This window comes from Oncorhynchus gorbuscha, linkage group LG03 (assembly GCF_021184085.1).
Source record: "Oncorhynchus gorbuscha isolate QuinsamMale2020 ecotype Even-year linkage group LG03, OgorEven_v1.0, whole genome shotgun sequence".
Classification (NCBI taxonomy): domain Eukaryota; kingdom Metazoa; phylum Chordata; class Actinopteri; order Salmoniformes; family Salmonidae; genus Oncorhynchus; species Oncorhynchus gorbuscha.
The window spans coordinates 36977011-37114156 of NC_060175.1; the positions used below are offsets into that span (position 1 = coordinate 36977011).

A 137146-nucleotide genomic window follows, 5' to 3' on the forward strand; every position below is an offset into this window, starting at 1 on the left:
TTGACATTAGAATGGCCCGCACTAAAGAGCTCAGTAACTTTCAATGTCGCACCATTTTAGGATGTCACCTTTCCAACAAATGTCTGCCTTGTTAGAGCTGCACTGGTCAAATGTAAGTGCTGTTATTGTGAAGTGGAAACGTCTAGGAGCAAGTAGTAGGCCACACAAGCTCACAGACTGCGAGCCAGGCCTAATCGCCCAAAATCTGTGCCTGACCTCACTAATGCTCGTGGCTGAATGGAAGCAAGTCCCAGTAGCAATCTTCCAAAATCTAGTGGAAAGCCTTCCCAGAAGAGTGGAGGTTTTCATAGCAGCAAAGGGGGGACCAACTCCATATGAATGCCCATGATTTTGAAATGAGATCTTTAATGACCAGATGTCCACATACTAGTGTATATGTGATCATATACAAATGTAAACTAGATTTGAAATGATGTTTTAGTAAAATATTATATCTCTTTGTGCTTCTTGTGGTCAATTTGCTGTCTACAAATGATTTGTAATTATATTCCGGCTCAAAATGCTTCGTCTGTATCTAGTTAGGTAGCCAATTTAGCAAGCTTCATAACTAACCATAACATTAATTGATGAGTTACCTGTAGTGTGAAACTGTCACTACGTTGAGTAAATGTTGCATACAAAGTAAATTCTGTAATGTAATTTAAATAGAATAGCTAGCTAAATGGCTACAGTACTAATCTATTATCTATCAGACCCACGATTGCGGATGCAACAAGATAAAGTTTTTTAAAAAACACCACCTTTAACGATTTTTGCTACAATCCTGTCGTTTTTCCCTTTGTCAACCTCACTGGATTATCTGATTTTAATACTATAGGACAGGAGACGACTGCTGTAATGTTGATCTCAAAGAGTATCTGTCGTTCACTTCATTGACTACGCACGCGCGTAGTGGTCCCACATTTATTTGAGCAAAACATCAAGTAAAACTCTTAGTTTACTGTTTTACATAAACTGTACATGTGGAATATCATGTGCATAGTATGTGCATGTACACTTATTTAAACAGACAATCATTTGTGACGTCTGTATATTGGAAGAGGGTTTAAAATGCAGATAACCTCTTTGTACCGAGCGTTGCGCAAATGATCTAATCTGCAAATCAATCATATAGGCCAATATAATTTTCGCAAATCTGCATAGTTTGGTAAAACCAAAGACGTTTAACACTGATCACAGATCAGTTTTTATTAAAGGAAATACCGCAGTGCATTCAGGGACAGCAGATACCAGAGAGAGGTCAGAGAAACACAGATTGCGCAAGATGTCGGTCGTATGTCTATCGTCTTTGGGTCGCTGTAGTACGGTGGCATTCCGTTCTACCACTGGAATGGTGGTAAGGCTGTGTTAAGACTGTCCATTTGAACGATTGCCTAATAAATGAATGCGGTTTGTTGATCTTTTCGAACGACGTGCGCTTGCTTGTCAGCTAGCATACCCATAGACACTAATTGCCTTAGCAAAGATTTGTATAACTAAACCAAGATCGACCAGAGATGTTGTTTCCAATGGGAGCAAATTAATCACAGTGGGCAGAACAATCAAGGAGGTGGGCAGAGCCAAGCACGAAGTAGTAAAATCCTATTGGCGCGTTCAAGCATATTTCATTTAGGGAATTATGTGCCCGTGTGCAATAACTCAATTCGCCATTGCACTACTTCTAAACAACGCAATTTTGTGGAACTTTGGCAAAGGTCAAAGTCTACAAAATGCAGACCACTGTTTTTTACAGATTACAGGTTTGGAAGCAGAACAGTGTGTAGATTAGCAGAATGTTGGCCAAAATCCATCTCACTCCATTTATCCCACTTATTGGTAGTGAGTGTGAACGCTACTAACCGGATGTTTTACATTTAACATCCGGTAAAATATTTTGCACATCTGTGTCTCTTGACGATAATATCTTCTGATCTGGGATATTTTTTTAAGAGCCCTGACGCTTACTCTAAACATGAACACCCATCGCTTTCCTTATGGTTTTGGAATTATAAGGAATGTATCTTTCATAACGGTGAGAAATAATAATCATTTAAAAAAATAGCGGTGAGAAATAATAAAAAATAAAAAAAAATTAAATTACTGCACACCTTTTTATAGTGTTAGGGTTCCCACATGGCCATATTTCCATGTTTACAGCGCTTGTTTACGGAAAACGGACTACCTGTGCTAATTAGCCAATTGTGTCTCCTAAAGTAACAGCATAACTTTAGTAGGTCCCCTCGCCCCGACCCGGGCGCGAACCGGGGACCCTCTGCACACATCAACAACAGTTACCCATCGCTCCACAAAAGCCGCGAGGAACCACTACTTCAAGGACTCAGAGCAAGTGACGTCACCGATTGAAACGCTATTAGCGTGCACCACCGCTAACTAGCTAGCCATTTCACATCCGTTACACTAACACTTGTGTGTAAATGGAAGGTACGCCAATATCGTGTTGTCACTGAAAAATACTGTGGTTGCAACTGTTAGTGTACAGTACTTGTATGTTTTCAATTTGTAAACTTATTTGTGATATTAAAGTAGAGGGATTTATGTTTCTAGAACTGTAATATTACAGCAAATGAGAATCGATTCACATTTAAATGGAGTATTTTGCTGTTTTGGCTTCTTCTGTGGAATTTATATGGAGGTTGGCAACCAACTTTAAGGTGCATTACCGCCTCCAACTGGACTGGAGTGTGGACCAGAGACAGAACTGAGGGAAGGTCTGAATCCTACCCATTATTCTCTAAGTCTAAGTAAACGAAATGCATAATTAAATACTACATCCCCTGAAGATGAACCCCAGCAGTTAACTTAATATTGGTTCTTCTATATACTCCTTAAATCGAATAACAATCTCTTTCCCTCCCATATTGCTGGCACTAAAATATGTGTTCCACTGTCTCCATCTCTTCCTGACAATCACACTTCCCAGTCAGATGTTTTCCTACCAATTTCAATGTACTTTTGAGCCTTGTGTGTCCCAATCTCAGCCTTGTGATGACCCCTTCCTCCCTTCTCACCTCGACCTGAGGGCCTCCCTGCATCTTACGCTGGTGTCTTCCCTTTCCCTTTCCCTCCCTGTTCCACAAATCTTTTCATTTGTTTTTAACCACTGTTCTTATTAACCCCTTGGCTTCTGCTTTACTGATTGACAATCCCATCTCAACTTTAGGATGTTTAATGAGTCTGCTTGGTGTTAACATCCATCTCCTCATTTCCCTCTACTCCCACATGAGCTGGTACCCAGAGGAACTGTTCTGTGAGCTTGTGTGGCCTACCACGTCACGGCTGAGCCGTTGTTGCTCCTAGAGGTTTCCACTACACAATAACCACACTTACAGTTGACCAGTGCAGACATTTTACGAACTGACTTGTTGGAAAGGTGCAATGTTGAAAGTTATTGAGCTCTTCAGTACAGGCCAAATTACGTTTTTATAAAAACGTAATTCTATGTGACCTCTGTCAAATTGTGCAACGTAATCCACTGTTTTCCAATGGTGTATGAAATGAGTGACTTCAAAAATGCACTACCACTAGATACTTCTATAAATGTCAATTATTTAACGCTTACTTTGTACCTGTTTGTCCTGATTTGTTATAGAGTTGGAATCCATATATTTTATTTTAAAAATGTCCCATGCTATGACAAGGTTGCTCCTCCGTTTCTCAAACAACGGCTCACTTGGCAGAGGTCGCAGTTTGCTGCACGCACAAAACAAGTATTAGGCAACAGGGATCTTGATCTATGACTCGGGAGGGGATTGATTGTTTCTGCTGTAACCAAGAAGCTTGATCTTGCAAGCTAGACACTTGGTGAGCAAGTTAGCAAACCAAATGCATAGCTGGAGCCCTGTGCTTGAGCAAAATTATTTGACCTTATTGAAACCAGTGGTGATTTTAGCATTTAAATATTTGTGGGGCAAAAAATAAAAAGTGGGATGCATGCCAGCAAAGCCACTACAAAACACAATACATTAATTTCCCTATAACGGTGACAAACGGTGCCCACAAACTGTTAGGGCCTATATAAAGCTGTCCCAACAACCGTCCCAACATCTTACCACTGCTACACCTGGTTATCAGCAGAGTCTTGTCTGGCAGCGAAACAATTCATTCAGTCTCAATTACTGCCTTTAAAAAAACATAGCTGATATTAAACAAATGTGGTTTCTAGTGACAATTGATGTACAAACTATGGCATATGGGGACGACGAGCGGATAAGAGGCAATCTGTAAATTTGATTAAGACATGAATGAGCGAGCTAGGACGGATGTAGTCAAAATAACTATTTGTTTAGCACTTTTGAAATGAACAGCAACATAATTCAGAACATAGGCCATTCTTAGTGTTCTCCCTGTACATCAAGTTAGAACCGTAGGATACATTAAAGGGGGCATATAAGCAGACAATGAAAGCTCTCACAATATTCGATTATTACATTTCTCTAAAACAGGTTATAGGCTACATGTGCAGCACCAAGTCAGTACAATATGTGAAATTAAGAGGGGTTAATATACCAAATTATTAGGGTGAGGCACATGGACTACTAACATCTTACTACACAACATACACTTAGTATTATTTCTTATCTACAGTATAAATATTTCCATAGCATATTACATAATTTGTGCAGCATCATGCAATACATTTCTGGACTCACCTCTGTTGTCCTGTGCTCACTTGAACAGGAAGGGGGTGCGGTGGTCCTTGGTGGGCAAATGTTGTCATAAAAGTCTGGCATTCTCTGGATTTATGGTGCTTTCAAAACAACTGGGAACTCGGGGAGGATGGGGGGGGGGAATCATGATGATGTCATTGATCTTCAGGTCGTTGCTCTAGAAAGAGGATGGATTTACAATTCCGAGATGGATGTGGCTCAGGTAGTGCAGCTCATCCAGGATGGCACATCAATGCGAGCTGTGGCAAGAAGTTTGTTGTGTCTGTCAGCGTAGTGTCCAAAGCATGGAGGCGCTACCAGGAGATAGGCCAGTACATTAGGAGACGTGGAGGAGGCCGTAGGAGGGCAACAACCCAGCAGCAGGATCGCTACCTCCGCCTTTGTGCAAGGAGGAGCAGGAGGAGCACTGCCAGAGCCTTGCAAAATGACCTCCAGCAGGCCACAAATGTGCATTTGTCTGCTCAAACGGTCAGAAACAGACACCTTGAGGGCCCAACGTCCACAGGTGGGGGTTGTGCTTTCAGCCCAACACCGTGCAGGATGTTTGGCATTTGCCAGAGATTGCAAGATTGGCAAATTCGCCACTGGCGCCCTGTGCTCTTCACAGATGAATGCAGGTTCACACTGAGCACATGTGACAGATGTGACAGAGTCTGGAGACGCAGTGGAGAACGTTCTGCTGCCTGCAACATCCTCCAGCATGACCGTCTTGGCGGTGTGTCAGTCATGGTGTGGGGTGGCATTTCTTTGGGGGGGCCACACAGCCCTCCATGTGCTCGCCAGAGGTAGCCTGACTGCCATTAGGTACCGAGATGAGATCCTCAGACCCCTTGTGAGACCATATGCTGGTGCGGTTGGCCCTGGGTTCCTCCTAATGCAAGACAATGCTAGACCTCATGTGGCTGGTGTATGTCAGCAGTTCCTGCAAGAGGAAGGCATTGATGCTATGGACTGGCCCGTCCGTTCCCCAGACCTGAATCCAATTGAGCACATCTGGGACATCATGTCTCGCTCCATCCACCAACGCCACGTTGCACCACAGACTGTCCAGGAATTGGCGGATGCTTTAATCCAGGTCTGGGAGGAGATCCCTCAGGAGACCATCCGCCACCTCATCAGGAGCATGCCCAGGTGTTGTAGGGAGGTCATACAGGCACATGGAGGCCACACACGCTACTGAGCCTCATTTTGACTTGTTTTAAGGACATTACATCAGCCTGTAGTGTGGTTTTCCACTTTAATTTTGAGTGTGACTCCAAATCCAGACCTCCATGGGTTGATACATTTTATTTCCATTGATAATTTCTGTGTGATTTTTGTTGTCAGCACATTCAGCTATGTAAAGAAAAAAGTATTTAATAAGAATATTCCATTCATTCAGATCTAGGATGCGTTATTTTAGTGTTCCCTATGTTTTTTTGAGCAGTGTATATATAAACTGTATTGCGAAACAAACCATGGGTATTTCAAAATACCCCAGTATGCGTTATATACCAGGGATCATCAATTAGATTTAGCCATGGGCTGAAGATCTTTTCTTTAGCATATAATCAGGGGGCCGGAACATAATTACAAATCATTTGTAGACTGCAAAAAGCCCAAACAGATATATTTAACTAAACATAATAATTTAAAACCCTGTTTAAATTTGTATATGACCAGAGTATACAAAACATTAAGAACACCTGCTCTTTCCATGACAGACCAGGTGGAAGTTGTGACATCAATAAGGGATCATTTGGTAGAGGCACTTCAATCAGTGTAGATGAAGGGGAGGAGAGAGGTTAAAGAAGGATTTGTTGAGCATTAAAATCCAGCAGGTTGCAGCTCTTGACACAAACTGGTGCACCTGGTGCCTACTACCATCTGGCGCCTACTACCATACCCTGTTCAAAGGCACTTAACTTTTTTTTCTTGCCCATTCATCCTCTGAATGGCACATATACACATGTCTCAAGGCTTAAAAATCCTTCTTGAATCTGTTTCCTCTCCTTCATCTACACTGATTGAAGTGGATTTAACAAGTGACATCAATAAAGGATCATAACTTTCTCCTGGTCGAGCAGGTGTTCTTAATGTTGTGTATTCACTCGACACTGCCAATACACATTCTTCTACCAGGAGCATTGAGTCGTCAGTCGTGAAGAAGTTGTTCAATCCCACAGCTTGTAATGTGGTTCATGACAGACAGGCTGAGCTCTCCTCATTCTCTCTCCTGTTACTTCAGGCAGTTCGGTACGCCCAGACAGCGGCGGCCACAGCACCCCAGCCCAGAGTCAAGAAGTTCCAGGTGTACCGCTGGGACCCAGACACGGTGGGGGATAAGCCCCGCATGCAGACCTTTGAGATTGATCTCAACACGTGAGTACAGCCCGCCTTATCAGTTGAACACTTCCATTAGGTTATTGGAACAGGCACTTTGTAATTTATCAGTTTCAGATCTTGTTAGTACAGACCTCCCCTTGTGTTTGCTGGTGATGGAGTACTCGTTGTATATAGACTCATTATTGTTAAGGTACTGTGCTATTTCCTATTATTTTAATTTTTTTACTGAGTGTTGTTGGGGAAGGGCTTGTATTGTAAGTAAGCATTTCAAGGTATAAAAGTATACAAAGTATACACCTGTTGCATTCGGCGCATGTGACAAATATTTGGATTTGTTCGAGAGGGAAGCATGAGCACCCTTCATATGGAATTAAGGAGGATAACCCTGATACTCTGGACAGGTTCCCAGTCCTCTTCCTGTTCTTTCTCCATCTGTCCAATCTTGTTGTCTCAGTTCTGGCAATGAGGCATTGTGACAAAAATACCCTGGAGTACTATCATAGCATGTATTTGTATAGTATACTGAACAAAAAATATAAACGCAACATGTAAAGTCTTTGTCCCATGTTTCATAAGCTGAAATAAAAGATCCAAGAAATTGTCCATAAGCACAAAAAGCTTATTTCTCAAAATGTTTTTGCACTAATTTGTTTATATCCCTGATGGTGAGCATTTGCCAAGATAATCAGGCGTGGCATATCAAGAAGCTGATTAAACAGCATGGTCATTACACAGGTTCACCTTGTGCTGCGGACAATAAAAGGCCACTCTAAAATGTGCAGTTTTGTCACACAACACAATACCACAGATATCTCAAGTTTTGAGTAAGTGTGCAATTGGCATGCCATCTGGAGGGATTTCCACCAGAGCTGTTGCCAGATAATTGAATCTTCATTTCTATACCATAAGCCGCCTCCAACGTCGTTTTAGAGAATTTGGCAGTCCGTCTAACCGGCCTCACAACCGCAAACCACGTGTAACCATGACCTCCACTTCCGACTTCTTCACCTGTGGGATCGTCTGAGGGGGTGCTTAGCAGTATTTCTGTCTGTAATAAAGGCCTTTTGTGGGGGAAAACAAATTCTGGTTGGCTGGGCCTTGTTCCCCAGTGGGTGGGTCTATTTTTGTTCAGTATATAGGTGTCAATCCTGTTCTCATACATCTTCAGTGTACAGATGATGTTCTTAACAATAAGTGGACTGTCTGCTTCCCTCCTTTCCACAGCTGTGGCCCCATGGTATTGGACGCCCTCATCAAGATAAAGAATGAGATGGACGGCACTCTGACCTTCCGTCGCTCCTGCAGAGAGGGTCAGTGTGTGGAGGGAAGTAGGGTTATTTTTGGGGATGCTGATGAATAGAGGAAATGGATGAGATGATTCTAGTGGTGAATCACTAATGTTCTTTGGGGAGTGAGAGAACAGCTGGGATTGGTGTTCTTAAATGTTGGTTTACTGTGTTTTTGTTACGTGAGGGATTTAGATGTCGTCAAGGTTGGAAAGTGTGTCAAGGATGGAATTATCTTAGAACAGGTTGTCCAGTGGTGATACCAGATCAGGTTTATTCTAGTGACTGACTATCCTCCAATGGACATGCCCCAGTCAAGGAAAAATAACACGGATCCGTTCCTTTTGCAACTTCATATAACGTGAGTAAGGCAGTGTTTGTATGGTGTTTGCTATGGTGCAGGTATCTGTGGATCCTGTGCAATGAACATCAATGGAGGCAACACACTGGCCTGTCTGAACAAGATTGACACCAACACCAGCAAGGCTACCAAGATCTACCCTCTGCCACACATGTATGTGGTCAAAGATCTGGTCCCTGTGAGTATCATCATTCCATACAAGCTTGTCACACACTGGCTGTATTATTTTAATTGTCAATCCCACATTAAAGTTGGAGTGAGTTTGTGATGGCGTTCTTTTGGTTGCAGGACATGAGTAATTTCTATGCTCAATACAAGTCAATCGAGCCCTACCTGAAGAAGAAGGATGAGACAAATGAGGGAAAGGAACAGTACCATCAGACTGTGGAGGACAGACAAAAACTGGTACACTCAAATGACTTCTGGTTCATTGACAATGAGCAGAATTTAGATGGTTGAACAGAGTGCTGCAACTGTGTCCATTTTGTCCAAATGTCTTCTGTGCTCTCTTTTTTACTGTCCTGTCTCTCCCTGTCAGGACGGGCTGTATGAATGTATTCTGTGCGCGTGCTGCAGCACCAGCTGCCCCAGCTACTGGTGGAATGGAGACAAGTACCTGGGACCTGCTGTCCTCATGCAGGCCTGTGCTTTTGTGTATGAGTTTAGATTAGACTGACTAGTTTGATTCAGAGTTGTTGTATTTTGATCAACGGGACACTGATGAGTGAATGTGCGTATGCACCTTAGACTGTTTGTGAGCTCACATGGCTGTCCTTCTCCAGGCCTACCGTTGGATGATCGACTCGAGAGACGAGTTCACAGAGGAGCGTCTCTCCAAGCTGCAGGATCCTTTCTCTCTCTACCGCTGTCACACCATCATGAACTGCACTAAGACCTGCCCCAAGGTAACCTCGGTCTAATAAATATTACTCCTCCCTTCGAAGGGTAAACTTCACTGCTCACTAGCACTCACTTCTACTTCCTCATTGTTGTCAAATTCATCACCTCTCTCCTACTCTTACAGGGCCTGAACCCAGGGAAGGCAATTGCAGAGATTAAGAAGATGATGGCCACTTACAAGGAGAAGAAATCAGCTGTTGCTTGAACTCTGGGGTCATGACCCTTGACCCCACCCCCACCCCCCCTTTACATGAATCTACAATTAAGATGCCCTACTAGTGAGGTGTACTGGGCCTGCACACTTGTGAACTTCACCAACTCCACACTCCAGCACTACATCTCTCGAGACGATCATCCAACAGTAGGTCTGGGGCGGCAGGGTAGCCTAGTGGTTAGAGTGTTGGGCTAGTAACCGAAAGGTTGCAAGTTCAAATCCCCGTGCTGACAAGGTACAAATCCATTCTGCCCCTGAACAAGACAGTTAACTCACTGTCATTGAAAATAAGAATTTGTTCTGAACTGGCCTAGTTAAATAAAGGTATAATAAAAAATAAAAAGTTGGACTCCAAGGGAACAGTTGGGAGAGATGTGAGACATGACCTGCTAACTTCACTAGAATGATGGTTCATTCCCATTGTTTGGTCTGGTGTGGGTGGGTTTGAGTTGAGGGTGATGGATTCACAGACAAGAAATATGTATATCTGTTGCTCATCCATCAAAACTATATAAGGTTGAAGTCGGAAGTTAATACACCTTAGTCAAATACATTTAAACTCAGTTTTTCACAATTCCTGACATTTATTCCTAGTAAAAATTCCCTGTCTTTGGTTCAGTTTGGATCACCACTTTATTTTCAGAATGTGAAATGTTAGAATAATGGTAGTGATTTATTTAAGCTTTTATTTCTTTCATCACATTCCCAGTGGGTCAGAAGTTTACATACACTCAATTAGTATTTGGTAGCATTGCCTTTAAATTGTTTCATTTGGGTCAAACGTTTTATGTAGCCTTCATCAAGCTTCCCACAATACGTTGGGTGAATTTTGGCCCATTCCTCCTGACAGAGCTGGTGTAACGGAGTCAGGTTTGTAGGCCTCCTTGCTCGCACACACTTTTTCAGTTCTGCCCACAAATTGTCTATAGGACTGAGGTCAGGGCTTTGTGATGGCCACTCCAATACCTTTACTTTGTTGTCCTTAAGCCATTTTGCCACAACTTTGGAAGTATGCTTTGGGTCATTGTCCATTTGGGACCAAGCTTTAACTTATTGACTAATGTCTTGAGATATTGCTTCAGTATATCCACATAACTTTCCTACCTCATGATGCCATCTATTTTGTGAAGTGCACCAGTCCCTCCTACAGCAAAGCACCCCAGTGCTTCACGGTTGGGATGGTGTTCTCCAGCTTGCAAGCTTCCCCATTTTTCCTCCAAACATAACTATGGTCATTATGGCCAAACAGTACAATTTTTGTTTCATCAGACCAGAGGGCATTTGTCGAAAAAGTACGATCTTTGTCCCCATGTGCAGTTGCAAACCGTAATCTGTCTTTTTTTATGCGGCTTTGGAGCAGTGGCTTCTTCCTTACTGTGCGGCCTTTGAGGTTATGTCGATATAGGACGTGTTACTGTGGATATAGATACTTTTGTACCTGTTTCCTCCAGCATCTTCACAGGGTCCTTTGATGCTGTTCTGTGATTGATCACAAGCAGGCATAATAACCAGGTCCCATGGTGTTTATACTTGCGTACTATTGTTTGTACAGATGAACGTGGTACCTTCAAGTGTTTGGAAATTGCTCCAAAGGATGAACCAGACTTGTGGAGGTCTTGGCTGGTTTCTTTTGATTTTCCCATGATGTCAAGCAAAGAGGCACTGAGTTTGAAGGTAGGCCTTGAAATACATCCACAGGGACACCTCCAATGGACTCAAATGATGTCAATTAGCCAATCAGAAGCTTCTAAAGCCATAACATAATTTTCTGGAATTTTCCAATCAACTTAGTGTATGTAAACTTCTGACCCACTGGAATTGTGATTTAAGTTAAATAATCTGTCTGTAAACAATTGTTGGAAAAATTACTTGTGTCATGCACAACGTAAATGTCCTAACCGACTTGCCGAAACTATAGTTTGTTAACAAGAAATTTGTGGAGTGGTTGAAAAACGAGTTTAATAGACTCCAACCTAAGTATATATAAACTTCCGACTTCAACTGTGAGTATATATAAAATATATATATATATATATAACGGGAGTCTTTATTTGAATGTGTAATAAATGTAATGCTTTAAGGCCTACCGTTGTATCGCTGGTTATTATGCCTGCTTGTGATCAAACGTGCTGCCTGTCCTATACTATTTTGTTAAAATACATTTTTAACATCACATTCATTGTGGAGTGCTGAAGAAGCATGTACAGCATTAAAATGTCGATTGGTTTTAAGATCAGCTCAAGTCAACAAAAAAACCCTGCTTTGCTTATTAAACTTTGCATGCTCTGGTTGTCAGTCCTGCAGTTTGTATTTTACTTTTTAAAGATGCTCTCTGCAAAATGACATTGCCATGGGCAGCACCAGACATATTGAGATGAGCGAGATGCAGCACTTTGCTGTCACACAGTACTACACATGTACACCTGTTCGATTTACACTGTGGTAACCAGGGAACCAAAACAGTGGAGTGCTTAATCGCTTTTAGTTGTTGCAGAAATTGACCCACTAGGCTAATGCACTGTGTCATGTACGGGTGTGGAATTTCAATCCATGTCCTCTAGGTGTCAGCCTTTCACAGACTAATCCTGGAGTAGAGAGACATGCACACTCGTAGTGAAAAGGGAGAACAAAATGGGCCACTAGAATCAATCATGTCTACAGTCTACTGCTTTCAAAACTATCCATCCTGAAGGTTAGGGGGTTTATGTGCAGTCAGTCAGTGCCATGGTCTCCTGACTGTGATTGGCGGGAGTGGGCGATGGGACAGACAGAGGTGGGGAGAGGGGGCTTGAAGGCGGGGCGTTACAATGTGGCGCTCGGTCAGACTGCTGAAGACGGACGCATGAGACTTGCGGATCACCGGAGAAAAGAAAAATAACGAGGTAAGAGCTACAAATTGATGCAAGTTGTTAAAATGAATATCCAAATATTAAATCATTGCAAAAACAGCATAAATGTATTTGTAATCATGTGCGCTTATTTTTATTAATTTTAATATTTAAATTCAAAGGTCAAGGGAGTAGTAGGTAGGCTACAGTTGTGGAGTTTTTAACCATTTGTCATGGTGGTGTGCGATATGAAATATGCATATACAGTATGTATCCATCATCAGTACTGGAAGTTATAGCCTACCTCTACAACTTTTATCAAATCACGCAATTCACGACATGGTTGGGTCTAATGGAATGTAGTTATTTGACAAGTATTTTAATCATTTAATTTGTTCAGAATGGTACTTTATTTGAAGATTGTTCTAAACTGACTTGAGGTTTGTTCAGAATGGTACTTTATTTGAAGATTGTTCTAAACTGACTTGAGGTTTGTTCAGAATGGTACTTTATTTGAAGATTGTTCTAAACTGACTTGAGGTTTGTTCAGAATGGTACTTTATTTGAAGATTGTTCTAAACTGGCTTGAGGTTTGTTCAGAATGGTACTTTATTTGAAGATTGTTCTAAACTGACTTGAGGTTGTTTATTGGTCGTCTGTTTATACTGGATGGGGCTATCTGCACTCCAGGGGTGGGGTTATTGCTGGAGGCCTTGACAATACAATGGAGAGGGGCTGGCCAACATAAATAAAACAGAGGAAAAGGAGAAAATGAATGGGGGATATTAAAGAGTATTAGAGGGAGAGGGGAGGGGATTAGAGCCAGGGAGAGAGATGGAGGGAAATTATATGCACGTTTTAACATTTTACATAGCACTTGAAAACAAACAAACTGTTTAGTAGGAATGAGAGGAAAGATAAGGAGAGACATGGCTCTCCCCTTTCATGGTGGCATTGTTCCCAAGTCCTTATGCTTTGGGGGAGGGGGTCGGGGAGGGCTGGGGAGGGGAGAAATGAAATGGGGATGAGGAGGGGGGTGTAATAGCTCCCAGATGTGTGCTGTGAAAACATATGGTTTCCAATAGCCACTGTGATGCACAAGAGGAATGTCTGAACACACAGACACACACAGACTTTGGTGACATATACCTTCATACATACATGTACACTCACACATTACATCCAATCATATGCACATGTATGCCACACACCTCATAATATGAAACATATGTGATGACACTCACACATACGGATGATCACACGATAAGTGCATAAAACCCACATAAGCTGGACTGTCTGATTGTGTGCAGTACAGCTAAGCAGAAGCAGAGGAGTATTTGCTTATTCTACAAGAAAAGTGCTCTCTTCTTGAGAGAGAGAGAGAGAGAGAGAGAGAGAGAGAGAGAGAGAGAGAGAGAGAGAGAGAGAGAAAGAGGTGAGGGGGAGTGGTTAAGGGAAATGACAGAGGGTGACAGAGGGAAAATGAGAGACGTGGAGAGAGGGATATAGAAGATGGTGGAGGGGCTCAGTGGTTATTTTCCTGGAATTTAGCCACTGGTCTGTCTGCTTTAGAGCGTTTCACAGTGGAACAGAGAAAAGGAGAAAAACAGAGGGATTGTTAAGAAAGACAGACGTGCCACATTCTTTCTGTCCAAGTTTTCCTTTTCCCCCGACTTTATGGGGCCAGGGCAGGGCAGAATGAAGGAGAGAGTGGAGGAGGTGGAGGGGAAGTGAGTCCAGGGAAAGGGAAGAGGTGAGGCTAGAATGCAAGACAGGAGAGATGGAAGGGAAAATACAAGAGGCTCATGGGTAAAGATTCTGAAAAGTGACATAGAAATACATCTATGACGTGTGAACACTATGTGACAGATATCTCTATATCACTTGGAATCAGTAACTCATTTGACAATGTATAAGGTCTCTCTTCCTCAGTGTCAGTCTACCTCCACACAGAAAACAACCATGAGAGTCCTCCTACTGCTCTCCATGCCAGGTGAGTCTAGCACACTGCACACTACATAATATACACAACATACACAACTCTACTGTAGTGTACACACAACAATAGACCAACCTAATACTCATTCTACACAATACTGTTTTTCACATTGTGCTAAGCACCACCACAAAACACTTGTCCAGCTCCTTTGCCTAAACATTTAGCTAACTTTGCCTCAACAGTCCTTCTGCTAGCCCAGCCCCCACTCTACCAAGAACCATTTCCTTTCCTGGGTGAGTTCATCCATGTCATTACTACACTATCTGTCCATGTGTACAAACACACAGTGACTCAGTACTGTCTCACCACATTTGGTCTTTTTCACGTCTTTTGTCTACCTGCCCTGAAGGTAAACCATGACAAATGTTCAATTTGACCAGGCAGGTGGAAACATGTCATGTCCTGTGTGTGGCATGGAGAGCAGTAGGAAGACTCATGTTTGCTCTCCATTTTAAATTACATTTTAAATGTAACCTTTATTTAATTAGGCAAGTCAGTTTAAGAACAAATTCTTATTTACATTGACGGCCCACACCGGCCCAACCCGGACGACGCTGGGCCATGGGTCCTGTGTGGAGGTAGACTGACAGTGAGGAGGAGAGAGAAAACCTTATACATTTCCATTTGGCTCATTCATCCCCCTCCTCTCCTCTGTAACTATTACCCAGGTTGTTGCTGTAAAGGAGAATGTGTTCTCAGTCAACTTACCTAGTAAAAATGAGGATAAAATAAGTAAAATACAAATAAATACACTGTATATACAAAAGTATTTGGAAACCCATTCAAATTAGTGGGTTCAGTGACACCTGTTGCTAACAGGTGTCCACATTTGAGCATACAGCCATGCAATCTCCATAGACAAACATTGGCAGTAGAATGGCCTTACTGAAGAGCTCAGTGACCTTCAACGTTGCAGCGTCATTGGATGCCACCTTACCAACAAGTCAGTTTGTAAAATTTCTGCCCGCTAGAGCTGCCCTGGTGAACTGTAAGTGCTGTTATTGTGTAGTGGAAACTTCTAGGAGCAACAATGGCTCAGTCCCAAAGTGGTAGGCCACACAAGATCACAGAACGGGGCCGACGACTGATGAAGTGTGTAGCTCATAAAAATTATCTGTCCTTGGTTGCAACACTCACTACCGAGTTACAAACTGCCTCTGGAAGCAACGCCAGCAACACTCACTACCGAGTTACAAAGTGCCTCTGGAAGCAACGCCAGCAACACTCACTACCGAGTTACAAACTGCCTCTGGCAGCAACGCCAGCACAAGAACAGTTCATCAGGAGCTTCATGAAATGGGTTTTCATGGCCAAGCAGCCGCACACAAGCCTAAGATCACTATGCGCAATGCTAAGCATCGACAGGAGTGGTGTAAAGCTCGCCGCCATTGGACTCTGAAGCAGTGGAATCGCGTTCTCTGGAGTGATGAATCACGCTTCACCATCTGGCATTCCGACGGATAAATCTGGGTTTTGTGGATGCCAGTAGAACGCTACCTGCCCCAATGCATAGTGCCAACTGTAAAATTTGGTGGAGAAGGAATAATGGTTCAGGCTAGGCCCCTTAGTTCCATTGAAGGGAAATCTTAACGCTACAGCATATATTGACATTGTAGACGATTCTGTGCTCCCAACTTTGTGTCAACAGTTTGGGGAAGGCTCTTTCATGTCTCAGCATGTCAATGCCCCCGTGCACAAAGCGAGGTCCATACAGAAATGGTTTGTCGAGATCGGTATGGAAGAACTTGACTGGCCTGCACAGAGCTCTGACCTCAACCACATTGAAAGCCTTTGGGATGAATTGGAACGCCGACTGCGAGCCAGCATCAGTGCCCGACCTCGCTAATGCTCTTGTAGCTAAATGGAGGCCCCACAGCAATGTTCCAACATCTAGTGGAAAGCCTTCCCAGAAGAGTGGAGGCTGTTATTGCATCCAAGGGTGGAAACTATATTAATGCCCATGATTTTGGAATGAGATGTTCGACAAGCAGGCCATGTAGTGTAAATGTAGGGTAAATAATGTCACTAGTCTTTTGTAAATACCACTTACTATTTCATCATTTGCTAACATCTTGAATATGAAGGAATGCATAAAGACAATCTCCTATACATTTCCTCTCAATTTTGAAAGCAGGTGGTCAAAATTCCCACTGTATTTGAGTAGATCTCTGTTAGTCATCTGTCATGAAGGTTTGCTTGCTTGTCTCTGTCTGTCCGTCCGTCCGTCCGTCCGTCTGTTTGTTGTAAGTTTTTGATGTTACCAGTCACTGTAACAAAAGCATGTCTCATACTGTACCGTTGTTCGTTTTGCTTCACAGAGGACTATGACCCTGATTATTTTCCTGGTAAGATACTTGTATGAGCTTATTACCTATATTACTCTGGTAGTATCATCAGTTGAGATAAAAACGTAGTTTTGATAAACTAATGTAGAAAGTTTATCTGCCCTTTGATGATGTACTGAAAACTCTCTCTCCCTGTCAGAGAATCCTGACACGGATGTCCAGCAGCAGGTCTTGTTACAAGGTCCTCGACCATTCCCTGAGCCAGAACGTCCTGGTCCATCTGGTACGTACCCACCTCTTATTATCTACTCTTCAACATGTATTATCTACAGTTCAACATCTACACCCACTGTCATGTTCTGTTGTCACATTAACAGAAGTATTCCATTTCAATGGGAGTTGAGTTTCTGTTTTGTTTTCCAGAGACAGAGACAGAGCCTACAGAACCTGGCCCCCTAGGTAAGAAACATAGGGAAAGAGAGAGGGGAAGGGAGGGCCCGTGTGTAAAGTGATTAATGAATGATTGGCTTTGTGTTGAAGTATTATTGCGATATCTATAGGGTTGTATGTATTTTCTTGCATGGCTCACTTGTTTTGTGTTGTGTAGATTGCCGAGAAGAGCAGTACCCCTGCACCAGACTCTACTCTATTCACAAGCCATGCAAACAGTGTCTGAATAGCCTCTGTTTCTACAGGTATGCTACTGCACCTTAGTTTTTATCATGAGGGTATTGACAGTTGATTTATATAGTGTTTAATATCACACTGTAACCCCGTTACTCTCTCCTCAGCCTGCGAAGGGTGTATGTGATCAACAAGGAGGTGTGTGTCAGGACCGTGTGTGCGCATGAAGAGCTGCTAAGAGGTGGTCAGCCTACACTTTTTCTGGTTTATGGTGCACAACCCACTGTCCCTAATAAAGAAAAGCACACACACACCCACACTCAGACGTGGACACGGACAGTACAGGAGCAAACCTGTAACCCTTCCCTCTCTCTTTCTCTGTAGCTGACATGTGCCGTGACCAGTTCTCTCGTTGTGGTGTAGCGGCGGTGAGTGGCCAGTGTGGGTCACTGGGGAGCAGCTGTGGGAAGAGCTGTGGAGGCTGTTGAGAACATGGACACATCAGAGAGAACTCCAGCCCAAATACTGCCACATCTCTTAGGGTCCACATCCCACCCCCTAACCCCTTCTCTTCCTCTGTCCCATCTCTTAGGGTCCACATCCCACCCCCTACACCCTTCTCTTCCTCTGTCCCATCTCTTAGGGTCCACATCCCACCCCCTACACCCTTCTCTTCCTCTGTCCCATCTCTTAGGGTCCACATCCCACCCCTACACCCTTCTCTTCCTCTGTCCCATCTCTTAGGGTCCACATCCCACCCCCTACACCCTTCTCTTCCTCTGTCCCATCTCTTAGGGTCCACATCCCACCCCTACACCCTTCTCTTCCTCTGTCCCATCTCTTAGGGTCCACATCCCACCTCCTACACCCTTCTCTTCCTCTGTCCCATCTCTTAGGGTCCACATCCCACCCCCTACACCCTTCTCTTCCTCTGTCCCATCTCTTAGGGTCCACATCCCACCCCCTACACCCTTCTCTTCCTCTGTCCCATCTCTTAGGGTCCACATCCCACCCCCTACACCCTTCTCTTCCTCTGTCCCATCTCTTTTCCTGTTTAATCTTCCACTGTATTCCACATAATCTTTGGTTCCAAAAAACTCCTATTTGTTTATTTTCTCTACTTCTCTAGTGACTTTCCCCATCATCCCTTTTTTCATCTCTCTTTCAGAATTATACATAATGCAAGGTGGGATCAGTAGAATGTGTGTATGTCTAAACATATTATTTCATATTCAACAGAACATTGATGACTGTATAACATAACATAACTGGTGCTATAAAATCACTAACATACTGGTGCTAAGGAATTGAAATCAGCACTCAAGAGATGCACAGAAAACAATCTTGATCTTGTTTTTTTTGCCTTACTGTATCCTATATTCTACATCATTGTGTGGTGTTTGTTGTTGTTTACTGTACCTTTGTTGAAATCAGTCATAGTAGTGAGGGAACAGCAAGAGTGGCAGCCACTGTGCACTGACCTCAACAACAGAGGCATTATCAGCACTCAATCATCATCCCACTGCCTCTGCACTTCCTGGGTGGCGAGCATCCACAATCAGACTTGAAGAGACGGATTCTGACCTGACGCCTGATCTCTCCTGAAAGTGTTTTTGCGTAACACGGTCGGCCACATGACTAGAGCTACGGTGGCTGGTGACCTTGCAGTGAGTGCATAGTTTCACATATCAGAGGCAAGAAGTGGCGGCTCATAAATTGTTACTGTACTACTGCTTTGTAAAACCCTTTCACTATAATGGAGGAGAAAATAAATGTTTTTTTTACTACAACTTCAGCTTGGAGTGATTTTATTGTGATGAGTTTGTTTGTTGGCACTACGGATCAATCTTCCCTGTTGAGCTGGTTGTCATGGACTCAAACAAACAGGCATTGTAGTCAAAGATCCTTGATAAACATTAATATCTTCCAGATACACAACTGTTCCCTCATTTTCAAATCCACATGATTGATGCATGTGCATTCAACCCTATACATAATCCTAATAGTTATCAATAATGCACTTCGATCTGTGCTATTTCTAGTTTGTTACAAGTATACTGAACAAAAATAAGATGCAACATGTAAAGTGTTGGTCCCACGAGCTGAAATAAAAGATCCAAGAAAATGTCCATACACACAAAAAGCTTATTTCTCTCAAATTGGGCACACATTTATTTACATCCCTGTTAGTGAGCATTTCCCCTTTGCCAAGATAATCCATCCACCTGATAGTTGTGGCATATCAAGGATCTGATTAAACAGCATGATCATTACACAGGTGCACCTTGTGCTGGGGACAATAAAAGGCCACTAAAATGTAGTTGTATCACACAACACAATGCCACAGATGTCTCAAGTTCTGAGGGAGTGTGCAATTGGCATGTTGACTGCAAAAACCAGAGCTGTTGCCAAATAATTAAATGTTAATTTCTCTACCATAATCTGCCTCCAACATTGTTTTAGAGAAATTTGGCAATACATCCAACTGGCCTCACAACTGCAGACCACGTGCAACCCAGGACCTCCACATCCAGCTTCTTCACCTGCGGGATCGTCTGAGGAGGGGGATGGGGGGTGCTGAGGATTATTTCTGTCTGTAATAAAGCTTTTTTTGTGGGGAAAACTCATTCTGATTGGCTGGGCTTGGTTCCCAAGTGGGTGGGCCTACGCCCTCCCATGGCTGTGCACCTGCCCAGTCATGTGAAATCCATAGATTAAGACCCAATGAATTTAGTACAATTGACTGATTTCCTTCTATGAACTGTTACCCAGTAAAATCTTTGAAATTGTTGCATTAATATTTTTGTTCAGTATACACACATCTAAAATCACAAACAGTACACACATACAGTGCATAAATATTTCATCTCATGTCTATATATCACGTGCTCTACATATAATAGTGTCCATCTATTAGTCCAGGCAAACTAGTTGGGTCAATCTCAACCAAATACTAGCAAGATGGACGGTACAGTAGTTTCTTCATAGGATCAATTTGTTGCCTAGTGCTCAAACAGTGACTCAGACTGTTCTCCCATTGTATGCTGGTGTGTGTGGAAGGGAACCCTGGTCAACTGTATATACTGGCAGAGATGAGGATCTCATTCCTCTGTTGTGCTGGATGACACTTTTATCACCCACAGTCTCCTCCCGTGGTGTCGCTGACTTTCTCCCTGAGTAGGAGGAGAGGCGTGTGTCAAGACAGAGGAGCTGATGATGTGATACTGGTTCTGGAGCTGTTAGTGGGCTGTAGTACCCATGGAGGGACACAGGGAGCGCTGCTCAGTGCTCAGTTCCCCCCAGATATGAGGGAGGTGGGTAGAGAGGGCTGTCTACGGCTCATCTCCTGCTGTAGCTGCTCCTTCAGAGTGGACACCTGTGGGGCGGACAGAGAGGGTCAGGGACTGACACACAGACATTCATGGTTTGTCTTCTTGCCCTTTAACCTCTAACCTTGTGCGTGTACATACCTGCTCCTCCAGGCCTTTGACACGGTGGCGGTGTGCTCTGTCCCGGGCAGCCAGAATCCTTTCTAACTCCCTCTGGGCGACCCTCAGCTTCTCCGCCTCACGCAGCACCTCATCATGCTGGAGGACAGAGCTCTCACTCTCACTGTGGGACTGCTCCATCTCAGCCAGCTGGGCCTGGATACACAGAGAGACATAGAAACAGATAGAGAGGAGTGTTAATCACTGGGCCACAGAAACACCAAGTCAGAGACTTAGTGTAAGAGTAGTTTTCTAAGTGCTAACAAGAGGTATGTCAACAATACATGGCATAGTAGTTTGGGGATACAGAATAAAAAATATGCCTGTGCTGATTATGTCTATATCTGTCTGCAAATACAGGACTAGTAAAGGTCTGTTAATACAGGACTAGTAAAGGTCCGTTAATACAGGACTAGTAAAGGTCTGCAAATACAGGACTAGTAAAGGTCTGTTAATACAGGACTAGTAAAGGTCTGTTAATACAGGACTAGTAAAGGTCCGTTAATACAGGACTAGTAAAGGTCCGTTAATACAGGACTAGTAAAGGTCTGCTAATACAGGACTAGTAAAGGTCTGTTAATACAGGACTAGTAAAGGTCCGTTAATACAGGACTAGTAAAGGTCTGCTAATACAGGACTAGTAAAGGTCTGTTAATACAGGACTAGTAAAGGTCCGTTAATACAGGACTAGTAAAGGTCTGCAAATACAGGACTAGTAAAGGTCTGTTAATACAGGACTAGTAAAGGTCTGCAAATACAGGACTAGTAAAGGTCTGCAAATACAGGACTAGTAAAGGTCTGCAAATACAGGGCTAGTAAAGGTCTGCAAATACAGGACTAGTAAAAGTCTGTTAATACAGGACTAGTAAAGGTCCGCAAATACAGGACTAGTAAAGGTCCGCAAATACAGGACTAGTAAAGGTCTGCTAATACAGGACTAGTAAAGGTCTGTTAATACAGGACTAGTAAAGGTCTGTTAATACAGGACTAGTAAAGGTCTGTTAATACAGGACTAGTAAAGGTCTGTTAATACAGGACTAGTAAAGGTCTGTTAATACAGGACTAGTAAAGGTCTGTTAATACAGGACTAGTAAAGGTCTGTTAATACAGGACTAGTAAAGGTCCGTTAATACAGGGCTAGTAAAGGTCCGCTAATACAGGACTAGTAAAGGTCCGCAAATACAGGACTAGTAAAGGTCCGCAAATACAGGACTAGTAAAGGTCTGCTAATACAGGACTAGTAAAGGTCTGTTAATACAGGACTAGTAAAGGTCTGTTAATACAGGACTAGTAAAGGTCTGTTAATACAGGACTAGTAAAGGTCTGCAAATACAGGACTAGTAAAGGTCTGCTAATACAGGACTAGTAAAGGTCTGCTAATACAGGACTAGTAAAGGTCTGTTAATACAGGACTAGTAAAGGTCTGTTAATACAGGACTAGTAAAGGTCTGTTAATACAGGACTAGTAAAGGTCTGTTTAGGATAAACAGGACTAGTAAAGGTCTGTTAATACAGGACTAGTAAAGGTCTGTTAATACAGGACTAGGTCTGTAAAGGTCTGTTAATACAGGACTAGTAAAGGTCTGTTAATACAGGACTAGTAAAGGTCTGTTAATACAGGACTAGTAAAGGTCTGTTAATACAGGACTAGTAAAGGTCTGCAAATACAGGACTAGTAAAGGTCTGCAAATACAGGACTAGTAAAGGTCTGCAAATACAGGACTAGTAAAGGTCTGCAAATACAGGACTAGTAAAGGTCTGCAAATACAGGACTAGTAAAGGTCTGCAAATACAGGACTAGTAAAGGTCTGCAAATACAGGACTAGTAAAGGTCTGCAAATACAGGACTAGTAAAGGTCCGCAAATACAGGACTAGTAAAGGACTAGTAAAGGTCTGTTAATACAGGACTAGTAAAGGTCTGCAAATACAGGACTAGTAAAGGTCTGCAAATACAGGACTAGTAAAGGTCTGCAAATACAGGACTAGTAAAGGTCTGCAAATACAGGACTAGTAAAGGTCTGCAAATACAGGACTAGTAAAGGTCTGCAAATACAGGACTAGTAAAGGTCCGCAAATACAGGACTAGTAAAGGTCCGTTAATACAGGACTAGTAAAGGTCTGCAAATACAGGACTAGTAAAGGTCTGTTAATACAGGACTAGTAAAGGTCTGTTAATACAGGACTAGTAAAGGTCTGTTAATACAGGACTAGTAAAGGTCTGTTAATACAGGACTAGTAAAGGTCTGTTAATACAGGACTAGTAAAGGTCTGTTAATACAGGACTAGTAAAGGTCTGTTAATACAGGACTAGTAAAGGTCTGTTAATACAGGACTAGTAAAGGTCTGTTAATACAGGACTAGTAAAGGTCTGTTAATACAGGACTAGGTCTGTTAATACAGGACTAGTAAAGGTCTGTTAATACAGGACTAGTAAAGGTCTGCAAATACAGGACTAGTAAAGGTCTGCAAATACAGGACTAGTAAAGGTCTGCAAATACAGGACTAGTAAAGGTCTGCAAATACAGGACTAGTAAAGGTCCGCAAATACAGGACTAGTAAAGGTCCGCAAATACAGGACTAGTAAAGGTCCATTAATACAGGACTAGTAAAGGTCCGTTAATACAGGACTAGTAAAGGTCTGTTAATACAGGACTAGTAAAGGTCTGCAAATACAGGACTAGTAAAGGTCTGCAAATACAGGACTAGTAAAGGTCTGCAAATACAGGACTAGTAAAGGTCCGCAAATACAGGACTAGTAAAGGTCTGCAAATACAGGACTAGTAAAGGTCCGTTAATACAGGACTAGTAAAGGTCCGTTAATACAGGACTAGTAAAGGTCTGTTAATACAGGACTAGTAAAGGTCTGTTAATACAGGACTAGTAAAGGTCTGTTAATACAGGACTAGTAAAGGTCTGTTAATACAGGACTAGTAAAGGTCTGTTAATACAGGACTAGTAAAGGTCTGTTAATACAGGACTAGTAAAGGTCTGCAAATACAGGACTAGTAAAGGTCTGCAAATACAGGACTAGTAAAAGTCTGTTAATACAGGACTAGTAAAGGTCCGCAAATACAGGACTAGTAAAGGTCCGCAAATACAGGACTAGTAAAGGTCTGCTAATACAGGACTAGTAAAGGTCTGTTAATACAGGACTAGTAAAGGTCTGTTAATACAGGACTAGTAAAGGTCTGTTAATACAGGACTAGTAAAGGTCTGTTAATACAGGACTAGTAAAGGTCCGCAAATACAGGACTAGTAAAGGTCTGCTAATACAGGACTAGTAAAGGTCTGTTAATACAGGACTAGTAAAGGTCTGTTAATACAGGACTAGTAAAGGTCTGTTAATACAGGACTAGTAAAGGTCTGTTAATACAGGACTAGTAAAGGTCTGTTAATACAGGACTAGTAAAGGTCTGTTAATACAGGACTAGTAAAGGTCTGTTAATACAGGACTAGTAAAGGTCTGTTAATACAGGGCTAGTAAAGGTCCGCTAATACAGGACTAGTAAAGGTCCGCAAATACAGGACTAGTAAAGGTCCGCAAATACAGGACTAGTAAAGGTCTGCTAATACAGGACTAGTAAAGGTCTGTTAATACAGGACTAGTAAAGGTCTGTTAATACAGGACTAGTAAAGGTCTGTTAATACAGGACTAGTAAAGGTCTGTTAATACAGGACTAGTAAAGGTCTGTTAATACAGGACTAGTAAAGGTCTGTTAATACAGGACTAAAGTCTGCAAAAGGTCTGTTAATACAGGACTAGTAAAGGTCTGCAAATACAGGACTAGTAAAGGTCTGTTAATACAGGACTAGTAAAGGTCTGCTAATACAGGACTAGTAAAGGTCTGCTAATACAGGACTAGTAAAGGTCTGTTAATACAGGACTAGTAAAGGTCTGTTAATACAGGACTAGTAAAGGTCTGTTAATACAGGACTAGTAAAGGTCCGTTAATACAGGACTAGTAAAGGTCTGTTAATACAGGACTAGTAAAGGTCTGTTAATACAGGACTAGTAAAGGTCTGTTAATACAGGACTAGTAAAGGTCTGTTAATACAGGACTAGTAAAGGTCTGCAAATACAGGACTAGTAAAGGTCTGCAAATACAGGACTAGTAAAGGTCTGCAAATACAGGACTAGTAAAGGTCTGCAAATACAGGACTAGTAAAGGTCCGCAAATACAGGACTAGTAAAGGTCTGTTAATACAGGACTAGTAAAGGTCTGTTAATACAGGACTAGTAAAGGTCTGTTAATACAGGACTAGTAAAGGTCTGTTAAAATACAGGACTAGTAAAGGTCTGTTAATACAGGACTAGTAAAGGTCTGTTAATACAGGACTAGTAAAGGTCTGTTAATACAGGACTAGTAAAGGTCTGTTAATACAGGACTAGTAAAGGTCTGTTAATACAGGACTAGTAAAGGTCTGTTAATACAGGACTAGTAAAGGTCTGCAAATACAGGACTAGTAAAGGTCTGCAAATACAGGACTAGTAAAGGTCTGCAAATACAGGACTAGTAAAGGTCTGCAAATACAGGACTAGTAAAGGTCCGCAAATACAGGACTAGTAAAGGTCTGCAAATACAGGACTAGTAAAGGTCCATTAATACAGGACTAGTAAAGGTCCGTTAATACAGGACTAGTAAAGGTCTGTTAATACAGGACTAGTAAAGGTCTGCAAATACAGGACTAGTAAAGGTCTGCAAATACAGGACTAGTAAAGGTCTGCAAATACAGGACTAGTAAAGGTCCTAGTAAAGGTCTGCAAATACAGGACTAGTAAAGGTCTGCAAATACAGGACTAGTAAAGGTCCGTTAATACAGGACTAGTAAAGGTCCGTTAATACAGGACTAGTAAAGGTCCGTTAATACAGGACTAGTAAAGGTCTGTTAATACAGGACTAGTAAAGGTCTGTTAATACAGGACTAGTAAAGGTCTGTTAATACAGGACTAGTAAAGGTCTGCAAATACAGGACTAGTAAAGGTCTGCAAATACAGGACTAGTAAAGGTCCGTTAATACAGGACTAGTAAAGGTCTGTTAATACAGGACTAGTAAAGTACAGGACTAAAGGTCCGTTAATACAGGACTAGTAAAGGTCTGTTAATACAGGACTAGTAAAGGTCTGTTAATACAGGACTAGTAAAGGTCTGCAAATACAGGACTAGTAAAGGTCTGCAAATACAGGACTAGTAAAGGTCTGCAAATACAGGACTAGTAAAGGTCCGCAAATACAGGACTAGTAAAGGTCCGCAAATACAGGACTAGTAAAGGTCCGTTAATACAGGACTAGTAAAGGTCTGTTAATACAGGACTAGTAAAGGTCTGTTAATACAGGACTAGTAAAGGTCTGTTAATACAGGACTAGTAAAGGTCTGTTAATACAGGACTAGTAAAGGTCTGTTAATACAGGACTAGTAAAGGTCTGTTAATACAGGACTAGTAAAGGTCTGTTAATACAGGACAAGTACAGAACATTTTTAACTAAATGTATTTGAGTATTTACCAACATTTGTATCTTGAGTCTGATAATTATCCGTACAAAAAAAGTTAATCTGATAATACTTGATATATGTCTTCCAGTTTCTTGAAATAATTTGCAAACACAACTTATTTCTATGTGAAAACTGAAACGGTCTATTCATTCCTTTTCCATTTTAGTAGAAGCTCTTATCTAGAGAAACTTAGCAGTGAGTGCATATATCTTCATACTTGTCCCCGTGGGAATCGAACCCACAACACTAGCATTGCAAGCACCATGCTCTAGCCACATTGCAAGCACCATGCTCTAGCCACATTGCAAGCACCATGCTCTAGCCACATTGCAAGCCCCATGCTCTAGCCACATTGCAAGCCCCATGCTCTAGCCACATTGCAAGCCCCATGCTCTAGCCACATTGCAAGCCCCATGCTCTAGCCACATTGCAAGCCCCGTGCTCTAGCCACATTGCAAGCCCCGTGCTCTAGCCACATCGCAAGCCCCGTGCTCTAGCCACATCGCAAGCCCCGTGCTCTAGCCACATCGCAAGCACCGTGCTCTAGCCACATCGCAAGCACCGTGCTCTAGCCACATCGCAAGCACCGTGCTCTAGCCACATCGCAAGCACCGTGCTCTAGCCACATCGCAAGCACCGTGCTCTAGCCACATCGCAAGCACCGTGCTCTAGCCACATCGCAAGCACCGTGCTCTAGCCACATCGCAAGCACCGTGCTCTAGCCACATCGCAAGCACCGTGCTCTAGCCACATCGCAAGCACCGTGCTCTAGCCACATCGCAAGCACCATGCTCTAGCCACATCGCAAGCACCATGCTCTAGCCACATCGCAAGCACCATGCTCTAGCCACATCATCAAACCATTTGATGTACTCCATTACTGTACTGTTTTTCTTCATGGTGATGGAAAGTCTACAGGTACAAACCTAGATGACCAGCCTATGTACAATACACTAATGAACATTTACATTGTGTAAAAGTGGTTTATAAGGAAGTTAAATTAATACTGCACAAAAGGTGGTTGTTTTCCATGTTATTTGATCAATAAAAATCTGTAATTTGATGTGGATGTTTTGTGTATTTGTTCATAACTTTGCAACTTTTGATGTAAATGTTTGAGGACAGTTTGTTTTTGGTTCTTTCTGTATTCCATTAGAATGACAATCACAGAGAAAGGGACTGGAAACAACTCTTACAATTCCAACTATTCAACAAAGTCTCCACAGTAAAATACTATTCAACAGTGGCCTACTAGCTAGGCTACATCATGTAATTTATGTAGAAAATATATGTCAAAGATGATGTGCCCGTTGTTATAAAACTTCAGTCGTAACAGACGCCATCAGGGTCCAGACCAAGAACAAACAAGCCAAACAATTCTGCTTAACTGCTCAACATTAGACATCTAACTAGCAGCAGATGCTTTTAGGTCCAGAGGGCCTGGGGCTTCAGCCATTTTGTCGTGATTCCAACTCACGCCTGCATGGGGTTTCATTTAGCAGGCTTTAAAGTGAACACGACCCCCGGAGCTCAGGGAAGAACAGACAAGCTCTCTGGGCGGGTCAAACTAATGAAGAGGAAAGTACAATAATCTTCAACAAAAGCACCATCTCACCTGACTAACCCCCTCACTTATCTGTACAGAGAGTTTCAGACAAACTACAGAGTAGAAATGATCCTGGTCTTCTATTATAGCAATGACTAGACAAACACCGGACATTGAGACACTCGCCATAGAAAATGTTATTTTCTTTCTTACATCCACCAACTTCTCCTTTCACAAAGCAGCCAAATAAAACATGTACACCAACATCAGCCAATCGCCTCAGTAAATGAGGGGTTTACTGGTGGTTGGGGGAGGGGTTGATTTTTATCTTACAATCATATGCTATGGGACTTGACTTTGATGAATGCTTTGCATTATCAAATTGAGTTTGACCCCAGTAAAATACTAATGTGTGCGCCTAGGAAAACATTACCACATTGACCCACACAGAACAAACCAACTAAATAAAGGTCAAGTTAATAACTAACGCCTGACTCCATCATTCATTCTGCTAATTTAGCAGGGGAAATATGATGACTCACATGTTGAGGAAACACTCAGCCACATCTCATGCCAGCCACTGTCAACTTACTGCTACCCCCTGAAGTTCACCGTTCTTTACCTTTCTCTACGGTTTACATTCTCCCTACTAGTCCCTGCCCACCTGTAGCAGTGCTATCTGTCTCTGTGCGTTCTGCAGCTCCTGCTCGGCAGTGGTGAGGGAGCGATCCAGGAGGCCCTTCTCTGCAGACAGACGCATGCTACCCTCCTCAGTCTTCAGCTTCTGACGCTCCACCTGACAAGAGACAGTCCCAAAGGTCACAATCACCTCAGTACCACTCAAAGGTTAGAGTCCATTTCATATTTAATTCAGTCAATTCCGCATTTTAATAGAAAATTAGATTTGGCATTTTAGTCACTTAGCAGACACTCTTATCCAGAGCGACTTAAAATTAGTGAGTTCATCTCAAGATAGTGAGAAAACCACCTATTACAGTCGTAGGAAGTACATTATCCCCTCAATAAAGTAGCTACATTTTCCCCTCAATAAAGTAGTTACATTTTCCCTCAATAAAGTCAGTGCTAGTGTAACAGTATAGCTTCCGTCCCTCTCCCTGCCCCTACCTAGGCTCGAACCAGGGACCCTCTGCACACATCGACAATAGCCACCCTCGAAGCACCGTTACCCATCACGCCACAAATGCCACAGCACTCGCAGAACAAGGGGAACAACTACTTCAAGGTCTCAGAGCGCGTGACGTCACCGATTGAAACGCTATTAGCGTGCACCACCGCTAACTAGCTAGCCATTTCACATCGGATACACTAGTAAGAAAAGACAAGTGCCGTGGGATTTATTTCAGATACTCTTTGAAGAGGTAGGGTTTCAGACGTTTTTGAAAAATGGGTAGGGACTCTGCTGTCCTGACGTTAGGGGGAAGCTCGTTCCACCATTGGGGTGCCAGGACAGAAAATAGCCTTGACTGTGCTGAGTGGGAGTTGACCCCCTCGTAGGGGGGGGGGGGGGGGCGGGCCAAGAGACCAGAGGTGGCAGAACAGAGCACTCGGTTGGGGTGTAGGGTTTGAGCATAGCCTAAAGGTAGGAAGGGGCAGTTTGCCTTGCTGCTCCTTAGGCAAGCACCAAGGTTTTGAAGCGGATGCGAGCTTCGACTGGAAGCAAGTGGAGTGTGTGGAGGAGTGGGGTGACATGGGACAACTTGGGAAGGTTGAACACCAGGCGGGCTGCGGCATTCGGGATAAGTTGTAGTGGTTTGATGGCACAAGCGGGGGAACCCAGCCAACAGCGAGTTGCAGTAGTCTGCACGGGAGATGACAAGTGGCTGGATTAGGACCTGCACCACTTCCTGTGTGAGGAAAGGTCGTACTTTACAGATATTGTAAAGCATGAATCTACAGGAGCGAGTCAATGCAGTGATGATGTTTACAGAGAACGACAGGGGGGTGGGTGCAAGTCAATATTAGGAAGGTGTTCTTAATATTTCCAGACTCTGTGTATATTCCTGATGGCTGTTGTGTTTGGTGTTTATCTCACGGTCTTGTCCTAGTCTCACCTTGTCCAGTGTATTTCTCAATGCATTTTTGTCCTTCTCCAGGCGGACAGCCTGTCTCTCCGCATCTTTCTTCTCGGTCTCCAGCACGGCCACGGCCCTCTGCAGCCCCCGCAGCCTCTCCTCTGCAGCCGCTCTCTCTGCCTGGGCTGACTGGGCACTGTACTGGGCCTCTGTCAGACTGGTGGACCGTTGATGCAGGGCCTACAGGACAGACAGGGTGAAGGAACAGCTACACAGATGAGAATCAGACCTATGTCTCTTTCTCTCGCGCTCTTTTTCTCCATTTCAATTCTTCACATGCCCCCACTATGTCTTTAGCCCTATCCTTCAGGTAAGGATTATGTATGGGTAAGCCTCTCACACACCTCCTGTGTGTGGGCCAGCTCTGCCTCCAGCTCTCCTCGTCTCAGCTCGCTCTGGGTCAGCTCAGTCTGAAGGCTCTGCACTCGCTCAGTGAGGGCCACCATGCCTCTCTTCCCCTCCGCCAGGGAGGCCCGAGCTACATCCACTCGTTCCTGAACACAGCAACACTCCATTCACTGCTCATTACAATTTGCTGTAATCCTATCTAAATTACAGGGATTAACCTTGACAACAAACACTTGAAATTCATCCCTACTGTCCCATCAATGGTTCCTCTCCGCCCACCTGTAGATGCCTGCGGTCCTGCTCGGCCAGCCCCAGGGTCTTCTGCAGTGCGACCAGGCGCCCCTGTGTGGCGCTGTGGGCAGCCGTGGCCTCCTGGAGGCTCTGTGAAAGGTTCTGGGTCTTCTCTCTGAGACAGGCCTCTCCTTCATGGACTTTAGACAGAGCTTGGCTCAGCCTTTCCACCTCTCTCTGGAGCGACGTCACACGGCTCTCCCCCTCCGCCACCTGGGACAGATCCACAACACAGTGTGTATTAGTGCTTTGAGTGTGTATACGGTTTAAGTGTATTCCCATTTGATTCTGGTTAAATCTCAGCATAACCTGCCTCTATCAGGGATGTATCTGTTCATAAACATGTGGGTAAGAGTGTCCATCCAGTGAGCTACCTGTTTGAGTAGTACGTCATGGCGCTCCTGGGTGGCCTGGCTCTCAGCCTCCCTGTCCCCGAGGCTCAGTTTGAGTCTATGCAGCTCCCCCTCCAGGCTGCGTCTCCCCAGCTCCACCCTGGTCCCCCGGGCCTCGGCAGTCTCCAGGGCCTCCTGCAGTCTCCTCCGCTCAGCCTCCAGACGCACCTCGCCCGCACGCTGCTTACTCAACTGGTCCTACAGGGAAGAGGGCGAGAAAAAGAAGGAGAGAGTGAGAGAGACAATGTGAGAGAGAAAGATCTGAAACTGGCAGTCACATGTGTAAGCCAGCCAGTCCACACAGATACAGTATGTAACAGTCTGACAGCAGAAAGGCTGCTTGTCTAATGAGAGGGCTAGAGACTAGAGCAGCCATACACAACGACTACATTGATTTTGTTGAGTCACTCAGGTACACATAAGACATGGCAAAGTGTAGAATTACAGGAAATTTGCTTTAAAACGGCAAAAATGTTTCTCCACCAACAAGAGAGGTGTGAACAGTTTGGAGGTCGCATGGATCACGATGTGGGGGTTTGTTACTAAGCCAAGTAATGACTATATCCATCCAGACCTATGCCATTTAGGGAATGTGTATGACTGGACTTTCTCAAATAGTAGTTGAGTTCCCCTGCTGTAGAGAGCTATAGAACTAGACACGAGGGGCAAACACAGACACTCCACAAACACTCTTACAGAGAGGCCAGACAGACATAAAACACACAGCTGGCCACATCCCTCCCTCCTTCTCTCAACTCCCCCCCTCTTTTTCTAACCAAATTTAACCCCTCTCTTTCCAGCAACAGAAAGCATTCACCTGACCATTTGATTTGGACCCTCTAACTATAATCATAAATTCTCTCTCATAAGCAGAGAGCACTGAGCACCGTTTCTGAGAGCACTGAGCACCGTTTCTGAGAGCACTGAGCACCGTTTCCTAGGGTTGTGTGAGGGCTGGACATATGGAGTTGCTTTGGCCAGAGATATGACATGAAGTTGTGTTTAATTGCTCAGTGTTCTGTGGCATCTGTTGTTATGACAGTCACCGTGAGTTTTCTGCTCCCTGCAGGGTCACCATACGACAGTGTTGGCAGGTCAGTGTGCAGCATTGTGTTAGCAGACATAAGAATCCTAGTCAGAGAAGTTCTTCTACATACAGTAAGTATGTGTTTATGTGAGAGTATGTTTACTTCAGGTGTGTTTCAGTCTCTGCAATATGTGTACCTGTGTGTGTTTCCTCTCAGTCTCTGCAGTCTGCAGGGCTCTGTCCAGAACCTTGACTCTGTCAGTGAGGGCCCTCCTCTCCCTCTCTCCCCTCCTCACCGTCTCCTCCTGCTGCTGGAGCATGGCCTGGGTGGAGCTCAGACGCCCGTCAACACCACGCTTACCTGGACAGAAACACACAGACAGTCACAACACTGGAGCATTCACAGACAAAGTCTATATGCCAATGTGTGCATAATGTGAGCCCTTCCTGAGTCATTGGATGGCTGTGAATGACTTCACTGTGTAAATGACTCTCTTGGCCCTCTTATGGTTTGTGTGTGTGCCCGTGTGCATGCGTGTGTGGCTCACCCTCCTGGCACTCCTGCAGTGTGTTGTGTAGCTGAGAAAGGTGGTTCTGGGCGGAGTCTCTCTCCCCCGTCATCTCCTCCAGCACACTCTGTAGCGCCCCCAACTGGCAGCGAGCCTCGTCCTGAAAACAACATGAAACACAGTTCAACAACCCCGTCATGCACTGACAGACCATTTCTATCATATACATTCACATTTCAGAGATTTATTGTACAATAGTTTAGCACAGAGAAATCACTTAGTTCGAAAAAAAAAAAGTCTTAATATATGTTAATATATGTGTCTGACGGAATGGTAAATAAAATGTCAAATCTATATGTTTATATGATACTGGACTGACATGCATCATGTCTACAGTACCCTGTCTCTCCGAGAGTCTCGGAGCTCCTGGAGGAAGTCTCTGAGGCCGCAGCGCAGCGTCTCAGGGTCCAGCTCAGGCAGAGGCATGGGGAGGGGCGTGTCACCCCGTTCTGGGGAGATCTGCCTGGAGCAGCCCAACGTGTTGTCAGGGGTCGAACCTCCAAAATCTGGAAGAAAAAATGACAATCAGTGTAATTCCTCAAGTATAACTCCAATCCCATCAAGTATTCTACAGGACTTTGTTTGTCTCTGTAAATACAATACATTACAGCCTGCTTTCACACTGATGTTTGGCAAGGGTTCGCCCTCACCTTTAGGGGGCGACAGTGAGCAGCGTAGGGGCGAGAGGCTACGGTGACGTGTGATGCTGCTGTGGGATGCTGCTGGGGAGCTCCCCCTGGGGCTCCTGCCCCAGCTGGCACTGCTCCGGCCTCCCACTCCGATGCCCAGTGTACGGGTCAGCGCCGACTGCAGGCTGCCCAGGCGGAACTCCAGCTCCCTGCGTCCGGCCTCGGACCGGGCCAGCTCTGCCTCGGTGGCTGCCAGGCGGCCCTGGGCCTCGCTGAGCTGCAGGCTAGACAGTGTGAGGGAGTCCTGGGCTGTCTGGGCCCGCAGGGACAGGTTCCTGGCCTCATCTTGGAGCTTCTTCTCACAGCCCCGGGCCTCCTGCAGCTGGGCCGTCAGCTCCCTCTCACAGCCCCGACAGCCTGACTCTGACTCTGTCAGACGCCTCTGGAGGATGGACAGCTGGAGGGAGGAGAAAGAGAGGGAGAGCGAGCAGGGATAGAGATTGAAAGAGAGGTGCAGCAGAAAGGGATGTGTAGAGGGAGGTTGATTAAGTGTTATGTTTAACCAAGCCTAAACTCTCCTCTATACCCTCCTCAATGTCTTCCACTATCCTCACCTCTTTCTTGATGGAGGTCATGGCTGTGTCAGCCTCGACCAGCTTCTGTTTGAGAGAGAACATCGCCCTCCCTCTCTCCTCCTCTCTCTGCTCCTCCAGGGAGAGACGTGTCTGCAGCTCAGCCACCTCCTTCCCTTTCTGTTCCTTCTCTCCATCAAGCACCTTCACCTGATGGAGTGATCGGATGGAGGCCAAGTTATAGACTATGTCTAAGCCAAAGTCTGGAGTTTTTCCTGGTAAGATCACGTGGATAGCAAAAACTCAATGCCTAGTCAAGTTATTTAGAGTGTTCCACTGCATTTAAGGTAAACCGATAAATGTAAAATGATAAAACAGATTATTTCAGAGATGTGACCGTGTGTGTGATGGACCTGTCTCCGTATCTCCTGCAGCTCTCTCCGGGCCTCCAGTCGTGACCTCTCAACCTCTCTCAAACAGCTGCGGAGTTCAGCCACCTCTCTCTGGGCAGACGACAGGCTCTCCTCCAGAACAGCCAGCCGGTGCTCCTTCTCCTCACACTGACGCTTTACACTGACACACACACAATATTAGTACTGCAACTACTGCAGTGAGAGTTCGGTCAAACTAAAATGTCAAACATTACACACTTTTGTATAGATGCTTTCTTTAGGATTCACGACCCAACAGTGACACTAGAACTGAACATGTGGGAGGTGTGCAGCCAAGCTCTACCTGATTCTTTCAGTATCTGCACTTCTCAGTGTCTCTCTCAGTTGGGCATTTGATAGGCTGAGAGTGTCTCTCTCCTTGGTGACATCACCGAGGGTGCGCCGTAGCTCCACCCCGTCCCTTCTGTACCCCTCTCCAGTGTCCCGGGTTTGGTTGATGCGCCTTTCCATCTCCATCATGTCCCGCCTCACCTGGTCTCGGCTCTCCTCACTGGCTGAGAGAGAAGCTCTGCACTCCTCCAACTGGAAGAGGAAGTTAGGGAGAGTGGTGAAGAAATGTTGAACCAGAAATGGTCACCGGCTCCATCCCTGACTCTAACCGTCCCTAACCTCTTTGAGTGCAATGTCTGTTTGTGTCTGTAGGTCAGTGCAGTTCTCCTGCAGCCTGTGTAGCTCCCGATCATGAACACTGTCAGCATCCTCCAGCTGAGAGCGAAGCTCCAGTAACTCAATGGTCAGAGCTCCCACTGAGGCCTATAGACAAAAGTCAGGGAGACGTTTGAGTTTGGACACATACATGTTTAGCCTTTTAATGTAATTTAGAACAATTCAGGATAGTACAGAACGGGAACAGAGTTCTAAAGCGGTCTATAATTACCCTCTCCTGGTCTTTGTAATGAGCTGCCTCTCTGGCTAGTCTGTCCAGCTCCAGGGCTGCAGTACCCAGCTCTGCCTGCAGGATGGACACTCTCTCAGACAGCACAGCCTTCTCTGCTTCCTTCTGGGACAGCATCTGACAGAGGGCAATAGAAAGGGCCTCTAGAACTGGGCATATGGATCACAACCTCATGAAGGTAGTTATCTCTTATCACTATTTGCTCTGCACTTCATTACAAAGTCTGATCTCTATTACATGGTGTCTGTCTGGTCTCTCAGATGTGACTGACCTGTTGTTTCTCTGTCTCTGCCTGTAGCAGACTCTGGTCTCTGTCGTGCTGCAGACTCCTCACTTCATCTCTCAGGTCTTCCCGGTCTCTCTCGGCTCTGAGGACCTGCTCTTCGGCCTCCTGTCTGACTCGGCGTAGCGCCCCCTCCTGTTCAGACTCCAGACTGTGACGCAGGGCCTCCTGGAGAACAAACACACTCCGTTGTTGATGTTCATTGTAAGGCCCTGACCAGCCCAAATAAAGAACACAAACAACTGAGTAGAATCAAGACACACATTGAGACACTTTCGGCAAAAGAAAGAAAGAAATCAAATCAAATTTTATTTGTCACATACACATGGTTAGCAGATGTTAATGCGTGTGTAGCGAAATGCTTGTGCTTCTAGTTCCGACAATGCAGTAATAACCAACAAGTAATCTAACTAACAATTCCAAAACTACTGTCTTATACACAGTGTAAGGGGATAAAGAATATGTACATAAAGATATATGAATGAGTGATGGTACAGAGCAGCATAGGCTCTACAGTAGATGGTATCGAGTACAGTATATACATATGAGATGAGTATGTAAACAAAGTGGCATAGTTTAAAGTGGCTAGTGATAAATGTATTACATAAGGATGCAGTAGATGATATAAAGTACAGTATATACGTATACATATGAGATGGATAATGTAGGGTATGTAAACATTATATTAGGTAGCATTGTTTAAAGTGGCTATAATCCTAATTGTACTGGATACAAGTAAAACCATCCATACAATACTCTTACTGCTAGAGCAGAAACCTCTCCAAACAGACCTAGACAGTTTAGTAACACTACTGTAGGCCTTCACTGTAAATAAGAATTCTATAGAGTCTGAGAACCCCCATCCCCCCCCGCACCTTCTCAGCGGTCAGTCTCTCTGCCTCCTCCTGGTGGTCAGTGATGGTGGTGCGTAGGGCCTGCTGGAACTCCTGCTGGGTGCTGCTCAGGGCCTGGCTCAGAGCCTCTCTCTCCCTCTCACTCTGTGCCAGTGCATTCTCCCCATCGGCACGCACACGCCTCAGCTCCGCTACACAGGACAATAGGGGACATGATGAGACGTTTCACACTGGTGTTCAGACAGTCATGTCATGGCTATAGCATCATTTCTCCATCAATCTCCTCAACTCCTTTTTACTAACACTTGATCTGGTTTCCCCTCGTTCTTTTGATGTTCTATGGCTTCATCAATGCTCCTCAATATTTCATTGTAACATATCAATACTTCCGTCTTCCTTGTTGATGCGCTTTCTGCCACACTGCCACTACCATCTTGTTTTCACTCATTTGGTTCCTCCTCCTGTCCTCTCACTCTCTCTCCATTTCTCACCAGTATTTGTCTCACAGCGCAGACGCAGGCTCTGGATCTCTGTCTCCAGCCGCTCTCTGCCAGACTCCAGCTGCACCAGCTGCTGCTGCTCCTCAAACAGGCTGGTTTCCAGGGCCTCCCGCTCCGACCTGCAGGGGCACGACACACACATTAGGGACCAATTCTTCCACACACACACACACACACACACACACACACACACACACACACACACACACACACACACACACACACACACACACACACACACACACACACACACACACACACACACACACACACACACACACACACACACACACACCTCACCTGAATGTGGCCAGCTCCTCAGTCAGGTTGATGTTCTCTCTCTCTGACGCAGTCAGCTGGACCACCAGCCCCGCTCTCTCTCTAGCCAGCTCCACTCTGCCCCGTCCTACTTCCTCCAGGGCCACACCCTGCCTCTGTTCCTCACCCCGGGCCATGCCCAACTCCGCCCCCAGAGAGCTCACCTCGCCACACAACTGTCAGCAGAAATACACAGGTACATGCAGTAAAACTGTACACATTTACAGACGTATTCAATGGAACAATGAGGTTTCAGAACTCAGTGATGATCATGCTTTGTTAATTACTGAAGCTCTTTCTGGCTGAGAAGACACATTATCATATGCCACTTTCCCATTCAGAGTGGAGACTCATCATTTACCTGAGTGACTTTGTCCTGCAGCTTCACTCTATCTGCCCGGAGACTCTGAAGCTCCGCCTCCATTACCACCCTGCTCAGCTCAGACTCTTGCAGTGATTGGTGGAGGGCGAGGCGGGCGGTGTCCAGCTCTAGTCTGTCCTGCTCCACTCGGACCAGCTCATCTCTGATGGTCAGCTTCTCCTGCTCCGCCTCACGCTTCTGGGCCTGCAGATGGACCTTCTCCTCCTCCAGCTGAGAGACAGACAGAGAGCGAGAAACATGGACACGTATGAGAGTGTGAACAGGTGAGGAAGGCCTAAATTGAAGAGGTCCAGGAAGACATACCATGATACCTATCCTATAGGATAGGCCAGAGAGATGCTTTGTTTTGATGGTTACTCTTGCATCAGTCCTATATGACTTCACCCACAAGTGTTAGTCACATGTTGATCAAGGTGTTGGTCCCACTGTGTCTTACCTGGCAGATGATGGAGTTAAGGTCAGACTTGTCCTGGGCCAGGCCCTCGTTCATGCTGCCCATCTTGGCCAGAGAGTCTTGGAGGGCAGCCTCCTCAGAGTGAAGCTTATTGACCAGCAGAGAGAGCTCTGCATTAGTGCTCTCAGCCTGTGGTAGAGAGGATGGGTGAAATTTTAAGGGATGAACTTTCAAGGGGTGGAAGTCAAAGGAGCAACAAATAGTAACATCCAAACAAGAGGCTCCAGAGAGTTTGAGTGATATCATCCGTGTCTGTCTGTGTGTCTTACCCGGTTCAGAGCTTCAGTGAGCTGGACCTTCTCCCCCTCCAGCAGCTGCTTCTCTACCTCTGCCTGGTGGTGGGTCTCTCTCACTACAGACAGCTCCCCTCGCTGGACAGACGCCCGGCTCTCACTCTGCTCCCACTGCTTCTGACTGTGGGGTCAGGGACAGCGTTAGACACAGAGACATGACCACAGGGTTTGTTTTCCATTCACACACCCTATCAATGACAATTGGTTTCGCTGATCTCTTCTCTCACTCACACTTTTTCGGTCTCAGCCTCGGCTCGGTCTCTCTCCTGCAGAACGGCCTCCTTCTCCTCTCTCTCGTGATCCCTCTCTCTCTGGGCCGACGTCACAGCCTGCTGCAGCTTTTCATAGTCCATTTGCAGGATCTGGGCCTTGATCAGAGCTGTCTGGGCTGCCTTCTCCACAGCCATCTTCTCGCTGAGAGGACAGACACACAGACACAGAGGACATGGTGATAAGAAATTTCTGTAAAACTGTATGAAAGGATAGATGTGCGCTTCCTCAAAATAAATTGAACTGCTAGTGCTTATAATATATGTAGCATTAGCTACTCCTCTTCTCTCGCTACTCCACACGAAGGCCTGTTCTTTAACCAGTGCACTGAGGGAAGACAGTTCCTGGTGCTAAAGGGTTTTCCATCACCCAAGTTGTTTTATAAGTCTGCTTGCGGACTCTCCTGGTTGTACCTCGCCAGTGTGTCTCTGTCTTGTTTCAGACGTTCTCTCTCTCTCTGCGTGGTGTCTTTTTCTATCTGAAATCCATCCCTCTCTCCCTGCAGGGTCCGACTGCGCTGCTCTGCCTCTCGCTTGGCTGACTCCGCCTCTGCGAGCTGTCTGCGCAGTGTCTGCAATGATGAATGGGCAGAGGACAGGCACCCCCGGGCCTCCTGTGGACCAGAGAGAGAGGACAGAGTGGGACACTGAACACTGGATGCTGAAAGTGATACAGAGGAATTAAGAGACAAGACAACTTTTATAGGAAATGTTTGTATAGGAAAGTTGGACAATGTAACATTGTAATAAAGCAGGCTAGAAGAAGCTTAAATTCCCAATCCCAGGGAATGACTACAGAAAAACCACTTAGATCGTAGAAGATGTGTTAATGTGTCCAGCTGCAGCAGAGGGACAGGGTACCTGCAGCTGGAGATGTCTGCTGTTGACAACAGAGCGCAGGGCAGACAGGCTGGCTTCTGGGACGGGTGCCAACGAGGAGTACGTCTGGGAGAGATGGATCGCCGTGATGACGAGGAGCGGTGAGGGGAGGAGCCACGGAGCAGAGCCAATAGAGGAGCTCCGGTGTTCTCCTGGTCTGCCTCTGATGACGAGTCCCCATCAGATAGGACAGTCTAAGGAGGGGTTTAAATGTGGAGGTTGGTCAAAGTTTGCTGTGTGTGTGTGTATGTGTGTGTGCACGTGCATGTGTATAAGTGAGAGACTGCTGTACCTGTGCGATGTCTCTCAGTGTGTCCAGCAGTGTTTCAGTATGAGCTCTCATCACCTGCATGTCTGTCTCATCGTTGCCATTCTGCTCCTGTAGTAGAACCATAGTGAGGGGTATGATGGCTAATGGCTACAGGGAGTTTCTATGCTGGGGTCACACAGGCCAATCTCACCTCCAGTCTCCTGATAAGAGAGGCCATGTCTCTGTCTCTCTCCTCAGTCTGCCCCTTCAGCCTCTCCCACTCTTGCACTGCATCTGACCACCTGACCACACACCCGCACACACACACGCGCCCACACACACACACACGCACCATTGAATCTCTAAGATGCACATTACAGTTCACCCTCTTGATTTACCGCCACCGGACAGACCAAGCTGCCACTCAGTAAACACAGAGAGACAGACAGTGTCAGAGTCCCATAGGGCTCTGGTCAAAAGTAGTGTTCTATGTAGGGTGCCATTTGAGACACTGCCAATGACTGAGCAGAGTGTTCAACTCTGTCCCTGACCTGGCGTTGAGCTCGGCCCTCTCTGCGTCTGTCCTGGTCTGCAGGCTCATCATCTCGGCCACCCGTTCTCTGAGCTGCAGCTCCAGCTGCCCCCGCAGCGCCACCTCCCGCTCCAGAGCCAGGGCCGTCCTTCCCTCCCGGTTGCGCATCGTGGAGGACAGGCCGGAGCAGGATGACTGGATAGAGTGGGAGGTCTGTACCAGCTCGTTACGCATGTCAGACAGGTCTCTGGCAAGGGGGAAAGGGGCCGAGGGCGAAATATGAAATAATAAAAATTCCATAGAGCACAAATGTCATGGCAACTTCACAATATAAAATGAGGTGCTTTTGTGCAGTTTGTTGTGCAGTTTGTTGTTCTGACCTCTCTGTAGCGCTCTTCAGCTCAGACACCTGCCTAAGGAAGCCCACCACCTGTCGCCATAGACATAGTAGACGACTGTGCTCACTGCTGAAATAACTGTGGAAAGACTAAGAGAGAAATTGTGAAATGGCATGTGACAGAAAATAAGAAAAGTGTTTCTTATATAAAAAAATTAAAACAGCCATCCGCAAAAACCCATTTCTAATACCCACCTCCTCCTCCCTCCTCCAATCAGACTCCCTCTGCTCCAGCTCCACCCTGGATTTAGACCAATCAGCAGTGAGCCTGCGTATGTCCTGGCTGAGTGCCTCATTGGCCAGTCCTGCCTGCTCCAACTGCTCTCTCAGCATGGCGTTCACTGCAGACAGACTGCTGCTCCTGTGGAGCATAACACGGCATTGCATCAATTGCATTGAATTCTGTATGCCATTAGTTTCATTACTGATTGGCCCAGGCAGATTACAATCACTAACCTTTGCTGCTCCTCCTCCAACCGGATCAGAGCATTTTCCAAGTCGCAGCATGGATCCACCTCTTCTCCGCGGTGACTGTTGCTGGACAGATCACAACGGCCCTAAAGAGAAATAAGAGTCACAGTTACACATCCAATGTGAATTGTAGATTAACTCACTGCTGTAACTAAATGCGTGGTTAGTTGTTTGAGAATGTCTCCATAGTGGTGTAGAGCAGTACGAACACTCAGTCTGTGCCGCTCCAGCTCCGAGGACTTCTCCACTAGAGTCTGCTCCAGGTCTCCACACCTCTTCTTGTACTGCAGGACCTGGAGGGGAGGACACAGTGAGGTGATCTGCTCTCTGACTGGTGACATAATATAGATTACATTAGATAAGCAGCGTCAGTTCCTATTTGTCATCATAAAATGTTTAATTCTTAGTAGGAGATTATGTAAAGGCAGTGATGTCATACAGGAAGACATCTATGAGGTTCATGAACTCACTTCCCAAATTGAAACCATAAAAAAACACAGCCATTACCTGTTTTGTGCTCATTTGTGTGTTCTTCAATAAAAATAAAGTAAATAAAAAACACAAAAAAAACACGCCATTAGGCTCAACCTGTTAACAAGGTTGGCAGACAATTACAGACTTACAAATGAACTAGTAAAACACTCTTTACCCTCCAAATGAAATGGAGCTGAACGGAAACAAATGCATCATAGTGTGATACCTTGGCCTGCAGCTTCTGCACCAGCTGAGCCTGTCTCTGCTGGCCCTCCTGGTAGGCTGTGAGTTTACGTTTGTAGGCCGCCTGCTCCTCATCCAGACGCCGGCGCAGGTCCACGTTCTGCTGAGCCAGGCTGCGAGACCCTGGTGAACCCTGCTCCCCGTCACTCGTCTCCAGGCAGAGTGCATGCTCTAGCTACGTAGATTAAAACACATAACAGAGAGGTTGAGGGGGTGATGTGGCACAGGGGGAGTCACAATTTAACCCCTGTTGCTTACTGTTTTTCTTCGGGATTGCAAGCTATGCTATGTGGTCGGACCTAGAAAGTCAAATAAGATATGCTGTAATGTTTTACCATAATTCTCTGTTATAAATGCATAATTAATTATTGCAAGGAGCAAGACGATTCCATTTGCATCTACCTAACCCTATCAGGAACCAAATGGTTTCTTAGAGGGCTCTGTGATTGAGGGGTTGTAAGCAGGCCTCCAGGCACGGCTCCAGGATGAAATGCCTGAGGGGGCATTTTAAATCCATGGGGGGCACAACTAGTATTGCTTTATAGAGTCTTAATAAAACAAGAGATTGGTCCTACTATGACATACAGGTGTATCTGAAATGCAGCCATAGCTGCAGTAGACCTACACCTAACAGAACGAGCACCAGTAGGACATCAAAGATTCTCACAGGCTTCATAATGTAAACATCAATTACAACAACTATAGGCTGCATTAGTCGAATTTGTGACACTACGCAATGAGCATAATCTACAGTAAGCCAAGCCTCCATATCTCCAGGTGTGCAACATTTTCTATGGGAGAGTTTCAAAAAAGCAAACTAAATCCAACTATATTCATAGCTGGTGTGAAATGTCCTACATGACAGTAGCCAATTCAAAATCTGCCGCGAATAAGAATAAATGCCCATTCAGAGAGTGTTACGGATACAGGTATCCTGTGTGTATTTGTTTTCTCTCCTTCTACCCTAGTCACACGTGGAAGTCATCAGTTGCTAATCAGTCGCCAATCTAAAGACACACCTGCTCCTTTTCCCTTACCCAGTCACATCCCCTATCCCTTGGTTTAAAAGAAACCCAATCAGTTGTCTCTCTAGCTATCTCTCGTTTGTTTTTGTGCCTACATGTCACATTTGTCCATTATCATGAGTATGTATTGTTGTGGTGTATGACTGTTTGTTTGTTGGTGGGAAAAGGGGATACCAAACCAAGTTGCCCTTGGGTATACATTACCCATAGAAGAACTTTGTCTAAGAACCCTAGTTAGAACTGGGAGGACCACCCACTGTATTTTATTGGTTAGTTAGCTAGCTGTTCATGAAGCAGGCTAGACTACCTTAGTTTTTTTTGTTGATATATATTAGTTCTTTCCTTGGGTCCAGCTCAGCCCCCCCCCCCCACCACCCATTACCGTGTGTTTGAACAATAAACCTTAAGTGTTTGAATTAGGGTTAGGGTTAGTAGAATTAGGTTGTCTGTTATTAATTCTCACTGTTCCTTTTCACTTATGATTTGCATGAGATATGTTACGGGTCTCGTTTCCATCCCCCCTAGACTGCAGGGCCAAAGGGATTCGTAACAGAGAGCAACACACACGTTATAGCAAGAGAGCAGGGAGGGGCGATAAAGTAAGCTGCGTGCCTTCATAGGCTATTGTAAAAATGATGTAAATATTAGAGGTCAACTGATTATGATTTTTCAACGCCGATACCGATACTGATTACTGGAGGACCAAAAAGGCCGATACCGATTAATCGGCCGATTTTTTACATTTATTTGTAATAATGACAATTACAACAATACTGAATGAACACTTATTTTAACTTCATATAATACATCAATAAAATCAATTTAGCCTCAAATAAATAATGAAACATGTTCAATTTGGTTTAAATAAGGCAAAAACAAAGTGTTGGAGAAGAAAGAAAAAGTGCAATATGTGCCATGTAAGAAAGCTAACGTTTAAGTTCCTTGCTCAGGACATGAGAACATATGAAATCTGGTGGTTCCTTTTAACATGAGTCTTCAATATTCCCAGGTAAGAAGTTTTAGGTTGTAGTTATTATAGGAATTAAAGGACTATTTCTCTCTATACCATTTGTATTTCATTAACCTTTGACTATTGGATGTTCTTATAGGCACTTTAGTATTGCCAGTGTAACAGTATAGCTTCCGTCCCTCTACTCGCCCTTACCTGGGCTCGAACCAGGAACACAACGACAACAGCCACCCTCAAAGCAGCGTTACCCATGCAGAGCAAAGGGAACAACTACTCCAAGTCTCAGAGCGAGTTACGTTTGAAACGCTATTAGCGCGCACCCCGCTAACTAGCTAGCCATTTCACATCGGTTACATGAGCCTAATCTCAGGAGTTGATAGGCTTGAAGTCATAAACATCACAATGCTTGACGCACAACGAAGAGCTGCTGGCAAAACACACGAAAATGCTGTTTGAATGAATGCTTACGAGCCTGCTGCTGTCTACCTCAGTCAGACTGCTCTATCAAATCCTAGACTTACTTATAACATAATAACACCCCGAAATACGAGCCTTAGGTCATTAATATGGTCGAATCCGGAAACTATCATCTGGAAAACAAGACGTTTATTCTTTCAGTGAAATACGGAACCGTTCCGTATTTTATCTAAGGGGTGGCATCCATTAGTCTAAATATTCCTGTTACATTGCACACCCTTCAATGTTATGTCATAATTACATAAGGCAAATTATGCGGCCCAAACTGTTGCATATACACTGACTCAGCGTGCAATAAACGCAAGAGAATATGTACATAAAGATATGAATGAGTGATGGTACAGAACGGCATAGGCAAGATACAGTAGATGGTATCGAGTACAGTATATACATATGAGATGGGTAATGTAGGCTATGTAAACAAAGTGGCATAGTTAAAGTGGCTAGTGATACATGTATTACAAGATGCAGTAGATGATATAGAGTACAGTATATACATATACATATGAGATGAGTAATGTAGGGTCAGGGACTAAGGGGAGACTGGCTCATAATAATGGCCGGAACGGAGCTCATTAAAAAAAATATAATCACTCATTTAAAAAATATATATATTTTCATTTAACCTTTATTTAACCTTTATTTATGCATTTTAACTGCAGGCTAGCCAAATCATTGTCACCATGAAGAAAACTGATTAAAGATAACATGGTAGATATTTTTGGCTAATAATCTTTGATGTTCACCCGCATTTAGTAAGGCTAAATTCTAACGCCATACTAATGAGTCTCCCCCTCTAGCCTGACGCCCCTCTGTTCCCCACTAAAGCCCCTGTTTACCATCACCAGGGGTGACAAACGCCATAGCAACATGCCACTTCACTTCATTCCTGTCCCGTAACCAAGGAGACGGACAAAATTATCCAGAGCAGACAATGAAAATAATGAAAGGAACATTGGGAATGGTGTAAATTGGTATTTGTTATATGTGCCTGTCAAATGTCCCTTTGACTGTGGCCTGCTTGGTCTTCACAGTGCCAGGTGTATGGCAACTCAACCTACTATTCCTTTACGGGAAAGATTAGAGACCACAATGGTGGGTCAAGCATTTAAACCCACCACACATATGGCCCCTCGAAGCCAGGTTAGTGTTGTTATTTTACTTACTGGTCTTCTTCCTCCTCTTCTCTGTCTCTTACCCTCTCGCTGATTGCGCTGTATTTGATAGCCAGCTCATCGCGGTCCGCCTTGCTATGGGCCAGCAGGTCTTCCATCCTTCCCAGCTCTACCTGCAGCACCCGGTTCTCCTCTTGGACAGACATCACTGAGAACCTGGTTCCTGGTGCTGGGGTGGGGAGAGAGAGTGCCAGACAACCAATCACGTTAATGAAGAGCACATCGCTTTGTTCAATATTCAGGACACTAAAACATCACAGATGCATTCAAAGTAGAGTAAGATGGTTGGCTACTCACAGCTCTCGTTGAGGTTCTTGGTGACAATCTTTCGTACCCGTGCAGGTAGACACATAGTTGGGTCTTCTGGGGAGGCACCTCTGACCGTCAGCCTCTTCTCCTCAGACAGCACACTCTCCTCCACCCTCTGGCAGCGAGACAAAGACACATAGTTATAGTTAATCTCCTCAGAGACAGACTAAAACTAAGGGCCCTGCAGATCACAGTGCCACGAGGACAGGTGGCTTCTCAGCAGTCACTCCTGTCTACCAGAGAGCTGTGTTCAGAATAGAACACTGACCTCACACTCTGCAGAGCACGCATACATACACTTTCATAACACAGAGAGCAGATTTAATGGCATCTCTGTCGAAGTGTCAAACCATCAGCATCCTCAGTGAAGACGTCTATTTTAATTACAACGAGGCTACATACTTATAACATATTGGGTAGCCTATTGATATTTCTATAAATCTTTACAATAAATTATTTACAGAAGAATATAAATACATTCTAAAAAACAACGATAAATAGAAGTGCAATCGTGCACGAGCCATGACATGACCTGTATTACAGATTCCAATTTGGAATCCGAGCTGTAATTTTCCGTGTCGCTCATTGAGAAACGGTTGATTTTAATCCAAAAACAGCTAAAAAGAGACGAAAAAGAAACGTTCCGCTCCAGTCCCGTGCGCTGGTAGCGTTTTCAAATAGGATTAACAGTTCGATTTAGATCAAAATTAACGGATGCACGCGGTTAAATGCGTATCTAAATGAACGACACACTAGCAACTATAAAACAAAAATATATGTCTGCTGTACAGAAAGTTGTGAGTTTGTTGGAATCTCAGGATTTCTACCACGTCCCACAGGTGCGTCCTGCTCCATCCTCTACAGGACTGTTGGAGAAAGATTGAGGACAAGGGGATTAGCAGACTGTAAATTCCCCCTCCCTCCTCCACGAGGAGAGCTTTCAATTCCTATTCTTCGCCTGGCCACGCTTGCAGTTTAATTAGATAGCCATGTCCTTCATAAAATAGTTACACTCAATTACAATTAAACAAAATACACAGTATTATTGGATTAAAAATGAGCTGCACATGTTGATGATATCAACTAAATCAATGTAGGATATTTGTAGGGCACACAATAATATCATTTATTTCACAGACCCTGCGCGATGAGCTCTGAAGTTTTTTAACAATGCTGTCTGTGTCCATTCATCATTCCTATCAATGATATAGTTTCTTCATTCATATTATAGAATATATGTGCCAAAGAAGAGTTAGGCTACACAGAATAAAGATAACGATGGTACGTTAAGGGACATGCATGATCCCCTCTTCTGTGAATGCGAAAAGTCAGTCAGTGTTTATAATGTTGCAATAATTAAACACACACCATAATCAACAAGAAGGGAAAAAACAAACAATTTGATCCACTTTACAGTATCTGGTGGCCCAGTTCGAACACCGTCCCTACCACATCACTTCAATGCTTGAAATACCATGGTAACAGACATGCCCACAAAAGAGAAGGACTTTTGGTCAAGTGGTCAAGACACTGCCAATACCAGACCCCTCTATTCACAAAGCCCAGCCTAACCACAGGCCCACAACTTTCAGCATGTTCTCATTTTGAAAGGAGATCTGCATCAAATATTCAGCCATTATATTCTGCCGCAAAACTATTGTATATTTGGACAATGTTAAATATCACACATCATTCAATTTCTCATGTCTTACTCTGGCATTTTTGGGGGGTTAAGCTCTTGTGGTTTCCCGGCAATGCTGCATTGTATGGAGGCAAGGGTACTAGATACTACATTCAAGGGTACTAGATACTATATTGAGCATGATCCGAATGTTAATCTTTGTGAATAAATTAACTTGGAAACATAGTATTAGGTTTATCGTAACAAATATATTATGGCCTACAACTAAGGGCACAGCATTTTTCCTTGTCACGTCATGCAGAGAGTAAAAACTCCTGGCCTTAAGTGGTCTTTTATTACTAAGCAATTACCAGTAGAGCTACTGTTCTAATAAGCACTTTAACCAGCTAGGTCTTCCTGGACCTGGGGTAGGCCTATAGCCTATTACAGGTCAAACCAGTTTAACCTGGGTAATGAATCTGGGTGTGGGTCAGTGTTCTACTAGCTGGTAAAGCATGTGTAGGCTATTAGGAGTAATACATTTGGCAGTTTTAGCCAAACTCTCTGCTGTATCCCTGAAATGTCTCTGTAAAACTGTACCAGTGGTATCCAAACTAGAGAGTCCTTGCATTACAAAAATGTACGCTATAAAGGTTAAACTATGTTAGTATTATAAATGACTAATTAGGGGTTCAAGCGGCGAAGCTGAGTGAAACCCTATTGTATTTGTTGAAGTTGATTATTTTTTTTTTCCTTCTGACGATTTAGTGAGAAAAAAAAAGTAAATTCCTGTGAGTTGGTGAGGCCTAGAACAGGGGTCGGCAACAGCAATGTAGAAATTATTATAATCATGTTCTGGCCTATAACAAGTTAACAAGTGATTGAAAATGCAAACCGTAGAAAGCTCATGCCCCTCACCCCATTTGAACTAGAGCCCTGAAAATCTGTATAAAGGGGTTGTGGCAGATATCAAAACTCTTTCGCGGTAGGATACACTTAAGCTTCCTCGCCAAAAGTAGGCTATCAAGGAGAGGAGGACCGTCCTCCGTTTGCCTTCTAACGAATTGACACACTCCTCGGTTTTCCGATACCACAACGGCCCTCAAGGAACTACACTGGACTTGATGCAAACTGAAAACCACATATACTGAGATCGCATTTATTGAAGCAGGGGATTTTAACAAAGCAAATGAGGTAAACGCTACCGAAGTTCTATCAACACATTGAATGTAGTTACAAATAAGAGCCATTTTTACAATTAAGGGCTGTATCACCGCCTGGTGCGGCAACTGCACCGCCCGCAACCGCAGGGCTCTCCAGAGGGTGGTACGGTCTGCCCAATGCATCACCGGGGACACACTGCCTGCCCTCCAGGACAGCTAGAGCACCCAATGACAAAGGAAGTCCCAACCCCTCGGGGGAAGCCATGAAGGTCAAAGGCTTGCACTGGCTTGAGAGATGGAAACTTGAGTTCACCTTAGCCCAAGTTTGACACAGTTCATTGGAGGAATGTACACTCTGCCCAGAATGCTGTTAGGGTCTGGTTTAACATCCGGAGCATTCAGAACCCTATTGAGGAGCTCCTGCATATCAGCTGATGAACAAGGCGCTTCACTCTCAGCTCTCTCTGAGCCATACTTTGCTGATCCAGAACGGGGAGGAGTCTTAGAGGAGATAGCATCAAGATCCTGTCTTAAGTCTTCAGCTGAGCCTTTCGGGCTGAGAGAGCGGAGCTGCTAAGACAGAGAGGCTGCCTGGGCCTCCAACTCATCCAGAGTAGGTCCCGTCTTTCTTACTGCTTGGAGGGCAGGCCCGCTGCGCTCCCAGCGCCTCTAGAGTTCGTCTCCATCATACGTAGGCATGTGCCAAAAGTAGCACAATAAATGCTGCTGAAGGGGGAATCCACAGAATGAATGGCATTTAAAAAATGTTACCTTTATTTAACTAGGCCAACTAAGTCAGTTAAGAACAAATTCTTATTTTCAATGACAGCCTAGGAACAGTGGGTTAACTGCCTGTTCAGGGGCAGAACGACAGATTTTGTACCTTGTCAGCTCGGGGATTTGAACTTGCAACCTTTCGGTTACTAGTCCAATGATCTAACCACTAGGCTACGCTGCCGTCCCATGCTCTAAGCCTTGTAGGCACATCATACAGGTGGAAAGGGCATCAACCGAAGCCAAGCAAGCATTGCATTTATTGCAGTAGCATGGATGATCTTCTCCCTGTCTAGACAGATATGTCTTACAGATCAGATCATCTGTATAACACCCTGTTAATACTGTATGAGGTATAATTATAAAGTAGTCCTGTTGTCAGGGCAATATGTGAATTATGTAATAACATTGTATGGAGATATCAGAATATATTTAGGGAAATTCCACACACAATCCCCAAAAGGAATGGATGTTAAGAGCCAAGCTCAACTGACTCTGTAACAGAGTAGGTGTGAGATGTCCTGAAAACAGACTGGCCAACTGCTACGAGATTAGTGAGGAGTGATGGTTGCTGATAATGGGCTACACTTATGTAGCTATTCCATTCAAAATCTGCCATTTCCAGCTACAATAGTCATTTACAACATTATCAATGTCTACACTGTATTTCTGATTCATTTGTTATTTTAATTGACTTTTTTTTTGGGGGGGGGGGGGCTTTTCTTTCATAAACACAGACATTCCTAAGTGACCCAAAACGGTGTTTGTTGCAATATATCATAACGAGAAATAAAATTACAGTGAAAAACAACTCACTCTACTCTCCCTTGCACCTTCTCCAAAGTAACCACTGTGACAGACAAGTTTTAGTCCAGGCAGTCTTGACACCTTAATACGACAATCATAATCCTGAATTCTGGTGTCAGATGACACACTGGCACAGCTCCCTCTCTTGTTCACTGAAGCAAAACAGTTGGATGCTTGTGTGTCATACTTCAGACAAACACCAGTCATGGAGACCACGTCTAAAGTCAAACTAACTATGTGTTAAACAAGCTTACCACTGCTGCATTGCCTGTGTCGTGGGGATAAACCTGAATGTAAACATAAAAGGAAGAACTGAACAACAAATGGTTTATTTACAGTACAAATGTTGCTTTACATTTTATACAGGTGATTTTGATTTGCGTAAGTCACTTGGAGCAAATATTTGTCGCAAATTAAAGTCAAAACCTCAACTCCCCCCATTGCGCTGAAAAGGCACTCCTAGGGTAAAATAAAGAATGACAGAGAAAATCAACAAAAAGGACAGGAAAGGTTGCTAAAGATTTATGATATGTAAACAAATGACAAAATAGACTAAACACATTACCAGAATTCTACTTATCTGGTTAACTTCTAAAAACACTGTCAATGTTGACTTTCTCTGACCTACCTCCTCATATTTCCCAAAATCCAAACTAGACATTGGTTTATCTGGCTGCTATACTAACAGGCCCAAGATATCAGATATCAGACTGATAGGAACAGATAATAAAGTTGATCTTAACCAAGGGGCCAGTTTAAAGGAGGGTGTGGAGCAACATTGAAGCAGAGTCAACTCCCACCCTTGTGAAGACACACACCTGTCCTTCATATTCTCTCAAATAAAAAAAGTGAGGGACACAAGTTATACTTGAACATAAAAAATAAGACAAATCCTCACCCTCTCCAACAGAAATAAAAAAGTAAGGCATACAAATACTAAACTTTACATCAAACGTTGGATGACTCCATGAGATGATGAATGATGCTGGCAGGAGTTAGTAGTATGAGGTGAAGGGTCAGAGATAAGGGGAAAGGTTGAAAGCGAGATGTTGACATCCAATATTTTTGTAAAAATGTAGAGACATTTTGAGGGATGGACATATAAAGATAATGAGCGGACCGCCACCCTAAGGTGTTATTAACATGGAATGCACATACTTTTCACCTGGTCAAAGTGACAGCAAAATAGGTATCAATACTTCAACAACAAAATGAAGTGTCACTTCTGACTGCATAGTTAAAATATCTAAAAATAGTAATATTGTCTTTTGTGTCTAAAAAAAGGATGTGCTGGTCAATCATTGACTTGATAGTTTGAATTTATACATCTGGTATGCAAAATGTGCAGGTAACGTACAGCATCACATGTCAAGCAACCTGTCAAGTTGACAGAGCTCCCCCACCTCTCATTTCTGTTGCCACAATCATTCTGTCCAGGGAATGTAAGGAGCCTGAGTGTGTGAGAGAGTGTGTGTATGTGGTCCATCTCACAGCTAAAACTGCACCCATCCTTTAGCAGTGTCTTGACTGGAGCTGTGGAGAAGGGGAGACGCAGAGGATGATGAGGATGATGATGAGGATGATGAGGATAATAACAAATGTGAGAATGTCAATAACAACATGGATGGATGACAATAAAATGTTAATATGGACACCGCCATAATAACCAAACTGTTTAAAAGCTTCACACAAGGGGATGAGAGACTTGAACCCATCAGGGATTTGAGCTAGTAACCCTGTGATTCCTAGTCAGTTTCCCTTGCCACCACACCATTCTGAAGGCCTGCTGTCACGCCCTGGTGGAAGTATTTTGTATTCATCTTCATGTATTGGGTCAGGCCAGGGTGTGGCATAGGGTTTTTGTATTGTGGTGTGTTTGTCTTGGGGTTTTGGTGGTGGTATTGGGATTGTAGCTTAGTGGGTTATCTAGCAAAGTCTATGGCTGTCTGGAGTGGTTCTCAATCAGAGGCAGGTGTTTATCGTTGTCTCTGATTGGGAACCATATTTAGGCAGCCATATTCTTTGAGTTTGTGTTGGGTGATTGTCCTTAGTGTCCTTGTAACTGTCTCGTGTTAGTTTGCACCAGTTTAGGCTGTTTCGGTTTTAGTTACATTTATTGTTTTGTAGTGTTTGTGTTTGTGTGTTTTTTTTCATTAAACCATGAATCGTAATCTACACGCTGCGTTTTGGTCCGACTCTCCTTCACCACACCTAGAAAACCGTTACAGAATCACACACCCTAAACGGATCAAGCAGCGCAATAAGGATTTCTGGACATGGGAAGAAATCCTCGACGGGAGAGGACCCTGGGCTAAACCAGGGGAGTGTAGCCTCCCAAAGGTGCAGCAGGAGAAGAGGCAACAGGAGCAGCCCAAAGAGAAGTACAGTATGGACTATACTTCTTGGGAGGAGATAGACTGGTGGGCGGTCGACCCAGGGAGAGTGCCGGAGCCCGCCTGGGATTCAATGGAGCAGTGCGCGGAAGGTTATCGGAGAATGGAGTTGGCGAGCGCGGCGACGCGGATGGAAGCCTGAGAGTCAGCCCCCAAAATTTCTGGGGGGGCTCAGGGAGAGTGTGGCAGAGTCAGGAGTCAGACCTGAGCCAACTCTCCCTGTTTATCGTGAGGAGCCAAGGAGGAGACCAGAACCAGAGCCGGTGTTGGAGGTGAGCGAAGCAGAGACTGTGAAGGAGTTAATGGGGAAATTGGAGGAGAGAGAAATGAGGGAGTTGCTGTGTTGGTGCTTTAAGCATGGAATTTGCCCGACGGAACGTGTCGGGGATTTGATGGCACCTGAGTTAGCGCTCCATAATCGTCCTGAGGTGCGTGTTAGTCGGCTGGTGAAGTTGGTGCCAGCCTCACGCACCAGGCCTCCTGTGCACATACCTAGCCATGCACGTCCTGTACCAGCACTGCTCTCAAGATCTCCAGTACGCCTTCACGGTCTAGCCCATCCTGTGCCACCACCACACACCAGCCCTCCGGTAGCAGCTCCCCGCACCAGGCTTCCTGTGCGTGTCCTCTGTTCAGTTCCACCAGTGCCAGCACCACGCATCAAGCCTACAGTGCGCCTCGCCTCTCCAGCGCTGTCGGAGTCTCCCGCCTGTCTAGCGCTATCAGAGCCTTCCTCCTCTCCAGCGCTGCCGGAGTCTCCCGCCTGTTCAGCACAGCCAGAGCCTTTCTCCTCTCCTGCGCTACCGGAGTCTCCCGCCTGTTCAGCGCAGCTAGAGCCTTCTTCCTCTACAGCGCTGCTGGAGTCTCCTGTCTGTTCAGAGCAGCCAGAGCTGCCAGCCTGCATGGAGCAGCCAGAGCTGCCAGCCTGCATGGAGCAGCCAGAGCTGCCAGTCTGCAAGGAGCTGCCAGCCTGCAAGGAGCAGTCAGTCTGCATGAAGCAGCCAGAGCTGTCAGTCTGCATGAAGCAGCCAGAGCTGCAAGGAGCTGCCAGCCTGCAAGGAGCTGCCAGCCTGCAAGGAGCTGCCAGCCTGCAAGGAGTGCCAGCCTGCACGGAGCTGCCAGTCTGCACGGAGCTGCCAGTCTGCACGGAGCTGCCAGTCTGCACGGAGCTGCCAGTCTGCACGGAGCTGCCAGTCTGCACGGAGCTGCCAGAGCTGCTAGTCTGTAAGAAGACGCCAGTCAGCATGGAGCAGTCAGAGCCGCCCGTCAGCATGGAGCAGCCAGATCTTTCAGTCTGCCAGGATCCGCCAGTCAACCAGACTCTTCTAGATCCGCCAGTCAGCCGGGATCTGCCGAAACCACCAGCCAGCCAGGATCTGCCGTAACCACCAGCCAGCCAGGATCTGATAGATCTATCTCCCTGCCCGAGCTTCCCCTCAGTCCCGAGCTTCCCCTCAGTCCCGAGCTTCCCCTCAGTCCCGAGCTTCCCCTCAGTCCCGAGCTTCCCCTCAGTCCCGAGCTTCCCCTCAGTCCCGAGCTTCCCCTCAGTCCAGTGGGTTTCTGGGTGAGGACTACTAGGCCATGGTCGGCGGCGAGGGTGGACTATCCAGGGACGCGAGGAGAGGGGACTTAGACATTGACTGAGTGGGGTCCACGTCCCGCGCCGGAGCCTCCACCATGGACAGACGCCCACCCGGACCCTCCCTATTGTTTTGAGGTGCGTTCGGGAGTCCGCACTCCCGTGTTTAGTGTGTTTTTTTTCCATTAAACCATGAATCGTAATCTACACGCTGCGTTTTGGTTCGACTCTCCTTCACCACACCTAGAAAACAGTTACACCTGCCAACTTGTTTGGTCTAAACCATTAGCTCTTCTAAGACTGACCTGGCGCCAGCTGCTGTGAAGTCTCCCCACAGGTCTGCAGTAGACTGGGCGGCAGGGACCCGGCCTCCAAAATCTAAAAGAGAAGCTGGTGGGGTAAAAACAAAGAGATGATTTAGAATGTAGGGAGGTTATCCATGTTAAGCTGTGAAAGGGCAGTGATAAATGGGACATTTTGATCATTGAGCTCTATAGCCTAATGAGGTCACCTGTGTTGGAGTGTGTAGGTGGAGGTGATTGCTGGCCTCCAGGAGGGGATACAAGGACTGCACCCTTAGCCATTGGTGGAGGAAGGAGAAGGCCACTACCCATGGGCCGAGACTTGGCACCCGGATCCTTCTTCTTTATGTTCTAAGACAAAGAAAAATGATTACATTTTAAATGTCTTCCTCACTTTTTCTTCACATCTCATTTAGTTTCTCCTCTCCTTTCAACATGTTTCCCATCTATTTCTTTAACCTCAAATGCTCACCCCAATGCTGATCTTGATCGTCTGGCCCTCTTTAAAGCCTAGGTCCAGTTTGGGTGCTGTGCTCTGAGACGCTTCCTCTTTTGCCAGCTCACCTTCCTGTTTTACCCACCTGTAGAAAAGGACACAGAGATATGTTTGATTTTACTTCATGCTCCAATGTGAAGATCTATATTGAAAATGGACATTGATACCAGACCAGAGAGGACAGGTATGAGAGGTTGACTCACTTAAAGTGGTCTTGAAGAGCCACATTGAAGTCAAAGGAGTCGCCACGATCAGCAAACCCCAGGCCGATAAATGCATGTCGTCCTATATAAAACAGAAGTGCATGAGAAGACAGATGTACAAGCATACTGTATTTAAATTACTAATCTGCAATTAACCTTCCATACCACACTGTACTGTTTTCCGCTAAAATATATTTTCAGCATATCAGTTTGCATGGTGATGCATTTCGGCTGCTGTCTTTCTGATGTGAAGGCCCCTTACCACTGCCATCCTCTATCCGCACCACAAAATATCTGCTGGAATCTGTGACTGCCTCCACCACACACCCAGGATACTGCTCCACTGGGGCTTGGGCAAACAACTCTCCTAAGAAATACAGAATTCAGTTTGCCTCAAAGTTGGATATGATGGTATGCATCAGAAGCAGACAAGGTGACAGCCAGTACAAGACATGAGCGCAACAGCAGTACTGGCAGATGTAGCCATGACAGTCGGACATCTAGTAGTTAACCTGAGTTTTTGTCCTCTAGCTTGATATAGGCAAGCTTTCCTATGGATATTATTTTCATCCTGCCGGTCCATGCTGGCTCATCCAGCTTCCAGTCAGCTGCTCTGAAAAACAAAGAGAAGCACCATACCTGCATGTCATGACTCGGCTATGTTACAGGGCTATTGGGCCTACTACACAAAAACCCATAATCAAACTGTGTAATGCAATAATTAGTGCAATCTCAAACTATGCAACAGAATGAGTTATGCTACATAAATAACATCACACTCTCACCCAGCAAATCAGGAGTATTTGTATATATTTTTTGGTTGCCCAAAGAATCATTACTTTTTATTTGATATATAAGAGCATACAATTTACAATTATTGACATAAGTGCAGATATATCCTCGTTTTTCTTATTAGAAATAACCCCCCAGCCGACTACTTTAATTAATTGCATTTTGGTTGTGTATTCTCTAGATAATATAACATATATTTTTATTAGCAAGTTAGTTAAGAACAAATTCTTATTTACAATGACTGCCTACCACGGCCAAACCCAGACAACGCTGGGCCTATGGGACTACCAATCACGACCGGATGTGACGCAGCCTGGATCTAGCTATAAAATGGTATTAGCGACATATCTTTACATAAGAACCAGGATCGATTTTCATTAGATACACATTTCTTCTGTAATGTTAGCTAGCTACAGTACATTTTTTTAATAAATAAACCAAGATGGACCACAGCCTTCCGTGTCAAACGAGAACAAATGAGTAATAGTGGGCAGAGCAAAGCACGAGCTAGCGAGATCCTATCAGCGCGTTCTAGCAGGACATTTGCATATTTCCGTTAGGGAACGCCTACAATGTATAGTGCGCAATAATTTAGGGAAAGTCTACAAACCTTAGCCCACTCTGTTCGTAACTGGTTCTAGTTTGCCCATTGCCGGTCACTGGGCTTCCTCTCACTACAGTTTAGTAGTTCACTACCATATACTACCATGTAGTGAGTGGAAACGCCAAACGGATGCTTCACATTTATACATCCGGTGAAACATCTCTCTCATTGTTCTGTAACATAACTGTACCATGACTGACTGAACGTTTGAGCCACCGTAGAATGTACCGTGCTTCCTGCTAACGTTTCCTGTAAAATAATTTGACACAGCAGATGTGTTTAGCATTGCACACCGCTTGAAAATAATGCTGACATGCCTATTTTAACTGTTATATCTTACATAGCTAGCTCATTAGTAGCAACTAACCTGGCTAGCAGCTAGAGATCCTAACAGTGCCACATTATAACAGATACTGAAAGTTCACTTGCTAAATTCATTAAAACGTTATCCCCAAAGTAATCATCTTCTCGCCATGTTATGCATTCAATAATTGAATCATGTCAAGCTAACGTTAGCTAGCAACAACCTTGATGGATTCTCTCCACTTCTTCAGGTTGACATTTGAGTAGTTAGCTAGAAGAACGTTTATTAACAAAGAAAAAAACCTCACCGATATCCACGGTTAGTGGCGCGGGGTGGGATCTTGTACACATGAACCTCTGGCTTTACACAGATCACTGACTCGTAACCGCTGTCGTCTGCCAGTGCCATTTTGGCAAGTTAAAAACTTCCAAACTTCTAACTGCCATGGGGGAGGGTGAACCAGTCTCCACTGTACAGCTCAAGAGCGACTCTCTTGGAGAGGATGATTACTACAGTAGCTTTCAAAGAGAACTTTTATGGTGCTTATGACAAGCTACGTTTCCATCCAATAACTGGCGAAATGTTTTCATGGCGAAAACTCTGAAATCCGTATAAAAACAATATGTGAATTTTCACACCAGAGATGTGTTATGTCACCAGAAGAAGACCCTCGATATTTATTGGAAAGGCGCATCATGCTCATCACCTTGCACTGTCACCACCCTGTGAAGTTCATTTTAATTGATTTAATATGTAGTTTAATAAACTGAATGCTTACCCGACGAGTCGTAGTGGGCGGACCACGCAACATGCCATTGCGTGACTCCCAAGTTTACTTCGATATGATGGTTATTGCCCCGAGATTTCTCGCATAATTAATTGTACCGACACAAAAGATCCCACATTATCTAGCATATTTTGTTTTGTCATATGGAACGTTAACCGAAAAAAAAGTTGTTTCCATCAGGCCTGTCATGCCATGTTTTTCCCACAGTTGTGTTAAGTTGGCTGGATGTCTTTTGGGTGGTATACCTTTCTAGATATACAACCCCAGCTGCGTTGCAGTTCTTGAGACACTCAAACCGGTGTGCCTGGCACCTACTACCATACCCCGTTCAAAGGCACTTAAATATTTTGTCTTGCCCATTCACCCTCTGAATGCCACACATACACAATCCATGTCTCAATATTCTCAAGGCTTAAAAATAATTTAACCTGTCTCCCTCCCCTTCATTTACACCGATTGAAATGGCAACAATACGGGATCATAGCTTTCACCTGGATTCACATGGTCGTTCTATGTCATTGAAAGAGCAGGTGTTCCTACAATCAGTGTATGCTTAAAAAAATGTTTAACTGGAACCAGGCTACCTTCAGACGAGTCTTGTGAGGCTTGTGGGCACCCTGGAGCAAAATAACCAACATGTACGTGTTCGTGAGAGTCTCACGTTTCCAGAGTTATTATTAGTGTTTAGCCCAAACGGTTCCGACGCTACAGACAGAAGTTGGCAGATTGGCAGTATCAACTTCAGCGTCCAATGATGTTCGTGTGGGCAATATAATAATCATGTTCATTAGAGTCTCATCTTTCCATAGAGTGGTAATAAAAAAAGTGTTAAACAAATCAAAATATATTTTATATTTGAGATTCTTCAAAGTATAGTGTAATAGGATGAGCCTTGACTAGAATACAGTATATACGGTGCATTCGTTAAGTATTCAGACCCCTTGACCTTTTCCACATTTTGTTACATTACAGCCTTATTCTAAAATTGATTAAATATTTTTTTCCCCTCACCAATCTACATACAATACCCCATAACGAGAAAGCAAAAACAGGTTTTAGAAATGTTTTGAAAATGTATTAAAAACAAAAAAGTTAAATATCACAGTTACATAAGTATTCTGACCCTTTACTCAATACTTTGTACTCAGGTTCTTGGGTATGAAGCTACAAGCTTAAGCTTGGCACACCTGTATCGGGGGAGTTTTTCCCATGATTCCCTGCAGATCCTCTCAAGCTCTGACAGGTTGGATGTGTAACATTGCTGCACAGCTATTTCCAGGTCCCTTCAGAGATGTTCAATCGGGTTCAAGTCCGGGCTCTGGCTGGGCCACTCAAGGACATTCAGAGACTTGTCCCAAAGCCACTTCTGCGTTGACTTGGCTGTGTGCTTAGGGTCGATGTCCTGATGGAACATGAACATTTGCGCCAGTCTGAGGTCCTGAGCACTCGCAGGTTTTCATCAAGAATCTCTCTGTACTTTGCTCCGTTCATCTCTCCCTCGATTCTGATTAATATCCCAGTTCCTGCCCGCTGAAAAACATCCCCACAGCATGATGCTGCTGCCACCATGCTTCACTGTAGGGATGGTGCCAGGTTTCCTCCAGATGTGACACTTGTCATTCAGGCCAAAGAGTTCAATCTCGTTTTCATCAGACCAGAGAATCTTGTTTCTCATGGATTGAGAGTCCTTTAGGTGCCTTTTGGCTAATTCCAGGTAGGCTGTCATGTACCTTCTACTGAGGAGTGGCTTCTGTCTGGCCACTCTACCATAAAGGCCTGACTGGTGGAGTGCTGCAGAGATGGTTGTCCTTCTGGAAGGTTCTCTAATCTCCACAGAGGAACTCTGGAGCTCTGTCGGAGTGACCATCTGTCATGCCCTGATCTGTTTCACATGTCCTTGTGCTTGTCTCCACCCCTCTCCGGGTGTTGCTTATTATCCCCTGTGTATTTATCCCTGTGTTTCCTGTCTCTCTGTGCCAGTTTGTCTTGTTTTGCCAAGTCAACCAGCATTTGTCCAAGCTTATTTTTTCCCGTCTCTATTTTTTCCCCCAGTCCCCCTGGCTGTGACCCTTGCCTGTCCTGACGCCGACCCCGCCTGCCTGACCACTCTGCCTGTTCTGACCTCGAGCCTGCCTATCGCCTGATACTGTTTGGACTCTGACCTGGTTTATGAACTCTCGCTTGTCCCCAACCTGCCTTTTGTCTACCCCTTGTGTTGTAATAAATATCAGAACTCAACCATCAAATCAAATCAAATGTTATTTGTCACATACACATGGTTAGCAGATGTTAGTGCGAGTGTAGCGAAATGCTTGTGCTTCTAGTTCCGACAATGCAGTAATAACCAACAAGTAATCTAGCTAACAATTCCAAAACTACTACCTTATAGACACAAGTGTAAGGGGATAAAGAATATGTACATAACGATATATGAATGAGTGATGGTACAGAGGCCCCATCTGCCTCCTGTGTCTGCATTTGGGTCTCGACTTGTGCCCTTATAGTACAAACTGGCCATGACAGACCCAGCAGACTTGGACCAGCTCCGTCACGCTGTCTCCCTGCAGGGAGCCACCATTGGGAGGCATGAGGAGCTACTTTGGGACCTTTTGGAAGGGCTTTGTTCCCTGATGGAGCGCCAGGATCAAGGGTTCAAGGCTATAATGGAGAAAATCTGTGAATTAGCTCATAGGCAGCAAGCCACATCTGAGACCTCCCAACCACCCAGTAACCTTTCTACTACTAGTGGATTTGTCCAACCTACCCTGGCTCCCCGCTTGCCTCCTCCGGAGCATTATGAAGATGATCTTGGTACCTGCCTGACATGTTGTTGCTCTGACATGCACTGTCAACTGAGGGGCCTTAAATAGACAGGTGTGTGCCTTTCCAAATCATGTCCAATAAATTGAATTTACCACAGGTGGACTCCAATCAAGTTGTAGAAACAACTCAAGTATAATCAATGGAAACAGGATGCACCTGAGCTCAATTTAGAGTGTCATAGCGAAGGGTTTGAATACTTATGTAAATAAGGTGTTTCTGTTTTTAATTTGTAATACATTTGTAAAAATGTCTAAATATCTGTTTTTGCTTTGTTATTATGGGGTATTGTGTGTAGATTGATTCTGAAAAAATAATTGTATCCATTTTAGAATAAGCTGTAACATAACAAAATGTGGAAAAAGAAAAGGGCTATGAATAATTCCCAAATGCACTGTATATAAAATAGTGTAAAATAGTGTGTAAACATTATTCAAGTGACCAGATTTCAATGACTATGTACATAGGGCAGCAGTCTCTAAGGTGCAGGGTAGAGTACCGGGTAATATCTGGCTAGTAACACTGACTAAGGTTCAGGGCAGGGTACTGGGCAGAGCCTGGCTAGTGGTGTCTATTTAACAGTCTGATGGCCTGGAGATAGAAGCAGTTTTTCAGTCTCCCGGTCCCAGCTTTGAGGCACCTGTACTGTGTCCGTCTAGATGGTAGCGGGGTGAACAGGCCGTTGCTCGGGTGGCTGAGGTCATTTCAGACACAGCCAGTGAGTCTTGGCCAGCAACAATCGGGGGTCCCTAGTTAGCAAAAAAAGACAGTACTATTCAACATGCAGACAACAACAGATAAAGACAACAATTATACTTATCACTCCTGTGGATATCAGGAGTCCTCTAGCTATAGAATTAAGCTTACTGTATATACTATATCTTATGTGTCTCAGAGGAAATGGTCATGATCTGACTCTAGAAACTTTGTAACACCTGCTTACCCCAAATTGTATTTTTTAAATACCAGAGAGCCCTTGGTTGGTCTATTGTTAAATGGACTATGCTATTTAGAGTGTGATAACATCTTAGAAAAAATATTTATGAGACACATTTTTGTTATCATACTCAAATAGACAATTTAACAACTGAATATGACCTATATACTTATTGATCATTTTTAAATTGGACCTTGATGTTGTCTGGCCGGCCTGTGAGGAGAGAGTGAACTGGGCCACAGCGGCACTGTGCGTCGTGAGACGGTGGGGCACCTCACAGGGGCTGTTCGTCTCAGCGACTCCCAGTTAATCCCACCCACCGACAGAAGTTTGCAGGCCCCGGCTAAACTTCCAGCTCACTTCTCTGCCGACGACTGCTCCTTTCCACGTAGAGGTCCCATTTTCCAGAATGCTGTGGCGTTTTGTAGTAGCGATTTTAGGCGTTTGCATCCCATATTGCCTTTCGGACGTGCAGCTCAGTAGTAATGTTATTCTGGAACCTTATGATCTGCTGTTCGACACGGCGGTGGAAGCCTACTACAAGGGGGACTGGATGACGGTCATTCTGAACATGGAGAGAGCGCTTCGGAACAAGGCTGCAATTCGCAGGGTGAAGGCGCATTGCCGGATAACTTGTGCCAACCAGAGCGCTTTCGGGGAGCCTTTATCCAGCATGGTTGTGCCAGTACCAGGCGCTGGCTCCGTGGAAGATCTGGGCTTTTTCCAGAAAATTATGAAAAGGGCTGATTGTGTAAATACCTGCGAAAGTGAGAAAATTGGACCACCAACTATCCATAAAGTCACTGAAGATGTGGACCTTGAGTTTAAGAAAAGAACCCCCTACAATTACCTGCAAGTCGCGTACTTCAAGGTATAAAAAGTGTTGATCATATAGGCCCTATAAAGTTATGCATTATACATTTTTATATTTTGCATAGGCTTGCTACAATATATCTTCCACACAGACAGTATCCCATGTTGTGGAGTAAGATGCTCCTGCATCATATCTTATTCCACAACATGTTCATGTTGTTTGAATCTCGGTGCACATTTATCACACTTACATGACAAAATAAGGGTCATGTCATTTTATTTTGTCCAATTTCATTCAAACTTCCCTCAAGCAATTCGTTAACTGTAGGCTACGTGATCTGCTCAGCTTTCCCCAACCCCCCAGCCGGCCGTGCCACGTCTCTAGGTGGAGTCTAGCTATGTAGACAGACCACTTACGTTCTGGCGCTTGATTCTTCTCGATTTTTGGGGCTTGTCATCAAAAAGCGCTGCTACTCAGCAGCTTCTGCATGCTATATACCTGCCATTCAAGAGTTTCTTTAGCTATTGTTAGAATAGGCCTATACATGAACAGGAGAGGCCTAAACCAAACTCAGTTTAAAAGTCTGTTTATAAACGGGTTACTACATTGTAGTAAGAGTAGCTAGTTAAATAAAGTAAATACATGCAACCTATAAGGCCTGCAGTTCCTGAGAGTTGCAGGTCATACATTGTTTATCCATATTGCCTATTTACTAATACCAATCGATATGAGCAAAATATGTACTGATTTACAAACATAAACACAAAACTTTGTAAAAGATACACAGTCCCTGGTGGTAGGCAACATTTATCACAGGAGGTTGGTGGCACCTTAATTGGGGAGGACTGGCTCGTGGTAATGACTGGAGCGGAATCAGTGGAATGGTATCAAACACATGGTTTCAATGTGTTTGATGCCATTCCAGTCGCTCTGTTCCAGCCATTACTATATGCCATCCTACCCTCAGCAGCCTCCACTGAGATTCATGTAGACTATAGGAAGCTTATAGGATAATGACTAGTTGCCTGAAACAGCATGCTGGTGATTGCAGCTCACACATTTGTTACATCATTCCAGGAAGTCCTGGCTCCTAGCCAGATGACAGAAGACTTCTGAGACGTGGAGCATTTAGGGAAGCCTTTGGAGTCTTAATGTGCTACTTCTCTTTGTTTGCTTGTTGTGTGAGAGTTATTCATATTATGTTGTGTCATTGTTTTGTTGTGCTAAGTATCTCTCTTACCTGTGTAGATCAACAAGCTGGATAAGGCTGTGGCTGCGGCAAACACCTTTTTCCTGGCCAACCCAGACCACATGGAGATGAAGCAGAACCTGGACTATTACAGGATGATGGCAGGAGTACAGCAGGAGGACTTCAAAGACCTGGAGGCCCGGCCGCACATGGTGAGACTGACACTACTCGTCCCTAGTAATGCACCCGTTATAACCGTAAGAATGCACCCGTATAACAGTAACAATGCACCAGTTATAAGTAACAATGCACCCGTTATAACAGTAACAATGCACCAGTTATAACAGTAACAATGCAACAGTTATAACAGTAGCTATGCACCCGTTATAACAGTAGCTATGCACCCCGTTATAACAGTAACAATGCACCAGTTATAACAGTAACAATGCAACAGTTATAACAGTAGCTATGCACCCGTTATTACAGTAACAATGCAACAGTTATAACAGTAGCTATGCACCCCGTTATAACAGTAACAATACAACAGTTATAACAGTAGCTATGCACCCGTTATAACAGTAACAATGCAACAGTTATAACAGTAGCTATGCACCAGTTATAACAGTAACAATGCAACAGTTATAACAGTTATAATAGTAACAAGCAACAGTTATAACATGCTATTCACCCGTTATAACAGTAACAATGCCGTTATAACATTATAACAGTAACTATGCACCAGTTATCAGTAGTGACAATGTATCAGTTATCCCTAGTAACTATGAACCCGTTATAACAGTAACAGTAACAATGCACCAGTTATAACAGTAACAATGCACCCGCTATAACAGTAACAGTTATAACAGTAACTATGCACCAGTTATGACAAATCAGTATCCTTGTAACTATGCACCAGTTATAACAGTAACTATGCACCAGTTATAACAGTAACTATGCACCAGTTATAACAGTAACTATTCACCAGTTATAACAGTAACTATGCACCAGTTATAACAGTAACTATGCACCAGTTATAACAGTAACTATGCACGATTTATAACAGTAACTATGCACCAGTTATAATAGTATCTATGCACCAGTTATAACAGTAACTGCACCAGTTATAATAGTATCTTTGCACCAGTTATAACAGTAACTATGCACCCGTTATAACAGTAACAATGCACCAGTTATAACAGTAGCTATGCACCTGTTATAACAGTAGCTATGCACCCATTATGACAGTAACAATGAACCCGTTATAACAGTAGCTATGCACCAGTTATAACAGTAACTATGCACCAGTTATAATAGTAACTATGTACTAGTTATAACAGTAACTATGCACCAGTTATCCTAGTGACAATGTGTCAGTTATCCCTGTAACTATGCAACAGTTATAACAGTAACTATGCACCAGTTATAACAGTAACTATGCACCAGTTATAACAGTAACTATGCACTAGTTATAATATTAACTATGCACCAGTTATAACAGTAACTATGCACCAGTTATAATAGTAACGATACACCAGTTATAACAGTAACTATGTACCAGTTATACCAGTTTATACTATGCACCAGTTATAACAGTAATGCACCAGTTATAACAGTAACTATGTACCAGTTATACCAGTAAAATGCACCAGTTATAACAGTAACTATGCACCAGTTATAACAGTAACTATGCACCAGTTATCCCAGTAACAATGAACCCGTTATTAGGAACTAACAGTAACAATGCACCAGTTATAACAGTGACAGTTATAACAGTAAATATGCACCAGTTATCCCAGTAACAATGAACCCGTTATAACAGTAATAACAGTAACAATGCACGTTATAACAGTAACAATGCACCAGTTATAACAGTAACAATGCAACAGTTATAACTGTAGCTATGCACCCGTTATAACAGTAGCTATGCACCCATTATGACAGTAACAATGCTCCCATTATGACAGTAAACAATGCACCCGTTATAACAGTAACAATGCACTCGTTATAACAGTAACTATGCACCCGTTATAACAGTAACTATGCACCAGTTATAACAGTAACAATGCAACAGTTATAACAGTAGCAATTCACCCGTTATAACAGTAACAATGCAACAGTTATAACAGTAACAATGCACCTGTTATAACAGTAACTATGCACCCGTTATAACAGTAACAATGCACCTGTTATAACAGTAACAATGCACCCGTTATAACAGTAACAATGCAACAGTTACAACAGTAGCTATGCACCCGTTATAACAGTAGCTATGCACCCATTATGACAGTAACAATGCTCCCGTTATGACAGTAGCTATGCACCCATTATGACAGTAACAATGCTCCCGTTATGACAATAACAATGTACCCGTTATAACAGTAACAATGCACCCGCTATAACAGTAACTATGTACTAGTTATAACAGTAACTATGCACCAGTTATAACAGTAACTATTCATTTACATTTACATTTAAGTCATTTAGCAGACGCTCTTATCCAGAGCGACTTACAAATTGGTGCATTCACCTTATGACATCCAGTGGAACAGCCACTTTACAATTGTGCATCTAAATCTTTTAAGGGGGGTAGAAGGATTACTTTATCCTATCCTAGGTATTCCTTAAAGAGGTGGGGTTTCAGGTGTCTCCGGAAGGTGGTGATTGACTCCGCTGTCCTGGCGTCGTGAGGGAGTTTGTACCACCATTGGGGGGCCAGAGCAGCGAACAGTTTTGACTGGGCTGAGCGGGAACTGTACTTCCTCAGTGGTAGGGAGGCGAGCAAGCCAGAGGTGGATGAACGCAGTGCCCTTGTTTGGGTGTAGGGCCTGATCAGAGCCTGGAGGTACTGAGGTGCCGTTCCCCTCACAGTTCCGTAGGCAAGCAGCATGGTCTTGTAACTATTCACCAGTTATAACAGTAACTATGTACCAGTTATACCAGTAACAATGCACCAGTTATAACAGTAACTATGCACCAGTTATAACAGTAACTTTGCACCAGTTATAACAGTAACTATGCACCAGTTATAACAGTAACTATGCACCCGTTATAACAGTAACTATACACCAGTTATAATAGTACCTGTGCGCCAGTTATAACAGTAACTATGCACCAGTTATAACAGTAACTATGCACCAGTTATCCCAGTAACAATGAACCCGTTATAATAGTAACTATGCACCAGTTATAACAGTAACAATGCACCAGTTATAACAGTGACTATGCACCAGTTATAACAGTAACTATGCACCAGTTATCCCAGTAACAATGAACCTGTTATAACAGTAACAATGCACCCGTTATAACAGTAACAATGCACCCGTTATAACAGTAACAATGCACCAGTTATAACAGTAACAATGCAACAGTTATAACTGTAGCTATGCACCCGTTATAACAGTAGCTATGCACCCATTATGACAGTAACAATGCTCCCATTATGACAGTAAACAATGCACCCGTTATAACAGTAACAATGCACTCGTTATAACAGTAACTATGCACCCGTTATAACAGTAACTATGCACCAGTTATAACAGCAATGCACCTGTTATAACAGTAACTATGCAACAGTTATAACAGTAGCTATTCACCCGTTATAACAGTAACAATGCAACAGTTATAACAGTAACAATGCACCTGTTATAACAGTAACTATGCACCCGTTATAACAGTAACAATGCACCTGTTATAACAGTAACAATGCACCTGTTATAACAGTAACAATGCAACAGTTACAACAGTAGCTATGCACCCGTTATAACAGTAGCTATGCTCCCATTATGACAGTAGCAATGCTCCTGTTATGACAGTAGCTATGCACCCATTATGACTAACAATGCTCCCGTTATGACAATAACAATGTACCCGTTATAACAGTAACAATGCACCCGCTATAACAGTAACTATGTACTAGTTATAACAGTAACTATGCACCAGTTATCCTAGTGACAATGTATCAGTTATCCCTGTAACTATGAACCCGTTATAACAGTAACTATGCACCAGTTATAACAGTAACTATGCACCAGTTATAATAGTAACTATGTACCAGTTATAACAGTAACTATGTACCAGTTATACCAGTAACAATGCACCAGTTATAACAGTAACTATGCACCAGTTATAACAGTAACTTTGCACCAGTTATAACAGTAACTATGCACCAGTTATAACAGTAACTATGCACCAGTTATAACAGTAACTATACACCAGTTATAATAGTACCTGTGCGCCAGTTATAACAGTAACTATGCACCAGTTATAACAGTAACTATGCACCAGTTATCCCAGTAACAATGAACCCGTTATAATAGTAACTATGCACCAGTTATAACAGTAACAATGCACCAGTTATAACAGTGACTATGCGCCAGTTATAACAGTAACTATGCACCAGTTATCCCAGTAACAATGAACCCGTTATAATAGTAACTATGCACCAGTTATAACAGTAACTATGCACCAGTTATAACAGTAACTATGCACCAGTTATAACAGTATCTATGCACCAGTTATAACAGCAACGATGCACCAGTTATAACAGTAACTATGCACCAGTTATAATAGTAACTATGCACCAGTTATAACAGTAACTATATAACAGTAACTATGCACCAGTTATTCCAGTATCAATGAACCCGTTATAATAGTAACTATATACCAGTTATAACAGTAACTATGCACCAGTTATAACAGTAACAATGCACCAGTTATAACAGTGACTATGCGCCAGTTATAACAGTAACTATGCACCAGTTATCCCAGTAACAATGAACCCATTATAATAGTAACTATGCACCAGTTATAACAGTAACTATGCTCCAGTTATAACAGTAACTATGCACCTGTTATAACAGTAACTATGCACCAGTTATAACAGTATCTATGCACCAGTTATAACAGCAACGATGCACCAGTTATAACAGTAACTATGCACCAGTTATAATAGTAACTATGTGCCAGTTATAACAGTAACTATGCACCAGTTATAACAGTAACTATGCACCAGTTATTCCAGTATCAATGAACCCGTTATAATAGTAACTATATACCAGTTATAACAGTAACTATGCACCAGTTATAACAGTAACTATGCACCAGTTATAACAGTAACAATGAATCCGTTATAATAGTAACTATGCACCAGTTATAACAGTAACTATGCACCAGTTATCCCAGTATCAATGAACCCATTATAGTAGTAACTATACATCAGTTATAACAGTAACTATGCACCAGTTATCCCAGTATCAATGAACCCGTTATAATAGTAACTATGCACCAGTTATAACAGTAACTATGCACCAGTTATAACAGTAACTATGCACCAGTTATAACAGTAACTATGCACCAGTTATAATAGTAACTATGCACCAGTTATAATAGTATCTATGCACCAGTTATCCCAGTAACAAAGGACCAGTTATGACAGTAGCTATGCTCCAGTTATAACAGTAACTATGCACCAGTTATAATAGTTACTATGCACCAGTTATCCCAGTAACAAAGGACCAGTTATAACGGTAACTATGCACCAGTTATAATAGTTACTATGCACCAGTTATCCCATTAACAAAGGACCAGTTATAACAGTAACTATGCACTAGTTATACTACTGACAATGAATCAGTTATGAAGCAGCAACATAGACCAGTTATATACCATTTAGAACAGTTAGAATCACACATAGTCAGACTGAAACCATTTACTCTTTTGCCTACTTGGAAAGGGCAGGCATCGGGCACTGGAGAAGTGACAAGGGACCTAATTGGTACACGGTTGGGGTAGGGTCTATGATCTGCTGACTCCTTGCTCTGCTCTCTAATCCATCTCTCAGGCCGAGTTCCTTGCAGGGAAGCGGTACTACAGCTCAGACTCGTTCGGTCTGGCCATCGACCACTTTGAGGCGGCAGTGGAAGAGTACTTCAGCGCGGACCAGGAGTGCCGGGCGCTCTGCGAAGGAGCTTACGACTACGACGGATACAACTACATGGAGTACAGTGCCGACTTGTTCCAGTCCATGACAGGTGAGATAGAGTGTGAAGACAGACTAAATCCCCAAACAACCTCAAGCTATCGTTTTGGATAAAAGCCTAAACCCTGTACCCCTGTCTTTGTCAGACCACTACATGCAGATTCTGAACTGTAAGCAGAAATGTTCTGTGGAGCTAGCCTCCACCGCGGGGAAGGACAAGCCCTTTGAGGATTTCCTCCCTTCCCACTTCAACTACCTACAGTTCTCTTACTACAACAGTGAGTCTAAGTCCATATTCACTGAAAGAATCAGGAGCATTTGCTGTCTGTCTGTATCTGATTGGGCCTGCCTCTCCTCTCATACCAGTCTCTTCTTATCCCTCTCTTTTTCCTTCTCTTCCTTCCCCCCTTCCTTCCCCCCTCTATCAGGTGAGAAGTATGAGCAGGCCATAGAGTGGGCTAAAACCTACCTGCTGTTCCATCCAGAGGAGGAGGTGATGAATCAGAACCTGGCTTACTACTCCGCTGTGCTGGGGGAGGACAAGGCTGCAGCCATATCCGCTAGACTGGTGACACACACACACACACACACACACACACACACACACACACACACACACACACACACACACACACACACACACACACACACACACACACACACACACACACACACACACACACACACACACACACACACACACACACACACACACACACACACACACACACACACCTGTGCCCCATGCCTCCAACCCACTTTCCTCCATGTCTTCTCTCAGGTGGTGAAACAGCATATTCAGCAGTCCCTGTTGGAAAAGGAGCTACTGTACTTTGCTTATGAAGTGTTTGGAATCACCTTTGTTGATCCGGTAGGTTAACATGTCTCTGATCTTTGCTTGTGTCTCACGGTTTCTACAAGATAGGTGATCACTATCAAGTGGTTTTAGCATGTGATCTTACATCCTTTCCTTCCCTCTGCAGGATTCCTGGACCCCTGCAGACGTCATGCCCCTCAAACTGAGAGAGAAGCAGAAGTATGAGAAATACACGTACAGACCAGTAGAGGCTGGTGGATGGAGAAATTGGAGTACTCTCTCATTGTAATGGCTCAAATGGAAAATGATCAAACATACTGCTCCATTCATTCAATTCAAGCCATTACAATGATCCATCCTCTAATTTAAAGTGACACCAGCATCCACTGGTACATTGTACATACCTGTATGCTCTCAATTTCAGAATAGGCTCTGCTCTCCAATTTGTTTGTACCTTTTAACCTGTTCATTGCCGCCACCTGCAGGGCAGAAAGGGAGACTGCGGCGAGGATCACTGAGGAGATTGGGAATCTGATGAAGGAGATTGAAACTCTGGTGGAGGAGAAGAACAAGGAGTCGACTGACATTGCCAAGATCGTACGAGAAGGTAGGGTTTTTAGAGCATGAAGTTTGGGAATGTCAGTGGACTGTGTAGAATACTCTGATGTGCACCTCTCTCTATATTCATTCCCTCTGTCCCTACCAGGTGGTCCTTTGTTGTTTGATGACATCAAGATTACTATGTCGTCAAAGCAGCTGAATGGGTCTCAGAGGGTTCTACTGGATGGATTTATCTCGAATGACGAGTGCAGAGAGCTCACCCGCCTCTCTAATGTGAGTGGGAGTCAGGGCTAGTTAGTCTGTGTGATTGACTGTGTTTGTGTGTGTTTGACAGTGTGTATGTTGATTGTGTGTTAATGGAGTGTGTATTTCTGATGGTCTGTGTGTTAAAACTGAATGCATGATTCTGTTATTGTGTGTGTTGACGCTGTGTGTTTGTCAGGCGGCTGCGCTGAATGGTGATGGGTATCAAGGCCACCCCTCCCCCCACTCACCCAGCGAGAGCTTCCAAGGAGTCACTGTCCTCAAGGCTATTAAGGTACATTACTGACTCTACACACTACAGCCCTGCTTACCAAACCATAACCCAAACACCACTAGCCAACTCTGACCCTAACCCAGTATGTTCAGCTTCCCCCAACCCCAGCTAGCTTCATTCTCTAGCCTCAGCTTTATCTCCAACCTATCTAAAGCTGAGCCCCAGCCCAATGGCATCAATGTACTATGCGGGTTAGGGATAAGAAAGCACCTATTTCTGATGATCTTGTACTGTTCTATAGTTGGGACAGGAGGGCACTGTGCCCCTGAAGAGTGCCCGCCTGTTTTTTGACATGAGTGAGAAGGTGCGTGGGGTCCTGGAGTCGTACTTCCGTCTGGACTCTCCTCTCTACTTCTCCTACTCCCACCTGGTCTGCCGCTCCGCCATCGACGGTGAGAAAGTGAACTATGGTGGGCACCCAGGGGACAGTATTGTGGCTGACTGCCAGACAGAATGAGTTTAGGTCCTTTTTGGAATTCACCACTATGGGAAAACAAGGTGTTCTATTTTCTTCAAGTTGTCTATATCAAATTCCGGATGTCATTTAACCCACATTATTCACCTGCCTGTCTGAGTGTATAGACATGCAGTAAGTTATGTTTCCATCTTCTGTCTGTACAGAGAAGCAGGATGACCGTGACAACCTGAGTCACCCGGTTCATGCGGACAACTGCCTGCTGGTCTCTGAGCTCAACGAGTGCATTAAAGAACCACCTGCATACACAAACAGGGACTATAGGTATACAAACACACACACACACACACACACACACACACACACACACACACACACACACACACACACACACACACACACACACACACACACACACACACACACACACACACACACACACACACACACACGCACACACACACACACACACACACACACACACAGAGACTACAGGTACACACACCATCCACACACTCCATATGCTTATAACGTAGGTATCAGCAACATCTACTGCACTTGCAGGTATCATCATGCACCACTGTCTTTAAAACACTTCTCTTGTTCCTGTTGTGTTTTAGCGCAATCCTTTATCTGAATGATGACTTTGAAGGAGGAGATTTCATTTTCACTGAACTGGATGCCAAAACGGTCACAGTAAGTGTCAATCAATGATGTGGATTTGAGTGCTGCAGAGTATAATCAGTTGTTTCGCCATGATTTATTTTAAGGTATAAGTTAATAGAGCATATGATTACTGATGTCACTGACCTGTGTTGTCCAGGCGGAGGTGCGTCCTCAGTGTGGTCGTGTGGTTGGGTTCGGTGCTGGGAATGAGAACCCTCATGGGGTAAGAGCGGTCACTAAGGGCCAGAGGTGTGCTGTGGCCCTGTGGTTCACCCTTGACCCCAAACATGAGGAGAAGGTAATGTATCTATCAGTTAATTCATCTGGAATCGTGTATATCATGTCTTTCTTTCTATCATTCTATGTTGTGATGGGCTATTTTGTAATCTGAGGGAGAAAGCAACACTTTCCATTTATTGATTAATCTACATTTTATCAGTTTCTCTTGCTTCAGACTTACCTAATTTGTGTGTGTGTGTCTCCAGGACCGGATCCAAGCTCAAGAGATGCTGAAGATGTTCTCCTCTCCTACGGACACAGAGTTCACAAATACAAAGGCAGAAAGCTCACAACCACAGCTTACACCTCTTGACCAGTCTGCGCTTCTTGGTCAAGCTGCAACCCTAGTCCAGGAGCAGGCATACCAACCAGATGACAAAGCAGCAGAGAAGAAGCCTGAGGAACCAGCAGAGAAGAAGCCTGAGGAACCAGCAGAGAAGAAGCCTGAGGAACCAGCAGAGAAGAAGCCTGAGGAACCAGCAGAGAAGAAGCCTGAGGAACCAGCAGAGAAGAAGCCTGAGGAACCAGCAGAGAAGAAGCCTGAGGAACCAGCAGAGAAGAACCCTGAGGAACCAGCAGAGAAGAAGCCTGAGGAACCAGCAGAGAAGAAGCCTGAGGAACCAGCAGAGAAGAACCCTGAGGAACCAGCAGAGAAGAACCCTGAGGAACCAGCAGAGAAGAAGCCTGAGGAACCAGCAGAGAAGAACCCTGAGGAACCAGCAGAGAAGAACCCTGAGGAACCAGCAGAGAAGAACCCTGAGGAACCAGCAGAGAAGAAGCCTGAGGAACCAGCAGAGAAGAAGCCTGAGGAACCAGCAGAGAAGAAGCCTGAGGAACCAGCAGAGAAGAAGCCTGAGGAACCAGCTGAAAAATTTAGTGAAAAGCCATCTGATTATCCAGAGGATAAAAAGAATGAGAAGCCGATAGAGAAGCACGCAGAAAAACTCATTGCAAAAAAGGGTAACAAAGCCAAGGTGAAAGAGCTGGTCAAAACTAAAGCCAAAGCAGCGACGACTAAAACAGCAGCTAATGCAGGGGACAAAGCCAACGCTAAGACAGCAGACAAGGATAATGCAGGGGACAAAGCCAACGCTAAGACAGCAGACAAGGCTAAAGCAGGGGACAAAGCCAACGCTAAGACAGCAGACAAGGCTAAAGCAAAACCTGCTGCAAAAACAAATGTCAAACAGGCAGCAGACAATAAAGAGCAGAAGCCCGCGACAAAAAAGACAGAGAAAATCCCTGTCAAAAAGGTTTCCAAGGACTCCAAAACTGACCCCAAGTCATCCTCGGACTCACAGACAGACAAGGACGAGCTGTGAGACCAACAGCACCTGTGACTCTTATTCTGTGGTGTCTTTTTTTTCTACTGTTTGAATATATTTGTCAAGGTTGTTTCTGTGGATGTGCTGGATAAAGATCTGAGGTTGTTTGCTGTATTGTTTTGGATGTTGTTTGTCTGCCCAATAATGGTGGTAAGGAACAAGGATATGGTGTTGTAATGTAAGCCATATACCGTAATACCAAGGGACTGCAAACTCACTCTGATGGCTGATGTCAACCAACCAATCAATCAAATCAATCAATCAAATTAGAGTTCTATAGTGCTTTTTCACAAATACATTTGTCACAAAGTGATAAATTGTAACCACCTTTGAATATCTATCCCAGACTCATGTGAACAGATAATTGTTATATTATATATATATATATATAATATGACTTTTGTTTATGATTTTGGATCCTCAGTCTGCTATTTTGTACTGTTTTAAAATATACTGTTCTTTGCCTCAGGAATTGGAAGATGTAATGTCCTCAAAAAAACAACAAAAAAAACAGGAAAGAACAACAATGAACAAATGTGTCTGAATAGAGACTGATACCTGATTCATGTGGATACGCTAAATAAAAGTACAGTTCTAACATTGGTGTTGCTCTTTAATGTAATACCTCTAGAGAACACTAGGTGGCAGAGAGGAACTAGAATGGCATCTCATGTACATCGCACATGGAATATGTACCCATTTTCCCTCTGAATATGTGGTAAGTATGGACCCTCACGGTTTAACTGTCCGGTTACTACTGGAGAGCCTTAAATCACAGTTACAGCTGTGTGGCGGTCATCCAATTCCCAGGAGACCATGTTGTATGAAAGCCTGTTCAGACTTTTCAGATGTATTTCTTTTTATTTAACTAGGCAATTCAGTTAAGAACAAATTCTTATTTATAATGACGGCTTGCCCCGGCCAAACCCTCCCCTAACCAGGATGACGCTGACCCAATTGTGCGCCGCCCTATGGGACTCCCGATCACAGCCGGTTGTGATACAGCCCGGGATCTGTTGTGATGCCTCTAGCACTGAGATGCTGTGCCTTAGACCGCTGTGCCACTCGGGAGCCTGTGTGTGGTCAACATGTCTGTTGTTGATCCCTGGTTAGTCAGCTATCTCCTCAGTAGACTATTCTATTAGGATCATGTTTATATCAAAAATAATGTTCCACCCTACTGCCACATTCTTAGTTTGAAATAGTTGAATTGTATCAGGTCTTTAGGGATGTGAGATGAGTTGCTGAGTTTCCCTACAGAATTATAATGAGTAGAATTGATATTCCAACTCAAAGCCATGTGCCACGGTGTTATTGGTTATCTTCATAGAAATTAGAGAAATTATACCCAAACAGTCATTTATGTTCTGTGGACATAACAGCAGAACAACCCTGTCGGTCCAAATGTCAATGTCAAGACAATCAGCAAGTAATATTGACATACTTGTGTGTTGGCCATATTGTGTGTGTCTTGACAAATCATATAGATTTGAGTTAGTCCATTCTGGCCAATGTGTTTCTATGTTCCCCCGGCCAGCCCTGAGCCTGTGGGTGGTAATAATGCTGGGTCCTGTGCCACAGCGCCTGTGTGGGTTTAGCATGTGGATGAAGTCATGCCTACATAGAGCAGAGCATATGCACGGACAAACACACACACAGGGCTATGCCTGTATAGTGCCTTCAGAAAGGATTCAAACACACACACAGGGCTATGCCTGTATAGTGCCTTCAGAAAGGATTCAAACACACACACAGGGCTATGCCTGTATAGTGCCTTCAGAAAGGATTCAAACACACACACAGGGCTATGCCTGTATAGTGCCTTCAGAAAGGATTCAAACACACACACAGGGCTATGCCTGTATAGTGCCTTCAGAAAGGATTCAAACACACACACAGGGCTATGCCTGTATAGTGCCTTCAGAAAGGATTCAAACACACACACAGGGCTATGCCTGTATAGTGCCTTCAGAAAGGATTCAAACACACACACAGGGCTATGCCTGTATAGTGCCTTCAGAAAGGATTCAAACACACACACAGGGCTATGCCTGTATAGTGCCTTCAGAAAGGATTCAAACACACACACAGGGCTATGCCTGTATAGTGCCTTCAGAAAGGATTCATATTTTCCATGTTTGTTGTGTTAAAGCCCAAACTCAAAATGGATTGAATAGTTTGTTTCTCTTCACCCATCCACACAATACCTCATAATGACAAAGTGAAAACATGTTTTTAGAAAGGTTTGCAAATGTATTTGAAAATGAAATGCAAAAATATCTCATTTAACATTAGCGTTCACGCACCTGAGTCACTACTGTGTAGAAGAACCTTTGGCAGTGATTATGTAACGATGTCCGCTGAGAGTCTGGAAGCAAGTTCAAGAAGTGAGTGTTTTAATAAATAAACACAACATAATACAAAATAAGAATCACAAACTACGCACAGACTTAACACAGGAACAGAAACAATAACGCCTGGGGAAGGTACCAAAGGGAGGGACATATATAGGGAAGGTAATCAGGGAAGTGATGGGGTCCAGGTGAGTGTCCTATTGCACAGATGTGCGTAACGATGGTAACAAGCAGGCTGGTGACCTAGAGGCCGGAGAGGGAGCACACGTGACAGATTACAGCTGTGAGTCTTTCTGGTTAAGTCTCGAAAAGCTTTCCACACCTGGACTGTGAAACATTTGCCCATTACTATTTTAAACATTATTCAAGTTCTGTCAAATTGGTTGCTGATCATTGCTAGACAGGCATTGTCAAGTATTGCCATAGATTTTCAATTAGATTTAAGTCAAAACTTCAACTTGGCCACTCAGGAACATTCACTACCTTCTTGGTAAGCAACTCCAGTGTAGATTTGGCCTTGTGTTTAAGGTTATTGTGCTGCTGAAAGGTGAATTCATCTACCAGTGTCTGATGGAAAGCAAACTGAACCAGGTTTTCCTCTAGAATTTTGCCTGTACAGTTCTTTTTTATCCTGAAAAGCTCCCCAATCCTTAATGATTACAAGCATACCCATAACATGATACAGCCACCACTATGCTTTAAAATACGGAGAGTGGTGCTCAGTAATGTGTTATATTGGATTTGCCCAAACATAAAGCTTTGTATTCTGGAAATAAAGTGAATTGCTTTGCCAACAAATATCTGTTTAATCCATTTTAAATTCAGGCTGTAACACAACAAAATGTGAAAAAAGTGAAGGGATGTGAATAGTTTCTGAAGGCACTGTAACAGGGAAAACATCCCAGTTATTCAGCATCACAGAAGAGGAGGTGTTTGTCAGTCCAATTGCTGCCCTGCGTAACAAGCCCATGTGGGGATTAGTGTGTGTGTGTGTGTATACACTAGGTGTACAAAACATTAAGAACACCTTCCTTTTATTGAGTTGGGCCTTCCCCTGACACCACCTGGCATAGAGGTCCTGCATGGCAGAAAGCTTGGCCCCAGTGATGTACTGGGCCGTACGCACTACCCTCTGTAGTGCCTTGCGGTCGGAGGATGAGCAGTTGCCATACCGGGCGGTGATGCAATCAGTCAGGATGCTCTCGATGGTACAGCTCTTGAAGGTTTTGAGGATCTGAGGACCCCTACCAAATCTTTTCAGTCTCCTGAGAGGGAATAGTCATTGTTCTGCCCTCTTCACAACTGTCTTGGTGTGTTTGGACCATGTTAGTTTGTTGGTGATGTGGACATCAAGGAACTTGAAACTTGCTCCACTTCCGCCCTGCCGCTGAGAATGGGGGCATGTTCAGTCCTCCTTTTTTTGTAGTCCACAATCATATTATTTGTCATGATCACGTTAAGGGAGAGGTTGTTATCCTGGCACCATACTGCCAGGTCTCTGACCTCCTTCCGAAATGCTGTCTCATCGTTGTCAGTGATCAGGCCTACCACTGTTGTGTCGTCAGCAAACTTAATGTTGGAGTTGTGCTTGGTTATGCAGCCATTGGTGAACAGGGAGTAAAGGAGGGGACTGAGCACGCACCCTTGAGGGGCCCCTGTGTTGAGGATCAGCGTGGCAGATGTGTTACCCTTACCACCTAGGGTGCGGCCCTTCAGGAAGTCCAGGATCCAGTTGCAGAGGGAGGTGTTTAGTCCCAGGGTCCTTAGCTAAGTGATGAGCTTTGAGGGCACTGTGGTGTTGAACGCTGAGCTGTAGTCAATAAATGGCATTCTGTTCTCGGAGTACACGTCCTTGTAATCCTTCTGGCCCTGCGGCCTTGTGAATGTTGATCTGTTTAAAGGTCTTACTCACATTGGCTACAGAGAGCGTGATCACACAGTCGTCTGGAAAAGCTGATGCTGTCATGCATTCTTCAGTGTTGCTTGCCTCGAAGCGAGCATAGAAGTAACTTAGCTTGTCTGGTAGGCTAGTGTCACTGGGCAGCTCGCGGCTGCAAGACCTGCAGTCAATAGTTCTGTATGGACTTTTTGCCTGTTTTATGGTTCTGACTGAAAGGGTGTACTCCTGAAAGCCATTGGAAGAATCCCAGAACATATTCCAGTCTGTGCTAGCAAAACATTCCTGTAGCTTAGCATCTGCATCCTCTGACCACTTCCTCATTGAGCGAGTCACTGGTACTTCCTGCTTTAATTTTTCCTTGAAAGCAGGAATCAGGAGGATAGAGTTTAGGTCAGATTTGCCAAATGGAGGGTGTGGGAGAGCTTTGTTTGCATCTCTGTGTGGAGTAAAGGTGGTCAAGAGTTTTTTTCCCCTCTGATTGCAAACTGCTGGTAGAAATAAGGTAAAATAGATTTAAATTTCCTTGCATTAAAGTCACCGGCTGCTAGGAGCGCCGCCTCTGAATAAGCGTTTTCCTGTTTGCTTATGGCCAGTCTTAGTGCCGTCTTAGTGCCAGCATTGGTTTGTGGTGGTCAATAGACAGCTACGAAAAATATAGATGAAAACTCTTTTGGTAAATAGTGTGGTCTACAGCTTATCATGATATACTCTACCTCAGGGGAGCAAAACCTTGAGACGTCCTTAATATTAGATTTTGTGCACCAGCTGTTATTTACAAATAGCACCTACAAACATGGTACCTACTACCAAAAGGCACTTAAATATTTTTGATTTGGGTGGCTTAGATAAGGGTTGTCAAGCAGCTGTGCTGGGTATGAACTGCCCTTCTTCCCCTACTGCCTGGGTGGTGGTGGCATGAACAGGCCTCCTGTGTGTGTGTGTGTGTGTGTGTGTGTGTGTGTGTGTGTGTGTGTGTGTGTGTGTGTGTGTGTGTGTGTGTGTGTGTGTGTGTGTGTGTGTGTGTGTGTGTGTGTGTGTGTGTGTGTGTGTGTGTGTGTGTGTGTGTGTGCGTGTGAGAGAGAGAGATTGACTGTGTGTGTCTTGGTCTTTGTCTCTGTAACTCTCTCTGTGCTTTCTTTTTGTTTCTCTGTGTTCTGGGTTGTGCATTCTGAGCCAGAGAGAGACACAGGCTACTTTGTCTCTCTGTGTGTTTGTGGTTTAACCATTGTTTCAAAGACCTGGAAAGAGAGAGAGAGAGAGAGAGAGAGAAAAGAGTACAGTAGACATAGAAGGCAAATCAGAGATTGGTACAGAAGTCTCGCACAGTGCATGCCTATGTTCGAGTCAGCTTTCTGAAGTATCTCTATATGTATTTGTGTGCGTGTGAGTGTGTCTGTGTGTGACTGGATCCACTCCTGTGGCTGTCAACCTGTGTGTTGTTGTGCGTACAGTGACTTTATATATGCGTTTGTGTGTGTGTGTGTGCATTGTTGTGTACCTGTATGTGTGTGTGCATTGTTGTGTATCTCTGTGTGTGTGTGTGTGTGTGTGTGTGTGTGTGTGTGTGTGTGTGTGTGTGTGTGTGTGTGTGTGTGTGTGTGTGTGTGTGTGTGTGTGTGTGTGTGTGTGTGTGTGTGTGTGTGTGTGTGTGTGTGTGCTTGCTCCAGGACACAGATGAAAGCCACAAAGGTTGAACTTTCCCTTTCCTGGTTACTATGGAGACAGGGAGGGCATGGAGACGGCAGTGGCAGTACTGGGCCTCACACAGCGGGATGTGGCGCTGAGATTAACTACGACTTTCTCTGTGTGTGTGTGTGTGTGTGTGTGTGTGTGTGTTTGTTTGTGTTTGTTAAAATTGGGCTGGACACAGCAGGAAGAGGCGCTGAGATTAACTTCCACTCTCCTACTCTCTGAGTCTGAAAACTAGAGGCTAAAGCAGCAGGCTAACATGGAGTGACATGACCTCCTGGGACGTCTCCTCTGGGGAAGACAAGGGGATTGAAAGGAAACGTTCTATTGTTGAAGTGGCAGGCTGGTAGCCCCTGTTTTCTGTGTCGCAACATGTAAACTCAGCCAAGAGTCACCACTGGTGTCCTGCCTCACCATCTGAGAAAACACTGTCCCTCTACCCTGCTGCCTAATCCTGAACAACAGGTACACTCCCTTAAGCTTCACACAGCATCTGGAGACTGTTCACACTCACACATGAGCAGTTTCACAACAGTTGAAGACATCTCAGTCAGTGCAGATCTGCTGTAAGTCATCTCTAAAGCTCCCTGGCTGCATGGTCTCATGTCTAAAACCAACCTTGTGTTAACGGAACAGAGGAGCTCATTGTTGGCTGCTTATTCTGACAGATGCCAGCTCGATGACTTCAACCTTTGCCATGAACTGTCTCCTTATTCCCAATAAGACTGGGATCACGGCAGTGTCGGCCCGGGGATGGGACCAGTGGTATGGGTCTGGCTGCCTGTGTCCAGGGGCTGGCCTGGGCTGTCCTGGCCTACAGCTCTATGGAGCTGGATTAGAAGGGGCTACGAGTTGAGGATGGAGAAACTGGCTCATAAGGGGCTTTAGGATCTAGGTCGTAATGGGCTGGGTCATAAGGGGCTGGGGCTGGAATCACAGTGGTATGGCTGGGTGCTGGCTATAGAGGTCAGTTGGGGGACATAAGCAGCGAGGGCTGGGAATAGGGATGGGGATGGTACCAGGGCGGGATGGCTGTATGGAGCGGCCAGGGGGCTGAGGTTAGGGTTAGTATGATTTAATTATTGTTTTATAATATGGGTTCCCTGTGTGTGTACTCTGTGTACTCTATGAGACCGTGTCTAGTGCACTTGAGAAACAGGGCTGCACAGCGTTTGGGGGCCTGACAAAAAGTTGGTAGAATTCCTCTGTGGGTATAAACTGTGTGTACAAAACATTAGGAAGAGTTGCACACCTAGAACAGCCTCAATTATTTGGGGCATGGACTACAAGGTGTCAAAATAGTTCCACAGAGATGCTGGCCCATGATGACTCCAATGCTTCCCACATTTATGTCAAGTTGGCTGGATGTCCTTTGGGTGGTGGTCATTCATAATATACACAGAAAACTCTTGAGCGTGAAAAACCCAGCAGCATTGCAGTTCTGGTAATTTTTTTGTTTTGCCCAGTCACCCTCTGAATGGCACACATACACAATCCATGTCTCAATTGAGGGAGAGAGAGGGGAGCTTTTGTAATATACTGCTGGTATTTCCTGGAATCAGCCTCCATCACCAAGCCCAGGGTAGTGTAGAACAGTGTAGAACAGGGCGAAATACCCATAAGCCCCTGGAGAGCAACCCGGGATTCTGAGATTCTCTTTGTTCAACAGGTCCAATGAAGATATCACCACTGGTTGTTATGACAACAGCATGGCAATGCCTGGCCCACTGCCACTGAGCTACAGAAACAGATGGCAGGAAAATGGCAGAGGAGAGGGATATAAATATATTTTGCTAGAGAGGGAGTGGGGTACGTGTGATATATCGAAGAGAACATGTTAACCCTAAGCATAGAAAGGTAGAGGGACTTTCACTTCCTCTAAATGTAAACTATGGAAGTATTCATAGATTAGTTTTTACCAAGCAATTGCTACTCGTAACATCAACACCAACATTCTGATTCAGACAGCAGCTACACGACAAACAATAAAAAGGTAGTGTGGAGTGTGTGTGCCTGAACACGTATGTCTCAGAGTTGGGTCTCTCTCAATCTCTCTCTCTCTCTCTCTCTCTCTCTCTCTCTCTCTCTCTCTCTCTCTCTCTCTCTCTCTCTCTCTCTCTCTCTCTCTCTCTCTGTCTCTCTGTCTCTCTGTAGCACTCTCTCTCTCGCTGTCTCTCTGTAGCGCTCTCTCTCTCTCTCTCTCTGTCTCTCTCTGTCTCTCTGTAGCGCTCTCTCTCTCAATTCAATTCAATTCAAGGGCTTTATTGGCATGGGAAACATGTGTTAACGTAGCGCACTCTCTCTCTCTCTTTGTCTGTCTGTCTGTCTCTCTCTCTCTCTCTCTCTCTCTCTCTCTCTCTCTCTCTCTCTCTCTCTCTCTCTGTCTCTCTGTCTCTCTCTCTCTCTCTCTCTCTCTGTCTCTCTGTCTCTCTGTAGTGCTCTCTCTCTCTCTCTCTCTCTCTCTCTCTCTCTCTCTCTCTCTCTCTCTCTCTCTGTCTCTCTGTCTCTCTGTAGTGCTCTCTCTCTCTCTCTCTGTCTCTCTGTCTCTCTGTAGTGCTCTCTCTCTCTCTCTCTCTCTCTCTCTCTCTCTCTCTCTCTGTATCGCTCTCTCTCTGTCCCCCCCCCTCTCTCTGTCTCTCTGTAGCGCTCTCTCTCTCTCTCTGTCTCTCTGTAGCGCTCTCTCTCTCTCTGGCTCTCTCTCTGTCTCTCTGTCTCTCTGTAGCGCTCTCTTTCTGTCTCTCTCTCTCTGTATCTCTGTAGCGCTCTCTCTCTCTCTCTGTCTCTCTGTAGTGCTCTCTCTCTCTCTGTCTCTCTGTCTCTCTGTAGCGCTCTCTCTCTGTCTCTCTGTAGTGCTCTCTCTCTGTCTCTCTGTCTCTCTGTAGCGCTCTCTCTCTGTCTCTCTGTAGTGCTCTCTCTCTCTCTCTCTCTCTCTCTCTCTCTCTCTCTCTCTCTCTCTCTCTCTCTCTCTGTCTCTCTGTAGTGCTCTCTCTCTCTGTCTCTCTGTAGTGCTCTCTCTCTCTCTCTCTCTCTCTCTCTCTCTCTCTCTCTCTCTCTCTCTCTCTCTCTCTCTCTCTCTCTCTCTCTCTCTCTCTCTGTCTCTCTGTAGCGCTCTCTCTCTGTCTCTATCTCTCTGTCTCTCTGTAGCTCTCTCTCTCTCTGTCTCTCTGTAGCGCGCTCACTCACTCACTCACTCACTCACTCACTCACTCACTCACTCACTCACTCACTCACTCACTCACTCACTCACTCACTCACTCACTCACTCACTCACTCACTCACTCACTCACACTTGGTAAGTGGTGATGTCATCTGTTAAATCCACTTCAATCAGTTTCGATGAGGGGGAGAAGACAGGTTAAAGAAAGATTTTTAAGCCTTGAGACAATTGAGACATGGATTGTTCAGAATGTAATTTTTTTTTTTTAAGTTCACATTTATTTAACTCAGCAAGTCAGTTAAAGAACACATTCTTATTTACAATGACGGGCTACCAAAAGGCAAAAGACCTCCTGCGGGGACAGGGGCTGGGATTAAAAAATGCATAAAAATAACATATAAATGTAGGACAAAACACACATCACAACAAGAGAGACAACACAACACTACACTACTATATTGCTCACACTGCCCTACCCTGTGCTCTGACCTCTTTCTCCCCTCTCTCTCCAGATGAAATCTCGCGTCTTGTGACGGCCGGCCGCCCAACAACCTGCCCGCTCGACCCTATCCCCTCCTCTCTTCTCCAGACCATTTCCGGAGACCTTCTCCCTTACCTCACCTCGCTCATCAACTTATCCCTGACCGCTGGCTACGTCCCTTCCGTCTTCAAGAGAGCGAGAGTTTCACCCCTTCTGAAAAAACCTACACTCGATCCCTCCGATGTCAACAACTACAGACCAGTATCCCTTCTTTCTTTTCTCTCCAAAACTCTTGAACGTGCCGTCCTTGGTCAGCTCTCCCGCTATCTCTCTCAGAATGACCTTCTTGATCCAAATCAGTCAGGTTTCAAGACTAGTCATTCAACTGAGACTGCTCTTCTCTGTATCACGGAGGCGCTCCGCACCGCTAAAGCTAACTCTCTCTCCTCTGCTCTCATCCTTCTAGACCTATCGGCTGCCTTCGATACTGTGAACCATCAGATCCTCCTCTCCACCCTCTCCGAGTTGGGCATCTCCGGCGCGGCCCACGCTTGGATTGCGTCCTACCTGACAGGTCGCTCCTACCAGGTGGCGTGGCGAGAATCTGTCTCCTCACCACGCGCTCTCACCACTGGTGTCCCCCAGGGCTCTGTTCTAGGCCCTCTCCTATTCTCGCTATACACCAAGTCACTTGGCTCGATCATAACCTCACATGGTCTCTCCTAACATTGCTATGCAGACGACACACAATTAATCTTCTCCTTTCCCCCTTCTGATGACCAGGTGGCGAATCGCATCTCTGCATGTCTGGCAGACATATCAGTGTGGATGACGGATCACCACCTCAAGCTGAACTTCGGCAAGACGGAGCTGCTCTTCCTCCCGGGGAAGGACTGCCCGTTCCATGATCTCGCCATCACGGTTGACAACTCCATTGTGTCCTCCTCCCAGAGCGCTAAGAACCTTGGCGTGATCCTGGACAATACCCTGTCGTTCTCAACTAACATCAAGGCGGTGGCCCGTTCCTGTAGGTTCATGCTCTACAACATCCGCAGAGTACGACCCTGCCTCACATAGGAAGCGGCGCAGGTCCTAATCCAGGCACTTGTCATCTCCCGTCTGGATTACTGCAACTCGCTGTTGGCTGGGCTCCCTGCCTGTGCCATTAAACCCCTACAACTCATCCAGAACGCCGCAGCCCGTCTAGTGTTCAACCTTCCCAAGTTCTCTCACGTCACCCCGCTCCTCCGCTCTCTCCACTGGCTTCCAGTTGAAGCTCGCATCCGCTACAAGACCATGGTGCTTGCCTACGGAGCTGTGAGGGGAACGGCACCTCAGTACCTCCAGGCTCTGATCAGGCCCTACACCCAAATAAGGGCACTGCGTTCATCCACCTCTGGCCTGCTCGCCTCCCTACCACTGAGGAAGTACAGTTCCCGCTCAGCCCAATCAAAACTGTTCGCTGCTCTGGCTCCCCAATGGTGGAACAAACTCCCTCACGACGCCAGGACAGCGGAGTCAATCACCACCTTTCGGAGACACCTGAAACCCCACCTCTTTAAGGAATACCTAGGATAGGATAAAGTAATCCTTCTCACCCCCTTAAAATATTTAGATGCACTATTGTAAAGTGGCTGTTCCACTGGATGTCATAAGGTGAATGCACCAATTTGTAAGTCGCTCTGGATAAGAGCGTCTGCTAAATGACTTAAATGTAAATGTAAATGTACATGAAGATAGACATAAGACAGGCAGCAACACATGACAACACAGCATGGTAGCGACACAACAGGGTATGGTAGCGACACAACAGGGTATGGTAGTATGTACCAAACGCACCTGTTTGAGTGTGTCATAAACTGCAATGCTGATGGGTTTTTCATGCTCAACAGTTTCCTGTGTGTATCAAGAATGGTCCACCACTCCGAAAGCATCCAGCCAGCTTGATACAATTGTGGCACGCATTGGAGTCAACATGGGCCAGCATCTTTGTGGAATGCTTTCTACACCTTGTAGACTTCATGCTCCAACGAACTGAGGCTGTTCTGAGGGCAAAAGGGGGTGCAGGAATGTGTCACATGTGCCGAATACAACAGGTGTAGTAGACCTTACCGTGAAATGCTTACTTACAAGCCTTTAACTAACAATGCAGTTCAAGAAATAGAGTTAAGAAAATATTGACTAAATAAACTAGAGTAAAAAAGAAAAGAAAAAGTACCTCACAATAAAATAACAACACCGAGGCTGTACACAGAGGGGGTACCGGTACCGATGCTGTACACAGAGGGGGTACCGGTACCGAGGCTGTACACAGGGGGTACCGGTACCGACGCTGTACACAGAGGGGGTACCGGTACCGAGGCTGTACACAGAGGGGGTACCGGTACCGAGGCTGTACACAGGGGGTACTGGTACCGAGGCTGTACACAGAGGGGGTACCGGTACCGAGGCTGTACACAGGGGGTACCGGTACCGAGGCTGTACACAGGGGGTACCGGTACCGAGGCTGTACACAGGGGGTACCGGTACCGAGGCTGTACACAGGGGGTACCGGTACCGAGGCTGTACACAGGGGGTACCGGTACCGAGGCTATACACAGGGGGTACCGGTACCGAGGCTGTACACAGGGGGTACCGGTACCGAGGCTGTACACAGGGGTACCGGTACCGAGGCTATACACAGGGGGTACCGGTACCGAGGCTGTACACAGGGGTACCGGTACCGAGGCTGTACACAGGGGGTACCGAGGCTGTACACAGGGGGTACCGGTACCGAGGCTGTACACAGGGGGTACCGGTACCGAGGCTGTACACAGGGGGTACCGGTACCGAGGCTGTACACAGGGGGGTACCGGTACCGAGGCTGTACACAGGGGGTACCGGTACCGAGGCTGTACACAGGGGGTACCGGTACCGAGGCTGTACACAGGGGGTACCGGTACCGAGGCTGTACACAGGGGGTACCGGTACCGAGGCTGTACACAGGGGGTACCGAGTCTGTACACAGGAGTCTGTACCGAGTCACACAGGGGCACCGGTACCGAGTCTATACACAGGGGGTACCGGTACCGAGTCTATACACAGGGGGTACCGGTACAGAGTCTATACACAGGGGGTACCGGTACAGAGTCTATACACAGGGGGTACCGGTACAGAGTCTATACACAGGGGGTACCGGTACAGAGTCTATACACAGGGGGTACCGGCACCGAGTCTATACACAAGGGGTACCGGTACCAAGGCTATACACAGGGGGTACCGGTACCGAGTCAATGTGCGGGGGTACAGGTTAGTTGAGGTCATTTGTACATGTAGGTAGGGGTAAAGTGACTATGCATAGATAATAAACAGTGAGTAGCAGTGGGGTAAAATCAAAGGGGGGGCGGGGGGGTCAATGTAAATAGTCCGGGTTCCATAAGCAGTCTTATGGCTTGTGGGTAGAAGCTGTTGAGGAGCCTTTTGGACCTAGACTTGGTGCTTCAGTACTGCTTTCCGTGCAGTAGCAGAGAGAATGGTCTATGACTTGGGTGCCTGGAGTCTTTGACAATTTTTGGGGCCTTCTTCTGACACCACCTAGTATATAGGTCCTGGATGGAAGGAAGCTTGGTCCCAGTTATGTATTGGGCCGTACGCAGTACCCTTTGTAGTGCCTTACGTTCCGATGCCGAGCAATTGCCATACGAGGCAGTGATGCAACCAGTAAGGATGCTCTTGACAGTGCATGTTTAGAGCGTTTTGAGGATCTGGAGACCCTTGCCAAATCTTTTTTAACTGAACAGTTATGCACGCTCAAGTTTTCTGTTTGTTTTTGTTATTTCTTGTTTGTTTCAAAATCAAAAATATTTTGCATCTTCAAAGTGGTAGGCATGTTGTGTAAATCAAATGATACAAACCAGCCCACAAATCTATTTTAATTCCAGGTTGTAAGACAACAAAATAGGAAAAATGCCAAGGGGGGTGAATACTTTCGCAAGCCACTGTAGCCACGTTATTGTTATGTCATTTTATTGTTACTTTTTCTTTTATATTTTACTTTAGTTTATTTAGTTAATATTTTCTTAACTCTATTAATTGAACTGCATTGTTGGTTAAGGGCTTGTAAGTAAACATTTCACGGTAACCTATTGTATTTGATGTTTGTGTTTGTGACATGTCCATGCTATTCGGTGTTTGTGTTTGATTTGATGTGCATGCTTTAGTGTTGCTTGCCTTGACGTGAGCAGAAAATGCATTTAGCTCGTCTTGTAGGCTCCCGTCACTTGGCAGCTCGCGGCGGGGTTTCCCATTGCAGTCCATAATAGTTTGCAAGCCCTGCCACATCCAACAAGTGTCAGAGCTGGTGTAGTAGGATTCAAACTTAGTTCTGTATTGACGCTTTGCCTGTTTGATGGTTCGTATGAGGGCATTGCGGGATTTCTTCCAAATTAGTGTCCCGCTCCTTGAAAGCAGCAGCTCAAGTCTTTAGTTCGGTTGGGATGTTGCCTGTAATCCACGGCTTCTGGCTGGAAGGGACACAATATGTACGTATGGTTACTGTGGGGGTGACGTCGTCGATGCAGGTTTTGATGAAGCCGTTGACTGAATTGGTATACTCCTCAATGCCATTGGAAGAATCCTGGAACATATTCCAGTCTGTGCTAGCGAAACAGTCCAGTAGTGTAGCATCTGCGCCATCTGACCACTTCCGTATTGAGCGAGTCACTGGTACTTCCTGCTTTTGTTTTTGCTTGTACGCAGGAATCAGGAGGATAGAATTATTGTCAGATTTGCCAAATGGAGGGCGACGGAGAGCTTTGTATGCGTCTCTGTGTGGAGTAAAGGTGTTCTTGAGTTTTTTTCCCCCTCTGGTTGCACTTGACATGTGACAAGAAATGAGGTACAATGGATTTAAGTGTGTGTTTTTAGTGCCAGCATCGGTTTGTGGTGGTAAATAGATGGCTACGAATAATATAGATGAGAACTCTCTTCAGTGTGGTCTACAGTTTATCATGTGTACTCTATCTCAGACGAGCAATGCCTTGAGACCTCCTTAATATTAGACATCACGCACCAGCTGTTATTGAAAAATAGACATACACCCCCACTCATCGTCTTACAAGATGTAGCTGTTCTGTGCTGCCGATGCATGGAAAAGCCAGCCAACTGAATATTATCTGTGTCGACGTTCAGCTACGACTCATAAGATATTACAGTTTTTAATGTCTCGTTGGTTTGGATAGTCTCGAGCGGAGATAATCCAGTTTATTTTCCTGTGATTGCACATTGGCCAGTATAACAGATGGTAGAGGCGGGTTACCCACGCACCGACGAATTCTCACAAGGCACTCCGATCTCCGCCCCCTGTATTTCCATCTTTTCTTCACTCGAATTACAGGGATTTGGGCCTGGTCTCGGAGAAACAGATATGATATGCATCGCGTCGGACTCATTAAAGAAAAAATCTTTGTCCAGTTCGAGGTGAGTAATCGCTGTTCTGATATACAGAAGCTATTTTCGGTCATAAGAGATGGTACCATCAACATTATTTACAAAATAAGTCACAAACAATGCGAAAAAACGCACAAAATAGCTCAGTTGGTTAGTAGCCCGTAAAACGGCTGCCATCCCCTCCAGCACCATTATCCAAATATAAGGAAGGTGTTCCTGTTCCTGATATTTTGTACACTCAGTGTATACCCACAGAGGAATTATACCCCTGTTTTCTCAATCTCTCATGCTTACTTTTACATCTCAACAGACCTCTTCCTTCTCTAGCTCCATATATCACTCTTCTCCTCATATTTCCTCCTTTCTGTGTCTCTGTCTCTCTCTGTCTCGTACTCTCTTCCCCTTCCCCTCTCCCTCTCTCTCTCTCTCTCTCTCTCTCTCTCTCTCTCTCTCTCTCTCTCTCTCTCTCTCTCTCTCTCTCTCTCTCTCTCTCTCTCTCTCTCTCTCTCTCAATTCAATTCAATCTCTCTCTCTCTCTCCCTCTCTCCTCTGTGAAGAGGAAGGTGAAGTTTAAGGAAGTGGGTGAGGATGAGAGAGGAGGGTAGGTGGTAGGGTAAGGATGAGGGCGAGGGGTGAGGGTATTCTTCCAGTTTTTGGTTAAGGCCAGATGGCTGGAGAATGGTGTCTGTAGCCCCTGGTCTGTGTGCTCTGCTCCGAGGGCAGAGGAATGTGTGTCTTTTCTTTGGTCTTTGGCTGAGTGGAGAGGCCAAGGGCTGCTGTATAACAATGGATTAGCACCCACATTCCCCCCTAATCTCCCTGTTCTCAGCCTCAGCTGTTCACCCGCAGGCCCCGGCCACTACACCACCATGTTGAGCTAACGGTGAACGCTCTCCCTTCCTTAGCAGCCAGAGAGCCAGGTGGACCCACTTGAGAGAGGGCTTCCAGAGGTGAAGGGGGACAGAGAGGGGAAGATAGGGGCAGAGTGTGTGGAGGAAAGCGGAGAGGGGTAGAGAGGTGGTGGAGGGGGGCAGAGAGGGATGGAAGGGGGTAGAGGGGAGAGGGGGAAGAAGTGTCCTCCAGACTAAGAGAGGCTTTTCCGGGGAACAGGATAAGAGTGGGGACCCGGGGGCCTCGGATGAATTCTAGGCTACAATGGCTCCATTTGGCCCCAAACAAACGCATCTCAGCCTCCCTATGAGAGGGTCCCTCTTCCCCTCTTCCCTTATTTTTACCTATCTTATCCTCTTCCCCCCCCCATTTCCTCTCCTCCTCTCTTGCCCTCTTCTCCCCCCAGCTAGCACATAACGTGCTGAGAACCATATGTTTCTTAGAGCTTGGTGAGAGCTTGGTTGTCCTACGTTTATTTTGCATACAACTGTCCCACAACTTTCTGGGAATGGTGCAGGATAGTTGCTTGGCTTTGGAGCGTTCACAGCACACTTAAGGAACGTGACAAAATAACATTATTTTCTGGTTACATGGTTACATTTAATTTCAATTTTGTTAATGTTCTCGGAACATTCTCCAACTGGTTTGACATTGGGAACATTCTCAAACAGTTCAGAGAACGTTAAGGAACAAAATTCTTCTGTGGGAATTTCAGTACATCAGCATAATGTTTCTTACAGATTTCCTCATGGTTCTCTTCGAAGTCATCTTCTCAAATTGTTCCAAGACACACAGTTCTTCTGTGGGAATCTCAGTACTTCAGCATAACATTTCCTACATGTTTCCTTATAGTTCTATTTCAAGTCATGTTCTCAAATTGTTCTGAGAACATTAAGAAAAACTTTCCATACATTTTTTTGAGTAACATCCAGAGAACATTCTAAGTATGTTATTCAAAAATATTTATACAACGGGTGGTCTAATCCTGAATGCCGATTGGTTAAAACCACATTCCAGCCAGTGTCTGTTCAACAATTTACCACCGGCTAAATCTATGCCATTAAATTGCTTATTTAGAATAGAATAGAATAAAACTTTGTTGTCCATCCAGGACGGATATTTTTATTTGGCATCACCTTCCATTAAAATAATCACATACATTCTCACATCATACACAGTTCATCATGTTGCATACACTAACAACATAGAGGACATTAATACATTCACTCACAACGACCACTGGCCCAACTGCATTAGATAGATCAGTACATATACCGATTGTCACGCCTTGGTCTTAGTATTTTGTGTTTTCTTTAATTATTTGTTCAGGCCAGGGTGTGACATGGGGTTATTGTATTGTCGTATTGGGGTTTTTGTAGGCATTGGAATTGTGGTTGATTAGGGGTGTGTCTAGTATGGCTAGAATAGGGCTGCCTAAGGCGGTTCTCAATCAGAGTCAGGTGATTCTTGTTGTCTCTGATGGGGAACCGTATTTAGGTAGCCTGGGTTTCACTTTGTATTTCGTGGGTGATTGTTCCTGTCTCTGTGTAGTTTCACCAGATAGGCTGTAATTAGTTTTCACGTTCCGTTTTGTTGTTTTGTATTTGTATCAGTTATTTAATGTACCGCGATTCATTCATTAAAGACATGAGTAACCACCACGCTGCATTTCGGTCCGACTCTCTTTCAACAAACGAAGAACGCCGTTACAGAATCACCCACCACACACGGACCGAGTGGCGTGGTAACAGGCAGCGACAGCATGAGCAGCGAAAGGAGGATGAATTATTCGGAGAATGGACATGCGAAGACGTTATGGACAGCAGAGGTATGGAGTATACGACGTGGGAAGAAATAGACAGGTGGGCTGTCGAGAGAGTGCCGGAGCCCGCCTGGGATTCGCTGGAGCAGTGCGAAGAGGGCTATAGGAGAATGGAGTCGAAGAGAAAGACATGGCGGCGCAGAAAGAAACCCGAAAGTCACCCCCAAAAATGTATTAGGGGGGGGCTCAGGGAGAGAGTGGCAGAGTCAGGAGTCAGACCTGAGCCAACTCTCCCTGCTAATCGTGAGGAGCAGCGATCAAAAGACTCCTGGACTTGGGAGGAGATATTAGACAGAAAAGGACCCTGGGCTCAGCCTGGAGAATATCGCCGTCCCAAGGAAGAACTGGAGGCGAAAAAAGCGGAGAGGCGCTGGTATGAGGAGGCAGCACGGCGACGCGGATGGAAGCCCGAAAAGCAGCCCCAAAAAAATGATTGGGGGGAGGCTTACAGGGAGTATGGCTACGCCAGGTAGGAGACCTGCACAAACTCCCTGTGCTTACCGGGGGGCTAGAGAGACCCGGCAGGCACCGTGTTATGCTATGGAGCGCACGGTGTTTCCAGTGCGGGTGCATAGCCCGGTGCGGTTCATACCAGCCCTTCGTATTGGCCGGGCTAGAGTGGGCATCGAGCCAGGTAAGGTTGGGCAGGCTCGGTGCTCAAGAGCTCCAGTGCACCTGCACGGTCCGGTCTATCCAGAGCCACCTCCACACACCAGTCCTCCGGTAGCAGCTCCCCGCACCAGGCTTCCTGTGCATGCCCTCGCTCCAGTATCACCAGTGCCAGCACCACGCATCAGGCCTACAGTGTGCCTCGTCTCTCCTGTTCTGTCGGAGTCTCCTGTCTGTTCAGCGCTATCAGAGCCTTTCTCCGCTCCTGCGCTGTTGGAGTCTCCCGCCTGTCAGCGCTATCAGAGCCTTCCTCCTCTACAGCGCTGCCGGAGCCTCCTGCCTGTTCGGAGCAGCCTGAGCTGTCAGTCTGCATGAAGCAGCCAGAGCTGTCAGTCTGCATGAAGCAGCCAGAGCTGTCAGTCTGCATGAAGCAGCCAGAGCTGTCAGTCTGCATGAAGCAGCCAGAGCTGTCAGTCTGCAAGGAGCTGTCAGTCTGCAAGGAGCTGCCAGTCTGCAGGGTGCTGTCAGCCTGCATAAAGCAGCCAGAGCTGTCAGCCTGCATGGAGCAGTCAGAGCTGTCAGTCTGTATGAAGCAGACAGAGCTGTCAGTCTGCATGAAGCAGCCAGAGCTGTCAGTCTGCATGAAGCAGCCAGAGCTGTCAGTCTGCAAAGAGCTGCCAGTCTGCAAGGAGCTGTCAGTCTGCAAGGAGCTGTCAGCCTGCATGGAGCAGCCAGAGCTGTCAGTCTGCAAGGAGCTGCCAGTCTGCATAGAGCAGCTAGATCTGCCAGTCAGCCATGATCTTCTAGATCTGCTAGTCAACCAGAATCTTCCAGATCTACCAGTCAACCAGTCTCTTCCAGATCTACCAGTCTGCATAGAGCAGCTAGTTCTGCCAGTCAACCAGAATCTTCCAGATCTGCTAGTCAACCAGAATCTTCCAGATCCGCCAGCCAGCCAGGATCTACCGGAGCCTACTACCTGCCTGAGCTTCATCTCAGTACTGGGCTTCCTCTCAGTACTGAGCTTCCTCTCAGTACTGGGCTGCCCCACAGTTCCGGGCTGCCCCTCAGTTCCGGGCTGCCCCTCAGTCTCGAGCTGCCCCTCAGTCCCGAGCTGCCCCTCAGTCCCGAGCTGCCCCTCAGTCCCGAGCTGCCTCAGTCCCGAGCTGCCCCTCAGTCACGAGCTGCTCCTCAGTTCAGTGGGGTTCTGGGTGAGGACTATTAGGCCATGGTCGGCGGCAAGGTCGGATTATCCCAGGACGCAAAGGGGAGGAACTAGGACATTAATGGAGTGGGGTCTACGTCCCGAGCCGGAACCGCCACCATGGACAGACGCCCACCCGGACCCTCCCTATGGTTTTGAGGTGCGTCCGGGAGTCCGCACCTTAGTGGGGGGGTTCTGTCACGCCTTGGTCTTAGTATTTTGTGTTTTCTTTAATTATTTGTTCAGGCCAGGGTGTGACATGGGGTTATTGTATTGTCGTATTGGGTTTTTTGTAGGCATTGGGATTGTGGTTGATTAGGGGTGTGTCTAGAATAGGCTTGGCTGCCTAAGGCGGTTCTCAATCAGAGTCAGGTGATTCTTGTTGTCTCTGATGGGGAACCGTATTTAGGTAGCCTGGGTTTCACTTTATATTTCGTGGGTGATTGTTCCTGTCTCTGTGTAGTTTCACCAGATAGGCTGTAATTAGTTTTCACGTTCCGTTTTGTTGTTTTGTATTTGTATCAGTTATTTAATGTACCGCGATTCATTCATTAAAAACATGAGTAACCACCACGCTGCATTTCGGTCCGACTCTCTTTCAATAAACGAAGAACGCCGTTACACCGATACAATTGACTTTGCATTTAGTAGTCCAAGGAACAAATGAATGTTTGAACACATTCTTCTTTGCCATTCTGAAGCGCCGGCCAGAAGGAAGCCTCTCCAACTGAGGGTGTAGAGGGTGGGAGGGGTCGCCAACGACAGCCAGTGCCTCCTTTTTGGTTGCCTTGTGGAACAGAATGCTCAAAAGTGCCTGTGGTCGACCAATTACTTTGCTGGTTGTCTTTACTATTCTGGTCAGTTTGCTTTTGCTCCTCACGCTCAGATGACCATACCAGACTGTCATATTGAATGTGAGGATGCTCTCCACCAACACAGATTACCATACCAGACTGTCATATTGAAGGTGAGGATGCTCTCCACCAACACAGATTACCATACCAGACTGTCATATTGAAGGTGAGGATGCTCTCCACCAACACAGATTACCATACCAGACTGTCATATTGAATGTGAGGATGCTCTCCACCAACACAGATTACCATACCAGACTGTCATATTGAATGTGAGGATGCTCTCCACCAACACAGATTACCATACCAGACTGTCATATTGAATGTGAGGATGCTCTCCACCAACACAGATTACCATACCAGACTGTCATATTGAAGGTGAGGATGCTCTCCACCAACACAGATTACCATACCAGACTGTCATATTGAAGGTGAGGATACTCTCCACCAACACAGATTACCATACCAGACTGTCATATTGAAGGTGAGGATGCTCTCCACCAACACAGATTACCATACCAGACTGTCATATTGAAGGTGAGGATGCTCTCCACCAACACAGATTACCATACCAGACTGTCATATTGAATGTGAGGATGCTCTCCACCAACACAGATTACCATACCAGACTGTCATATTGAAGGTGAGGATGCTCTCCACCAACACAGATTACCATACCAGACTGTCATATTGAATGTGAGGATGCTCTCCACCAACACAGATTACCATACCAGACTGTCATATTGAATGTGAGGATGCTCTCCACCAACACAGATTACCATACCAGACTGTCATATTGAAGGTGAGGATGCTCTCCACCAACACAGATTACCATACCAGACTGTCATATTGAAGGTGAGGATACTCTCCACCAACACAGATTACCATACCAGACTGTCATATTGAAGGTGAGGATGCTCTCCACCAACACAGATTACCATACCAGACTGTCATATTGAAGGTGAGGATGCTCTCCACCAACACAGATTACCATACCAGACTGTCATATTGAATGTGAGGATGCTCTCCACCAACACAGATTACCATACCAGACTGTCATATTGAATGTGAGGATGCTCTCCACCAACACAGATTACCATACCAGACTGTCATATTGAAGGTGAGGATGCTCTCCACCAACACAGATTACCATACCAGACTGTCATATTGAAGGTGAGGATGCTCTCCACCAACACAGATTACCATACCAGACTGTCATATTGAATGTGAGGATGCTCTCCACCAACACAGATTACCATACCAGACTGTCATATTGAATGTGAGGATGCTCTCCACCAACACAGATTACCATACCAGACTGTCATATTGAAGGTGAGGATGCTCTCCACCAAGCTGCTGTACATCCTCTCCAGAACATCCTGGCTGACCCCAAACCCCTTTCATTTCCTGATTAAGAGCAGGCTTTGGCTTGCTTTAAAAAAATACAGTCTGCATTCTATGTAAAACTCAGCTTGTTATCAATTTGTGTCCCTAGGTATTTAAAACACTTAACCATCTCCATTGGTTGGTCGTTCAGAGGCTGGGACATTGGTAAGTTTTCGCCATTGTTTATCAGCTCCTTTGTCTTTTCCACATTGATGTGGAGGCCACTTGACCGGCACCATTCTTGAAGGTTGTAGGTCTGTTTAAAACAGCTGTCCCCATCTGACGTAGCATCTTTAAAAAAAGAGTCCTATCAGAGAGATGTCATCCGCCTACTTAAAAAGGCTCACATTGTTTCCTCTAGTTAGTGTAGATAGAGAACAACAACGGTGATATAACTCACACCTGGGGCGCCCCTGTAGAGAGGGCATAACTCACACCTGGAGCGCCCCTGTAGAGAGGGCATAACTCACACCTGGGGCACCCCTGTGTTCAGGGTCAGTTCATCAGAGAGGGCATAACTCACACATGGGGCGCCTCTGTGTTCAGGGTCAATTCATCAGAGAGGGCATAACTCACACCTGGGGCGCCCCTGTAGAGAGGGCAGAACTCACACCTGGGGCACCCCTGTAGAGAGGGCATAACTCACACCTGGGGCGCCCCTGTAGAGAGGGCATAACTCACACCTGGGGCACCCCTGTAGAGAGGGCATTACTCACACCTGGGGCGCCCCTGTAGAGAGGGCATAACTCACACCTGGGGCACCCCTGTAGAGAGGGCATAACTCACACCTGGAGCACCCCTGTAGAGAGGGCATAACTCACACCTGGGGCGCCCCTGTAGAGAGGGCATAACTCACACCTGGAGCACCCCTGTAGAGAGGGCATAACTCACACCTGGGGCGTCCCTGTAGAGAGGGTATAACTCACACCTGGGGCGCTCCTGTAGAGAGGGCATAACTCACACCTGGGGCGCCCCTGTAGAGAGGGCATAACTCACACCTGGGGCACCCCTGTGTTCAGGGTCAATTCATCAGAGAGGGCATAACTCACACCTGGGGCACCCCTGTAGAGAGGGCATAACTCACACCTGGGGCGCACCTGTGTTCAGGGTCAATTCATCAGAGAGGGAATAAATCACACCTGGGGCGTCCCTGTGTTCAGGGTCAGTTCATCAGAGAGGGCATAACTCACACCTGGGGCACCCCTGTGTTCAGGGTCAATTCATCAGAGAGGGCATAACTCACACCTGGGGCGTCCCTGTGTTCAGGGTCAATTCATCAGAGAGGGCATAACTCACACCTGGGGCATTTACATTTACATTTACATTTAAGTCATTTAGCAGACGCTCTTATCCAGAGCGACTTACGAATTGGTGCATTCACCTTATGACATCCACCCCTGTGTTCAGGGTCAGTTCATCAGAGAGGGCATAACTCACACCTGGGGCGCCCCTGTGTTCAAGGGTCAATTCATCAGAGAGGGCATAACTCACACCTGGGGCACCCCTGTGTTCAGGGTCAATTCATCAGAGAGGGCATAACTCACACCTGGGGCGCCCCTGTGTTCAAGGGTCAATTCATCAGTGAGGGCATAACTCACACCTGGGGTGCCCCTGTGTTCAGGGTCAATTCATCAGAGAGGGCATAACTCACACCTGGGGCGCCCCTGTGTTCAAGGGTCAATTCATCAGAGAGGGCATAACTCACACCTGGGGCACCCCTGTGTTCAGGGTCAATTCATCAGAGAGGGCATAACTCACACCTGGGGCACCAATGTGTTCAGGGTCAATTCATCAGAGAGGGCATAACTCACACCTGGGGCACCCCTGTGTTCAGGGTCAATTCATCAGAGAGGGCATAACTCACACCTGGGGCGCCCCTGTGTTCAAGGGTCAATTCATCAGTGAGGGCATAACTCACACCTGGGGCACCAATGTGTTCAGGGTCAATTCATCAGAGAGGGCATAACTCACACCTGGGGCACCCCTGTGTTCAGGGTCAATTCATCAGAGAGGGCATAACTCACACCTGGGGCGCCTCTGTGTTCAGGGTCAGTTCATCAGAGAGGGCATAACTCACACCTGGGGCGCCCCTGTGTTCAGGGTCAATTCATCAGAGAGGGCATAACTCACACCTGGGGCGCCCCTGTGTTCAGGGTCAGTTCATTAGAGAGGGCATAACTCACACCTGGGGCGCCCCTGTGTTCAGGGTCAGTTCATCAGAGAGGGCATAACTCACACCTGGGGCGCCCCTGTGTTCAGGGTCATTTCATCAGAGAGGGCATAACTCACACCTGGGGCGCCCCTGTGTTCAGGGTCAGTTCATTAGAGAGGGCATAACTCACACCTGGGGCGCCCCTGTGTTCAAGGGTCAATTCATCAGAGAGGGCATAACTCACACCTGGGGCACCCCTGTGTTCAGGGTCAATTCATCAGAGAGGGCATAACTCACACCTGGGGCACCAATGTGTTCAGGGTCAATTCATCAGAGAGGGCATAACTCACACCTGGGGCACCCCTGTGTTCAGGGTCAATTCATCAGAGAGGGCATAACTCACACCTGGGGCGCCCCTGTGTTCAAGGGTCAATTCATCAGTGAGGGCATAACTCACACCTGGGGCACCAATGTGTTCAGGGTCAATTCATCAGAGAGGGCATAACTCACACCTGGGGCACCCCTGTGTTCAGGGTCAATTCATCAGAGAGGGCATAACTCACACCTGGGGCGCCTCTGTGTTCAGGGTCAGTTCATCAGAGAGGGCATAACTCACACCTGGGGCGCCCCTGTGTTCAGGGTCAATTCATCAGAGAGGGCATAACTCACACCTGGGGCGCCCCTGTGTTCAGGGTCAGTTCATTAGAGAGGGCATAACTCACACCTGGGGCGCCCCTGTGTTCAGGGTCAGTTCATCAGGGCATAACTCACACCTGGGGCGCCCCTGTGTTCAGGGTCATTTCATCAGAGAGGGCATAACTCACACCTGGGGCGCCCCTGTGTTCAGGGTCAGTTCATTAGAGAGGGCATAACTCACACCTGGGGCGCCCCTGTGTTCAGGGTCATTTCATCAGAGAGGGCATAACTCACACCTGGGGCGCCCCTGTGTTCAGGGTCAGTTCATCAGAGAGGGCATAACTCACACATGGGGCGCCCCTGTGTTCAGGGTCAGTTCATCAGAGAGGTATAACTCACACCTGGGGCGCCCCTGTGTTCAGGGTCAGTTCATTAGAGAGGGCATAACTCACACCTGGGGCGCCCCTGTATTCAGGGTCAGTTCATTAGAGAGGGCATAACTCACACCTGGGGCGCCCCTGTGTTCAGGGTCAGTTCATCAGAGAGGGCATAACTCACACCTGGGGCGCCCCTGTGTTCAGGGTCAGTTCATTAGAGAGGGCATAACTCACACCTGGGGCGCCCCTGTGTTCAGGGTCAGTTCATTAGAGAGGGCATAACTCACACCTGGGGCGCCCCTGTGTTCAGGGTCAGTTCATTAGAGAGGGCATAACTCACACCTGGGGCGCCCCTGTGTTCAGGGTGAAATTTGTATAAACCTTGATGTCTGTCTCTCCGACATTTGCAACATTGTTTCAATATTCAAATTCGATCTCCAGCTGTGCCATAGTAATGACCATGTTGGGAGTTGGGATGAGACAGAAAGACAGGCAACGTTTCTCAGCCATTCGAAATCATGAATCAGCATCATTTTATGGACATATACAAAGAAATGTCAATTTAAAAAAGATAAAACGAAATGAAGTGCAGCTAGTTTGCAGTCTTTCCAGTTTCAGTTTGAAGTGATTGTGTTAGCTGTGTTGTTGGTCAGCTCCTCTAAACAACAGTGTCCTAATGATCGTGCCTCATTAGCTCATTGGTATGTAGAGTGACTTTTTCCAAATTTTCTTAGGTTACAGCCTTATTCTAAAATTAATTAAATAGTTTTTTCCCCTCACACAATACTCCCTAATGACAAATAAAACAAAGGTTTTTAGACATTTTTGGTAAAACTGAAATATCACATTTACATACGTTTTCAGACCCTTTACTCAGTACTTCTTTGAAGCACGTTTGGCAGTGATTACAGCCTTGAGGCTTCTTGGGTATGATGTTACAAGCTTGACACACATGTATTTGGGGAGTTTCTCCCATTTTCTCTGCAGATCCTCTCAAGCTCTGTCAGCTTAGATGGGTAGTGTTGCTGCACAGCAATTTTCAGGTCTCTCCAGAGATGTTCGATCAGGCTCTGGCTAGGCCACTCAAGGACATTCAGAGACCTGTCCTGAAGCCACTCCTGCATTGTCTTGGCTGTGTGCTTAGGGTCATTGTCCTGTTGGAAGGTGAATCTTCGCCCCAGTCTGAGGCCCTGAGCGCTCTGGAGCAGGTTTTCATTAAGGATCTCTCTGTACATTGCTCCATTTATCTTTACCTCGATCCTGACTCGTCTCCCAGTTCCTGCCGCTGAAAAACGTCCCCACAGCATGATGCTGCCACCACCATGCTTCACCATAGGGATGGTGCCAGGTTTCCTCCAGACATGACGCTTGGTATTCAGGCCAAAGATTTCAGTCTTGTTTCATCAGACCAGAGAATCTTGTTTCTAATGGTCTGAGAGTCTTTTGGTGGCTTTTGTCAAACTCCAAGTAGGCTGTCATGTGCCTTTTACTGAGGAGTAGCTTCCATCTGGCCACTCTACCATAAAGGCCTGATTGGTGGAGTGCTGCAGAGATGGTTATCCTTCTGGTAGGTTTTCCCATCTCCACCGAGGAACTCTAGAGCTCTCTCAGACCATTGGGTTCTTGGTCACCCCCCCGATCAAGGCCCTTCTGCCTCGTTTGCTCAGTTTGGTCAGGCAGCCAGCTCTAGGAAGTCTTGGTGGGTCGAAACTTCTATAATTTAAGAATGATGGAGGCCACTGTGTTCTTGGGGACCTTCAATGCTGCAGCGCTCTACAGCCAATTCCTTCGACCTCATAGCTTGGTTTTTGCTTGGCTTGGTTTTTGCATAGCCAAGGCTCTGAATACTTATGAAAATAAGGTATTTCTGTTTTGTCTTAAAACTGTTTTCACTTAGTCATCATGGGGTATTGTGTGTAGATTACTGATTTTTAATTACTTATCCATTTATCCATTATCCATTTTAGAATAATGGATAAATATAATATTTTATAATATATTTTGTAATGTCACAAAATGTGGGAAAAGTCAAGGGGTCTGAATTCTTTCTGAAGGCCCTGTATGTATCTAAATATATATATGTATATATATATACAAATGCAAATATACATTTATAATATACATTTACATTTATATATATATATATATACAAATGCAGCTACTTTGCTGTTATTCTGGCTGCACTTTCTGACGTGACTGTAAGTTATCCGTAGTTGGCTGGCTAGCTAGCAGACAAGGGATAAGAACGTTGCCAGCCAGTGTGGCAATGGAATACACTCATGAAAATAACATTTTTAATGAAAATATGTCAAATATTATTTGAATATGTTGCTAACCCGTTGTATTAAAGAAATAATGCCCAAGATGCAGATGTTTGGAGGATATATTGGCATGGGTGTTGTTAGGCCCGAGACCAAGTCGAGAACCGGCAAACAGTGCCAATATCCTCCAAACACCGGCTTCTCTGGCATTATCACTTAAATACATTCCATTCTTATAATTAAAAAAACTCTCTCTATCCTTTATCATGGTATGTTCGGGCACATTCTTTATTTCTGTTGTCAGAACATTTAAAAATGTTCTGTTTTACAGGTCAGGAAACGTATGGCTTTTGTTCCCACAACCAATGTGAAACCAAAAACATACACATCCCCACAACTTCCAAGGAAACAAATGTGCTAGCTGAGTCTGGTCACTTTGAGAGATACCCACTGCTAAGGGCTCTTCGAGACACTGGGAAACAGATGCAGAGCAGACACTTGTACACAGTGAATTTAAGGTTTAAAAAGGCTTCTAAAGTTTGTCATTTCCATTTTAAGGATTAAAATGTCAGACTTGATTTGCCCTAACAAAACAATTATAATCCACATAATAATTCACATGTCCCGATGTTGCAAAATATTTTTTTCTGCTGTGGCAAACTGGCTCAAATTAAAATCTTACATCTGTAGTCTGGCGGTGGGGAAGAGAGAAAGCAGAGGATGAGAGAGAGGGGAGTGGTGGGAACAGGCAAGGGGTGAGGTGATGAACAGAGTAGCAGAGGGAAGAGAGGGTGGATATGGGGATACGAAGGGGAGGAGAAAGGGGGAGGGAGGAGGGTATGACAGGAAAGAAAGTATTGGGCTTTTTCCCAAGTAAAGGGGTCGGTGGGGCAATGAGGGGTGACTCAGACTAGAATTTGTAGGAGTAGGTGAACTGATGAACTGGCAATGTGTGATCCCCACCGTGAAGCATGGAGGAGGTGGTGCAATGGGGTGCTTTGCTGGTGACACAGTCTGTGATTTATTTAGAATTCAAGGCATATTTAACCAGCATGGCTACCACAGCATTCTGCAGCGATACACGATCCCATCTGGTTTGTGCTTAGTGGGACTGCCATTTGTTTTTCAGCAGGACAATGACCCAACACACCTCCAGGCTGTGTAAGGGCTATTTGGCCAAGAAGGAGAGTGATGGAGTGCTGCATCAGATGACCTGGCATTCATAATTGCCCAACCTCAACCCAATTGAGATGGTTTGGGAAAAGCAACCAACACGTGCTCAGCATAAGTGGGAACTCCTTTAACTTATTATGGCAGCAGGGGCAGTATTGCGTTCTTGGATGAAAAGGTGTCCATTGTAAACGGCCAGCTCCTCAGTCTCAGTTGCTAATATATGCATATTATTAGTAGTATTGGATAGAAAACACTCTGAAGTCTCTAAAACTGTTTGAATTATGTCTGTGAGTATAACATAGCTCATATTGCAGGCAAAAACCTGAGAAATTCCACTTCCTGTTTGTATTTTTTCTGGGGATGGCAGATTTTCAAGCTCTCATTGAAATTACAGGGAGATATGGATGAATTTTCACTTCCTACGCCTTCCACTAGATGTCAACAGTCAATAGAACTTTGTCTGATGACTCTAATGTGAATGGGGGTCGAATGAGACAGGAAATAGTCACCACTGCCACGAGTTGACCATGCTTTCACCATGCGTGTTCACAGGCGAAGGACCTGCGTTCCACCGGTCATCTGAAGTCATTCTAATTCTCCGGTTGGAACGTTTTTCAAGATATATGTAATATATGTAAACAACAATCTGAAGATTTACATTTACATTTAAGTCATTTAGCAGACGCTCTTATGATTGATTCAGTACATCGTTTGACATGTTTCTACTGACTGTTACGGACCTTTTGGGCATTTCGTCACGTTATAATGGACGCGCTTTGTGACTTTGGAATTGTTTACCAAACGCGCTAACCAAAGCAGCTAATTGGACATATATAACGGACATTTTCGAACAAATCAAGCATTTACTGTGGACCTGGGATTCCTAGGACTACATTCTGATGAAGTTTATCAAAGGTAAGGAAACATTTATCATGTATTTTCTGGTTTCTATTGACTTCAACATGGCGGCTAATTTGGCTTCTGTTCTGAGCTCCGTCTCAGATTATTGCATGGGTTGCTTTTTCCGTAAACTTTAAAAAAAATCTGACACAGCGGTTGCATTAAGGAGAGGTATATCTATAATTCCATGTGTATAACTTGTATTATCATCTACATTTATGATGAGTATTTCTGTTGAAACGATGTGGCTATGCAAAATCACTTGTTGTTTTTGGAACTAGTGAATCTAATATGCCAATGTAAACTCAGATTTGTTGATATAAATATGAACTTTATCAAACAAAACATGCATGTATTGTGTAACATGAAGACTATGAGTGTCATCTGATGAAGGTAATTCAAGGTTAGTGATTAATTTTATCTTTATTTCTGCTTTTTGTGAATGCTATATTTCACTGGAAAATGGCTGTGCTTATTGTGGTTTGGTGGAGACCTAACATAATCGTTTGTCGTGCTTATGCTGAAAAGCATATTTGAAATCGGACACTTGGTGGGATTAACAACAAGATTACCTTTAAAATTATATAAGACACATGTATGTTTGAGGAATTGTAATTATGAGATTTCTCTGGTTTGAATTTGGCGCCCTCTATTTTCACTGGTAGTTGTCATGTCGATCCCGTTAGCGGGATTGCAGCCATAACAAGTTTAAGACCATTGGAAAAGCATTCCAGGTGAAGCTGGTTGAGAGAATACCAAGAGCGTGCAAAGCTGTCATCAAGGCCAAGGGTGGCTACTTTGAAGAATCTCAAATATAAAATATATTTTGATTTGTTTAACACTTTTTTGGTTAATACATGATTCCATATGTGTTATATCATGGTTTTGTTTTCTTCACTATTATTCTACAATGTAGCATTTAGTAGAAGGAGTAGGCGTCTACAAACTTCTGACTGGTACTGTATATTTTTTCCTTCCTGCTGGTCCCCTGTGGGATTTGAACCCTCACCCTGGCATTGCAAGCACCATGCTCTACCAACTGAGCCACACATTTTACAGGTGAAGTAACCAAACTGCATCTCCATGCCAATCATTTGATTGATCTCAATCAGTTTCGTGGGAATATTAATTTAGATCTTCTTACATTCTTGTTTCGTGAGTGAATTAGAGAAGATGGTGTCAACAAACTATTAGCCTTTCTTGTATGAGAATACTTTTCTGACTATTAAGCTTCAGCTAACCATCCTAACAGTTCTAACAGTCCTAACAACCATCCTAACAGTAATGCTGTAGGCCTACTATGCTATAGTATTATATTCGGTTCTGTTATGTAAAATCCTAATAAATCATTAAGTGATCTTGAGAGACATTGATTCAGCTTTGATCCAACTTTACTAAACGAGCACCATTGTGAGAAGTGATAATCTTCCATTTGTTATAATAATAATAAGCGATGAGTATGACTTTTAGGCGTAGGCAACAGATCTGGATGAGATGTAATTTTCAGCGATTGGAGAGCCCTTTGTGGTGCTGAAAGGACAGCTCCAGGATCACTCAATGATGTTAAAGAAGTTGAACCAACATGTGGTGCTGAAAGGACAGCTCCAGGATCACTCAATGATGTTAAAGAAGTTGAACCAACATGTGGTACTGAAAGGACAGCTCCAGGATCACTCAATGATGTTAAAGAAGTTGAACCAATATGTGGTGCTGAAAGATAGCTGAAGGATAGCGCTGTCATTCGGCCAGTTCAGGAACGAACGATAATAATTAGCAGTTGGCCCACAAATAGAAAATACACCCCTTGACTTTTTCTATATTTTGTTTGGTTACAAATTGGATTAAAATTTATTTAATTGTCTTTTTTTGCCAACGATCTACACAAAGTACTCTGTACTGTCAAAGTGGAAGAAACAATATTTTTTTTACTATCTGAAAATAAAACACTAATATATCTTGATTATATATGTATTCAACCCCCTGACTCAATACATGTTAGTATCACCTATGGCAGAAATTACAACTGTCTTTCTGGATAAGTCTTTAAGAGCTTTGCACACCTGGATTGTACAATATTTGTCCATTGTCCTTAAAAAATGTATCAAGCTCTGTCAAGCAGGTTGTTGATCATTGCTAGACAGCCATTGTCAAGTCTTACAATAGATTTCCAAACCGATATAAGACAAAACTGTAACTAGGCCATTCAGATACATTCAATGTCATCTTGGTAAGCAACTCCTGTGTATATTTGGCCTTTGTGTTTTAGATTATTCTCCTTCTGAAAGGTGAATTTGTCTCCCAGTGTCTGTAGGAAAGCAAAACTGATCCAGGTTTTCCTCTAGGATTTTGCCTGTGCTTAGCTCTATTCTGTTTTTTTTTATCATGATACAGCCACCACCATTCTTAAAATTATGAAGAGTGGTACTCAGTGATGTGTTGTATTGGATTTTACCCAAACATATCACTTTGTATTCAGGACAAAATATTCATTTATTTTCCACATTTTTGCAGTATTACTTTATTGCAAGCAGGATGCATGTTTTGGAACATTTTTGTTCTGTACAGGCTTCCTTCTTTTCACTCTGTCATTTATGTTAGTATTGTGGAGTAACTACAATGTTGTTGATCCATCCTCAGTTATCTCCTATCATGGCCATTGAACTCTGTAACTGTTATAGGTCGTTATCAGTAAAACATCACGATAGCATTCCATTTGGCTGTTAAGGTTAAAGGAGACTCCAGCTTCGCTAAAACCATTGACAACTAATGTATGTGCCGTTAAATAAATGTTATAACTATTTGGTTTTAATATCATCACCTCTTGAAGAGCAGTCAAAACTACACATTTCAGATTATTCTACATTTATCGCTATCATCAGTTATACAGCAATCAGTAAACATCAATTGATCATGTATTTTCAGATATGTGAGGGTAGCCAGATCCATTTGGTGTTATGCAGGTGAATGAGGACCCAAAAGCTACTTAACAGAAACAGAGTTTATTCCAGTTTTAACAAAAAACGATTAATCCTGAATTCTTTCACTGGTAATGTCCAAACAGGAATAACTGAAATCCTCTAGTCAGTAGAGGGGAACAACAGGAGATGCGACCACAGACTGCAGGTCGCTTCGGGTTGGCGCAGGCCGTAGCTGATAGAGACACCTGCTCACACGCAGCATCTGAAGAAGGCAAAAACACGACAGGACGGAACAAGGACACAGTACAGCAAACAAGGATCCGACAAGGACAGAAGCGGAAACAGAGGGAGAAATAGGGACTCTAATCAGAGGGCAAAATAGGGGACAGGTGTGAAAGAGTAAACGAGGTAGTTAGGAGAATGAGGAACAGCTGGGAGCAGGAATGGAACGATAGAGAGAGAGAGAGAGGGAGAGAGATAGAGAGAGGGAAAGAACCTAATAAGACCAGCAGGGGGAAACGAATAGAAGAGAAAGCACAGGGACAAGACATGACAATCTATGACAAAACATGACATTTGGCATGTACCTGTAGCTATCTAGCTACTTACAGCAAACGACATGGGTCATTTAGCTTCATCAGAGATTAGGCTTTTGGAAAGAGTTTGACATCTTCCTGGTAAAGTTGTCAGTCGGACTTCTGTCAACGCCACCATAGATGGCAAGCAAATCAATCAATATTTGGATAGAGCCATCTAGTTTTTTGAATTTGAATTGAGATTGGAATTTTGGTCTATTGTTTTGTAGCCTACTTTTTGGTTTTGAGCTAGGGTATGGTGACTGTGATTGATCAGCCAAAGTCCATGTCACCTTTTTCATTGTTTTATTTTGATATAAAATACATATTTTTGTGTGTGTTAATTTCAACCAGCCAACCCAAAGAAAAAATGGTTGCGCCCATTTGGTATTTGCCAGAATTGCCAGATGGTTAATCCGCCCCTTGATTTAACATGCTATAACATACATTGACCAAGTAGTGAATACAAATCACTACTAAGTAGATTTGCAGGAAATTACTTTTAAAACAGTCATAAAATCAAGCTTTTGGTGTGGTGTATTAATGCATCTCAATACACTATAACAAAAATGCATTATTACCTCCACTTGGCCCAGTTCATATTTCCAATTGCCCTCCCTGACATACCAAGCTATGCAGGCTAAATATCCCTAGCAGGCCTACAGCAACTTCCAGAGAGAGTCAGGCTCCTTGGGCTTTGCGGTGGCCACATGGTTTGGGTGAACGGCAGAACGGTGTCGCCATAACCAAGTAGTGAAATATTGTTCTGGGTATCTCTGTGCAAAAGGGTTCCGTGGCGATTTATGAACATCAAGGCAGACACACAGCAATTGTTTTTCAACATTCTGATTGGCCAAAGGGGTCAAGCCTCCATCGGGCCTCTGCAGTGCACACACATAGCCCATAGTTCTTCATCGTTCTCACCACCGCCAGAGAGAAGACAGGGAAGAAACCACCATTTACATTTAACTACATTTAACTCTAGGCTGCTATACATATTTGGTTTGTCATTCTACATTTTTAATGTAATGTTTGTTGTAATTAAATATAAATCATTTAGACTTTATCAGAATGAATTTTCCAGAAATATACTGAACAAAAATATCAACACAACATGCAACAATTCAAAGATCTGTTTCTGATTTGGAGTTCATATTATGAAATCAGTGAATTGAAATATGTTCATTAGGCCTAATCTATGGATTTCACATGACTGGGAATACATATATGCATTTGTTGGTCACAGATACCTTAAAAAAGAGAGAGGGGCGTGGATCAGAAAACCAGTCTGTGTCTGGTGTGACCACCATTTGCCTAATGCAGCGCGACCTTTGCATATGATCAGGCTGTTGATTGTGGCCTGTGGAATGTTGTCCCACTCCTCTTCAATGGCTGTGTGAAGTGAAGATTTTTTTATTTATTTTTATTTATTCGTTTCACCTTTATTTAACAAGGTAGGCCAGTTCAGAACAAGTTATCATTTACAACTGCGACCTGGCCAAGATAAAGCAAAGCAGTGCAACAAAAACAACAACACAGAGTTACACATGGGAAAAACAAAAGTACATTCAAAAACACAATAGAAAGGTCTGTATTCAGTGTGTGCAAATGAAGGAGGTAAGGCAATAAATAAGCCATAGTGGTGAAGTAATTACAATTGAGCAATTTACACTGGAGTGATAGATGTGCAGATGAGGATGTGCAAGTAGAAAACCGATGTGCAAAAGAGCAGAAAAACAAAAACAAATATGGGGAGGAGGTAGGTAGTTGGTCAGATGGGATATTTACAGATAGGCTGTGTACAGCTGCAGCAATCGGTAAGCTGCTCTGACAGCTGATGCTTAAAGTTAGTGAGTTAGTTAGTCCAACTTCAGTGATTTTTGCAATTTCGTTCCAGTCATTGGCAGCAGAGAACTGAAAGGAAAGGCTTTGGGGATGACCAGTGAGATATAACTGCTGGAGCGTGTGCTACGGGTGGGTGTTGTTATCGTGACCAGTGAGCTGAGGTAAGGTGGAGCTTTACATAGCAAAGACTTATAGATGGCCTGTAGCCAGTGGGTTTGGGGCTTTGGTGACAAAATGGATGGCACTGTGATAGACTGCATCCAATTGGCTGAGTAGTGTGTTGGAGGCTATTTTATAAATGACATCGCTGAAGTCAAGGATCAGTAGGATAGTCAGTTTTATGAGGGTATGTTTGGCAGCATGAGTGAAGGAGGATTTGTGGCAAAATAGGAGGCCGATTTAATTTTGGATTGGAGATGCTTAATTTGAGACTGAAAGGAGAGTTTACAGTCTAGCCAGATACCTAGGTATTTATAGTTGTCCACGTGTTCTAAGTCAGAACCGTCAAGAGTAGTGATGCTAGTCGGGCAGGTGGGTGCAGGCAGCGATCGGTTGAAGAGCATGCATTCCGTTTTACTAGCATTTAAGAGCAGTTGGAGGCCACGGAAGGAGTGTTGTATGGTGTTGAAACTCATTTGAAGGTTTTATAACACAGTGTCCAAATAAGGGACAGATGTAATACAGAATGGTGTCGTCTGTGTAGAGGTGGATCAGAGAATCACCAGCCACAAGAGCGATGTTATTGATGTATACAGAGAAAGGGTCGGCCTGAGAATTGAACTCTGTGGCACCCCCATAGAGACTGCCAGAGATCCAGACAACCGGCCCTACCGATTTGACACACAGAACTCTATCTGAGAAGTCGTTAGTGAACCAGGCGAGGCAATCATTAGAGAAACCAAGGCTGTTGAGTCTGCTAATAAGAATGTGGTGATTGTCAGAATCAAAAGCCTTGGCCAGGTCGATGAAGAAGGCTGCACATTACTGTCTTTTATCGATGGCGGTTATGATATCGTTTAGGACCTTGAGGTCTGTAACAGTTTGGGTCTAAATTGTCTCCCATTTTGAAGAAGGGGATGACCGCTTTCCCATCTTTAGGAATCTCAGATAATACAAAAGAGCAGACTAGGAATAGGGGTTGCAACAATGGCGGCGGATAATTTTAGGAAGAGAGGGTCCAGATTGTCTAGCTCAGCTGTTTAGTAGGGATCCAGAATTTGCAGCTCTTTCAGAACATCAGTTGTCTGGATTTGGGTAAAGAAGAAGTGCGGGGGGGGGGGGGACTTGGGCCAGTTGTTGTGGGAGGTGCAGAGCTGTTGGCTGGGTTTGAGGTAGCCAGGTGGACAGCATGGCCAGCCGTAGAGAAATGCTTATTGAAATTCTCGATTATCGTGGATTTATCGGTGATGACAGTGTTTCCTAGCCTCAGTGCAGTGGGCAGCTGGGAGGAGGTGCTCTTATTCTCCATGGACTTTACAGTGTCCTAAAACTTTTTGGAATTAGTGCTGCAGGATGAAAATTTCTGTTTGAAAAAGCTAGCCATTGATTTCCTAACTGACTGTGCATATTGGTTCCTTACTTCCCTGAAAAGTTGCATATCGCGGGGACAATTTGATGCTAATACAGAACACCACAGGCTACTTTTGTGCTGGTCAAGGGCAGACAAGTCTGGAGTGAACCAAGGGTTATATCTGTTCTTATTTCTACATTCTTTGAAAGGGGCATGCTTATTTCAAATAGCGAGGAGAGCACTTTTAAAGAACAACCAGGCATTCTTTACTGACAGAATGAGGTCAATATCCTTCCACCATACCCGGGCCAGGTCGATTAGAAAGGCCTATTCGCTGAAGTATTTTAGGGAGCATTTGACAGTGATGAGGTGTGGTCATTTGACCGTGGACCCATTACGGACGCAGGCAATGAGGCAGTGATTGCTGAGGTCCTGATTGAATACAGCAGAGATGTTTTTAGTGGGCAAGTTTGTCAGGATGATATCTATGAGGGTGCCCATGTTTACGGATTTGGGGTTGTACCTGGTAGATTCCTTGATAATTTGTGTGAGACTGAGGGCATCTAGCTTAGATTGTAGGGTTTTAAGCATATCCCAGTTTAGGTCACCTAACAGTACGAACTCTGAAGATAGATGGGGGCAATCAATTCACATAGACCTGGATAGTATGATAGAACTCTGCAGCCTATCTCTACAGTAGATTGCAACTCCTCCCCCTTTAGCAGTTCTATCTTGACGGAAAATGTTGTTATTGGGGGTGGGAATATCCAAATTTTTGATGGCCTTCCTAAGCCAAGATTCAGACACGGCTAGGACATCACGGTTGGTGGAGTGTGCTAAAGCAGTGAATAAATAAAACTTAGGGAGAAGGCTTCTGATGTTAACATGCAAGAACCCAAGGCTAGTACAGTTACAAATGTCAACAAATGAGAGCACCTGGAGACACACAAGGCCTGGGTTAACCTCTACATCACCAGAGGAACAGAGGAGGAGTAGGATGAGGGTACGGCTAATTGCTATAAGAACTGGTCGTCTAGTGCTTTGGGAACAGAGAATTCTGGGCGTGGTAGGATAGATTCAGGGCATGATGTATAGACAAGGGTATGGTAGGGTGTGAGTACAGTGGAGTTAAACCTTGGCATTGAGTGACGATGAGAGAGGTTGCATCCCAGGAGGCGCCAGTTGAGCTAAGTGCGGTCTCGCATGTGTGGGGGGTGGGACAAAGGAGCTATCTGAGGCATGTTGAGCGGGACTGGGGGCTCCGAGGTAAAATAAAACAATGAGAGCTGACCCAAACAACAGTATACAAGGCATGTTGACATTAGAGAGAGGTATAAAGCAATCACCAGTGTTGATTGGGAGAGCTAAGACAACAACAGGTAAACAGCTAAGACAAAACAACAGGTAAATGGTGATGAATGGGCAGAGAGGGTCAGTTAGCTACACACTGGGCCTGAGTTCGAGGCTGGGGCCGACAGATAAACAAAATGAAGTACTGTGTTAATGAACAGTCCAGCAGGCATCAGCTGTGTAGTCGAGTGATCATAGCATCCAATAAGCAGCAATAGATGAAACAGGGAGCCGTTGAGTAGTCCTTACTATGTTAGGCGAGCGGGAGATGGGTCTTCACCGACAACCACGACGCCGAGGCCGGTTGAGAGCACATTGGCCGAATTACATCAGCATACCAGTTCTGATGGATCGGCGGGGCTCCGTGTCGGAAAGGGGTCCAGGCCAGTTGGCAAGAGAGGTATTGTAGTTGGTGTACTTTGTTTGCTAGCTGGGAGATGGGCCTAGCTCGAGGCTAGCTCGAGGCTAACTAGTGCTTGCTTCTGGACAAGGGTGTTAGCCACAATAGCCAATCGGTAGCAGCTAGGTAGCTGTGATGATCCGGTTCAATGGTCCAGAGCTTGTGGCAGGAATCCGGTGATGTAGTTAGAAAAAAAGCAGTCAGATATGCTCAGGGCTGATATCGCTCTGTGCAGACTAGCAGGTATTATCAGGGCTATCCGGGCTAAAGCGGCTGGTGTCTGAGCTAAAGGTAAAGACCGCTAGCAGTGGCTAACAATAACTAAATAATTAGTAGCTAATTAGCTGGCTAGCTTCTAATGGCTAGCTTCTGATGGAGGTTCCAGTTATAAGGTCTAAAGAAAATAGCACATTCGTACCACATTGGGTGAGGCGGTTTGCAGGAAGGTATGTTTAATTATTATTATTATTATTAATTTGAAAATGGAAAAAAGAGATTGAAATATATTGAAATGTATACAAATAACCTGAATATTTACACGGGACAAAAACAAACACATCTTACTGCTACGCCTTCTTGGACATAAAATGTTACTGGATATTGGCGGGAACTGGAGCACGCTGTCTTACATGTCGATCCAGAGCATCCCAAACATGGTTGACATGTCTGGTGAGTATGTAGACCATAGAAGAGCTGGGACATTCTCAGCTTCCAGGAATTGTGTACAGATCTTTGCAACATGGGGTCATTATCATGCTGAAACATGAGGTGATGGAGGCGGATGAATAACATGACAATGGGCCTCAGGATCTCGTCTCGGTACAGTATCTCTGTGCATTGAAATTGCCATTGATAAAATGCAATTGTGTTCATTGCCTGTAACATATGCTTGCCCATACCATAACCCCACCACCACCATGGGGCACTCTGTTCATAATGTTGACATCGGCAAACCTCTCGCCCACACAACGCCATACACGTGGTTTGCTAGGACATTTTCAGCTTCCAGGAATTGTGTACAGATCCTTGCGACATGGGGCCGTGCATTATCATGCTGAAACGTAAGGTGATGGCGGCGGATGAATGTCACAACAATGGTCCTCAGGATCTCATCACGGTATCTCTCTGCATTCAAATTGCATTAGATAAAAGGCAATTATGTTCATTGTCCGTAACTTATGCCTGCCCATACCATAACCCCAACACCACCATGGGGCACTCAGCAAACCTCTCGCCCACACAACGCCATACACATGGTTTGCGGTTGTGAGGCCTGAGGAACATACTGCCAAATTCTCTAAAACGACGTTGGAGGCGGCTTACGGTAGAGAAATTAACATTGAATAATCTGGCAACAGCTTTGGTGAGAATTCCTGCAGTCAGCATGCCAATTGAAGACTCCCTCAAAATGTAAGACATCTGTTACATTGTGTTATGTGACAAAACTGCATATTTTAGAGTGGCCATTTATTGTCCGCAGCACAAGGTGCACCTGTGTAAGGATTATGCTATTTAATCAGCTTCTTGATATACCACACCTGTTAGGTGGATGGATTATCCAATTTGTTCATAACATTTGAGAGAAATACGTTTTTTGTGCATATGAAACATTTCTGGGATCTTTTATTTCAGCTCATGAAACATGGGACCAGTACTTTACATGTTGCGTTTATATTTTTGTTCAGTGTAGTTATACCAACTCTGTGTATTCTCAAATTGCAGCTCCTCCGCACTCCGGCAGCACTTTTCCACTGGAATTCACATGGATTAGTCCACATAGATTTTAGCTGCTCAAGGTCAAGATATTTTTTTTCTGTCCATTTGAAATGGCAACCTTTGTCTGGTTTACATTACATGGCTCAGTGCCATACATTACATACCATGACAACAGAACAGATCTACTGTACGTAGGTTCTAGCAAGTGTAGTTCTATGGTGTGGGTCCCTTGGGAGGTCCCTGTGTCGTTGGGAACTCTCGGCTCTCGTTAGCCACTGCATGACTCCAGTCTTTGATCAGCTCAGCTGACTCTTTTAAGCTCAGCTTAGCACTGGAACAGTCTGGAAAATCTGGGGAGATGGGAGAGAGGGATGGGAAAGAGGGGTGGGTTTGTGGAGAAGAATAGAAAGGTGGGGAGAGGCTCAGAGGTTAGAGTGGCGAGGAAACTAACATGGGGGGTAGGAGAGATGGGTCTGGTATGGGTTAAAGATGGAAAGAAGGTTGAGAGGGGAGAGACAGAGGGAGAGGGGTGGGGTTCCAGAGGGGTGAGGGAGGGAGAGCAGGATACGTGCTGGGAAGTGAGAGATGTCGAGGTGATCGAGAGAGAGGTGAGGGGTGAGTTATGGTTGGAGGGGTGAGTTATGGTGGGAGGGTGAGGGGTAGAGAGGTGAGGTAGAGGGACGAGGGAACTCATTCACCCACGCCTCCCCATGGTGTACAGTGCACTCACGTGCTCCCGCCCCCCCGCCAGTCCAACTGAAGAAGGATGTGATATGGAAGGTCAGCTACAGAACGTTTACTAGGATGAGAGTTAATTCTACGTAAGTAGTAAGGTAAAAACAAAAGGTAAGAATGAGGAAACAGTGTGAGTTCCAGATGACCTAGTATTTGCAACTGTGGTCAGAAAGACCCATACGATGACAGTTTAGAATATTGACCGTACTGTTATGAACTAAAGCCCACTCAATCAGACTTCTCAGACAGGGCAGAACGACAACATTATCAAGACAATCAGGGCTTTGATCAACAACAGAACCTCCAACAACCACTCAAGCCTCACATTGCTGATGATTAGTTAAGTGAGAGGTCCCAAACTAAAGCTCTAGTCCTTCACTTCAGTCCACTAGCTTCATCTCATTGCACTTGTTGCTGCTCTCCACTTTAGTGGAGGGAAACTATGTTGACCTGGTGAATGAACAGAGCCAACAACAGTCTTTTCAGAACTACTTGACGACACTATGCTCTTCTGCTAGGAGAGAGGAGGCCTCCTCAGGACACAATCATACATTATTCATCATGGGCCTCAATTAGGAAACTGTTCATTCAAATGGCTGCTCATCTACTCTACTGTAGGTTGTGTGTTCTGAATTTAAAACATTCTACTCTAGTGTATGGTACTGTAGATTCTGTGTTCTGAATATGTTACATTTTACAAGTTCAGAACACAAATATATTTAATCTTAAAAGCAGGGACAGATTTCCCTGCTGACTACATGGCCATTGCCCTTGTTATAAGTGCATAGTACATGCTACACTTTGCTTGTAGAAAACAAAACAAAATGGAAACAGCATTAACGTGTTGAACGCTGATACCTACTAGAACTTCAGAGTTGTGAGCCAACCTCAATTAAGGGCCATGGTTCAATTACTAGAACAAAACACAAAATCAAATTGTAAAGATAACTCTGTTTTTTACTATCTCTGATAGTGAGTGTGAGATCAGCTAATCCAATAAGAATTACCTTTAACAATAGCAGCTTAACAGCCAATGAGAACGGCTCAGTTGCTAAGATACCTCAGGCTAATTTGACAGTGAGGTGATTCTGTAACCTCATCTGTCTCATTTTTATTTTATTTTAGTCATTTATCCATAGTGCCTTACAGGAGCAATTAGGGCCTTGCTCAAGAGCACATTTTTTCACTTAGTTGGAATAGGGATTTGAACCAGCAACCTTTCGGTTATTGGTCTAAAGCTCTTAACCACTAGGCTACCAGCTGCCTCATTAGATGGTTTTCTGTTTAGAAGAATATGCTGGGAAAATAGCACGCCTCCATCACATTACATATCTATGTTGGCTGGGAAAACAAGCTAACAGTGTGTGACCACATCGCAAGCTGTACTTTAATTGTAATCAGCTGTAGGCCTAAGGGAAATGCATTAAACATATTGAACAATGTGCTGTTGGTATGTTGTTCACCAATTCAATTGTGTTGTGAAATAGTTTGTCTAATAGTAGTGTGTTGTTAAATTGTTCAACCAATTTCATTGCTCTGTCGCATTGTTCAAACCAATAGCAGTGTTGTGATGGTTCAAAATTCCACAGCTCCTCCTGAGCTGAGCTCTGGTGAAGCCACCTCCCCTTGCTCTTGTTTGTACTTTCTTTAATCTTTTCCTGTCTTTTAACTCTCTATTTCTACGCTTCTCTCCATTTTCCCCCTCAACTGAACTGCTGTATGACCAAAACTCCCCTGAATGTCAGGCAGCTAATTAGCCAGCCGTGAACTTGACCACAGGAACCACAGGCTGGTCACCATGGCAATCCTGGAACCCTGGCAGGTCAGGGGTAGTGAGAGGGGCCAGAGGTATAGAGGAGGAAAGGAAAGAAAGAGCAGAGGGGTAGAGGGGAGAGAGAGGAGTGAAAAGGTAGAGATGGGGGCTGATGTAGTTGGAGAGGGGGGAGATGCTAGATGGGTTGGGTTGAACTGGAAAGGGAGCAAGTGGGTGGGGGGGGAATTGGAGAAGATGGTTTGACAAAGGAGAGGAGAAAAGATGGCATAAAGGTGTGATGAGACAAGAGTGGAAGAGATGGAGAGAAGATGGAGGGAATAAGGGAGGCAGGTAGGGGCAATATAATTATGAGAGTGGGGAGATGATAAAGGAGGGTGTCACGCCCTGACCATAGAGAGCCTGTTTATTTCTCTATTTGGTTAGGTCAGGGTGTGATTTGGGTGGGCATTCTAGTTTTCTATTTCTTTGTTGGCCGGGTATGGTTCCCAATCAGAGTCAGCTGTCTATCGTTGTCTATGATTGGGAATCATACTTAGGCAGCCTGTTTTCCACCTGAGTATGTGGGTTCTTGTTTTTGCACAGTTGCTGTCGAGCAGAACTTTACGTTTGTTTATATTTTGTTGTTTTGTCCGTGTTTCAGCATTAAATATCATGAACACTTTCCACGCTGTGCTTTGGTCTCATTCATTCAACGACAGACGTAACAGAGGGAGAGAGGAGAACATACGGATGGTATTCAAGAGGGGCCTGATTCTGACCCGAGTTTAGAGTGGAATGTAATTCCCTTTTTATGCACTTTTCTCTCTATGCCTTTTCTGACCTTAAGCATGAGAATAGTGTGCTATTCACCTGCTATTCATTTTGGTTGGGATCAAATTGTCATGTTTGTCATTTATTATCATGTCTTGTCCCTGTGCTCCCCATGCTATTCGTTTCCCTCTGCTGGTCTTATTTGGTTCTTTCCCTCCTTCTATCCCTCTCTCTCCCCCTCCCTCTCTCACTCTCTCGCTCTCTCTTCTCTCTATCGTTCCGTTCCTGCTCCCAGCTGTTCCTATTCCCCTAATCATCATTTAGTCTTCCCACACCTGTTCCCGATCCTTTCCCCTGATTAGAGTCCCTATTTATTCCTTTGTGATCCGTTCCTGTCCCGTCGGTTCCTTGTTTTGTATTCACCATGCTGTGATTGTGTTTCGCCCTGTCCTGTCGTGTTTTTGCCTTCATCAGATGCTGCGTGTGAGCAGGTGGCTCTATCAACTACGGCCTGCGCCTACCCGAGCGACCTGCAGTCTGTGGCCGCTTCTCTAGTTATTCCCCTCTACAGACTAGAGGATTTTTGTTATTCCCTGTTTGGATTTAAATAAACTCTGTTTCTGTTAAGTCGCTTTTGGGTCCTCTTTCACCTGCATGACAGAAGGAACCGACCAAGGAATGGACCCAGCGACTTCAGACGCTCGTTACACTGCCGTCGAGATCCAAGGAGCCATGCTCGGCAGACACGAGCAGGAATTGTCTGCTGCTCGCCATGCCGTGGAGAACCTGGCCGCTCAGGTTTCCGACCTCTCTGGACAGTTCCAGAGTCTACGTCTCGTGCCACCTGTTACTTCCTGGCCTGCCGAGCCTCCAGAACCTAGGGTTAATAACCCACCTTGCTACTCCGGGCAGCCCACTGAGTGCCGCTCCTTTCTCACGCAGTGTGAGATTGTGTTCTCTCTCCAACCCAACACATACTCTAGAGAGAGAGCTCGGGTTGCTTACGTCATTTCACTCCTTACTGGCCGGGCTCGAGAATGGGGCACAGCTATCTGGGAGGCAAGGGCTGATTGCTCTAACAAATTCCAGAACTTTAAAGAGGAGATGATTCGGGTTTTTGACCGTTCAGTTTTTGGTGGGGAGGCTTCTAGGGCCCTGGCTTCCTTATGCCAAGGTGAACGGTCCATAACGGATTATTCCATTGAGTTTCGCACTCTTGCTGCCTCTAGTGAGTGGAACGAGCCGGCGCTGCTCGCTCGTTTTCTGGAGGGACTCCACGCAGTGGTTAAGGATGAGATTCTCTCCCGGGAGGTTCCTTCAGATGTGGACTCTTTGATTGCTCTCGCCATCCGCATAGAACGACGGGTAGATCTTCGTCACCGGGCTCGTGGAAGAGAGCTCGCATCAACGGTGTTTCCCTGCTCCGCATCGCAACCATCTCCCTCCTCTGGCTTTGAGACTGAGCCCATGCAGCTGGGAGGATTCGCATCTCGAATAAGGAGAGGGAACGGAGGATCACCAACCGCCTGTGCCTCTATTGCGGAGTTGCTGGACATTTTGTTAATTCATGTCCAGTAAAAGCCAGAGCTCATCTGTAAGCGGAGGGCTACAGGTGAGCGCAACTACTCAAGTCTCTCCATCAAGGTCCTGTACTACTTTGTCGGTCCACCTACGCTGGACCGGTTCGGGTGCTACATGTAGTGCCTTGATAGACTCTGGGGCTGAGGGTTGTTTCATGGACGAAGCATGGGTTCGGAAACATGACATTCCTTTCAGAGAGTTAGATAAGCCTACGCCCATGTTCGCCTTAGATGGTAGTCATCTTCCCAGTATCAGATTTGAGACACTACCTTTAACCCTCACAGTATCTGGTAACCACAGTGAGACTATTTCTTTTTTGATTTTCCGTTCACCGTTTACACCTGTTGTTTTGGGTCATCCCTGGCTAGTATGTCATAATCCTTCTATTAATTGGTCTAGTAATTCTATCCTATCCTGGAACGTTTCTTGTCATGTGAAGTGTTTAATGTCTGCCATCCCTCCCGTTTCTTCTGTCCCTACTTCTCAGGAGGAACCTGGCGATTTGACAGGAGTGCCGGAGGAATATCATGATCTGCGCACGGTCTTCAGTCGGTCCCGAGCCAACTCCCTTCCTCCTCACCGGTCGTATGATTGTAGTATTGATCTCCTTCCGGGGACCACTCCTCCTCGAGGTAGACTATACTCTCTGTCGGCTCCCGAACGTAAGGCTCTCGAGGATTATTTGTCTGTGTCTCTTGACGCCGGTACCATAGTGCCTTCTTCTTCTCCGGCCGGGGCGGGGTTCTTTTGTTAAGAAGAAGGACGGTACTCTGCGCCCTGCGTGGATTATCGAGGGCTGAATGACATAACGGTTAAGAATCGTTATCCGCTTCCCCTTATGTCATCAGCCTTCGAGATTCTGCAGGGAGCCAGGTGCTTTACTAAGTTGGACCTTCGTAACGCTTACCATCTCGTGCGCATCAGAGAGGGGGACGAGTGGAAAACGGCGTTTAACACTCCGTTAGGGCATTTTGAGTACCGGGTTCTGCCGTTCGGTCTCGCCAATGCGCCAGCTGTTTTTCAGGCATTAGTTAATGATGTTCTGAGAGACATGCTGAACATTTTTGTTTTTGTCTATCTTGACGATATCCTGATTTTTTCTCCGTCACTCGAGATTCATGTTCAGCACGTTCGACGTGTTCTACAGCGCCTTTTAGAGAATTGTCTCTACGTAAAGGCTGAGAAGTGCTCTTTCATGTCTCCTCCGTTACTTTTCTCGGTTCCGTTATTTCCGCTGAAGGCATTCAGATGGATTCCGCTAAGGTCCAAGCTGTCAGTGATTGGCCCGTTCCAAGGTCACGTGTCGAGTTGCAGCGCTTTTAGGTTTCGCTAATTTCTATCGGCGTTTCATTCGTAATTTCGGTCAAGTTGCTGCCCCTCTCACAGCTCTTACTTCTGTCAAGACGTGTTTTAAGTGGTCCGGTTCCGCCCAGGGAGCTTTTGATCTTCTAAAAGAACGTTTTACGTCCGCTCCTATCCTCGTTACTCCTGACGTCACTAGACAATTCATTGTCGAGGTTGACGCTTCAGAGGTAGGCGTGGGAGCCATTCTATCCCAGCGCTTCCAGTCTGACGATAAGGTTCATCCTTGCGCTTATTTTTCTCATCGCCTGTCGCCATCTGAGCGCAACTATGATGTGGGTAACCGTGAACTGCTCGCCATCCGCTTAGCCCTAGGCGAATGGCGACAGTGGTTGAGGGGGCGACCGTTCCTTTGTCGTTTGGACAGACCATAAGAACCTTGAGTACATCCGTTCTGCCAAACGACTTAATGCCCGTCAAGCTCGTTGGGCGTTGTTTTTCGCTCGTTTCGAGTTTGTGATTTCTTACCGTCCGGGTAGCAAGAACACCAAGCCTGATGCCTTATCCCGTCTGTTTAGTTCTTCTGTGGCTTCTACTGATCCCGAGGGGATTCTTCCTTATGGGCGTGTTGTCGGGTTAACAGTCTGGGGAATTGAAAGACAGGTTAAGCAAGCACTCACGCACACTGCGTCGCCGCGCGCTTGTCCTAGTAACCTCCTTTTCGTTCCTGTTTCCACTCGTCTGGCTGTTCTTCAGTGGGCTCACTCTGCCAAGTTAGCTGGTCATCCCGGTGTTCGAGGCACTCTTGCGTCTATTCGCCAGCGCTTTTGGTGGCCGACTCAGGAGCGTGACACGCGCCGTTTCGTGGCTGCTTGTTCGGACTGCGCGCAGACTAAGTCGGGTAACTCTCCTCCTGCCGGTCGTCTCAGACCGCTCCCCATTCCTTCTCGACCATGGTCTCACATTGCCTTAGACTTCATTACCGGTCTGCCTTTGTCTGCGGGGAAGACTGTGATTCTGACGGTTGTCGATAGGTTCTCTAAGGCGGCACATTTCATTCCCCTCGCTAAACTTCCTTCCGCTAAGGAGACGGCACAAATCATTATTGAGAATGTATTCAGAATTCATGGCCTCCCGTTAGACGCCGTTTCAGACAGAGGCCCGCAATTCACGTCACAGTTTTGGAGGGAGTTCTGTCGTTTGATTGGTGCGTCCGTCAGTCTCTCTTCCGGGTTTCATCCCCAGTCTAACGGTCAAGCAGAGAGGGCCAATCAGACGATTGGTCGCATACTACGCAGCCTTTCTTTCAGAAACCCTGCGTCTTGGGCAGAACAGCTCCCTGGGCAGAATACGCTCACAATTCGCTTCCTTCGTCTGCTACCGGGTTATCTCCGTTTCAGAGTAGTCTGGGTTACCAGCCTCCTCTGTTCTCATCCCAGCTTGCCGAGTCCAGCGTTCCCTCCGCTCAAGCGTTTGTCCAACGTTGTGAGCGCACCTGGAGGAGGGTGAGGTCTGCACTTTGCCGTTACAGGGCACAGACGGTGAGAGCCGCCAATAAACGCAGGATTAAGAGTCCAAGGTATTGTTGCGGCCAGAGAGTGTGGCTTTCCACTCGCAACCTTCCTCTTACGACAGCTTCTCGTAAGTTGACTCCGCGGTTCATTGGTCCGTTCCGTGTCTCCCAGGTCGTCAATCCTGTCGCTGTGCGACTGCTTCTTCCGCGACATCTTCGTCGCGTCCATCCTGTCTTCCATGTCTCCTGTGTTAAGCCCTTTCTTCGCACCCCCGTTCGTCTTCCCTCCCCCCTCCCGTCCTTGTCGAGAGCGCACCTATTTACAAGGTACATAAGATCATGGACATGCGTTCTCGGGGACGGGGTCACCAATACCTAGTGGATTGGGAGGGTTACGGTCCTGAGGAGAGGAGTTGGGTTCCGTCTCGGGACGTGCTGGACCGTTCACTCATCGATGATTTCCTCCGTTGCCGCCAGGATTCCTCCTCGAGTGCGCCAGGAGGCGCCGGTGAGTGGGGGGTACTGTCATGTTTGTCATTTATTATCATGTCTTGTCCCTGTGCTCCCCATGCTATTCGTTTCCCTCTGCTGGTCTTATTTGGTTCTTTCCTCCTTCTATCCCTCTCTCTCCCCCTCCCTCTCTCACTCTCTCGCTCTCTCTTCTCTCTATCGTTCCGTTCCTGCTCCCAGCTGTTCCTATTCCCCTAATCATCATTTAGTCTTCCCACACCTGTTCCCGATCCTTTCCCCTGATTAGAGTCCCTATTTATTCCTTTGTGATCCGTTCCTGTCCCGTCGGTTCCTTGTTTTGTATTCACCATGCTGTGATTGTGTTTCGCCCTGTCCTGTCGTGTTTTTTTGCCTTCATCAGATGCTGCGTGTGAGCAGGTGGCTCTATCAACTACGGCCTGCGCCTACCCGAAGCGACCTGCAGTCTGTGGCCGCTTCTCTAGTTATTCCCCTCTACAGACTAGAGGATTTTTGTTATTCCCTGTTTGGATTTAAATAAACTCTGTTTCTGTTAAGTCGCTTTTGGGTCCTCTTTCACCTGCATGACACAAATAAATGAAGATGTGGTGGAGGTGTGCGTACAGACACACCATATTCTGACCTTGATTTAATTCCCTAATAATTCCACCCCCTTTATGTGCCAGAAAACCATGAATAAGGTCTAGTGAACCTACCGGTTCCAAGTGGAAAAAGCATCTACTTCATTTTTTACAATATAAATAACACCATTCTCCATGCTCTGTCATTTACAACTTGATAAGAGCTATTGAAAATAGATGGGTAAATGAGTAATCTGTTTGGATAAGGGAATTGTAAATATAAATGACACTTGTTATAGATATATTTCACCTTCTAATGGCTGGAGACAAATGTGAAACCAGTCATATGGCAGCAAACTAAAGCATATCAACATATCAACTTTCCCCCAGTAAAGTTGAAATGATGTGCCATTACGCAGAATTTTAATTGTACGGCCTTTTAAGTTGGAGGAATGGGCACTCTGGATTGTCTTAATTATAGGCTTCCCTGACTTTCTCTGCTTCCTATTCCTATCATGTTGAATATTAGCCAGTATCAGAATCGACTGTCAGTAGGCCTAATAACAACACATATTACACTGCTAATTTACTGTTAGTTCTCTTCAGTTGGTATAGACTACATTATCATTACATGTAATTCCATTGTTTGGTTTACCTTCGTTTGCTGGGGTAAGAAGAACAAGGAGGGGAGTGTGTGTGTGAGTGAGTCGATGTTTGGGTTGCATCTGATCTTGTGGTCCAGTTAATGACTATCTGGGTGATGAACTTCTCCCCATTGTGAGATCAACCAATCCCCATGGCCCCAGCCTGTCTCAATGACCCCTGAGTCTTTTAAAGTTGGTAAGAGGGTGTGTGTGTCTGTGTGTTTGTGTGTGTGTGTGTGTGGATATAGAGACAGTGTTTTGTGTGTGGGTGGGTGGGTCTTAGAGATTTGATTTCTATAATGTTTCCCAGACAGTGTGCAGACCATCTAATTGGCAGTAACAGAGTGTATTGGATTCAAGTAACTATGTTGAATTTAATAACACAATTCCAAAGGGAAACCTTAGTACTGACATTCAAACACACACGTGTTCTCATGTGCCCAAAAGTCCCAATTCAAGTTTAAAGATGCAATCTGCAAACTATACCGAGACTAAAGTGTTAGACACATAGTACTTGACCTGGTCTCCAAAGCTAGGTTAGATTAGATTGGATATTTCTTTATTGTCTGATTTTCACAGATATTTTCTTTACATGCATGAACATGCACTGTGATATGTTGAGAGACATGGTATAGGCCAGACATCAAACATTTATGACTAAAATACTCTGTACATATCTCCCCCCCCCCCCCACACACACTACGGGGACTCAATGAGAAGACCTTTGGTGGGCCAGCCCATCATTTGGTTGTCTGGATGTGACATGTCATTTTCACACACTTGTCAGTTTAATGTTGGCTTATGTGTGTTTTTCGAAAAGGGTTCAAACATTTACAGGGTTGACACATACAGCATCGAACATCTGGTTGACCAGACAACAACTAACAACACACAACAGAATGCAAAGACAACTTTCAGAAATGTGCACTTTTTAATTGCTCCTCATCATATCATTATAGACTTTCCATAACATGAATAATATCGAACATAAAAAGTCTCTCTGTCTCTCTGTCTCTCTCTCTCTCTGTCTCTCTCTCTCTCTCTCTCTCTCTCTCTCTCTCTCTCTCTCTCTCTCTCTCTCTCTCTCTCTCTCTCTGTCTCTCTGTCTCTCTGTCTCTCTGTCTCTCTCTCTCTCTCTCTCTCTCTCTCTCTCTCTCTCTCTCTCTCTCTCTCTCTCTCTCTCTCTCTCTCTCTCACTCTCTCTCTCTCTCTGCCTCTTCTTTCCTCCTCCCATTGGTTGTACCTAGAACACGGAAAGAGCCAATCAGAGCTCAGCTCTCGGCCCACTCTGTGCCCAGCCTGTCAGGGGCTTTTTGTGTGCATAAACTTTTTCATTTTTTTTCTTCCATCGTTCAGCCCTCGGAGTGCGCAGCATGCAGAGAGATTGTTGATGAGAGAAAGATAGAGAGAGAGAGTAAGGAGAAACCATGCAGTATCTGAGGCAACCCAGTGAGCCCAGTGACCGAGCCTGACAACCTGATCCCCCCCGGACAACCAGGGAACAGCAGTCTGGTCAACCACAAGACCCGGTGACACACACACATCTCCAACTGGAGACAGAGAGAGTAGACCACCAGATGTGTGAGAGAGAGCAGAGAGAAGGAGATGCTCAGAGGGACCGGACAGTGACCAGGAAGGAGACCATAGGAAGAGAGAGAAAGGAGTGCGACCACTGACAGAACACCTGGGGTTGTATTGAGATCTGGATTGTTTGTAAAGTGGTGTTTGACTTTTGGTTCTGTGCTTCTGTTAATCTGAGAGACAACAGGAGTTCTGAGAGAAAGTTCTGTGTTACGTCCTGCCTACAGTACTGCCTCTTTGTGGAAGCACTGCGCTACACGACTGCTACAGGTGTTCTGAAGAGGTCAAAATATTCACCAAAGAGAAGGAGCACAGAAATAGGACAGACACATAGAAAGGAACATAGAAAGAACATACATTTAGTAAGAAAGAAAAAATACTTCAGAAAATTCCAGAAGAACAAAGAGGGTAAGAGAGAGAATAACAGGTCTAGAGACAGACAGAAACAGATAGACGAAAAGACAGGATGGCGAACTCAGGTTTCCAGTTGCTAGGTTACTTCCTGGCATTGGGTGGTTGGATAGGCATCATCTCCACCACTGTGCTGCCCCAATGGAAGCAGTCTTCGTACGCGGGTGACGCCATCATCACGGCTGTGGGGCTCTACGAAGGCCTGTGGATGAGCTGTGCCTCACAGAGTACGGGACAGGTGCAGTGCAAGGTGTTTGACTCCATGCTGTCACTGGACGGTGAGTAGGACATCGCAACGGTCACTCATCCACTTGCAAGCTGTCATAATCTTGCTTTCTATCCTTAACTTGACTTCTATCTTTCCTCTCACTTTCTCTCCAACTCTCTGCCTCAGCATTGCATCACTGAACAAATCCTCTCTTTCTCTCTCTCACTCTTTTTCTCCCTGTTTCTGTTGCCATTCTCTCATTCTCTCATTCTCATTCTAACTGCCACAGTTTGAATGGGTTGAATGAGAATGTTATTCAGAGCAGTCTTAGATGCCTGTGTGTGGACAGTTATAATCTGTCAGTAGAGTTGGTCACTATGAGATGCCTTAAAGCTGCTGCCTCTCTTATAAACAATCTGTTTACCCAATTCACAACATGGGCCATTAACTGTGTTGATTTATAGAGAGTATTTTTCTAGTAACAGCATGATCCTATTATCAATTTAACTTATTGTATGATTCAGCGACTGAATGCATAAACACAAGACAAAACAATCTAACTAATCCATCTGTCTGGGACACATTAAAGTCAGGCATAAATTAATCAGATAAAAAAATGCTGCTGTTGACATGTTTAATTAAGAGACAGACAGAGGGAGAGAGGGGGAGAAGGAAAGGGAGGGAGAGAGAAAGAGAGGGAGAGGGAGCAAAAAAGAAAGAGAAGAAAGAGAGAATGGGAGAGAGAGAGAGTAGGAGAGAGAGAGAGAGAGAGTAGGAGAGAGAGAGAGAGAATAGGAGAGAGAGAGTAGGAGAGAGAGAGAGAGTAGGAGAGAGAGCGAGAGAGAGAGAAAAGAAGAGAGAGAGAGAGAGTAGGAGAGAGAGAGAGTAGGAGAGAGAGAGAGTAGGAGAGAGAGAGAATAGGAGAGAGAGACAGAATAGGAGAGAGAGAGAGTAGGAGAAAGAGAGAGAGAGAGAGAGAGAGAGAGAGAGAGAGAGAGAGAGAGAGAGAGAGAGAGAGAGAGAGAATAGGCGAGAGAGAGAGAGAGAGAGTAGGAGAGAGAGAGAATAGGAGAGAGAGGGAGAGAGTAGGAGAGAGAGAGAGAATAGGAGAGAGAGAGTAGGAGAGAGAGAGAGAGAGAGAGAGAGAGAGAGAGAGAGAGAGAGAGAGAGAGAGAGAGAGAGAGAGAGAGAGAGAGAGAATATGAGAGAGAGAGAGAGAGTAGGAGAGAGAGAGAGAGAGAGAGAGAGATAAAGGGAGAGAGAGAGAGAGAGAGAGAGCGGGAGAGAGAGAGAGAGAAAAAACAAATTAAAGAGAGAGAGAGAGAGAGAGAGAGAGAGAGAGAGAGAGAGAGAGAGAGAGAGAGAGAGAGAGAGAGAGAGAGAGAGAGAGAGAGAGAGAGAGAGAGAGAGAAAGGAATGTGGGGTTCTGGCATAAATGTCATCTCCAAGCTGTTTAGAGTAGACCTACTGACTCATAACTGATGACAGGTCATTTACATGAATTCACCTGTCTATTGTTTCTACTGGTTACCATGTTAGAATTACTAATGGAAGGTTACAGGGGGAGGACTTGGTCAGATAATTTGTCTGTAATTTAGGAAAACACCCTTTGGAGTTTTCTGTTTTTCTTCGTGGTTGATTAAGAAACACGGATGCCCAAGTTAATCCCTGTGACGCACACCGCCCCAAAACAACAAACCACATGTTTGGCCACTGTGCAATTAATTATATCAAAACATTTTCTGTGGCTTTCGCTGTGAGGTTGAGCTGGATTTCACATCTCCTTTGGCTCATCGGCGTAATAAAAACAGAGTATTGTCCCTGTAATGAATAGTGGTTGTTTGGAGAAGAAAAGCCCAGTGTTGAGCCATACACCAGAGATATTCTCAGAATGTGCTCTGTCTTCCCCACACACACGCATTGTTCCTCTCTAGCCCTAACACCGTGTGTGTGTGTGTGTGTGTGTGTGTGTGTGTGTGTGTGTGTGTGTGTGTGTGTGTGTGTGTGTGTGTGTGTGTGTGTGTGTGTGTGTGTGTGTGTGTGTGTGTGTGTGTGTGTGTGTGTGTGTGTGTGTGTGTGTGTGTGTGTGTGAATGTGTGTGTGTGTGTGTGTGTGTGTGTGTGTGTGTGTGTGTGTGTGTGTGTTGTGTGTGTGTGTGTGTGTGTGTGTGTGTGTGTGTGTGTGTGTGTGTGTGTGTGTGTGTGTGTGTGTGTGTGTGTGTGTGTGTGTGTGTGTGTGTGTGTGTGTGTGTGTATGAGTGGACAATGAGCGAGTGTGAGCAAACAGCATCACATACTTTGGTGCCAACACTTGATACGTTTATCCCGTGTTTCTGCTACTTGTTGCTGTCTTTCATTCCAAAATCTCTCTCTCTGTTATGGTAAGGTTAAACTCAGTACTGGTCTTGGATGCATGGTGTTTATGTGTGTCTGTGTGTGCTCGAGCATGGGTACTGGAGTTGAATTTCTGGTGAGTGTATGTGTTTGTTAGGCAGTTCCTGCAGGTATCTTTTATCAATATAGTGTGCTAAATTAACCCTTCTCCTTCACTACACAGCATGAGGAACATGTGATGAGGACTAAATGTTCAGCAGACTGTGTTGTTGGAGTGTTGGAGTGTACCAAAGCACTGCAGTGGAAGCTGATGGACTTTTTCAGCTTCGATAATTAACATATTGAAGATGTTCTGGGAGACTTATGACAAGGTCTGGACACTAGACTGACAAAAAGAAGGACACTACTCCCTGTGCATACTGTACGGGTCCCGGGGAATCTTGTTTCATTCTAGTCTGAACAGTGGTGCTGAAGGAACAGTTCTTCTTCTACTTGTTGCAGTTTCAGTCTCAGAGGCAGATACTGCCTGGTATTGGTCACAACCCACCTAAGCTCTCAGTTCTCTGGGCTCTACAGTAATGAAACCTCTGTACTGCACTAGACAGTGTACAATACCACACCAGCACTAGTGCTATACAGGGCATAACAATATAGGACAACATAGGACAGGTAGGTAGATTTTGGCCAACTTTAGAGGGATGCTATATAGCTTCTTCTGAGCATTCTATTCAACCAGTCATGATGAGATCGCTGAGCTGTTATGGGTCAAGATTTTACAGGAGATGCTAATGGCTGCCATGGAATCATGTGATATCATTTCAGTTACATCATGCTTTTTGGATGACAGTAGTAATTGCCAAAGTAACTGCCATCGACCCCCCTCAGCTCCCAGCTGTGCCCTGGACACCATTTGTGAATTGATTGCCCTCCATCTAGCTTCAGAGTTTGTTCTGTTAGATGACCTAAACTGGATATGCTTAACATCCCGGCAGTCCTACAATCTAAGCTAGATGCCCTCAATCTCACACAAATCATCAAGGAACCCACCAGGTAAAACCATAAATCCGTTAACATGGGCACCCTCATAGACATTATCCTGACCAACTTGCTCTCCAAATACACCTCCGCTGTTTTCAATCAGGATCTCAGCAATCACTGCCTCATTGCCTGTATCCGCTATGGGGTCCACGGTCAAACGAACTCTGCAAACAGAGTTCAGTGTGTCAAATCGGAGGGCATGTTGTCTGTATGGGTGTACCACAGGGTTCAATTCTCGGGCCGACTCTTTTCTCTGTATACATCAATGATGTCGCTCTTCCTGCGGGCGATTCCCTGATCCACCTCTACGCAGACGACACCATTCTGTATACTTCTGGCCCTTCCTTAGACACTGTGCTAACTAACCTCCAAACGAGCTCCAATGTCGTACAACTCTCCTTCCGTGGCCTCCAACTGCTCTTAAACGCTAGTAAAATGAAATGCATGCTCTTCAACCATTCGCTGCCCGCATCCGTATGCCTGACTAGCATCACCACCCTGGAAGGTTCTGACCTAGAATATGTGGACAACTATAAATACCTCAGTGTCTGGTTAGACTGTAAACTCTCCTTCCAGACTCATATTAAGCATCTCTAATCCAAAATCAAATCTAGAATCGGTTTTCTATTTCGCAACAAAGCCACCTACACTCCAAACTTACCCTAGTAAAACTGACTATCCTACCGATCCTCGACTTCGGCGATGTCATCTACAAAATATCTTCCAATCCTCTACTCAGCAAACTGGATGCAGTCTATCACAGTGCCATCCGTTTTGTTACCAAATCACCTTATTCCACCCACCAATGCAGCTCTAGTCAGCTGGCCCTCGCTACATATTCGTTGCCAGACCCACTAGCTCCAGGTCATCTATAAGTCTATGCTAGGTAAAGCTCCGCCTTATCTCAGTTCACTGGTCACGATAACAAAACCCACCCGTAGCACACGTTCCAGCAGGTATATCTCACTGATCATCCCCAAAGTCAACACCTTGTTTGGCCGCCTTTCCTTCCAGTTCTCTGCTGCCAGTGACTGGAACTAATTGCAAAAATCGCTGAAGTTGGAGACTTTTATTTCCCTCACCAACTTTAAACATCAGCTATCTGAGCAGCTTACCGATCGCTGCAGCTGTGGATAGTCCATCTGTAAATAGCCCACCCAATCTACCTACCTACCTCATCCCCATACTGTTTTTATTTTATTTACTTTTAGGCTCTTTTGCACACCAGTATCTCTACTTGGACATCATCATCTGCTCGTTTATCACTCTACTGTGTCATTGAATTAATCTGCTAAATTGTAATTATTCACACCTATGCCTTATTTATTGCCTAGCTCCTCATGCCTTTTGCACACACTGTATATAGACTTTATTTTTTCCTACTGTGTCATTGGCTTGTTTTATTGTTTACTCCATGTGTTACTCTGTTTTGTTGTCTGTGTCACACTGCTTTGTTTTATCTTGGCCAGGTCACAGTTGTAAATGAGAACTTGTTCTCTGGCCTACCTGGTTAATTAAGGTGAAAAAAAGAAAACACAGACTTTGTGTTATGCAGGTGAATGAGGACCCAAAAGCGACTTGGCGAAAACAGAGTCTTTAATCCAGTTTAAGGAAATAGCAATACTCCTAGACAAATCGGAGCGGTAAATAAAGCATAAAAACAATTTCACTCGTAATCACGAGAACTGACTGGAGACTCGATAATAAACTGCAGGTTGCCTCGGGAAGGCACTTGACCGTAGCAGACTCAGACACCTGCTCACCACGCAGCATCTGAGGGAAACACGACACGACAGGGCGATACAAAGACACAGCACGGTGAACAATATACAAGGATCCGACAGGCCAGAAACGGAAAACAAGGGGAGAAATAGGGACTCTAATCAGGGGAAAAGATAGGGAACAGGTGTGGGAAGACTAAATGATTGATTAGGGGAATAGGAACAGCTGGGAGCAGGAACGGAACGATAGAGAGAAGAGAGAGAAGAAGGGAGAGAGAAAAAGGGGAACGAACCTAAAAAGACCAGCAGGGGGAAAACGAACAGAAGGAAAAGCAAAATGACAAGACAATATAAGACAAAACATGACACTTTGGCATGGTTAGATATTTAGAGTCTCAGGGTAGGATATTGGCATTAAAGATATTTAAAATATTTTCTAGTAAGACATGTGAACTGTTGAGGAATGTTTGGTGGCAACATGGAGCATAGTTTGCTGAAATCTCTACAGCTCTGGATATTACAGTGGAATATCTGACCCCCGGCCCACACATGCTGATGAAATGGTGGATGGTCTGACGTCCCCCCTTTACATCACACCATGCCCCATCGCCAGTTTCCCTGCTGACCATTGTGAGGACATCAGTAGAGTTAGTAGCAGCTATGTACTGGCACACATTCTCTCTCTCTCTCTCTCTCTCTCTCTCTCTCTCTCTCTCTCTCTCTCTCTCTCTCTCTCTCTCTCTCTCTCTCTCTCTCTCTCTCTCTCGCTGTTTCTCTCCCCCCAGTGTCTCTCTCTCTCTATTTCTATTTTTCTCTCTCTCTCTCTAGCGATTGATCTCTCTCTCTCTCTCTCTCTCTCTCTTCTCTCCCTCTATCGTGATCGAGTGTGGTGCTGTTTCTTGTCAACTGGACAGGAGTGCTGAAATGGCGGTGCGGCACTATAGATGTAAAATACGCATCTGAAGCTGAAGGCTCACATGACAATCATCATCCACATATCTGTGCCCCTGAACGTAGCTTACACTATTCCACAAAGCCTGTGTCACACTGACATTTACATGAATAGAATGAAGGTAGAGTTGTTGAAACAGTTTTAGTTTTGGCAAAACCAATGTTACTTATGAAGTCACAAGTGATTTCACAAAGGACAATGTCCATCGTCCACACACACATCCAGCTTGTGCTTGGCACTGCCGGCCTTGGCATGGGGTAGGGAGGAATACACACACACACACACACACACACACACACACACACACACACACACACACACACACACACACACACACACACACACACACACACACACACACACACACACACACACACACACACACACACACACACACACACACACACACACACACACACACACACACACACACACACACACACACACACACACACACACACACACACACACACACACACACACACTTGACTCCTCTGTTAGTCCATTGATCAGAGTGGTGCCCTGTAGGGCCAGCCCAAACTCCCCACACAAGGAAAGAATGGATGAAAGGGAGAATGGAGAAAGAGAAAATAAATGCTTTTTCTCTCATAAAGTATTACAATTCTCCTTAGTGCCACACATCAATCTAACTTCAAAGCTCGTCTGCCCATCACTACCCCTTTCAGATCAGGTTCTGAAATGTAATTTATTGCCAACTATGAATGTGCAAGTGTGTTTTCCCATCATAAAGGTAGATTATTACTGTACTTAAGTTTGCTGGACAGACTAATATAAGACTATTATTGTTCTCCAGTTGTACTTGATGTACATTTTCTCATACTGTCAGTGTCAGTATTACATTATCTATCCTATGTAGTTCTACTATCCTATTCTATTATATAATGTATAGTAATTTAGTCTGCTGTAAAGATGTAGATATGTGTTCATTTGGTTCATGCATGTGGGATTTGTTGTGTGAGAGAGTTGATCTTATGTGAACCTGGATAAAGGCTAGAATAGATTTTAGATCTTGGTGTGAGTATTAATGCTGTGTGAGTCTTGTACCAATGTTTTCTTCATATTGTGTTAGCCTTGTAGTCTCTTCCAAGGCTGCTGTGTCAGTGTGTGTGTGTGTTGCAGGCCACAGTGTCTGATTGCGGTGGCGACAGCCCTGTGAAAACAATCCCGCTTTGTGACAAAACCACACTAATCCCACTGTGTGAAACATGTAAAACAGGCCTTCCTACAGTGTGTGTGTGTGTGTGTGTGACAGAAAATTAGTGTGTATGTTCCTACGGAATGTGTCCATAAGTTAGTGTGTATGTGTGTGTGCGTGTGTGCGTGGGCGCGAGCGCATGCGCGTGCGTATCAATTTATAAAATGTCCCGCCCACTGAGTTATGTGGGCACTGATGTCTGTGTGGGTTATCCATGGAATTCTGAGCAGTGAAACCACTGTGAAGTTATTTGGAATGATTAAGAGGGACAGTTAAGTCAAACTCTGGACTAAGGCTGCCGTTATTATCCCATTTTGGAACATGGAAGTTGGAAACATAATGAGTTCAGAAAGAGAGAGATAGGGAAAGAGAGAGAAAGATAGAGAGAGAAAGGGAGAGAGCAATAAGGAGATTGAGAGAGAGCAAGAAAGAGGTGGATAGAAAGAGAGAGGGAGAATAAAGAGCCAAAGAAAGGAGAATGTGTGTCTTTGTTGTCTCCAGTTTTGTGTAAAGAAGTTGAAGTATGATTTCATTTTGATTTACCATGTGGTGGTTGTAGTATAGTTTTGGTTGGATTCTTTTCCAGTGATGCTTTGCACAGCAATCCCACTGAATACCTTCCATCCTAACGTGGCTTAGCTTTCTTCCACTCCCGTTCTGCTCCAATTGAACATCTGATACTGAGAAATCTAGAGCTTCAATACTCACGTATAGATATTCTACATGAATATACCCTGTGTGTAGATATTCTATATGAATATACCCTGTGTGTAGATATTCTATATGAATATACCCTGTGTGTAGATATTCTATATGAATATTCCCTGTGTGTAGATATTCTATATGAATATATCCTGTGTGTAGATATTCTATATGAATATACCCTGTGTGTAGATATTCTATATGAATATATCCTGTGTGTAGATATTCTATATGAATATACCCTGTGTGTAGATATTCTATATGAATATACCCTGTGTGTAGATATTCTATATGAATATACCCTGTGTGTAGATATTCTATATGAATATACCCTGTGTGTAGATATTCTATATGAATACACCCTGTGTGTAGATATTCTATATAAATATACCCTGTGTGTAGATATTCTATATGAATATACCCTGTGTGTAGATATTCTATATGAATATATCCTGTGTGTATATATTCTATATGAATATACCCTGTGTGTATATATTCTATATGAATATTCCCTGTGTGTAGATATTCTATATGAATATATCCTGTGTGTAGATATTCTATATGAATATACCCTGTGTGTAGATATTCTATATGAATATATCCTGTGTGTAGATATTCTATATGAATATACCCTGTGTGTAGATATTCTATATGAATATACCCTGTGTGTAGATATTCTATATGAATATACCCTGTGTGCAGATATTCTATATGAATATACCCTGTGTGTAGATATTCTATATGAATATACCCTGTGTGTAGATATTATATATGAATATACCCTGTGTGTAGATATTATATATGAATATACCCTGTGTGTAGATATTCTATATGAATATACCATGTGTGTAGATATTCTATATGAATATACCCTGTGTGTAGATATTCTATATGAATATACCCTGTGTGTAGATATTCTATATGAATATACCCTGTGTGTAGATATTCTATATGAATATACCCTGTGTGTAGATATTCTATATGAATATATCCTGTGTGTATATATTCTATATGAATATATCCTGTGTGTAGATATTCTATATGAATACACCCTGTGTGTAGATATTCTATATGAATATACCCTGTGTATAGATATTCTATATGAATATACCCTGTGTGTAGATATTCTATGAACAAACCCTGTGTGTAGATATTCTATAAACAAACCCTGTGTGTAGATATTCTGTATGTACCATGTCTTCTCTCTGATCTCCATCGGAAGCCGAGTAAAACTGTCCTAACAGACCCTCTTTCTTCCCTCCTTTCTATAATTCCCTTCACCCTCTTTCTCCTCTTCATCCCCACCTGTCCTCCCTTCTATATTCTCCCTCACTGCTCCCTCCCTTTTCACCCCCCATGTTTCCCCCTCTCCTCCTTTTTTCCTCTCACCCCTCTAACCTCTTTCTCCCATCTCTCTGCCTTTAACTACCTTTTATCCTGTCCTCATCTCCCCGCTCTCTCTCCACAGTGCACATCCAGACGTGTCGTGCTCTTATGGTGGTGTCCGTGCTGCTGGGCTTCATAGGAATGATAGTGAGTGTGGTGGGGATGAAGTGCACTAAAGTGGGCGACAACAACCCCATCTCCAAAGGACGCATAGCTGTGTCTGGAGGAGCCCTCTTCCTGCTCGCAGGTGAGATTTCTGCAAGGTGACCATCATGTGACTGTCATGTGATTAAAGAAACACACACAATTTTGGGGCAAGTAAAACATCTCCAAGGATCACAGCTGGAGAATTGCAGATGTTAGTTGGGTCTTGGGATCAGAAAGTCTCCAAAACTACGATCAGACGACACCTACATAACCACAAGTTGTTTGGGAGGGTTGCCATAAAATTTAATTTGCTGTCATCAAACAACAAACTCAAGCTCCTACAGTTTGCCAAACGTTATTGGAACTTTAAATGGGACTGGGTTCTAAGGGTCAGATGAGACCAAAATAGAGCTTTTTGGAAACAAACACCAGAGGTGGCTTTGGCGTAGACAGAAAGATAGCCATACAGAAAAGTACCTCACCCCACTGTGAAGTATGGTGGTGGGTCTTTGATGTTGTGGGGCTGTTTATCTTCCAAAGGCCCTGGATACATGGTGTCATGGACTCCATCAAGTACCAGCAGATATTAAATCAAAACCTCTGCTAGGAAGCTTAAACTGGGCCGTGTTTGGCTCTTCCAACAGGACAGTGATCCAAAGCACACCTCAAAATCAATATAAAAATGGTTCACTGACCACAGAATCAAGGTTTTGCCATGGCCGTCAAAGTCCCCTGACCTAAACCCCATAGAAAACATGTGGGAAGAGCTGAAGAGGAGAGTCCACAAGCGTGGACCTTGGAATCTGAAGATCTGGAGAGATTCTGTATGGAGGAATGTTCTCAGATCCCTTGCAAATGTGTTCTCCAACCTTGTTAGGCATTACAGGAGAAGACTCAGAGCTGTTATCTTGGCAAAGGGAGGTTGCACAAAGTATTGAATGAAGGGGTGACAATAATTGTGGCACACATATATTTGAGAAAAATATTTGTTTTATGATAAGAACATATTATTTCCTTCAATTATTTGTCTTCAATTAAAGGTTAGATTTTTGTGAATATTTTGAATGAAAGACCAAGAGGATGAACAATACAGATTTCTTTTTCACAGCCCGTTTTGCTCATATTTACCAAGGGTGCCAATATTAGTGGAGGGCACTGTAAACTCCTTTACAAATTAAAAGGCTATTAGAAAATGTATACAGGTAAAGTACCACTCTTCAAATTTAAGGTTCAGGCACTACAGTGATTTATAATCTCATTTACAGGTACAGTGGGGCAAACATTTTCATCATAGGTACACTTCAACTATGACAGACAAAATGAGATTTTTTTTCTCCAGAAAATCACAAATAAAGGAAACACCTGAGCAAATGAGGGATAAAAAGTATATTGAAAGCAGGTGCTTCCACACAGGTATGGATCCTGAGTTAATTAAGCAGTTAACATCTCATCATGCTTTGGGCCATGTATAAAAATGCCCAGTGGTGTCACGATCGTCGCAATAACATTCGGACCAAGGCTCAGCGTGATATGGATTCCACATATTTCTATTCGTGAAACGCACAAAAACAATTAAGAATACACGAAACGTGATGACAATGGAGTGCTCACAGACAACTACATATAAACAAGATCCCATAAAACACAGTGGGGAAATGGCTCCCTAAATATGATCCCCAATCAGAGACAACGATCAACTGCTGCCTCTGATTGGGAACCATACCAGGCCAACATAGAAATAAAACAACCTAGATTATCCACCCTAGTCACACCCCTACCTAACCAAAATAGAGGATAAAAAGGCTCTCTATGGTCAGGGCGTGACAAGTGGCCAGAAGAAGAGATCGTATTGACTTTGAAAAAGGGGTTTCAATGGCGCATAGCGGGTGTGTGTGTGTCTCGTCTCAATCACCAGATCTCAACCCAGTTGAACAATTATGGGGGATTCTGGAGTGACGCCTGAGACAACGTTTTCCACCACCATCAAACAAAACACCAAATTATAGAATTTCTCATTGAGAATTGTGTCGCATCCCTACACATAAGTTCAGGAAACATGTAGAATCTATGCCAAGGTGCATTGAAGCTCTTCTGGCTTGTGGTGGTCCAACGCCCTATTAAAACACTTCATGTTGGTGGTTCCTTTAGGTTTGGTAGTTACTAGTAGGTTGTTATCTCTCTATATTCAATGGTGTTTACTCTTTTACTGCTGGAGTATATTAATTTCTTGCATTCCTTTGACAAAATTCTCTCACCAGGGGCTTTCTGGGTAATTAGGATCCCAGCTGTAAACAGGAATGGTGATTTTGGAACGATAAGCTCCCCTGACCTCAGAGACAACTATGAGCTTGAGAGAGATAGAAAAACAACCTCAGAGTCATTACACAAAGTGTTTCACTGCTATGTGTGCGTGTTTGTGTGCTTCCATGTGTGTGTCCTTGTTCAGTGTTATAATTTGATGTTAATAAGCTGGGTTGAAAGCAATAACATTTT

The 137146-nt window shown here is 44.8% G+C and overlaps 6 protein-coding genes across 10 annotated transcripts in view; 4 read left to right on the forward strand and 2 right to left on the reverse strand.

Annotated features, from left to right (window-relative positions):
- The first annotated feature begins 1229 nt into the window (after window positions 1–1229).
- On the forward strand, window positions 1230–9805 carry LOC124020017 (succinate dehydrogenase [ubiquinone] iron-sulfur subunit, mitochondrial-like). The gene is made up of 8 exons (XM_046335441.1): window positions 1230–1357; window positions 6916–7049; window positions 8238–8323; window positions 8702–8838; window positions 8949–9065; window positions 9199–9300; window positions 9443–9565; window positions 9685–9805. The coding sequence occupies exons 1-8, from the start codon at window positions 1286–1288 to the stop codon at window positions 9763–9765; spliced, it is 852 nt and encodes a 283-aa protein (XP_046191397.1). The 5' UTR covers window positions 1230–1285; the 3' UTR covers window positions 9766–9805.
- A 2752-nt stretch (window positions 9806–12557) lies between these two features.
- On the forward strand, window positions 12558–19300 carry LOC124031330 (microfibrillar-associated protein 2-like). Of its 3 annotated transcripts, XR_006838107.1 has the most exons (10): window positions 12558–12656; window positions 14535–14595; window positions 14784–14834; window positions 16920–16946; window positions 17086–17169; window positions 17310–17345; window positions 17494–17581; window positions 17678–17751; window positions 17895–18052; window positions 18104–19300. XR_006838107.1 is itself a non-coding variant. In XM_046342426.1 (9 exons), the coding sequence occupies exons 2-9, from the start codon at window positions 14565–14567 to the stop codon at window positions 17996–17998; spliced, it is 495 nt and encodes a 164-aa protein (XP_046198382.1). In that variant the 5' UTR covers window positions 12558–12656; window positions 14535–14564; the 3' UTR covers window positions 17999–19300. The 3 variants fall into 3 exon arrangements, 2 of the variants coding, with proteins under 2 accessions (XP_046198382.1, XP_046198383.1); XM_046342426.1 differs by having other exon boundaries at window positions 17895–19300; XM_046342427.1 differs by having other exon boundaries at window positions 12575–12656; window positions 14520–14595; window positions 17895–19300.
- Window positions 19301–20249: 949 nt separating this feature from the next.
- On the reverse strand, window positions 20250–46830 carry LOC124031331 (rootletin-like). Its single transcript, XM_046342428.1, is given in 39 exon segments — window positions 20250–20886; window positions 20981–21154; window positions 28702–28833; window positions 30110–30310; window positions 30475–30624; window positions 30758–30982; window positions 31144–31359; window positions 32386–32549; window positions 32737–32857; window positions 33097–33263; window positions 33408–33843; window positions 34001–34168; window positions 34372–34531; window positions 34694–34932; window positions 35020–35163; window positions 35288–35422; window positions 35577–35756; window positions 36464–36633; window positions 36934–37061; window positions 37243–37436; window positions 37622–37852; window positions 38079–38225; window positions 38366–38510; window positions 38621–38803; window positions 39073–39272; window positions 39520–39675; window positions 39678–39731; window positions 39830–39916; window positions 39999–40089; window positions 40339–40566; window positions 40700–40806; window positions 40912–41077; window positions 41173–41273; window positions 41397–41480; window positions 41695–41718; window positions 41888–42079; window positions 45575–45720; window positions 45849–45975; window positions 46650–46830. Coding segments are annotated over 39 exon segments (6126 nt in total). The 5' UTR covers window positions 46716–46830; the 3' UTR covers window positions 20250–20799.
- Window positions 46831–50535: 3705 nt separating this feature from the next.
- Window positions 50536–57367, reverse strand: LOC124020027 (adaptin ear-binding coat-associated protein 2-like). Its single transcript, XM_046335452.1, has 8 exons — window positions 57206–57367; window positions 55711–55811; window positions 55461–55565; window positions 55199–55280; window positions 54972–55080; window positions 54709–54850; window positions 54503–54587; window positions 50536–51758 (listed from the first exon to the last, which is right to left on the reverse strand). Exons 1-8 carry the CDS (start codon window positions 57304–57306, stop codon window positions 51719–51721), a joined length of 765 nt encoding a protein of 254 aa, XP_046191408.1. The 5' UTR covers window positions 57307–57367; the 3' UTR covers window positions 50536–51718.
- Window positions 57368–61710: 4343 nt separating this feature from the next.
- LOC124020035 (prolyl 3-hydroxylase 1-like) lies at window positions 61711–74621 on the forward strand. Of its 2 annotated transcripts, none has more exons than XM_046335464.1 (15): window positions 61711–62313; window positions 63505–63657; window positions 69285–69474; window positions 69569–69700; window positions 69851–69990; window positions 70204–70293; window positions 70406–70458; window positions 70725–70846; window positions 70946–71073; window positions 71243–71338; window positions 71580–71748; window positions 71960–72077; window positions 72374–72449; window positions 72577–72717; window positions 72905–74621. In XM_046335464.1, exons 1-15 carry the CDS (start codon window positions 61852–61854, stop codon window positions 74018–74020), a joined length of 3186 nt encoding a protein of 1061 aa, XP_046191420.1. In that variant the 5' UTR covers window positions 61711–61851; the 3' UTR covers window positions 74021–74621. The 2 variants fall into 2 exon arrangements, with proteins under 2 accessions (XP_046191420.1, XP_046191428.1); XM_046335472.1 differs by having other exon boundaries at window positions 61712–62313; window positions 71580–71730.
- A 49678-nt stretch (window positions 74622–124299) lies between these two features.
- Window positions 124300–137146, forward strand: part of LOC124031332 (claudin-19-like) — a 29808-nt gene continuing 16961 nt past the window's right edge. For both annotated transcript variants that reach the window (XM_046342430.1, XM_046342429.1), the window contains exons 1-2: window positions 124300–125228; window positions 134589–134753. In XM_046342430.1, the coding sequence (XP_046198386.1) occupies window positions 125006–125228; window positions 134589–134753 (388 nt within the window). In that variant the 5' untranslated portion in view covers window positions 124300–125005. The remainder of the gene's footprint in view (window positions 125229–134588; window positions 134754–137146) is intronic.

Excerpts from the sequence above, each read along its gene's own strand:
- LOC124020017 (XM_046335441.1), top strand. The coding sequence starts at position 1,286 with ATGTCGGTCGTATGTCTATCGTCTTTGGGTCGCTGTAGTACGGTGGCA. Across the intron at positions 1,358-6,915 it reads GTTCTACCACTGGAATGGTG|GCAGTTCGGTACGCCCAGAC; the intron begins GTAAGGCTGTGT and ends CTGTTACTTCAG. Across the intron at positions 7,050-8,237 it reads TTTGAGATTGATCTCAACAC|CTGTGGCCCCATGGTATTGG; the intron begins GTGAGTACAGCC and ends TCCTTTCCACAG.
- LOC124031330 (XM_046342426.1), top strand. The coding sequence starts at position 14,565 with ATGAGAGTCCTCCTACTGCTCTCCATGCCAG. Across the intron at positions 14,835-16,919 it reads AGAACCATTTCCTTTCCTGG|AGGACTATGACCCTGATTAT; the intron begins GTGAGTTCATCC and ends TTTGCTTCACAG. Across the intron at positions 17,582-17,677 it reads AATAGCCTCTGTTTCTACAG|CCTGCGAAGGGTGTATGTGA; the intron begins GTATGCTACTGC and ends CTCTCTCCTCAG.
- LOC124020027 (XM_046335452.1), bottom strand. The coding sequence starts at position 57,306 with ATGGCACTGGCAGACGACAGCGGTTACGAGTCAGTGATCTGTGTAAAG. Across the intron at positions 54,588-54,708 it reads ACCTACACACTCCAACACAG|CTTCTCTTTTAGATTTTGGA; the intron begins GTGACCTCATTA and ends TTACCCCACCAG. Across the intron at positions 51,759-54,502 it reads TTCACAGCAGCTGGCGCCAG|CTCCAGTCAAGACACTGCTA; the intron begins GTCAGTCTTAGA and ends CCTTCTCCACAG.
- LOC124020035 (XM_046335464.1), top strand. The coding sequence starts at position 61,852 with ATGCTGTGGCGTTTTGTAGTAGCGATTTTAGGCGTTTGCATCCCATAT. Across the intron at positions 69,991-70,203 it reads CAGCCATATCCGCTAGACTG|GTGGTGAAACAGCATATTCA; the intron begins GTGACACACACA and ends GTCTTCTCTCAG. Across the intron at positions 70,294-70,405 it reads GAATCACCTTTGTTGATCCG|GATTCCTGGACCCCTGCAGA; the intron begins GTAGGTTAACAT and ends TTCCCTCTGCAG.